The sequence below is a fragment of the Vulpes vulpes genome, chromosome 3 (genome assembly GCF_048418805.1).
Source record: "Vulpes vulpes isolate BD-2025 chromosome 3, VulVul3, whole genome shotgun sequence".
NCBI lineage: Eukaryota > Metazoa > Chordata > Mammalia > Carnivora > Canidae > Vulpes > Vulpes vulpes.
Window position 1 is genome coordinate 51,720,850 of NC_132782.1, and position 144,179 is coordinate 51,865,028.

Genomic DNA, 144,179 nt, shown 5'->3' on the forward strand with positions numbered 1-144,179 from the left:
TTGCACCAGCCAGGCACCCCATAAAATTTTTTTGTACTTCAAAGAACACTATCAACAAAATAAAAGAGGCAACCAACACAATGGAAGAATATGCTAACAAATCATATACCTCGTATGGGAACTAAGTAGCTAGAATATATAAAAACTCATATAGTAAAAAGGCAAATAAATTTTCAAAATGGGCAGACAATGGATTTGAGTAGATATTTCTCCCAAGAAGATACACAAATGACCAGTAAGCACAAGAGAAGATGCTAGAAGTCATTGGTCATTAGGAAAGCACTTCTCAAAACCACAAGACAATACTACCTCACACGCAATAGAATAGTTAGAATAAAAAACCCAAGATAAAAAAAAAAAATTTAAACCCAAGATAATAACAAATGTTGGCAAGTATATGGAAGAGTCAGAACCCTTGTTCACTGCTGATGAGAATGTAAAACAGTACAGCTGCTTTAGAAAACAGTATGACATTTTCTCAAAAAGTTAAATATAAAGTTACCATTTGATCCAAGAATTCCAATCCTATGTATAAACCCAACAGAAATTAAAACATATGTCCACGAAAGAATCTGTATATGAATGTTCACTGCAGCATTATTCGTAAGAGCCAAAAGGTGGAAGCCATCCAAACGTCCATCAACTGATGACTGGATAAACACAATGAGGCATAGCTCTACAATGGAGTATTATGTGGCCATAAAAAGTAGAGAAGTGATAATATTGCTAACATATTCATAAACCTTGAAAACATTATGTGAAGTCAAAGAAGCCAATCACAAGGACTACATATGCTACAATTCCATATATATTATATGTTCAGAATAGAGAAATCTATGGGGATGGAGAGCAGATTGTGGTTTCCTAGAATAGAGGAGTTGGAGGGTTAGGAAATGATAGCTAAAGAGTGCAGAGTTTCTTTTGGGAGTAATAAAAATATCCTGAAATTGGTCATGATGATAGTTGCACAGTTCTGTTAATATATTAAAAAGTATTGATTTTTACACTTTAAATGGTGACATATGATATGTGAGTTTTATCTCCATAAAGCTGTTACAAAAAGAAAAGGATAATTGTTAAGACCAGTTAGAGATTACCCCAGAAAAGTTTGGTTTAACATTCAAAAATCAAACAACGGAGTGACATCAGAAAACTGGCATAATAGGAGATTCCAGTCCTCAAACTCCCACAGAAATACCAATTTTAACAGCCACCCAGCCACCCACAAATGAGAATACCTTTATGGGAGCATGGGAGTCTGGCTGATAGGTTCCAGCTCTCGTATAGCAAGAAATCCAAGAGTAGACGCATTGAAGAGAGTAAGAACAGTTTTACTATAGCTTTGTCACTTCTTGTGTGGGAGAGGGGAGAAAAGGAGATAAGCAAGGAATGAGAATTATGCTATCTGAGGACATCTATGTTTCGGCCTCTAGTAATGGAATGGATGGAGAAATAACAGGGAGGATACAGAATAAATACCAGCTTGATATAAGATGATGTATTGTGGCTATAGTAGGAGTGGATACGTGTAGCTGGAAGTATAGATAGAAGTTCCAGGTAGAGGTCTCTATGGAGCCATTGAATATAAAGGTCTGCAGTTCAGAGTTTTCAGCTACAGCTGGAAACATTTCACATATAGATGATAGTTGAAGCCAAAAGACAAGATGCTGTATACAGGGCCCCTTTAGTGAACAAAGCAAAGGGCTGAGGATGGGCTCCTGGGAACACTGAAATCAAAGGGGTTAGTATCAAAAATTTCAAAAAAAGAATCCAGAGAAAAGTCAGGAGATTCTGAGAGGCAAGAAGAAAGCCAGAGAGAGAGATATTGTAGAAGCTCAGAGAGGAAACACAATGAGAAGCTGCAGTGGCCATTTTCCAATGGCAATTTGGGATCACCACATTTCAGGGGAAGCAACTAAAGTATTTCATCCAGAGAAGATAAAACCACAAGATAGAAGCAGAAATAAATGCAGAATTGGTTCTCTGGTATCTGCAGACTAATGATACATAAAATGGAGTAGCTTTCTGTGGAGGTTGGGGGTGGGGGAGTCAAAAGCCAGAGCTAGAACCAATGTGTAGAAGGTTCAGAAAGAGAGATCTCAGCTCAATTTGGGGGGGGGGGGGAATCTGCATTTTGTGAGAATTATCCGAACATAAAATGAGCTGCCCCAGTGGAGGGTGTTAGTGTTAGACTGATGGGCCTAGCACTAACCACCTGTTAGAGTATCAGGGTCCATGTAGAAAGATACCATATATCTGTCACCATTATCCAGAAGTATTTACTAAACAATGAGTTGAATAACATGTAATTGCTAATGTTTAGCTGTTTTTAACCAATAGAAATTATAATTTTATTTGGTTCAATCTAGAATTTACTGGATGAAAAAATGATTGAATAAATAAATAAAGACTAAATGAATGAATGAATGAATGAATGCATATTGGACTAGGAAGTCCTTTTGATTTTCAGTGAATAGAAATGCAGATGCTCGGTTCTAAAAACACTAAGTATTTCCTGGAAATAACACAAATTGACTATAGAGTGTGCCAGAGGGAAATATGTTTCTTTCCACCTTCATGCAGATATTTTTTAAGGGGTCCAAAAGCAATATTTTAATTATTATGTATATATTTATTTGAGTAATTTTGAGTACATTTGCTCCAAAATATTGCATTGAATGTCCATTTTATAGACCAAACAGCAAAATTATTACTTTCTTATCATTATTATTGTTCTTGATAATACCAAAAAAGAAAAAAAAACAGTTATCTCATAAATAGGCCTCTGAATCAAGAAGTTCAATAGCAGAATTTAATATTTTTTAAAAGGAAAATATCCTATTTAAGAATTCAGCTTATAGTATTCAATTTCCATTGGCTTTTATCATGCATTTGTAAAGATCTTTAAGCTATTCAGAAAGAAAGAAATTGCTAGTTGTTGATTTTTTTTTTTAATGACTCCAAGTTACTATGAGTATAATTTCCTCATGTTGTTGCTTGGGAGTCATAAATGTCACCACAAGTACAAGTTTTTGTTCTTATTTTGATTTCTATTGACTAAGCCTTTCCCTTTTCAGCCACTTAGTGTCACCCTATCACAACCCAAATTATAGTCTAAATTATAAAGACAAAGTGCTCCTTCCCTCAGCCACAGTGGAATGCAGACTCCATGGAGCATAAATTGTTCCCTAGGGCATGCAGTAGTCAATCCTTCATTTTCTTTCACAATCCTCATTCTAGAGAATTTCTGGCAAAATTACATGATAGGAAAATGAATATTTTGCTTCCTTGACGTTTTGGTACAATTTGCACATTTATAGTCTAAATTATTTTCATCCTGCTAGGAATCTGATTAATGATTAGCATGCCTAACTTCTGAATAAAAGCTAATTAAATGCAAGATTAATTATTAATAATATCCTGAAGTACAAGTAGCCACTTTCTGGGTCTAGATCTTAATAACCACAAACACTTCAGTTGACATTTTCTCCAGTCAGAGTCATCTCTAGATGAGACACTGATTATAGTATTGTCTTGCTCAAAAATATTCTAAGCAGTTTTATCTCCTGAAGGTAAGAATTTGAGGAATCTCTTTAATATTTAAGGCCTCCCTGATCTGGCCCTGCATCACTGGTTCTAGCCACATTGGAGTCTCTGGTTGCCAATCCCCAAATGAGTCTTACACAGTCTTGACTATATACCTCTGCTCACTCTGTTGTTTCCACTGAGATGCCTTTGTACTATTTACCTCTATGTATATTTCCGAATCCATCTCCAATATTGTCTCCTCCATGAAATCTGCTATGAAACAGACATAACATTTTAAACACAAGATATCCAAAGTCAGAAAGGTTTTATCATTCTCTGATTAATATTTTATAAGTGTGGAGAAGCATTTCCTATAATTCATGTCCTCTACAGCACATTGCCTTTCAGATCTCATTGTCTACAGCTGGGTCACATACCGTGCCTAAACTAAACATTAATAAGGTGAATGAATGGATATTGCATATGGTCCAGCCATCCATGGGGATAGAAGGATGAAAAGCTCAAGAAAGCAAGTGTTATAAGAAGGGAGGCACAGATTTTGGATAGACTGTCATTGTTTTCAGTTCTTTTCAACATGAAATTAATTGCTATGTCTATAAATTCCAATAGCATTTTCTTTATACAGTTATCAAAGAAAACCTATTCCAATCAGCCTGTGTTACAGATGAGAAACTAGACTAGAGATTTCATCTCTTTATCCCAGTATCTGGTACAATTGGGAACCAACAAAGTTCATTGGAAGTAAATCTTATTTAAGTGACCATTGCTGGTATTCCTCAGTAATATAGCGATGACTCCGTACCCCATGTTTAGAAGGCAGTAATTCGGAATAAAAAGAAGAAGAACATTTGTATATTCATATTGCTGGTGGTTACAGTTGTCTCTTCTTAATTCTATCTGTTATTTCCTAGCTGTGTGAACTTTGGCAAGTTATATAAGCTTCATAGCTTTACTTTTTCCATGCATAAAGTGGAATGATTTTACATGAAAATACTTTACTTAAGTGAATTAATGTTTGTAAGTTGCTTATCACAGTGACAGAGACTTAGTAATTAATGGTTGGTAATCTCCATGGACCACTAAGTTATGGCTATTTTGGTCAGTGCAAAGTATGGCAGTAAAATAAAATACCTGGAGCATGTATCTATTCTATAAACCAAATTGAGCCAATTTCCATATAGATAAATGTGGCTAGCAAGACACATTTGCCTTTTACCAACTGTCATGGCAAGAAATTCAGCAACACTGATAAACTGAATTTTCTCATTACCTTTTCTGTATTTAAAATAACACAGTAGGGATCCCTGGGTGGCGCAGCGGTTTGGCGCCTGCCTTTGGCCCAGGGCGCGATCCTGGAGACCCGGGATCGAATCCCACGTCGGGCTCCCGGTGCATGGAGCCTGGTTCTCCCTCTGCCTGTGTCTCTGCCTCTCTCTATCTCTCTGTGACTATCATAAATAAAAAAAAATATTAAAAAAAATATTAAAATAACACAGTTAAAAAAAATAAAATAAAATAACACAATTATTTTAAATCAATGTAAAATAAATAAATAAATAAATAAAATAATAAATAAAATAAATAAAAAAACAGTTCAAACATCTTTTTAATTACTCTTTTGATAGAAATATTGACTCTCATTTTTATATGAAAATAGAGAAAACCAAGCACCCCAAAATGAAGGTATAAGTAACATGAGATACTGTCACCAGTAGACCCCAAGACCTGAGCTTTACTGCACATCTGCTTGTACTCACCAACTTTTGTCTTACATTTTTCCTTAAGCTCTTCTTTCTGGCTTACCTCTTAACTCAGGGAAATGAAACCTGAAACCATACCTCAGATGAGGTATAACAAGATCTCCCATAAGAACAAGACCCTGACAAGACCTCCCTCTAGTCCAGACTACCCAGATCATCTGAGCTAAACCCCTGACTTCTATCTGCACATAGACCATGAAGTGACCCCCTTGAAAAACCAGCAATTGCCTTTACCACATTATAATACTAAAATAAAATCTCCACCCAAGGAGGGGCCTCCGTCTCATTTACATAACGTACAAGGTAGTTTAGGCATGTTTTCTTAAGGCACATGCGTGACCTTATGCCTGCCTATACGTAAGATGACAAGGCTTCCCTCAATATTCAAAACCCTAAGCAAAAGTTACCCATTCACCCTCTCCGGGAGTCACAGCTGTGGAGGCCATTCCTCACGATCTCCTTATTTGCTGCAAATAAAGTTTATTTTGTGTGACAACTCCACCTGGTATCTGTGACTCACCGAGGAGAAAACTCCTGGTTCAGTTAGTTTGAAAGGAAAACAAAAACTATCCCTCATGCATTCACAACGTTTTTGAGTAATGCTTTTTAAAAAACAAATTCAGAAGTTGGAATCCTAAACTTTTAATATCTGACAAGAAAAAAATTCCATTGAAGTTGATGAAACTAAGTAGAGTTTAATATCTGTCACATTACATTTACAAAGCAATAAACCCAGCTATTTAGCAACTGCAATGTTTATTCAATTGTTTTTAAAACACGACCAGAATTTGCAATTTTCAAGAATTCAATAATGTTAGCGGTTAATAAAACAACTCTCACTCACATCTAACCTAAGCATGGTTTGTCAATTATTACCATAAACAGTGGCACTTACAGCAAATGTTTAACTCCAAGTTATGTCAAAGCACTTTTCAGAGTGATATAATTTGTGTTAAATCTGCAAAGGACTATATTTAATGGTCCATTTCAGACATGGCCTCTTAGTTGCTGGTACAATCTAATAATGAATGTAGAACAAACCAATGTCAAGTTTTTTTCCATTCAAAAAGCAGTAGAGACACTATCTCCCCAAGCTGAACTTAAATTCATCCAATAACTGTGCATTTGTGGAAATTCTGTTTCTCTTTTTCCCCTCTGCATTTTTTTTTCCTGGTTAATACCTTTTATATTCATGTGACACTAGCTTGGTCAGTTAAATTCCAGCAAAAATGACTTTGATTTGTGCTTATTTCCCGCCCCCCACCCCCATTAGATCTGGAAGGTGTCTTCACTGTCGAATGTCTGGCCTTCTCCCACAAGCAGCTTCTGTCAGCCAGCTGTTTCTGATTCTCTGAGCTGGCTCATTCACTCACCACTTAACCAGTGGATTAGCTCCCTTATTCAACGCATATTTATTGTGTGCTTACTATGTGAAAGGCGCTGCGGTAGGTACTAGAGTTATACTGAACAAAATAGCAATAGGCAAATTTCCTTCCTGTAAACAGAAAGAGTTATGCATCTTGAGTAAAAGAAAGACATGAGGGGCACCTGGGTGGTTTTGGCTCAGGTCCTGATCCCAGAGTCCTGGGATGGAGTCCTGCATCAGGCCTCCTGAGGGGAGCCTGCTTCTTCCTCTGCCTATGTCTCTGGCTCTCTCTGTGTGTCTCTTAGATAGATGATAGATGATAGATAGAAAGATAGATAGATAGATGATGATAGATAGATAGATAGATAGATGATAGATAGATAGATAGATAGATAGATAGATAGATAGATAGATAATAGATAGATAATAGATAGATAAAATGATACAGCTTTCTTGACACAAGAGATGCTATTTTTGCACCCCCACCCCACTCCCAAGTATTTTCTGTGATCCAGGCTTTACCAGCTCTCCTTGCCTTAGCACACTTCTTGCAGAACTTCCTAGGAAGCCTCAGAACTACAAAGAAACACAAAACTTTCAGTGGTTAAGGATTTTCAAGGAACAAAGGAAATGCACAAACTAACAGGTCTCTAGCCCAACCACATCAGAGACAATAAATCAGTGGTAAAAACTTCCAGGGTTGCTTGAAAAGCAAGCAAGGCCCTGCATTCCTTACCAGAAATAAGGAGCCCAGAGCCCCATCCAGTTTGTACTGGCTCCCAGAGCACAGGCACAGAGCTCTTAACTTTTGCTTCATTGTAATGTTAAAGTCTCTGCCTGAGGAGGAGCACAAGCTTCACTAACACAACATAGGATGCATTTATAGGCACATTTTCTAAATAAGCCCATACAACCTTTGCCTGCCTTTACAGGTGATGACAAAGCTCCCCTTTCTGAATATTTATCCTAACCCTCAATAGATGGAACCCACTCACCCCTACTCTCGGAAACACATGGCTGGAAGTATTCTCTATGACCCCCCCCCTTTTTTTTGCTGCAAATCAAGTTTCCTTGTGTGACAACTCCACCTGGTGTAGTCTCTACCTGTAACTCACCAAGAAGTGAACTCATGTTAGTTCCATTACATTTGCTCATGAAGGTTTCACTTCAGAGGAGGGAGAGAAACAATAGCATGACAAGTAGGCCTTTCCAAAAATTCTCTGGAAAACGTAAATTACAGAAAGAGTAGATAGGGAATGTTGGCTGGGGACAAAGTTGTCATAATATCAAATATAGCGGTTGAAGAAAGCGTCAGTGAAAATGTGGCATTTGGGCCAAGAGCTTGAGGAGGTGAGGAAATAAGCCAGGGGACTAAATGAGATAGGTGCCTTCAAGGCTGAGGGAAGAACAAATGCAACGGCCCTGAGGCAGGAGAATGCCTGGGAAGTTCAAAGAAAAACCTGAAGTCCAGTGTGTTGCAAACAGATGAGTCAAGAGGAGACCTGCCTGAAAGGGAAGAGAGAACAGGCTTTGAGAGGTTTTATAAACTATTGCAAGGATTTGTTTTTTTCACTTTGAGAGAAATAGGAAGCCACTCAAGAGTCTTGTGCAGAAGAGTGACAGGATCCAACTTACAGTTAAAAGAATCACTGTGGTTGCTGTATCCAGACGAGAGTAGACAGTAGGCAGACAAGTGTAAGAACAGAAGGACCTACTAAGATGCCATCGAAATAATTCAGGGGACACGAGATAGTAATTTGGGTGATAAGTCACTGAAGGAGCTAATGAAAGTGATAGCAGAGATTACGGGATTTGCTGATTGACTGCAGATGGTATATGGAAGAAAGAACTAAAAAATGTTTTCAAGTCTTTTTAGCCTGAACAGCCAAAAGGAAACAGTTGTAATGTACTGGTATAGATAGGAAAGGTGGATGGGAATGAAAGAGTAGAGGAGAGGTGGGGAAAATCAGAAGCTAGATTTGGGGCAAGTTTATTTGCTGAAGTCTAGTAGACATCCAAAATGGTGATATGGAGTTGGCAGTTGGTTCTACAAGTTCAGGGAAGAGCCTTGGATTGGAGAGATGAATTCTGGAGTCCTCAGTTTGTGGAGGATAATCTATGAAACTGAATGAGATTCCTGAAGGTGTGCATGTAAATAGAAAAGGAAGAGGGCTGAGGCTCAGCCTTAGGGCATCTCCAACGTGTCCAGTCTGGATAGATGAGGAAAAATCAGCAAAGGAGATGGAGAGAAGCAGTCAATAAAATGGGAAGCAAATCAGGAAATGTATTGTTCTGGAAGCCAGGTGAAGAAAGCATTTAAAAGAAAAAGTGATTGCCCCGGTGGAGTTACTTGCCAATTAGGTCAAGAAAGATAAAGACTGAAAATTGACCTTGGTTTAGCAATCTGGTCAGTATTTCTTCTCAGTGTGGAGAAGAACCAAATGATGAAATCGGACAGCCAGACATGCTGCCTCATTCAAAGTCCTCCTTGCATAACCCTGGATCCCATAGTTTCCATGAACTGATTTTTGAATTTATTTTATTCTATTATCCTCCAATCATCAATTCCTTATATCTATGCTATATCTATGCCTGGTCTGATTTTATGATTTCATGTTGGTATTTTCAAATTGATTTCTTTAAAAAAATTATGTGAAAGAGACAAATTAATATTATTATCATTGTCTTATAGGAAAAACAGTTTTAAGAGAAGATAAATAAATGTTTTATTGTTACACTTCTGGTTAGTGGCAAGGTAGTGACTTTAGCTCAGGCCTTCTGACTTCTAGAAGTTTCTCTTGCTCCATTAATTCCTATAAAGAACGTGATTGATGCCTCCTTCCTTTTCCTTTGGACCTTCCTTTATGCATTGCCCACTTCTTTTCATAACTTCTGTTTACTCTTACTTAATCCCTTGATTTTGGGTCCTTCAATTTTTTTGAACACCTGCATGCCATGACCTTTAAGGACAAATATCGATAGAACTTTAGAGCATCAGGGAATTTGGACGTCTGCCAGGCTGCAAATCCAGATAATAGTTTCATACCACCTCATGACCATCCTTTCCTGCAGGATTTACTTACTTCTACTACCCAGGATCAAAGAAAGGCTGAGTAAATGACCAGCACTCTACCATTGAACATATATCTATCCATTCTCTTCTTACAAAGATAATGAATATCTAGTTCAACATCCCAGTACTCCATAAATATTGTATGATCTTATATACTCTTTCTTCCCAATTTTTTCCAAGAGTTTTCCTCCCTTCCATGCTTATATCAAATATAAGTCCATAGAATCTTAACAACATAAGACATCATGTTATGAGTAGCAGACAACCATCTTCAACTTGACTTCCTAGTGACAGCAACTCGCTAACATCCACACACATATGCTTGCATTTGGAAAAAAAATACTGGTTTATTCACAAGTTTTAGGCAATAAAACATAAACTACAAAAACCGTACAGCAGTGGATTGTATCAGTATCAATTTCCTGGTTGTGGTATTATATAAGACAACATGTTTCTATTAGAGAAAACTGGGTAAAGGGTATTTGAGATTTCTGTTTTATCTCTTCAAACTGTATGTGAATTTATAATTCCCTCAAAATAAAAAGCTTAAAATTAATAAAGGTGAAAGGACATTCATGGGAAGACTTCATTTTCTAAGACCTTCAAACTGTCATAATGCTGAGAAGGGAAGGCACAAGGGGAACTGCTGTCTTAGGCAAAATCTCCCATGCTGGCCTTTGGAAGTGGTAGAAAAAGTCACAGAAGCCAACAGATAAATAGCAATCTGGGCAAAGAGAGATGGTGATGAATGTGAATTTTTATTTTAGCTCCAAATATAGTCATGGTGTTTGCAGTATTATTGTTAGTATGATTCCACCTCCAATCAGCTGCCATACTCCCAGTCAGCCACCTGCTGTGAAATCATGTGTTGTTCTTTTTTTTTTTTTTTTTTCACAAGAATTATTTAATCTATGTATCTGGCTGGTGGTCATAGTTCCAGTTTCCAAAGCTATACCAGACATGGTGTCCTCGTTTCCACTCCATCTCTTTTCTAGTCTTCTGGTTTTCCGTTTCCCTTCCCAGGATTTCTTAAGATCATTGACTCCACTGACGGAAGTCAGGCTTCTGACCGCCTAATAAATGAGTTCACCAGTGAAGAGCCTATTTTTCCTCCTGTTTAATTACAGGCTTCAGAGACACTCAAAATGGAGGGTGTCCTAGGGACAAATAATACTGTAGGCTTGGTTTACTTATCTCCTGTTGGCATTGGCACCAAGCCCTTCCTCTGCTTTGAAATTCATGGCTGTGTCTGTGGCTGCATGCTAAACAGAGGCCACCACACAGCCTGCTCAGCCTGTCCAGATGCAGCTCAACTAATCCATATACCTTAATGGCCAGTTCAGAACAGCAGTTTAGATAGCTAACACTGCTGGTTTGTTTCTACTGCAATCTAGGTACGCCATCATAAATAAATTCATGTATTATCCTTTGAATTGGATGTGGTGAACTATCCAGGGACTTGAACGATCACATGCTTGGTTTGCATTCTGGACGACTGGCTTCAAAATTGACCCCTTGAGATGTGCATATGTATGGAATGATTAGAATGACAGATTTAAGAATACAAACAAATATACAAAAAACTGTGAAAAGTAAATTTCCCTCCTACTCTTGTTTCCTTGGACTCTCATTCCCCTTATACTGAAAAACTCACTGTTGATAGCTTTAAGCAGAGACATTCTATGCACATATGAGTATATGTGTGTATCTTTCATGGAGAGAAAACACTACAGCTATATTTCCCTAATTATTACAGAAAAACTAGCAGGATGTACACAGTGTCCCACAATTTATTCCTTTTACTTAACGATAACTCTTGGAGGCCTTTCCATGTCAGCATCTGCAACCTGTCCCACCTTTCTATTTCTTTCTTTCTTTCTTTCTTTCTTTCTTTCTTTCTTTCTTTCTTTCTTCCTTTCTTCTTTCTTTCTTAATTTCTTTCTTTCTTTCTTTCTTTCTTTCTTTCTTTCTTTCTTTCTTTCTTTCTTTCTTTTCTTTCCTTCCCCCTCCTCCCTCCCTACCTCCCTCCCTTTCTTCTTTCCTCCCTCTCTCCCTTCCCTCCTTCCTTCTTTCTTTCCTCCCTTCCTTTCATTTAGGTAAGCTCTATATTCAACGTGAGGCTTGAACTCAACAATCCTGTGATCAAGAGTTGCGTGCTCTATTGATTGAGTCAACCAGATGCCACTGCCACACCTTTTTAAACAGCTGCTTAGTATTTGTTGAGCGGATATAATCCTTTTGTATTTAAGCCTCATTTTGATGGACATTTGCTGTTTCAAATATTTTATTATCAACATTGTTTTGGTGAACATCATTGCAGGTAATTATTTGTGCTACCCATATAGTATCTGTAGGATTTATTCCTGGAAAGAGGATTCCTGACCAACAGATATATTCAATTTGTAGGTGAATAGGTGTTGCCTAACTGTCTTCGAAAGAGGCTGGACAGTATTCCCAACCATGTCAGAGAGGACTTGCTTCCCCATAGCTATCTCTCTTTATTATCATTTTTTTTTCAGTTTGCCATTCTAATTGGAAGCTATATTTTTTAAATTATTAGTGCAGTTAAGCACCTTACAAATAACTTGCTACATTCTTTCCACCCAACCACTCAGTGCTTCATCATTCCCTGAATAATATCTCTTCCACACTGGCTTGAAGTGGCAGCTGAAATCTTTGTTTATTTTAATCTGTTTCTGAATTCTGTTCTATTATATTTGTCTTACTGCTTTATGTGTCTCTGTACCAATTGTAAATTTATATACTTTTCTAATAAGTCTTAATATAAAGTAACTTTGTGCCACTTTATTATTCTTTTTCAGAATGTCCCTGGATATTTTTGCAAACTTTTATTTTTATTTTTTGGCAGCTGTGTTGGAGTTGTTTCATTAAACATTGAAATATGCACTGTTTAAAAGTAGGACACAATCATTATGAGACAAGGAAAGCTTTATGCCCAAGGTTGAGTTGGGCCTGGGACTGAAAATGATATATAGGGACAGAAGAGCTAAAAGGTCCAAAAAAGGGAAGGAAACTGAATGAACATTCTGAGTACCAGGTTCTGTATAAAACTCAGAAATGCCCTGGAATAAAACATGCTCTTGAATGTCCTGAGTTATTTAAGCAGCCAGCTAGTTTTCAGGTCAGCGTGTATAACCCTTGCTTCTCAGGGCTTGACAAACACTGCCAGGGTTCTGACCTTACACTGAAATTCCTTGAACTCTGGGTACCTGTGAGCATGCACCCCACATGCCTGCCCCCTGCGTGCACATTACCAGTCACAAGGAGCATCATTAACGAGCAGTCTGGTAGGAAGCATAACTTAGAGGCTAACAAGTTCTAGAGAAAGAAGGAGATCAACACAGAGGGCAAACCACTAGCTTCGAGCAGCTTGTTCTTGAAGTATGTTGGGATCCAGACCTTTGAGTTTTACTTCGGTGATCTCAAAAACAGGAACCTCATGTTTGCTGCTATTCCAGGTAACCATCTCTTTTTCTGGGAAAAGATTTTCGAAGGTACCCTAAGAGCCTGACTTGTCATAGATTTGTTCTTTGAGTAACTTAACTACTTTCACATTTAACAGATTTCCTTTAAGAGAATGCTCCCAGCATCTTATGACTTCTTATATTTATTGGTGAGGAATAAAGATGACGAAATGGTCCACTTAATTAGTCTTATGTCTTCTTCATTAGTTCTATTGCTATTGAAGTAATATGATGCAATTCAATCTTTGCTTAACTTTACTAGGCTGTAATTTTTCTTTTGGCTGTAATTCTTTTAAGATAAAAAAAATGCTATTGATATATCAAAATGATGCAGGATTAATTTAAGACATGTTTACTGTTGCCTGCCACCATACTTGAAGCTAGATTGTTTTTTAATGCTGAACAATGGAGACAGAACCATCTCAGAGTTTATTTTGGTTCCTCTGCTTTAGCATCTCATTCAGACTAATAACCTGCATCTCTGTATCTGTTACTTGAATGCAGTGTATCTGAAAGATTTCAGTCTTGCTCACTGTTTCATGATAACCCCGAAGTCTGTTGGCTAGTGCATTGGCAGGGTGGTGGGAATAATGGAAGACTGTGGACTCCTTGCTAGGTAGGGGGTAGCATGTAAGATTAGGGGGGACTTGAAAGTTAAACGCGTGCTTTATTTGTTTATCTGTTAAGCTGGATCCCAAATGACTTCATCTACTCATAAATAAACTTTCTTTATGGACAAAATTTGAATGTTCATTTTCCTCTCAGTTAGTATGCAAATCTATTTGCAGCATTCTAGCAAAAGAGAGTGCAACTCATTTTCTGTGCTTATAAATTGTTCATTACCATGCTCTCTGATGGCCAATTCATGGCTCCATCTGCAACTCCACAAATCTCTTTGCCCAGATAAACTTGGTGGAGTAAATATAAGGTGCTCAAGAGGATGCATTTGGGATTAAAGGAGGAAAAAGACATATCTCACAAAAATTCCCAAGCCTATCATTTTAAATATTGTAATTTCACACTTGTATTCATATTTGTATACTCCAGGAAAATAAATACTTCACTGATCTCATTAACCCAAGTTTTAGGACTACATATAAATGACATGTCATAAGATTTTCTTGTTGTATATGAAAAGAGTCTCAGTTCAAGGGAAAAACAAACCTACCAACAAAACCTCTGGAATGGAGGGAATACTTTCCTCTGTGAGGTGAGTTATTGTAACCTGTAAGGCTCCACGCGGACAACTAGGATAATTATATTGAAATGCTTACGGTTTGGGTGTTTGGGTCGTTTAAAACAAAGCAATCAAGGTTATTACTTTTTTCTCTCTTCTTTGATAAAGAGAGAAATGTAAATCTCAACAGGAATGTCATGTAATTTTAAATCGACCTTCGCTTTAGTGCAAGTTAAAGTCACTCCTTCATGCATATATTTAACACCCATTAATGCTAATGGGATAGACTTCTGTTTTCACATAGGGATCTTGATTTCTTTCTGTGAAAATAATACTCTCAAATAATGAACTTTCTTCGCTTAGCTAAAATGTGAAAACAAAGAAAAAATACAAGGTGCAAGAAAGGTCCTAAGAACAAGCAAAATCTGCCTATAGAAAGAACAAAAGACATTTTCACATCCATCTACGTGAGTGTGTAGGATAGGAATCTGGCTCACAACATATATCTCCTGTCACAGCTGAGGTAGAGAATCTACCAGGAGATTTTTTTTTTCAATTAAAATTCTGTGCACCAATAATAGACACTGCTACGGAGCTTTTAATTAAAAAAAAAAAAAAAGAAAGAAATGATATAAACCACATTGTCTCTCAGCGCTGTTTTATTAAAGGATTAGACTGATGAGATGTTTGGATTTTATTGTTCTAAATATGTGTTTCAGTTGGTGCTCTCGGACCCACCATGTGAAGAAAATGAAATGTAAGTAAATAGCAAGAGGCTCCATGTTTTTATTTAGCATTTTCAAAATTCAAAGAATAAAAAAAGGCTCCAGTCATTTGAGAAGCCCCAAACGAGTCTCAAATGATGATTATAATCATGCAAGAAAAGTAAGAGCAAATTGTTTTTAAATGCAAATGGCTCAATTTTTCTAAAAGCAGGAAAAAGATGCTTTCATTATGATTAGCTTTGGTAAATATAAGGGGCCTCATTGATTTCTAGGTATTTTTGTTCCTGCTTTCTCTGCCATAGTGGCGTCAAGGGTTCTTTAGGTTCATGAAAGCATCACAATGTCATTTCTGGCTGCGTCCACACTCATAAATCACAGTGTTGGTGGGCCACCGTTTTCTGGATATTCAGTTTGAAATATAAGCAAACTGACCAAGAGTCTCACCTGTATTATGTGTACCTTTCAAAGTGCGTTTGATCTAAATTATATGAATAATTGACTTAATTTTTTCACTTTTTGGGCTGTAGACTTAATGGTCCCCAGAATTCTATTCGGGAGATGGGGAGAAGGTGTCATTAATAATGCTGATGATGATTAATTAGAGCTGTAATGCCCTGCGACTTAGTACAGGTGTCAGAAAAGCATGTCTGCCAAGTGTGGTCTTCTCCTGGGTGCAGCCCTGACTGCCACCTGACTGTTTTCAATTATTATTGCCTGTTACCCTCAAGGCCAGGGTCTCAAGGCCTGGGCACTGCCTCCAGATTAAGAGGCCATGCTATGTGGAATGCTTTCCTTGGCGCTGGAACCACTCACCTGATTTGGTGGATCATCTCGTTATTGATCATCTGTGCTTAAGTCCGTGCTGTTCTTCTAGCTTTTGCGTGGCTCTCCGCTGCTATTCCTTTGCATTGATTTTGGACTCACTTTTTTCTGCCTTCAAGAGTTTGTGACATAATGGAGTCTTTGATGACTGATGTACTTACCTAACTGTGGACCTCCTGGCTGCCTCATCTTGCCCAATCACCTTCTATCTTTGACCCAGAACAATAGAATACAGAAATTCATAATTGGAAGGGATCATAAATGTTGAATCTAATTCTTCAATCAATATGACAGGAAAATATGCTATTGAGGACCTTGAAAAGCTGACTTTCGAGTCACTGAGGCTACTGGTCTCCTTTTCAGGTAAAGAAATTGAGACTCAAAGAATGACAGCAGCAAATTAATGCAGAGAGCTTCCACTAGTACTTAATTACAATTCTTTTTTAACTACCTTGCTTTGCATGTAGGCATCTGTTGTGGTCGTCATTAATGCCATTGCTTTTGAATGAGAGACCACTTCAAGTAAAATACAAACTGGCATAGAATAAAAAGGGAAGGGAAGAAAGTAGTTGGTACTGCAGAGGTGGTATTAAGTATTTGTACTGAAGAGAGATGCTATCCCAAATCTTTTGCCACCACAAGGTGTTTGAAAGATGATTAGTTCTATTTATATTTGTTGTATAACCCAAACTATTTTTTTCTGATCTAAACTACTCAGTTTATTTTTATAACAGCATTTTGTTAATTTGAACAATGCATTATTTAGTCTGTCTTGGTATAAAACTTAACTACTGGGGATCCCTGGGTGGCTCAGCGGTTTAGCGCCTGCCTTTGGGCCAGGGTGTGATCCTGGAGTCCCGGGATCGAGTCCCACGTCAGGCTCCCGGCATGGAGCCTGCTTCTCCCTCCTCTCGTGTCTCTGCCTCTTTCTCTCTCTATGTCTATTATAAATAAATAAAATAAATCTTTAAAAAAAAAAACTTAACTACTCTAAGTAATGTAGTATATGGGAAAAAACATGATAGAGCCTCCCCATTACACCCCTAATCCTTTTCCCTCCCCAAACAAGCAAATACACTGATGTGCATATATGTTCATAAATAGGGTAACTTACAAATAAATCATAAATATGATCATACATACACAGGCTTCTGTAAATTAATTCCATTCATAGATTCCTAATATGTTATTGTCTTACCTGGCTTGAAAAAGTTAAGTGTTTTGCTCAAGATTAAACAAGTAAAAATGCAGAGCTTGAAGTATTTGGAACCAGGACTGACTTCCCGGGCCAGAATTTTATACTACAAAGTATGTGTATGTACCATACTTATATGTATACTAAATGTACTGCTACACTATGTATGTATTGTGTATACACAATATATATATATTACAATTATATATATGTATGTATTACAATTTTGACTATGAAGTCATATTGTATGTCCAGTATTAAATAAAATTATACACTGGGTGAAATACCGGACAGACATATAGTTCATCTATTCTTCTAGATACTATACAATTTACCCCGGATTAATTAGGTCAAGGCACCAGTCTCTGGGTGATATGATAGAGCACCCATCTCTCTCCCAGATTATTGTAGCTAAATTGCACTACTGCCTACCCTAAGGGATGCTTTAAAAAAGAGAAAGACCCATGAAATTTGTTATTGCATTTATTCTAAGAGCATATGAAAAACATCATCCCTATTGCCAACAGTATCCTCTTCGTAAAGCCCCATAGTTTGAATTCTTCTCTGGTGCCTACTCCAGGAATAGTTGTGCATCTGGTGAGTAATGCTGCATGGTTTTGTTAATTTTAGAGGATGCTATATAACCAAATCTCTCTCTCATCCTATTAACTGCTAGAAGGCCTAAGCCAGATCTTGAGTTGGGTTAAATTTTGCATATGGGGTTTACTCCATTCGGTTTAAAAACTGATCTCATTCTTGGCTTATTCTCTTTGTGTGATCTCCTCCATGCTTTCACTTCCATTACTTTTTGTATTTCTAATATTTTAAAGCATTTTAGAATACAGATATTGAATGCATTCAGGTAGTACTCCACATACTAATGTGAGGCCAGAGCTGGCTTTTACTGTTCCCAGTGCCCAGTGGTGGTGCTGCATGGTGGTAAGAGACACAGGCTCTGCAGCCACACCATTTGGGTGTGAAACCTGATTCTGTCACTTGTAGATTTGTTACCTTGGGCAAGCTACTTCATGCCTGAATTTTCCCAATTTTACAATGAGGATTATAATATTGTGATCTCACCTCATAGCATTTTGAATTTGAAAGTGAGTTAATTCCCATGAAGTTATATAACTGGTTTAGAAGAATTCCGGGCACAGGAAGTTCTGGGTGATTCTAGCAAAGGGGACACTGGAGCAACTCTGCAGTTTTCTTCTTGAATTGATCAAGTTAAAGAATTTGTAGTTAATCCTAGATCCACAGAATCTCACCACCGAGAAGAATAATAAAGATCAACCAGGCTAATAATCCTCGTAGAGGAAGAATCGTGTCTACAATATCCAAGAAAATAGGACAGTAGTCTTCTAGTAAAGACAGCAAAAATCCTTCAGTAACCACTTCCAGAGAACTGGTGGTGATTAGGAATGTGTCTCCCTTAGGCATCATAGTTGGTTCTCATGTCTCCTGAATGTCTTTCATTTTTGGCATTATCCCAGTTTGACCAATTGTATATAAATCTCTGAGGAATAACTTCATTTTTTTTAAAAAGTAACTTTTCCTACACCGAACATCTTGCATCTAAAATCTGAGCAATTAAAAAAAATAAAATAAAAAATAAAATAAAATAAAATAAATTATAAATAAAATCTGAGCAATTAGAATGTTGTTATCATTCAGATACTCTTTTTTTTTTTTTTTTAGTCTTAAAGAACTGTTTAAGGGGCATCTGGCTGGCTCAGTTGGTAGAGCATGTGACTCCTGATCTCAGGGTCATGAGTTCAAGCCCCATGTTGGGTGTGGAGCCTACTTAAAAGAAAAAAAAAATGAATCTTTAAAAATTGACCTGGAGAAACACATGGAAATAATGGTAGGGGAGGAGGAAGCCTACAGTGAGAAGACTTGTAATTTGGTTTAAATTCTTTGACCAGCTAGTGACTTCCCCACCAACTTTCCTACTCTGGGTTTCAGTTGTAGAGTGTGTAGATTCCTGAGTGAACTAAATGATTCCAAAGGTGCCTGCAATTTGGAAATTACATGATCACTTTGCATTTATCCAGCTAACTCCTTCTTGGCCATTTTATTTATTGCATATCAGAAACTCTACCAGTGAGTGCATAGGATCAGAAAGAGAAAGTGAAATAAGTCAATTTGGATATAACTGGCAAAAAATACAGAGCGTCTTAAAAATTAAAGAACTGAGAAACAAATTGAGGTAGTTAATCTTTAGAATTGACATTATGATAAGGATATGGTCTATTTTTAAATGTAGAGAGGGTAAGCAGAGATTTATAATGGAGGGAGATGAAGCAATCCCCACCCCACAGATTATGCACTTACATTTCAAGATTCCAGATAGGAACATTCTGCTCCTTTATTGGACTAGGACACCAAGATAATTTCCCTACATCCATGTTTAAGGTAAGACACTGTCTGTTTAAGATTTATATATTTTAACATACTATTTAAAAATTTTATGACTATAAAGTGATGCTTTGTACAAACAATATGGAAATAGGGAAAAGATAAAGTGCCTTATGATACCACCTGCAAGGGAAGTAAGCATTCTTGCAACTTGGTGTATATGAGTATACTACTACATAACGCCTATTTAGTGAAAGCATTTCATTTATGTAAAAGAAAATATACAAACTAAGCCCTTTATATTATTTTCCTTCACAAAGCTTTTAATTATAAATATGAATCTACATTCTTTTTGATGACTGGATAATATTCCTTTATAAGGACATGCCATTAATTACTTTCAAAATCCTTTATTGATGATTGCTTGTCTTAGGATGCTTTTTAAAGGTATACTTCAATTGCCATTTTTTTCCCAGCCATTTGTACCTGTGTCTTTGAATGAATCCACACACACACACACACACACACACACACACACAACAAAACAAAATATGTTCTCTGGATGATTAACTTTCCTCTTAAATGTTTGAGGTAAAATTTTTACGTTGACGCTTTACATATGTTAAAAAATCACTTCTGACTTACCTAATGACAAACATGATACACTGCCTCCTTGGAGAAACTTGGAGCAATAAATGAGCTGACAGTTATGAGTGCTGTCAAGCTGAAAAGTACTGAGTGTTATTTTAACAAAGGCTGAAGTAGCTATGATTAAGTACAGCTCCAACTCAGAGGCTTATCGGGCTGTGGTGAACAGGTTGCCACTGTCTAATCCCAGAATGCTTCAACAATGGCTCATGTACTGAAGTAAGAAAAAAGTCTATCAGCAAAATGTGTATTCCCTGTGCCTGACATAGTGAGGGACTCTGCAGCCAATGGCACGTAAGTGTCTACACCCAGGGAGTTACACCTCCTGAAAATCACACTACAAATTTTGTTTTCATGTGAGGATGCTTTTCAAAACTTATCCCAGGAATGATTGAATCATGCCTAGGCACACAAATGGTTTGACCATCCTGACTCAAGAAATCAGCCCCTCTCTCTTTTGGTAAATGGCACGTGTGGCCACATTCATTCCTTTCCCCTTTTCTCTGACCTCTTCCCTCTAACCAGGTCTGCAGCCTGCTACTCTCTGTCAAGTTATCAAAGGTTAACAGAGAATCTAAACCTTCCCCGGTGAATCTACATTTTAAAAAACGCTAATGCGTAATATCTATGACACATTAGTCCTAAAAAGGTAGTCACCAGGCTCTCGATACACAACCGCATTTGTGACTCTAGAATCAAACCTATTACAGTGCAGTTATCTACGTACATTGTCTGACAGTTCCACATTTACCTCTATTCTCAGTGTCCTAAATGAAGTGGGCATACCTTAAACATTTGCTTCATTGTGCTGGGGGTGGTTTGCAGTGAATACATGATCGTTTTGGGGAAACAGGTATGGTCAGAACAAACATTATGGTTCGAGAGAATAGACTTTGGTCATCTAGAGGCCCAGCATTAACTATTCTTTTTTTACCACCAGGTGTGTAAACTATAAAGATCAATACACAAACGGCTGGTATATCTGGTAAGGACATCCTCAATTTGTTATAAAACCTTCGGTGGTACATATATACTCTATTTCCTAAATAATTGAAATAATAATTCATTTCCTAAATAATATGAAATCATTCAGTTAAGGAAATTATAGGGATCATGCAATATACGTGGAAACATCACTTTCTGGTTATGGCTAGTGTTTACTTATGTACTTCCAGTGACAGGGACCGTAACTGTTTTTAGGGATAATAGTTTACTCCCAAAATAGAGACATTTAACAGTAAAATAAATGTTCTTTCTTTTGAAATCTCCCTAAATGTCTCTACTACTTATTTCAAAAGTCTTAAAAACCTTCAAAATAAGACTGCTACCTTTTTTAAGCTAGTCCTTCAGAAATTATAAGACAGTCATTATACACTCCCTACATCATGACTTCTGTATTTTTTTTAACTAAACATTATTAGTTCTCTCAATTAGGTGGTTAGCTCCTGTCTTGTCTACTTTTCAACCCTCAACCCCCACATCTAAAATCTGTTCAGTTGCTCACATACTGGTTGAATACATGGCTGGCTGAAAAATAGGGATAGTAGATGAATGAATTAACGGACAATGACACTGCTCCTCAGAACAACCCTCCAAGTTCCAGAGGAAATGATCATCATCACCTGGCAAGATCGACCCACACTGAGCAAAGCAAACATTCCCGGTTTACTGAGAATGTATGAGTTGTGGTTGGGGGTTGCTTAAGGAGTTGGGCCCCACAGATTTCTTGCATCCTGTCTCGTGGAGCTTTTGCCCTCTTTCCAGGAAGCAGCAGGAGTTCTTTCGGAACCCCCCTGGATGCTCCACCTCACTCCTTTACTGCTTCTTCTTGCATCAGGTTCTTGCTGCTGATTTTCCTGGTGGCTCTTCTCTGTGGAGTAGTGTTCCTCTGCCTCCACTGCTGGCTGAGGAGACCCCGAATGGATTCTCCAAGACGCACTATGGCTGTTTTTGCTGTTGGAGACTTGGATCCTGTTTATGGTGAGCTGTCTGAATACTTCCAGACTTCCTGTTTGGAACCTAGTGGTTTGTGGTGAATTGAAAAACTAACCTCTGGAAAGCAGATTTGTGAACTAAGAACAAGGCATAGTTTATTGGAGCTTCAAAGGCATGCAGTGGGGAGAGAGACTAAGTGAGAAAACTTCAGAAGAAAGGAGACCTCAAAAGAAAAACATGTATCTTAGGGAAATGACCCATAGTTGAGTAGGGGGATAGAACCTCAACATTTTGCTCAGTCAACATGCAAAAGAGAAGAGCTATACAGGGCCAGTCACTCCAAGTGAGTGGTAGGGTGTAAGGTATGCAAGAACCTCTCTGGGCCTTTAATAGCAGAATATCCCGCCCCCGTGCTCACAGTCTCATTTACTAAGTTCTCTATGCCTCATATATTTGCAATAACATTGAACCACACTTTCCAGATTGTCTGCTACCAATGCACAGCCTGAAATACTTGGAATTGGGCAGGCGGGTGTCAATATTCATGTCCTTTCTCCTCAGATACACGATTAGCAACCCCATCCTGCCTGCTTCTAACCCCCACCCCCACCCCAAACCATGCCCATCCTGTTATTTTCTAGTCTGCATGAGAGAGTAAGGAATGGAGGAAATCCAGATTTTAGAGTTATTTGTAACTACCAGCCTTGGCTGTAAGTAACAAAATTATCACTTACTGATTTCCGGGAGATCACAGATCATAGATTATTTCTTTGTGTTAAGCACTGTTCTCAAGCAGACCATCTGTTATGAAACTTTCCCTCTGAGGTGCTGTCTTGTACACCATAATAGTGGCCTCAAGAGGGCTTGGTAGAGATTAACAACTGCCCTTCAGGAACTTGGGTCAGCATAGATTTTCAATAGATGGAGCAAGGCATGCTCTGGGAAAACCAACAGCTAAATAAAAAGTAGGGTAAAAAAGAAAAAAAAAACTTAAATGTTTTAATGTCAAAACTCGGTACTCTAAGATTTAGTGATTATATTTACTATTGGCTTTTTAAAAAGTCATTATTTAACAAAAGAAACACATGTCAATTTGAGAAATGGTTATTTGGGGAAGGATAATTAAAGTCTCCAATGAAAAAATAATCTTTCTCCTAAAATCGAACACTTTCTATTGAACATAGGACGAAATAGGGTCACTGACATTCTAATAAATTGTATTAGTCAAAAGGGTCCACATGGTCACATTAGTCTATTTTTCTTTATTTAACTGGAGGTAGTTAACAAATAAATGTAATTATGATTTCTCCAGCTTGACTCAAGTTTCCAAGGAGGAAAATCCACTCTAGTCTTCTTAGCCCTTTATGTACTCTGAAGAAGACTCTTTTACTAACTATCCTAATCTTTAAAAACTTCTCTTCTTAATTTTAAGTAAACTACTGAGTTTTACTGTCACCATTTTTAAGGCAACCTATGTGCCACAGTTATATCCCAATTTATCTAATGTTTTTATATTTCCTGCATGGTGATCTATACAAATGCTTTTGAATGTGCCAGACGAGCCTGAACAGGTAGGACTGGGAGAGAAGATGTCAAACGTGATAGATTACTGCAATAATCTGCGTGTAATCATCCCAAATGCAGGGCATTAGAATCACATTCTCTACATTACACTGAAGTCACTGTGGACAGGAAAAGAATATACTTGGGAAGAAATTATTTAAAAAAATATAGTCACATTTTTTTTTCACATCTACCAAGAGCTAGGCACTAGATTAGAAGCTTCTCAGATATGATTTCTAGTTACTAAATATCAACCAGGAAATTTGGCTACCATTCCTCTCAAAAGATGTTATCTACTTTTCTCACTGTGCTAGATAAATATACCACATAGATCTTTGCTGCAAGCCAACAAATAGCCTTCAAATCGTCTGCAATTGAGGATAAGGAGCGGGTGAAAACTTGGGCAGGGTACTCATGGCTTAGTCACCTCCTCTCCTACCCTAAGTACAACTTTTGTATCTCAAACCTCAGACATTTCCATTGGGTGGTTCCTCAAAGGTAGGGATTCCTCTCCAGAATCCTCATTCCTTTTCTCATTCTATTGGTTCCTCCCTAATCCCACTGATATGCTCTGAATCTTATTTTGCTCAAATAAACATTGAAACTCTCTCCCAGCTTAAGTTATATTACAAAACTCAGTTTTGTTGCTTTCTGTCTTAGGGCCAGGCCTCAGTTTCCCGTATTTATTTTTTTTATCATCTATCTATGTATCTATCTATCTATCTATCTATCTATCTATCTTTCTCTTGCCTACTTGGCTGTTAGTCTGTCCTGCCCACCATCCATCTGCCATCCTGTCCCAGGGATGTTCAGAAGAGCTATAAGGCATTCTGATATGAATGTGTCTCCCAGAGTTGTGCTTCCTGACATTCCCATTTTTCTTCTCCAAAACAAAATATAACAGAGTGATTTAGGAAGTGGTATTCTCTGTGATCTTTAGTGACTAGCAATTTCTGGAAGTAAATTCTAGGGAGTCAATATTTTAAGGCAATCTGAAGCCCAGAGCCAAACTGGATTTCTTTTCCCCACTAGATCCCCATGACACTTTCATTTCTCCCAACAAGTGATTCTTCTTCCCTAATATTTCTGTAAAAGGACCTTTTTTCCAAAAGGGAAGTGAGGGAAGCACTACAGGATCTTTTTTTATGGCTACAGGGGAGGTAAGAGCCAAAATTTCCACTGTACCACACAAAGTATGTGCTCTCAGCTTTGAATTGAGTCCAGTCACTGCTGGATTCACACACCCACACTGCTGGTTGTGGGTTGTACCTCTGAGTCTTCCTCATGGTCACAGTTCAGAGGGGAGACGAAAATGAGAACTCGTTTGAAAGATACTGGTGACATTAGAATATGAAATATGGTTTCTGGACTCCCTGCCACCCTCTGAGCACAAAGATAGGACATTCCCTCCTGAATACAGAATGTAGTAAATGGGTCATTTAAAGCATTTTAATGGAGAGACTAGATTTGCTTTATTAACCTTGGGGTTCTTCCTTGACCTTTATTTTATTTCTTCAAAAATTATTCCACACTATTGCCACTATTTGTCGAATCTATTAGTTGAAATAGCTCTGCTCTTCTGACCTGTGGGTCCAAGGTTTGACTCTCACAGTCCCATGGAAGCTGCCCTCACATGAAGAACCAAGAGGAGAATTTTGACAGAATATAGGGAGCCAGGGTGGATTGAACTTTACTGCTGTTAAAATCTATAAAATAGGAAAGTTCTTCCACTAGCAATACCAGGCAGTATTATTATGACTCAGGTTGTCAATTATCTTGATTAGAAATATTCAAGAGAGAAAGGTGAACACACGGCTTGGGATCCTCATAAACGGTGTATAAAGAAGGCCTTGCCAGCCCAGCACATCCAATGCACAATGAGGTTTCTATCTGGGAAGCATCCTCGGGAATCTCATGCAAACACCCAGACCCCGGTTCCATCTAGTGGGCCAGTTGTCATGCCTTCTCACAATTCTCTGTTGACCCAGTGCTCAGATTTCTCAGGCTTCCTTCCCCTCTCATGGGATCTATATTTCCATGTCCATAACATGTCACAGTGAAGCTCTTCATGCACCAAAAAGGGAACAAAAATGCCTTCAATATCCCCATGGAGGGTAAGGAGGAAGAGGATTACTTCTAGAGATGAAGGGAAGGAAGACAGGAAAGTGGAGGAGGGAAAGGGGAAGGGTGAAGGGCAAGACGAGAAGGAATCTACAATTGGAGGCTGGAGGTATTTTGAGGAATTAAATTGGTAACTATTTATTTTATACAAGCCCTAAAGTCATGTTACTTTGTTCTGTCTTGGGCCCACTTCTTCCTGGGCCCAGCCTCAGGGGCGGCCTCCCAGATAGTCCTTTCTTCCATTATCACCCTGTCCGCCCTCCCCACCCCAGACTCATCTCCTGGATCCAGTTGTCCCTTAGCATCCCTGCTGTCCCCCAGAAAGGACCTGTCCAGCCCTACAATTTCCTGAGTGGAGTTGTCTGTGAAGTGCTCTCTGAGGCCTCTCACCTCTTCTCTCAAGCCATCAGACCCTAACAATTCTAGAATAACTCCTCACTTGGATTAGGAGCAAACATTTCTTTTCTGATATTTTCTTAGAACTTATATTACCTATTTTAATGATGCTTTTGGGATCCTTTTTATCTGAGAAATCCATAGGAAACAGGAGATTTGCAGGGTTCCCCTCCCTCAATGTATAAATGGAGAGAACACACACTGGGCCACAGAAAGTGAATTTTTAAAAGAATATATGCAAATTTTTAGTAAAGGTGGGAAAGAAGAGAACATTGTTAAAACTCTCTATACTCATCTGTACCCCAGATCGAATTCAATGTCCCCACTTTATAAGATCCAGGACCGTGAGGCAGGGTGAATAAGTAGAAAATACAAGTGACCTAAAAATGCAAAAGCAAAAGTTTTGATTTTGTTAGTTTAATGGTTTTATGTGTTAAATCTGTATTTGAAAAAAATCAGTAATGACAAAGGAGTTGTAAAGTTGGCTATAAACAAAAAGGGTCTTTTGTTAATTTACTGAAAATAGGTTTTCATTGAAAATAAGGTTGTGATGCCGAATAAAGGAACTTATTTATGAGAAAATAAGGCATTTAAGGATAATGAAAAGCAAAAAGTTTGGGGTCTGGTAGGCGAGAGAAGGACAAAGGGCTTGAGGCAGAAAAAACAATCTAGTGTTCATAGAAAAGAATTTGAGAGCATAGAGGAGACATCCCCCCAATTATCTGTCCATACTCTTTAATAAAAATAATAAATTACTATATAATCTACATTGACTCCTTTTCCATCCTATTAGCCTTACCAGGGCAGCAAACGGTTTCCATGCCATTCCTGAGAATTCCAGAGATACCCCTCCTGAGGCCACTCATCTTGGGGGCTGATCTCCTTGATAATGCTGCCTTTCAGAGATTCAATCTTCCTGACCCCATTTCTTCTTCAATTTCAGAGATAATCTTCCCTTTTTCTTACTTCAGGGTAAATAGAAATACTAGTCTTTCAGCAATGATGAAATGTCAGGGCTCTGAATTGGGAAGGGGAAGGAGGTGTGGATAGGGACAGAGAAGAACCAGGCCTTTACATGCCAGCTCCTTTCTCCCTCACCTCTCCAGGATCCTGTCTTATTTTAGGATCATTTCTGAAGTGTTATTTTTCTATACTTTATGTTCTTTATGTAAATAGTCTGTGACTCATTTTAGGTAGGGAAAGAGGGAGCATTTCATTCACATACTTTCCTTCCAGGGCATGATAGTAGTAACAGCTCAACATTAATTGAGCATGTACCATATGCCATGCTCTGTGCTAACACCTGACATCTCTAGTCTCATTTCTTTTTCCCTACAATGGGAGGAGGGGTTCACTATTATTCTGAACCCTCCAAGATGAGGGAAGCAAGGCACCTAGAAATTAAACATTTAGCCCATGGTAGAACTGTGAGTCATATTCAGGCACTGTTAACCACTCTCACAGAAAAGGAAAGAATTAGATAAAGAAATGAAAAGAGGAGAAAGAGGCGGAAGGGCCATGTTCAAATAAGGGCCGGTCTATTGGACTGATCTTAATGATGTGGGAAATCTGAACTCTGGCTAAAAAAACTCGGCAGTGAGTATATTAGTTTCACAAAATTAAACAACTAACTCATACCTTCGCCAACATTTCTGTCAAAACCATCGAATTCTTGCAGGCATTTGAACTGCATTTTTTCATGTTCTTAATTTATCAAAAGATAAAAATAATGTCTGTTCACCTTACCACCGCCAGCAATCATACGATACAGGTTTCCCCCTCTATCCAAAAGCAAGCCTTTCATAACCTAGAATGGCATAAAGTGGAGAATTAATTACCATTAATTTATAAGGAAAAATTTCTGAGCGTTTCCAGACCTCAAAAATAACCTCTCTTTGGCTTTTGGGATTCCTGAGGACACATCTTGCTACTGGTGCACAAAGTAAGTCAAGATAAAGCACAAATAGATGCTCACAGATGCTCACTTTAAAGCCATGGAGCCTTGATGCTGAGATGCTGATCCAGTGGCCGGGGTAGGAGCTGAGTGGGGCCACTCTCCAGAGCAGGTGCACGCTGCCTCTATAGCGGCTGACTGCAAAACAAACACTGAATACTCGTCACTTTTCACCCTTTTTGGTAAAAGCAAAATCCTCTTCAAATTTCTTTTGGCTAGCAAAAACCAGTACTAATGTCAGTCTTTCATGAAAACGAAGTGAAGTAATGTGAACTTTCAAAAAGTGGGGGATACTTGTAATGCATGTAAACCTGCTTTGAAAAAAAATAGAAAACTAAATAAATGTTTGATTTCACAAAAGCTTTCTGAACACATTTGGCTAGTTATGTTTATCGAATGAATGCCCTGTGGTTTTCCCAGCAGGCTTAAGAGCAATTGGCCAAATTTGTAGTAAAGTGATAACATAAAACTTTTCTACCACAGAGAGCAATTGCTAATATCCTCTTGCCAGGAGCACAATATTGATAATAGCAGCAGAAATAAATTTGAGCTAATAATTTTGTGTCGAGTCAATCTAATCAACCACTCCCGGCAGAATGATAGCTAAATTACCATTGACTTTGTACTGGACATACCAAGAGTAGGCCACCTAGGACAATGTCCAGGACCAGTATCCACAGTGGAGGGAAGTGCTGGGGCACATACCCATTGCCCATGTTAGCTGTTTTATCAAATGCCTCAGACTTATCTTATGTGATCCTAAACTTCCTAACTGCCAAGGGCTCTAACTCCACAAGTTATTTTGTTTAATAATCTCTATTATAATGTGGATAATGATGATTAAATAACTACTTAACCATTAATATAAAATAAATTAGAAAATAAAATTGTAAATAAAAGAAAATGCATGCATATTCCTAGCATAGAGTGGAGTTCTTGAAATATAGCACTGTTACTACTACAATAATAATAATAATGCTAAGTAGCTATTAATAGGTAATTACTGTGTACCTGGTTTTGTTTTAAGCACTCTACATTCATTTAGCCTTGCTTTTACAGACATAGTAATATTATTATGCTTTTATTGCATAGGAGAAAAATTGATGTACAAAATGTTATATATTAGCCTAGGAGTAGACTATTCAATTAAATAAATAATTCCTTAAGAAAAGTGCTGAACCAGTCTTCTAGTCAAAATTCTCTACCCTTCACAGATTATATTAATATTTGATTTATTACACTTAGGTCTGCCAACTAGTGAATACAAATACAAATGTATGAAAATCATGATTCCAAATAAACATTGTCCATTCCAACATAAAGATTCTAAGTAACCTACATATGGATTCCAGGGATATGGCCATTGCCTAACATCTAACTGTTCCTGGAATTGTTTTGATTATTGTGTCATTTTCTTTAGAATCTCTTTGGAGGTATCAAAACTTAATCCTTCAATAAGAGGTCACTAAACTTTCCTATTAAGGGTCAGATAGGGGGATCCCTGGGTGGCTCAGTGGTTTAGCACCTGCCTTCAGCCCAGAGGGTGATCCTGGAGTCCCAGGATCAAGTCCTCGGGCTCCCTGCATGGAGCCTGCTTCTCCCTCTGCCTGTGTCTCTGCCTCTCTCTCTCAATCTCTCTCTCTCTCTGTGTCTGTCATTAATAAATAAATAAAATCTTTAGGTGAACAAAAAGGGTCAGTTAGGAAATAGGTTTTACAGGCCATTGGTCCTTCTGGGGGCTACTCATTTCTGCAATAGTAGTGCAAAAAGACAATATGTAAATGAATAACAGGGCTGAATCCCAAGTAAATTTAATATACAAAAACAGTCAGAGAGGGCAGCCCAGGTGGCTCAGCCCAGAGCCTTCAGCCCAGGGCCTGATCCTAGAGACCTGGGATCCAGTCCCACATCAGGCTCCCTGCATGGAGCCTGCTTCTCCCTCTGCTTGTGTCTCTGCCTCTATCTCTTTCTCTCTCTCTCTCTCTCTCTCTCTCTGTGTCTCTCATTAATAAATAAATAAAATCTTAAAAAAAAACAGGGAACTGGATTAGTTCAGGAGCCCATTTTTTTTTCTTTAAAGGTGTATTTGTTTTTTGTGTTTTTTTAAGATTTATTTATTTATTCATTTATTTATTTGAGAGAGACAGACAGAGAGTATGTGAGTGGGGAGGGGCAGAGGGAGAAGGAGAATCTAAAGAGGACTCTGAGTCTAAATGTAGAGCCTCTGGAGGGGCTCGATCCCAGGTCACTGAGATCATGACCTGAGATGAACCCAAGAGTCACTTCGGAGGCTTAACTAACTGACCCACCAGGCGCCCCTCTTTAAAGGTGAATTTAGAGTTGTTACTAGGGCTCATAGATGCTATTGTTTTGAAAAGAAGCAATCAAATCATTTCAAGACAGCCAAAGACCAAGGTAGGAAAAAAAAATATTTATATATATAGAGAGGGAGAGAGAGGATTGTGGCTATGAAATATTACTGTTGATTCCTGTTGTAGCTCAAAAACAGTAACAGTCTTTCAAGGAAATACTAGAGATTTCCAAAAGAGCTGTGGGAATAAGTACATAGGTTCTCAAAGCGATCAGTTTGGGGGAAAGAAATGCTTGTTTTTGATATTTAGTGACTTGTGGTGTGCCTAATTGAGAAGTCAAATTTTTATTTCAAAGCATTTTTTTAAGTTTGATGATTTTTTTCTTTATCACGTGTGTGTACTTGAAATGCAAACTTTTCACAAGTTAACATTTTTACTACTTATCATAGAGAAATATTTAATTAATTACCTTAGTTGATGTTTGCAGAGCATAAATATAAGATAATGAAGTTCAGACATTATATTTAAATATTTCTATTAAAATTTGCATTTTCCATGATGGAAACGTTAGCTAAAATACCATGAGTATTTATAGGAATCTTGCTTTCCAATCTACCAAAAAGGGCATTCCTCCTACTTTCAGCTGCTAAATTGTAAATGTTTCTTGATGGGTTAGTCAGTGATGATATAATCTGCTCATGAGAGCAAATTTTCTTGCTATCATGACTAAACTATCACTGCAGAGAGAGTAGGATGATTGTAATTTTTTTCTCAAGGGTACAAATAATTTTCTGTTGCTCCAGTGATCCAAGAAATGCCAGATTTTATTAGGCAGTTCATATACTTCCGTTTTATGCTGACTAGAAAGATTACAAGTCCCCATTTTTCTCTTTCCAGGGACAGAAGTGGCTGTGAATCCAACTGTTGGAATTCACCTTCACACTCAAAACCCTGAACTGTACCCTGCTCCATGTTTTGGTACTGTAGGCCCCCCACCTCCATATGAAGAAATTCTGAAATCAAGCCAATTTTAGTTCTGGATTATCAACTGGCAACATTAGAAATATTTTTCAAATTCTAAAACATCAAACTTGGGAACAAGTCTTGTTTTAGTGGGAATTCCCAGAATCGATTAATATAGTCTGTAAAGGGACAAATAGACAAAAGGATGTGAACATATAGAATTTTGGTCAGGGAGATGTTTTAGTAGTAAATTACTAGACCGTTAATGTACCATTGCTGTGTTATATTTTGTGCTACACAACCAAGTCAATGTTTCTCCATCAATATTCAAAGGGACAGTCATTAACACATGACGAGGTCTCCAGTAAGTTTAGGATTCCACCCCAGGTACACATTGAAGCCTTCTCTGCCTTATTATCTCTGTGGTAATCTGATCTCCCCCTTGTATAGAGTTAACAAGAAATATCACAACTTAACAATGGCTCAAGAGAAGATTCAGATGTGTCCAAACCCAGATTAGAATATTTTAATTAGGGTAAAAAGGCAAGAGTAGGAACCAGGGGTACTGAGAGTTAAAGGGTGAAGGGTGAATGAAGAGATTAAAAGTCCCAGTCAAAAAAGTTGCCTGTTTCAGCCTGAGGAGAGATAAGTGTAGATAGAAGCTGAAGGAGCTCCCCTAAGCTGTGGTGCATGTGTGATAGCACAGTGTGGAGAAGGAGGCTCCCATTTTGTATGGGTAGATGTGGACTCTTGAGCCCACAGCCTTTCTCTCTGGTACCTGGAGACTTGGCATTTCTTGGAGAACCACAATAAGAACCTTTGGCATAGATGTCAATGTTCTTATGGAGAACTCTGACTACATAATGAGCTACAAGACATTTGCAGCATTTTTGCAGTGGCCATGAGCAAAGGGGGCAGAAAAAGATATCCATGGTAGATGCCGTGGTATTCAGTTGACAGAAAATTATTTCTATCCTTGTAGGATCAATACCTTTGCTCAAGTCTCCTTTCCTATGACTCTTGCCCTTACTTACTTGTTCTAGGAACACTGTTATCAGACCTAGCAGGTGTTAGCCTTCCTGCATCTGTCCTTTAGGGTCTAGAACTTGCTATTTCTTTTGCCTGCAACACTCTTCCCCCAAATAGCAACATTGTTTCACCCTTTCACTTCCTTAAATTATCTGTCCCAATGTCACCTTCTTCATGAAACCCATCCCGATTACTCTACTTTAAATTGCAACCTCTCCCAGCTCTGACACTCCCACCTCTTTGCCTCAAGTACATCTTTTCCACAGAACTTATCACCTACTCTACTACATAGTTGACTTCTATTTACAAACTGTGTTCATCTTCCCTTGCTGGAATGAAGATCCATAGGGGAAGGATCTTTGTGTTATTCACTAATTTATATCCAAGAGTCTAAAGGATTCTGGTGCTTAGTATATATTCAATCAAATTTTGTAAACAATATTACCTAGCTCTGGAAAGTCCCAAAAATAACTGGATAAGATTTGATGGGGATAAGGTTTTATGACTGTGAATGTGAAAAAGACCCAGGGACAGAATGCTTCGTGCTTCTAAAATAATCTTATTAGTATCCACTGATGAAAAAATACCAGGGAAACTCATTTAATGTACTCTAATAATCCCAGGTAGGTAAGCTGGGTTTAGAGTATACAAACTTCTTTCAAATGTTTTTCTCATGACAATTTTGTGAACTACCTATTCCTAACTTCAAGTTATAAATGGTAAATTCAACATATCTGCTCCTTTCTGAAATCCACTAAGATTATAGTAAAAGAATAAAAATGTTTTTAATTTACAAGAACAAAGAGAGTGGCAAGAAGATGACAAAATCAACAAGATTTTCGTAAATGCATAGAGAGATATCTGAGATGGATGCAGATGGATATATCATAATTCACTGAGGTTTCAAGTTTCTCCATTTTGCTAAGTGTCTTCAGGGATAAAACTGAGAATAATCAAGCAAATTCGTGGTGTAGCAATATAGAGATCCCCAAGGATTAGAGGTAGGAGAGGCAAAGAGAACTCTGGAAATGATGATGAACATGATCTATAGGAAGACAGTAACCGTGGAAGAGCCAGTTCCAGTCAGAACATGATAACAAATAGCTGTAGGATGATAAGAGGGATTACATTAAAAATGTAATGATAAATTAACAATTGGTAAATGGAAAGTGAAGGAACTGAAAAGACGACGGCAATTACAAATCTATGAAAAACAGAAGTTGGATTAACTCCTCCCAGCCTGAAATGGTTAAGCTATGAATAACGTAAATAATTAGTATTGAGTTTTACATTGGGCATTAGTCATATTGGCAAGCTAGAAAGAGAGAAGTATTTATAAGGAAAGGTGGCAGGATTTAATAAGAAAGAAATCCTTATCAGATTGTGGGAAGTCAGTGAATAATATCTAAAATTAAAAGAAAAAAATTTAAAAATGGTAAAGTATATCATTTGGAAATTAGGTCATAAGTATCTGAAGCAAAATACTAAAACAATTGAAAATTATTGCCTCAAGAAATAAGCTTAGAGATAATGCTATGTGGGACTGGGTAGAGCAGAGAAGTGCTGGCTTTTATCATGAGTTTATGATACTATTTGATTTTTTTTAAACTAAATGCATATGTGACTTTAATTCTTTCTCTCTCTGTATCTGTATATCTATATATCTATATCACTGCCTCATTTAACAGAGTAGAAAATTTGGATTCTGGAAGGGTTACTGACTTGCCCAATGTGCAGAGCTAATTAGCATGAGTGACAAAACCAGAGACTGAGCATTTTGCTCTTTCAATCCCTATTCTAGGTATTTTTCCACAATGATGGTATAAAAGTGGCTACAAGGGGCACCCAGGTGGCTCAGTTGGTTGAGCGCTGGGCTCTTGATTTTGGCTCAGATCATGATCTCTGGGTTGTGAGATCCAGCCCCAGGTGGGGCTCCTTGCCCAGCAGGGAGTCTCTCTGACATTCTCTTCCTCCGTCTTTGCCCAGCTCCGTGCTCACATGGGCTCTCTCTCTCTCTCTCTTTCTCTCTCTCTCTCTCTCTCAAAGATTTAGAAATTCTAGCAGAAGCACTTTATGGTCCACTGAAAACTACTGAAAATAATAAACTAACTTGGATTATATGATTATTGTAACATTTAAAAGGGAAATTTAAAACTATAAACCTGTATTTTTTCTGTCATCTCACCTCTGAAAATCTTTACACATCTTAGTTCACCAATAAATTGTTAAAAATTCTATTTAACCTGGTGTCTTAGATTTTAATTCTAATAGGACTAGTTTTTTTTTTTTCCTTATGTTAAAGAGCATTCATTTTTTAAATGAGACTTTTCTTGACTGTTAAAGGGTTTTTCTTTGAGCATCCAGCAGAGGGCATGAAAGCCTACCTATGTTTTTAACCCAATGCTAGATTTGATTTAATGATTAGATGAAACCATGAAGCTGGTTACTACTAATATCAGATTTTTTACAAACCTGAAAAGAATGGAATAATAATGATGTTCAAGTTTGCAAAGAGGATTCTATTACCTTAGCTCATATTGCTCTAAATGAAGCTGAACATCAGGCAAGACACTTGGCATCAGAGACTAGAAAATCTGATGTATACTCCAGCTTCTGAGGATGAGACCTATGAGTTTTAGTTGCCCACAAAGGCAGGCTAATGCATGTACACGATGCTCACATGGTAGGTAGCATCTACAGCACCGACCCCACAGGTCCAGCCTATTTTTTTTATATCTGACCACATGTTCCCCTTTCATTTTCAGTTTTGTAGTTGCAAATTTGTTTCATTTGTGTTAGGAGCACAACTTTTATAAAAGACAACTTTAAAATTCAATATCTTTCACAGAAATGAAATAGAGTTGGGATAGAACTGAATATCATTCATGTGGACAATGAAATGAAACTCCAGCAGAATATTATATCTAAGGCAAAATGTGAAATATGTCAGGATCGTGTAAGAAAAAAATGAAACAATGAAAATGCGCTGGCTATGAGACCCTGCTTTCAATAGAGAATAATTTTTTAAAAATCAGAACAACAACAAAAAAGAAAATATAATATACCTCTCAAAGGAAACTGTTACTTTTAAATTCATTTTGCTTTGTGATTTTGTGCAAAATAACTCTATACAGGTGAGTTTTTTCTTTCACATTTAAAGCCAGATCCTGGAAAAGCGTATAAATTGCTTTGTTATTTTTACTAATTGTATTACTAGGAAGATGAAACTAAGTAATATCCCTTTACAAAATGGAATCATTTGGTGGTAAACAAAATGTAATTTAAAGTTGTGTATTTGGATAATAGTTCTTTGTTTCCTCCAAAATTATGTCAGTCTCCGCCTATCTAACTCATAAAGCAAATAATGCATATCAATCAAGATGGCAGATTTTTATATTAAAAAGATGAAAAATGGTATTGCTCAGAAGCACTTAAATTTTCAATAAACTCAGGTTTCTTATTTTCATTATTTTGTTTATTGGAGAAGCCTTCCTTTTTGGAAAAATCTATTTGTGGAATGCAACAAACAAAACTAAAGAAACATTTTTTTTTCTCTAGCAACTAATGAAATGATGTCTGTCTTTATATTTAATAAATAGTTTTTATTTTTCTCATTGCATATGAAAACTGAAATGTAAATTCAGATTATTTTCTCTTTTATGTATCTAAATCTGGGTAAATTTCTAATGTTAAAGAGTCTTAGGTACCACTAACTAATTGCCTTCTAAATTTACCTAAATTGTTTTTTCTTAAAGAATATTGAGAGACACAAAATAAGAAAGTGTAAGGATATATTTTATTTTATTTATTTATTTTTTAAGAAAGTCTAAGGATATATTTTAAATAATCAGTGAACAATTGTATACTTATCTGATGTCGTGGGGAATATTTGTTTACATGTAAATTGGCCAAAAAAAAAAAAAAAAAAGAGCAATGCTATGAGGAGATTGGATGAAGGGATGAGATACCTTAAAGATCCCAAAGCATTACTGGGGAATGTTCTGCTAAGCTGCTAAGTATAAGAGACAGCTACCCATGGGACACACTCCAGTGATAAGAAATGGTCACTAAAAAGGGTGGAGTTGAACCATAGGGCTTCTGCTTTGCTGCTTGAGGTATACAGGTTCTGTTCAGTTCAGAACTAAACTGTGTAAGGCTTTAGAAGAGAGTTTGTTTACTTTAAAAATACATTTTCTTTTACACTGATTTTATTAGCGTAAGTAAAGGATTCCATGGAGGAAGGATCAAGAATTGACATATGCTCAGAACAGCCATTAATGGAACATTAATTCCATGTGATTAAGCCTCCATTATGTTTCTAGCTTCTGATTTTTATTCTCCAATAACACATTTTTTTTCTAAGCTTCCCCTCATCTTTGTTTCTGACAAGGTTTGCTGACTGCTTCCGTTTCTGCTAGATTAACCACATTAGCTTGTTTCCTTTTTATTTACTAATCTCAAAGCTTTTCCTTCTCTAATAAAATAAAGTTACCTCCGATTTCCTCTTCTAACCAGTACTTTCCATCCAATAGCTTTAGAAAAGAAAAGCATGGTATAGTGTTTGTAGTAATTTAGTAAGAGAGAAACTACGTTTTGCAAATAAAACATATCTCAGCTCCTTCCCTGTAGCTCTCTGGGTTATGTAGGCTTAGTTTTGCATATAATAAAGTAATTTTAAAAACAGTAGAGCAATTTGATGATTTCAACAACCCTCAGTTTTTCTTCCACATCCAGCAAACTCAGGAAGATAATTCTAGAACCAGGTTTATTTGGCTTCATGTCCCTTTATACATATGAAGTAAAGCCTGTATCACAAAAGCATTCTCCTTTCAAACTTCCAATTTCCTTTTTGGTTTTTCTTTTTCCTCCTGCTAAATATTAGCAAAAAAAATTTAAGCTGTCAGTTTTGTGGAAGCAGTCAAGTTTTTGCAAAGGAAAACTTAAGGTATTAACATTTTTCAAAAATCTCCTAAACCTTGGGATCCCTGGGTGGCTCAGCGGTTTGCTGCCTGCCTTTGGCCCAAGGCATGATCCTGGAGTCCTGGGATTGAGTCCCACATCGGGCTCCCTGCATGGAGCCTGTTTCTCCCTCTGCCTGTGTCTCTGCCTCTCTCTCATGAGTAAATTTTTAAAATCTTAAAAAAAAAGTTTCCTAAACCTTGATACAAATGGAGATTACAGAAATTAAAATCACAGTATTTTATTTGAGTTATATCAACAGCAAAGTGCGAACAATTTTGGGTTTGGAATTGGACCCAATCAAAAAATATTTTTTAGACAGTCACAACAAAAAATATCTTGAAGAATTTGATGCTAAGGAGATTGTTGATGTTGTTGACTAATGATAATAGTATTGTGGTTATGTTGTTTAAAAAAGTCTTTATGTGTTATGCGTATATAATGAATTATTTATGAGTGGAATAATATGATCGCTGAGATTTGCTTTAAATAGCCAAAATGATAAATATTATTTTCTTATTTTTTGGCTCTGGAAATATCCTATATGTTGAAAAACCGCAGGCCCAATACGGTGGTTGACAGAGGTTCCTAAGCTGGGGCTTACACAGAGGTTTCCAAACTAGGGGCTTAATAATGCCCAATCTAATTACAGTTTCAACCTCCTCTGAAATGCATCCTCAAGGGTAGTCATGAGCTTTTTTTTTCCATCACATCTGGGTCCTCTCCAGCCCCCCAAAGAAAGATGAGATAATTAGCATGATGACACCATGCAAACAGCCTCTGCAAGACCCATCCTTTCCTTTTGCTAATAACTTCCTTGTGCTCACCCCTTCCATTTATGAAACGCTTCCATTTTGTACAACTCCTCAAAGTGCCTCTCTACTTGCTGGATCTGGTGCCTCCTGATCCGTGAATGGTTCAATAAGCCAATTAGATCTTCAAATTTCCTTGGTTGAATTTTGTTATATAACAGAGCATATGTCCATTCTTCATTTGCTAACTCTAATCCTAGCTTGTGGCTTTACTTTGCATGAGCAAGTATATTTAATAAGTTGTTTATCTTTTGCTTAGAGTATATTCTATTCTAAGAATACTACATTGATTAAACCATTGTATACCAAAATTCACTCCCTAAATTTGGACCTTCTCATTTTTGATTACCTGAAAAGTGTTTGTACTTATATTTTTATTTAATGTATTTTAAACCAAGTCAGTTTCAAACTTAAATGTATTTTTAATGGAAACTTCAAATTGTGTTGTAAGTGGAAGATGTGCTTTTTGAAATCCATATAAAAATAGATGGCTATAAAATAAAACTATTTAATGTACCACCAAAATTTTTCAACTACCCTTGTTAGTAAGTTTAATATACTTTGATCAGCTCACCAATATATGCTTTGAAATATGGTATACACCATTACATGGGACTAAAAACCAAAAAGCTTATAATTTCCATTTACAGAAATATTCAAACAATAATAGGTGATTATTTAAAAAGTTGATCAACTGTGATCAATTTTGTTAAATAAATGCAAACCAAGGAACCAATATGATCTCATTTTTTACGCATAATATCGGTAGCAATATTAAAGATTACTAACATCTTTCATTGGCAACACTGTAGGGAAACAAGCGTTTTTATATACTGCTGGTGAAAGTGTAAATCTGTATATTTTTTGGAGACCAATTTGGCTATAGGAAACAAAAATATAAATATACTCACATAAATTCAGCATTTCTACTTTTAGACATAGAGTGTAATGCTATAGTTACAATCCTGTAGGAAGACAAAGGTATTTTTAAAAGAGTATTCATTGCCACTTTGCAAAAATGAAGATGTTGAAAGGGACAAATTAGATAATAATAGTTCATATAATAATGGTTCATATATACAATGAACTACGCAGCCATTGAAATTAATGAGGTGATATGGAAAAATGCCAATAAATATATTTAAATATTGATTTTATTTTTAAAGGGAAAATATTGACTAACAGTATGGTGTATACATGTTCAAAGGATCTATACACACCATAAATTGTAATTTTTTGTTTGCTTGTTTGAAAGGATATCATAAATAATGAGAAGTGCATCTCTTAGAAGAGAGACTGTAAGGGAGGTCCATGGAGGTGGGTAAGAGGGACATTAATATTTATATTTCTGTACCATTATATTTTGGAAAAATCTTATGTATATATAATTTTCTCTATGTCAACTCTCTTCTAGATGTTGGAATAATTGTGTTTTTTATTTGTTTTCTTCCTTATCCTTTTTTATTTTAAACAAACAAAATTATTTCAATAAAAACATTAAGTGACAAATGACTAGGTTTCTTTTTAATAGAAACAGGGTAACCAATATCAGATTGTGCAATATATTGCTTTCAATTAATTGCTGCATATCAGGGGCTAATGTTATTTACTTGGGAACAATTACTTCTGAGCTCAAAAGCTGCAAAACTTGCTCCAAGAGTTATTTTTCTACCTAATTCTCATTTTATCTCCTTAAAATAAGATTGAAACTATTCTTTCCAGTATGAGAATGTTGAAACAAAGAAACAAAACCAAAAAAGTAAACAACTGACTTGAAAGAAGATTAAAGTGTAAAGGAAAAGATATGATGGGACGATTAACTGGGAATCAGAATTACATCTGTGATGGTGAAAACTGTCTTAATAAGACTTTGCTGCATAGATGATTCCTCCAAGAAGCTGACTGTATTAAGGAAACCAGGCCAAATAAAACTAGCACCTTCTATATATGGGTTGTATATCTAATGATGGCACTGAGAGTTTTTAGCAAATATCTTCCCTTCGATTTTCCTATCTTAGAAAGAGAGGGAAATGTTATCTTTTTGTATTTTTCATTTTAAAATAATTTGTGAATATCAAAACCTCCTCCTCCCAGTTATGCTCTAAGAGCATGGAACTGTTTGTCTTTTTTAGCACATCAGTGGCCTTTTTTTTGATCCTCTGTGCACATTGTTCTTTGTATAGAATTCTTTTTCCTCACTTGTTTTTGTTGAAAATCTTCCTCTTCTGCAGATTGGTTATGGTAACTACACAGACTAAAGTGAGGAGAGGTAGGCTTATTTTACAAATTTCTACTGCAGTTGTAAATAAAATATAATTAGAGAATCATCCTTCTAGAAACCCTAACCAATTATTGATTCAGATCAGGATTATCAATTGTTAAAGGTGTTATTTTAAAATTATTATTACAGTTGATGGAGAATGGAATATTCCTACAGTTTCCAAAATCACTTGTTTTTGTCACTAAAGGACAAATATATATAACAGAAGAATGGATGGATTAGATTGCCATCACCTAATCCAGTGAACAATTTTAGCATAATTGAGGCTGAATCAACGAGATATTAAGTCTCCATATATGCTATCACATCACTATAGTGTGTTCTAAAAACTTTTTAATTTGAGCCCATCAAGTCTCTAAATTTAAATTGAAATTTGCTGGAAATACAAGGCATAGAGAAACAAGCTAAATAACATCACCAAACTAAATCCAAAAAGCAGAATAAAATTAAAGAAAACTTGTACCCTTGTTTTATTTTTTTTTTCAAGGTCAGTGAATTAAAGAGATTTAAGGGGCATAACAACAAGAGAAATGCAGATTCTGGTTTGGACCAGCCAGCTGTCTAGTGCATTTTGAAATACTTAGGGAAATTTCAACATGGGTAATTAGATATAAATGAAAAATTTTTGCTACAAAAAGGCAGAGATATTACTGGGAAAAAAGTAGCTTACAAAGCAACATACGTGAAATTATCTCTTAAAAAGAAATATATGCATATGTGTGTCTTTGCATATATGTGTATAAATATAGATTATCTAGAAGGATATGCAGATATTGAATGAGGTTTTAGGAATAATGATGCTCTTGATAGAGAGAACATGGCGCCTTACTGTAAAATATGGAAGATGCCTTTTTAATTATTTTTGTTCTTCAACTTTCTACAATGCACATATAAAACATCTATAGCAACAAAAGTCTAATTTCAATTAAAAACATGATATTGGAAAGTAAGAGTTAATGAAAAGAAACAAAGAAAATTGTAATTTTTTACATTTTATTTTTTCTTGCTGCAAGTAACAGGATATGATCAAATTTTGGCATCCAGAATTTAGTGAGCTATTTCAATATTTCAACCTAGTAATCTTATGTGTATACCTTGGGCGTACCTTAATTCTTCTTTCTGAGCATGTTGAGTTGCCATCATGCCAATTATTACTTCTTCACTATTTAATATTCCTTTTGTTGTCACTAGTTGCTATACAAAATGTATTTTTTATTATGCTTTATTTTGGGAGGCTTCATTAAATAATAGTGAATGAGGAATAAACATTCCCAAAGAACTTTTTTTAAAAACTTAACATATCTCCCAGGATATATGGAACATTTTTATTGAGAAAAATTTCAAAACATTCACAATGTCAGTTATCACCAGAATCCTCTGAAATATTTCCTCATACAAAAGAAGTCTTGAAGGAAGGAAAATTTATATCTCTAAAATCTAGTGAGTTATTTCATTAATTTTACCCTGCTTTTCCCAATAATTTCAAGAGACTTATTAGAATATATAAAACATGACAGACAACATATCATAAAAGTGGAAATAAAAATGTTAAAAACCAAGGTTGTGAAAAAAGAACAATACAAAAGAGGTTTTAAGCTACATAAAATAATACCAGTATAACAAGTAAACATGATCTACAAATAATTTTTTAAATATCAATTACATGGTTAGTAATATCCATGAAATAAAAGTGAATCAGTTACTTTTAATTCTAAGATCCGATTAGAATTTCTCCTGAGAATACTGGTAGACAGATACCATGTGAAGTCATGAACACCATTCTCAACAAAATAAATACACATATTAGGCTTTCCTCATCTCATTTTCACATGATTTTAACTCTAATTTTAAAACACTTCTTTTGGGGGTCTTTGGAAAGTCACAACTAAATCTCTATTTTCCAAAGAACTAATTTCTAGTTCAGTGGATAGTCTGTTAAGGTACTGCAGGAGTATTTATGCTATTCATGTGATTTACGAGAAATCAGAAAACCCGAGATTAAATTATGTAACTTTTAAAAAACCCTATCATTTAAAAATTTAAGATGATTACATTATGAATATGACTAAACTCTCCATTAGCAATCATTCACTGATTTTTTAAGTGTATAATTAAACATATAGTTCTATTTTTTCTAAAAAGTACACATTTTATGAGAAAAATTGATCCTATTTTCAGTAAAGAGTTGTGAGCCTTTATTTCTTCCAATCAAAAACTATTTGTCAAATGTTAACATCTGTCAGATATTTTGCTGGGTGCTGAGGATACAGTGGTGTGAGGACGCCTGAATCAATGAATTCTAATATGGTGCATTCTTGAAACATTTTTGAATGTCCAATCAATAAATGAATTGAATGAACTTCCTGGTTTAGCTATTGCTGCAGAGGTCTAACAATTTGGCAATATATAGGCAAGTTTACAGCAATGATAAAATAATACACAGATCTCTTATGTTGTTAATGAGAAAGAGAGCCACCACTGCTCTGGTATTAATTTAGCAGTGGCTTTTGACATTCCAAGTGTGGAGGGGAAGAAACTTCTTATCTTTAGGTTCCACCAGTGGCTGGTATATAAAACTGTTATTTTAATTTTTTTCTATTTTAATAGAGTCAGAGTAATGGTAGGGTTTGATATACCAGTTTAAATTTGGAAGAATCATCTTTTTCCAAGTTGGCAAATAACTCACTCAAATGAGAACCCAAAGAATGAATCAAAAAGCCAGCGAAGGAGGTAAGAGACTGTCAATTCCTTTAAAGATTAGAATCTCTGGCCTCTTTCAAAGGTTGCTTTCTAGTCTTAAAGTGTCATTTTACTTGAATATCACCATGTCACAATCTCTAAGAGCAGTATAGAAATCACAAACAAACATTGGTATATCCTAGCAACCTTATCTGAAAATACAGGGAAAGTGTGTGTGGGCATGTGCAACAGGAGGGTAGAAAGGAGGGGGGAATATAACAATAACAGAAAAGTAGCAGTGATACCAGAATCAAACTTCTTGATTAAGCTGAGCAATTAATTTAGGTGAACAAACATGAGGTCTAAATAAATGTTCCTGGATTAACCCGAGCATATTGAGCATTGATTGATGATTTCAGTAACATACACGCAGACTGACTAGTGGCACTTTACACCCTCGTGTCCACAGCATACATTTTGGCGGTCTCTGTCCGAGGGGCCGCGTATGACTTGGCCATAGAAGCAGCTGCTGTTGAATAGGCTTTCCTCATGGAATATGGATAATTCCTCTCAGGTCCAACATCTGTTGGAAAGAGATAAATGTAGTGATATAAAAATAATTAAGACTCAGCAAACTTTGGGGAGAAAATGTCATTTTACACATTCTTCTCATAAAGAGGCAAGAATATAAATATTCTAAGAAGGAATCTTCTAAGAAGAACCCTAGAAGAAAATCTGAGATTTTCAACTCGAAAGTTATTTTTAGATTGAAAACTTAGGTAATTTCCTATTCTGTCTCTCTTTCTTTCTTTGTATCTCTTTTCCTTCATCCCTTTGTTCCTTCCTTCCTTTCTTTCCTTCTTTTCTTTCTGATGAAGAGATGGATTCTCTTGTTTTTTTTAAGTTATATTTTTAAAAACCCATTAATTACACATTACTTTTTTTTAACAACAAATATTTGACTTGGATTTCAGTCTACATATTTAATTCTAGGTACAAATTTAGTAGATTGAATTAAGTTTTTTATATATATATATGAGATTATGAACACATTGAAATCATCATTATATATTTAAAATGGATAGAGCTATAGCTGTGGGTTTGTTTGTTTGTTTGTTTCTCCCAATATAACACTAACAAGGTAATAAGGCTTAAATATTGTGAATCATTTGTTCTTGAACAACAGAAATTTTTAGTGTGTCATTTTTTTAATAGGTAGGGATCAAGTATGCAACATTATTTTGTGCTAGTAAGATGTTTCCACCAGGCTGGGCAGATTGTTACAGGAGACAAGGAAGTATGCTATTTTATTTTGTTCTTACCTTTGAAGAGGTATAAGCAGCATGTCAGGACAGCACCAGCCAAAAAGCAACCTAGAGACCCAGCCATTCCAAGCCAACAAGACCAACCAAATTTATATTGGATGCCAAGAAATATATTGTGCAAAACCAAAGAAGAACGTTCCACGTAAACATCAACCGCATACCACACTGAACCAATGATTCCTGGGGCACCTGAAAGAAAGGAAAGTTGCTAAAAATAATGCAGGCCTTTTCAAATTTAAATTCAAAGAGATATAGCTGCTACCCAAAATGCATGGCATAATTTAGAGGGATAATAGTGATGCGATGGTTTCAAGGACAACTCAAATTTTGTATACCTCTTCTATGTCTTCCTTTTGCTTCCTATTGTGTATTTCTTCCAAATTATATATCAGTTTATATACAGAGTAAACAATGCAGTGTTTCTGTTTGTTTGAACCTAAAATGATCACTGTGGTTTTCTTTATTTTTCCTCTTTCCAATATTTTAAGTGCTGTGTAAAAAAAAAATATGAAAAAGGAAAGAACACTAAATCGAAGACGCATAATACACAGCATATGTTCATTCTCTACTGATTTTCTAATTAAAAACACATATCTTTAAGAATATTCTATTGATGCTCTGCCCCCCCACCTAGACCCACAGTTAAAGCTGTATTAGCTACATAATCAGCACCCATAAGGAAACTATGTTTTTGAAGTCAATAGCTTTAGTGTGTTGGGGTCAAAAAACAAATAAATGGAGTAAAAACTGTCTTTATTTTAAAATAAATTCTTGGGACTCCTGGGTGGCTCAGCAGTAGAGCCTTTGGCCCAGGGCATGATCTTGGGCCCTGCAGGGAGCCAGTTTCTCCCTCTGCGTGTGTCTCTGCCTCTCCCTGTGTCTCTCATGAATAAATAAATAAAATCTTTAAAAAATAAATATAAAAAATAAATTCTTATCTACCATTCCCAGACCATGTAAGAGTAAATTAAGAAATTTAGTCCATCTTTCAATTTGACTGGCTTGAAATGATACCAATAGAGTCCTCTCACATTTAAACATATAAACTGCACATCATTGCTTAGAGGCAAGGAAAAAAAGGTGAGGAACTATGGGACCAAAGGTTATGTAAAAATGGTGTTCAGCATTTCATTGCATTCTTTTCCCAATTGTTTAATGCAAGAAGTTTAAGAAGGACCAGATCGTGAACCTATAACCTTCAGGTAGCAGGGTATAAATTGCTACATATTTTTTATAATATTGTAATCTAGAAGTTTAAGATGGCTTTAGTATTTTATAAATAAAATTATTATTTTATATAAATATATATGGCATACTAATTTCAAATGATGGTTCCAAGCCTTTGGCCATCTCTGGAAATTTACTTTTGTCATTTCTTAATCCATTCCTGCAGGGATTTTTTTTCCCAGCAACTCATTGTTTCTTTGTTTTTGTTTTTAATTTAGTTTGCTTTGTTGTTGTTGTTTTTTATCAAAAATGGTGAATCTGGTGATATTCCAAAGTATTCTGGAGCAAAAATGTATAGCATTACATGGTGTTTAAATTTGTTCAATAAGACACAGTAATACATACAAAATGTTATCACTAGGCTGGACATGAGAATAAACGTCTTAAAAAGGAAAACTTACTAAGTTCTTGTGACTTTTTAATACAGCCTGAGGATCATCAGGCCTTGACTCTGTGTGTGTGTAAAACTTCAGGAAGGCCCCTAGTTTTGAGTGCATGATGCGTTAGGCTCTCTGCTATGGGCTTACTCTACCCACACTGGATCTTCATGACAGCAATTGAGTAGATTTTATTACTGGGGATTCACTTTATTTTGCAGATCAAGAAAAGGAGACCAGTTAAGTAACTTGGCCTAAGCTCACATATCACACATTTATCTCCAAGTGTTTGTTTTTATTTTTTTAAGTAAATTCTAACACCAAGGTAGGGCTCCAACTCACCACTCCAAGGTCAAGATCACATGCTCTACCGACTGCGCCAGCCAGGCACGCCTACAAGCACTTTTTATCTAAAATCTTTATCTCGGGATCCCTGGGTGGCGCAGCGGTTTGGCTTGGCGCCTGCCTTTGGCCCAGGGCGCGATCCTGGAGACCCGGGATCGAGTCCCACGTCGGGCTCCCTGCATGGAGCCTGCTTCACCTTCTGCCTATGTCTCTGCCTGTCTCTCTCTCTCTCTCTCTGTGACTATCATAAGTAAAAAAAAAAAAAAAAAAAAATTTTAAATTAAAATCTTTATCTCTTCATCTTGTACTGCCTGATGAAGTTCCCAGTTACATTTGCTTTGCTAATTTTTGGTTGCTACCATCAAGAAAAAAAAATGATTTTTTTTTTTTCCTCTGAGGGGGTATGCTCATTGGTTTTTTATCTTCCTGCACTTTGAGTGCTTCAACAGTGTATTTTTTTCCCAACTTGCATTAGGATCCTAAGAAGACATCATGTTGTGACAGAGGAAGACTAAAGTGAGTTTAATGACAGACCTGCATGAAATATCACTTTTGCTCTTTCATCAATAAACACCATGTAAAGTGCTTTTTGACTGTTTATTAGTCATGCTTGATTTATTAGCCTTCAGGACTCCATTTATCCATCTAGTTCTTAAGTAGGGAGATAATCTGCTTATTGTTACATTTATGATCAAATAAATGGCTTGGCACATGAGAAAAGTCTCACATAGGACTTGGCACTATTTAGTTCATTGCTAAAAAGAAGTGGTGGGAGTGGGTATAAGAAAGGAAGTGGTGGTTTGGGACTTACTTTGGGACTTAACTTCGTGAATAATAAAAAAAATAAATTATTTGAAAATTTTAAAGCATTACATGATTTTTTAAAAAGTAGTTTGAGGACTTCAATAAACTTTGATCTGGGATATTATCAAAAATCAATTATCTGATTCCACAGCTGAAGAAAGTAAGGTTGGTGGATGTGCTCTTTGGTCCTTCAAACTAGAAAAACAAGTCACATATGTTCCTAAAATGAACTTCTTGACAACAAACACCCTTCTCTTCATCTCAATATCACAGATGAGCATCCCTACCCCCATCACTAGTGCAGAGAGTACCTGCTATTAGTAACATGGTTCCAGCAACAAAGCAGATGCGGACTTTGATGTATGGCTCATCAGGGAGGAATTTCACACAGTCGAGACCAAGAAGCAGGGTGATGAATCCAAATCCAGCTAGAATATCTGCAGTAATCATCAATGCCCGAGTTACCACCAGCTTCACTAGAAGATCAGGGCATGTGGTTACATCATGGTCAGAGGAAGGAAACATGTTAAGGTACAGAGGTACACCCCAAAACAGATACTCACATATATTAATATATGCCCACTGAAAGAATTAGACTTCAAATTTGTGTGAATGTGGAATGTTTTCATAAAATGCAAAAATATCATGAGATGATTATTGATATGATTATTTGTTTAAGCACGAATTATTACTTAGTCTTGATGGCCCCCCCAGGAAAATGCCTGGCATATAGTGAGGACTAAGTAACTGTTTCCTTGTTTGTTTTCTGTTTGGGAATAAATCTTGTTCACAAGTATTATAGGTGAATATTGAATTGAAAGTAGAGTATCTGTTCTGCAGAACTTACCCCAATAAACATTTAAGAACTTAATGATCACTACATTTGTTTGAAGTTCTATTGAAAAATATATTTATTATAACTGGTTAAAATTTGATATCGAGGAGTAGGATAAAATATTTCAAGATGTCACTTGCCAATTCAGGCTGGTGGGAGCCATTAGCAGGTTTTTAGAAGGAGAAGGAACTTCTGTTATATAGTAGAAAACTATGTGCAGAAACCAGATCATATTCTCTTTCATTGCTTAGGTGGTGACTCTTGGCCAACATTCCATATTAACCCTTTAACCTTGCACTGTCAACTGAGCAAAACTGAAAACTATAGCCATATGGGAATATATGGTAGAAGGTCCAAGGAAGAAGATATCAGGTAAACAAAATGAAATAGTAACAATCACTCTCTGCAGTGGAAGCATTCTCAACTATGAAAACCTCTTGAGCTATGAATTCCAGTTATGCTAAATTAAAAATAGGAACATTTTGTTTCAAATGGAGGGTTAATTATCTGATGTCAATGCTACTTTTATTTTAGCCATCTAATGATACAGTATTTTCTTTGTTTTATTTTCATAGTGATTGGGGTCTCCTTGTATTTTAAATAATTTTTCCTCAATGGTGAGATACATTTAAGGCTTATTTAGTAATAGTTTGCTTGTAAAATGTGGCCATTTTATTTAAATAAAAAAGCACTTCTATAATCCATTTAAGAGAGTAAATCAATGCATAAAATCAGCTTCTGATTTATTTTTTTTAAGTAGGCTTCATGCCCAGTGTAGAGCCCAACATGGAGCTTGAACTCACAACCCTGAGATCAAGACCTGAGCTGAGATCAAGAGTTGATCACTTACCTGACTGAGCCACCCAGCACCCCACATTCTACCTAATCAATAGGTGATTATTTAAGATCTTAAAATGTGGCATTATTTCAAAATACTTAGACCTAACTTTCTAATTTAGGCCAAATCTGACGTCCATTTTTCTCAAAATTCAGGAAGGAGAAAAATGTGTAACTAAGTGGTATCAGTTTTCACATTTCAACAATCTTCTTGAACCTCAAGTAACACATTCAAGCGGGTCTCCAACTCAGCAGCCCAAGCCAAGAAGTCTCTCAATTTGGAGTGCCTTCCTTAAATATTTTTAAGTCCCCTTTTGGAACCTGTGTCAAACAAGGCCAGAATTTCCACCTGAACGGGATGCCTTAATATCATGGCCCTGGTTTTCCCCTCTCCAACCCTCACTACCACATGGAGTGTGATTTTTTTTTTTTTTTTAAGATTTAGATATTTATTTGTTTGAGAGAGAGAGAGAACGAGGGAAGGCAGAAGAAGAGGGACAGAGAAACTTGAACACACTCCTCGCTGGGCTTAGAGCCTAATACGAAGCTCAGTCCCACCACCCTAAGATCAAGACCTGAGCCTACGCCAAGGATCCAACCTTTAACTGACTGAGCCATCCAGGGACCCCCAGAGTATGATTTCTGATGCTCTGTAGGACCCTTGGAGTCATGCCTATGGTGTCATCCAATCAACCCCATGTCCAGCCCAGATCCAAGACGGCAGCTCTGCAGGGAGATGGCTAACGCTAACCAGTCAGGAATTTCTTTCTGGGAATTTCTTATTGGGAATTATCTGAGATCTGGCTGCTAGAATAATGTTAAATATTCTGATTTGGGGAGGGGTTATTCAACAAGAGTCCTAAAAAAAATTGTCTGAGTCTGTATAGGTCTATAGGACCATGGAAAAGGTTATCTAATTGTGGGTCTATAGGACCATGGAAAAGGTTATCTAATTGTGATTCTATAAAAGATATCAAAGACTAAAAATAAAATGTCATAAGTAATATGCTAACTTAGAGGGTATAATTATGTCATTTTCTTAGAATGCATTTTCATCTCTGTTGTCTCTAAACATAGGATAGAATTTTTAAAATAAAAGTAATGAATCTTTAGGATAGTGTTTGAAATTAATAGGTAAGAATAGATTTTAAAATGTGAGACCGTATAGGCAAATGATTAAAAAAGAAATATTAAAATATAAACAGCAATTTTCTCTGTGCAGTAGCTTCTGGGAGATTTTCTGTTATTATTGCATAAATGTACATAACAGTATTTAGAAGTTTGAAATATTTTATCTTTTTTTTCCTCCACTCTCATCATCACACTACATTTCTGGAATAGTCTAGTGTCCACATAAATTTACATTCCTGCTGACCAAATCGTGCTTCTTTGTAGGTAGAATTAGGTTAGCATAAGGAGGGAAAAAGAGAAAGAATTAAGAGGCCTTAAAAAAATGAAATATGGGCCTTAGGAATTAAGTTAAAAAACACTCAAATCCTGAATAGCGGATGTTTTTAGACCACTGTTCCTTTTAAGTGCTTATCCCTGGACTGAAATAGCTGTCCAGGGGAAAAGTCACATTCCGAGGGTTTGCTTTTCATTTATCTTGAGAAAAGAAGTTGCTGTTCCCTACTGCACCCCATCATCGGCTTTGAAAGAGACCAAAACCAATTGGCTTTAAGAACAGAACCGCTATTTCTTGGCATGATTGGATGTTCTAAATAAATTAAAAAAAAATGCTATGGAGAAAAACTGAGAGAATCAATAATAACTTTTTTTAATCTATGAAATCTCTTTATTCATGGAAACGTGGGCCTTGCTAACACCTCTAAAATTTAAGCCTAAAGGTCAGGAAGATGACGGAGCTGGCTTTACCATTCCTGCAAACCATGTGTCATCACCTACACAGATTTTCTTCATTCCCTAATTCCTGTCTGTGTGTCTGTCTTTGCCTACCTATCTCCATGTGTTTTTCTGTCTGCCTCTGCCCGTCTACTTCCACCTTCTTTCTCAGCAAACCTCCAGTTGAATTACTGTAAATCTGTTTGACTTATGTCACAGCTAAAAGACATCTCCGAAATACTTTTCGTCTAATCTGTCGATTCTAATCCTTGAATCACAGCACCCTGAAGAATTCATTTCAATTTAAAAAATGTTTAAGTCTACTGTGTATAAGATGCTCTTCCAGGCTCTTTGGGGGAGCAGAGATGAATAAATTATATTTTTACCCTGAAGGAATGTATAAATACATGGAACATGATAAAATGAGCTCAAAATGTTTCAATTCACATTTCCAAAATAAATTTCTAATGGAAACACATTTAAAATTAGACACAACTTGACAATAGTAATGTAGAAAAAACACACACAGGGGTGCCTGGGTGGCTCAGTCGGTTGTCTGCCTTCAGCTCAGGTCATGATCCTGGGGTCCTGAGGTCGACCCCACCTGGGGCTCCCAGCTCAGTGGGGAGCCTGCTTCTCCCTCTCCCCTCTGCTCATGCTATCTCTTGCTATCTCTCTCTCTCTCAAATAAGTAAAATCCTTAAAACAAAACAAAACAAAAACACACAATGGAAACCCAAGTTCAGCGTTGCTTGGTAGCCCCTCCCTGGCAAGGTGTCATCTAAGGTATACATACGGGGGTGTTCGGCAAGTATAGAATCGTACTCATCACAGGTGCGAATCCCATCAAAAGCATTCGTGACACACTCCCACCAGAGGCCTCGGCATTTTGTGCTCACCTAGATGTTGGAGAAGACACTGTGTGAAACAACTCAACGCAGACACACTTCAGTTCCCCTCGATCAAAGGAAATCTTTGACTGTTGTGCTTTTGATAGTAAAGTACAGTGGTTGTAAGCGTGACCAGAATTTCATTTGCAACAAACACAATGCATTTTAGAGTATTTTCCCTTAAGCACTAACAACTGAAGGCTTTCTCCACCAGGAAATGAATTCACTTCCTGATGGGGGGCAGGGGGTAGGAAGGAGTGGTACCTAACATAGGTAAAATCACAATTACGTATATGCAAATGGTTATGACTGGTTCCATCATGGAGTCGTAGTTTTACATGGAGGCAATTCATTTCGCTTTCCTGTGCTGACATTTGATCATCAAAAAAGAGAAAAAAATATAAAAAAATCATGTAACAATGGATGATAACTGTTGACATCCTGAGTCTGTTAAGAATGTACATTAATTTTTGCCCATCATAAACAATGAATTCCATGAAGAAAACTGTTATTATATACGAGGTTCATGAACTCACAATAATTGCCAAAGAAAGCTACAACTAAGGAAAACAATACATGAAATCTAAAGATGCACAACTTCTTCCTCCTTGCCCCACTGACACACTACAAGGATTTGAGCTATGATATGGATAGGAGCAAACTGAGCCTTAACTTCATTCAACCTGATGGCTGTAAACCATTCTTCCTTAGAAACTCTGTGCAGGTGATTCTAAGTGTCCACCTAGAGTTAAAAGATACCAGTGACCTGAGCCTTTCCCTACTTTTTCTATAAGCTGCAAGTCACAATAGATTTCTTAAAACTGTAAACATGCCAACAGAAAATAGTTTCAAATATTCTTGACACAGCTCATGCATATGGAGCAGAGCTAATATGACTGTTTGTCTTGACTCAATTACAGATTCACATTACCTAGGAATTCTGGGAATAGTTTAGTAAAATTTAACCAAGAATTATCTTGGAAAATAAAAACTTAAATTTTTCCTTAAAGAAAGAATAAATAAAGCGGGAAGAGAAATGAAAAAGCTGGGAGATCATAACTGGTATGAAGAAGAAAGGAAGGAACATAAAACACTTTGATCTGCAAAAGCAAACCATATCTGGGAATATCTGTGCTTTGAAACTCTCTGCCCCACATTCTGCCTCGAAGCTTTGTTGTGAGCCAAATACAACTGTACCACTTGCCACTCCACCACAAATTTCAACGTTGTGCTTCCATTATCACTTTAGATATAAAATATTCTTAATTGGTAATAATTTTAAAAATATACATCAAGTCTATCCTATGAAGCAGTTACTATTTAAGGATATTATAATCTCAGTTATTTCTTAAAGGATCTTGTGAGATATCATTATTATCAGTTATCTTACAAATAAGGAGAATGAGACCTGGGAAAGGTAAGTGATAAACCCAAGAAAGTAACTCTCCTAGTGAGTAAGTGGAGGAGATAGGACTCCAATACAGCAGTCTGTGTGGCACTGCAGGATACTTAAAGCCCACTAAAAAAATTCTAAATCCATTTCAGGCTAGCATTGGAAATTGGAAGACAGCTTTGAGGGACGTGTTCAGCCCTAACTTTAATATCATCGTGTGGCTACTAGTCTACAGAGCCTCACTTTGGCTTAGTCTTCCTAAGGTTACATATGAAGGGATGTTTGGGAATTTGGGAATATTATCTGCCTAAGGAATCACAGGGACCAGAAATTTAACTGAGAAGGTCTACCTTGTGAAATCTGACTTATCAATTTCTTATCAGTTTCTAAATAAGGACATGGACATCTCAAGTTAGATGTGGATGTAATTTAAGTTACGTTAAGAAAGTACAGACTTTAAATCTAAGTTGATACTTATTATTAGGTGTGTTGTATCCTTGGGCAAGATCTTACCTTTTTTGAGCCTCAATCGTATTGGTATAAAGGAGATGGTGCAAGGAGAGTTAGAAGAATTTAAAATTACAAACACATGATATAAATGATTTGCTCATAAATGATCTTAGTAAAGTACTTAAACATTATAACAACCTCAGTAGTGTCTGTGTTCAACATGACTAACAGTAATATAACATAAGAAAGGTAGACATAATGGGTTGGATGATGGCCCCTCAAAAGATGTCCATGTCCTAAGCCCCAGAACCTATGGATGTGACCTTATTTGGAAAAAGGGACTTTGCATATTTTATAAAGCTAAGGATCTTGAGCTAAGGAGACCTTGGATTATTAAGGTGGGCCCCAAATCTGAAGACAAGTGTCTTGGTGAAAGACACGTAGAGCAGAAGGTGATGTGACCACAGAGGCAGAGATTGAAGTGATGTGGCCATAAATCAAGGAATGCCAATAGCCACTAGAAGCTGGAAGACGCAAGGGATGGATTCTCCCATAGAACCTTCAGAAGGAGTGTGGCCTGTCAAGACCTTGATTTCAAACCTTAGACCTCCAGAACTTCAAGAGAATAAATTTTTCTTGTGTTAAGCCACCAAATTTTGGTAATTTGTTATGGCAGCCCTAGGAAATGAATACAGTAGAGATTATTGGTGCGAACTGTTATAGAAAACAGACCTTCTCGGGGATCCCTGGGTGGCGCAGCGGTTTAGCGCCTGCCTTTGGCCCAGGGCGCGATCCTGGAGACCCGGGATCGAATCCCACGTCGGGCTCCCGGTGCATGGAGCCTGCTTCTCCCTCTGCCTGTGTCTCTGCCTCTCCCCCCCCCCCCCCCCGTGTGTGTGACTATCATAAATAAAAAATAAAAAAAATTAAAAAAAAAAAAGAAAACAGACCTTCTCATAGCTTATTGCCATTCAGTCTCTCAATTAACAAGAACATACTGCATCCAGTTTGTTCCAACTCGAGCTAGGTTGTGTGTATTTGAAGTCTACAATCAGACAGTGATTGTCCATAGTTCCTGCTAATAGACACTAAAACAAACAAACAAACAAGCCCATTGTGGTATTTCTTGTTATACATGAGCTTACTTAGGAAGGAACCTGAGATATAGATGTGAGAATACTCATTTTACACTGGAAAAGAGTCTCTTGGCAAAATAATCCAACAGTGGTGTCATTTTCAAGGCTATTGATCATTTACCTGCAATGACCATATTTAGAAAAGCAATGAGCTCATTAGAGGAAACAAGGAATCCAATTTCATTAGGTATTAATGCTCAGGGGCACACTATGAGATTGCTTGGTATTCACACTTGGTTAAGGTACGTGAGAATAGTGGCTGTAATTAACTAAACTTCTGTGTTAATATAGCACTTACTGGAGACACCCTTAAAGGTGCCTTTGTGCACAAAACACAAGGTTAAAAGATTTTATGTTATTTATCATATTTTGGAAAGCCCCTCCTTGTCTAACATATAATCTTCACTTACTGATCCCTATGTTATACAACGGCTTATTAAAGAACTTCCTAAAAGGCAAGTAAATCTAAATTCTGAAAAGTTTTAAGACAAAGTTCTGTTTAAAAAGCAGACTGAGGCTTAAAATATTATGGTTAACCTTTCTTAAAGGGCAAAAATGCAAAATGTTAACTAATAATTCTTATCTTACAGGGTCATTCAAAATAGAAGATGCCAAATTTAAGCTTACTCTCTTAACATGCAATTTATATATTAATAAATGTAGATAATGATACAAGAGGAATTATTTCAATGAATATCTATTAATCCTGAAGTGAGGAGCAGATTAACTCTTCAATGGAGAGAACCTAGTTTATCCAAGATGTAACAATAGAAGTACAAACATGAGGCCAGCATAAATCTCCTAATATTAATTAATTGAAATAATAAAACATAGAGATCTTACAGAACAGTTCAGATTTCTGGCTTCTGTTGGAAACTTGGTCATTCTGGCCACCTAGACTCCTCAATGCCATGTAATAAGAAGTAGCACCAGCTGAGTGACTGCTCCCATGAGGTGGGGCTTCTGCTGATGGGTTCCTCACCCCCCAACCCAGTCTGCCTCTCTCATGGATGTTGACTTCCGGGTTCATTTTGTGCTCCTAACAGACTGTACAGACTGTACATTTTCTGCTCCTGGTTCATAATAAAATTCCTCCCCATCGTTCAAGTCTCACTTCACAGATTCTCCTTCTTCCATGACATTCTCACAGTTTCTCCAGCTGGAGTTAATTTCTTTTTAGATCATTCCATAATTTGTCCATAGTCTATAGCATTTACAATATTGAATTATTATTTTTATGTGCCTTTATGTACATCTATCTCCCAAGTCTGTCTCTTGTCCATCTCTCAAACTTTATTCATTGAATGCCTGTCATGTATCAGTCAACAAACTAGCAAAATTCTGGGATACAGCAATGACCAAGACAGGTATGGGACCTTGCTTTCAAGGAGCTTACAGAGTCTTCTTCTTGAAACATAGTAGACACTCAATAGATATTTATTGAGAAAAAAAAATTGATCAAGTTTTCAAATCCACACATATTAACTTTTATTTGAACTCTGGCATAGATAATGGTTACTGATGCACTCTATGCATAGTTGATGCTTAATATGCACTTTTAACTTGACCAGATAAAAAAAAACAGCTGAATCTGGGACTCAGAGCTATTACTTAGACTCCAGAGTTTATACTGATTTGTTGTCAGCCTGGACCCTATCTGCACAAGTGGCTCTGGGAAGTGTTTACCGTAGGACTCAGGCTGAGCAGGATACCACTCAGAAAAAGCCTTAGGAAACTGTATTGACCATGACTCTTCCCCATTGAATTTATAGTATCCTAATTTATTTCCTTAATCCTGGGATTTCTTACACTGATCTCTTTAGGAGTATTCCATTAAGGCCTCTCTACCTCAGTCTTTGCTAATTTTTCTTTCCTTATCATTCAGGAAATGTCTACAAGCAGCAACACACAATTTTGCCTACCTTGCCTTGTTTCCTCTAGTTCTGGATGTGTTTGTCTTGCCTCCAAGGATTTTATATATTTTTTGAGAATTAGAGAAACTTAAAAATATTTTAATTCATTGGCATTTATTTTTCTCCAGCTACATGTGAGGAAAAATACACACACACACACACACACACACACACACACACACACACGTACACAATAGGCTTAGCAAATATTTATTGTGGACTGACCACTATCAAATAAGATTTTCTTTGTCAATATGCATTAGATTATAAATGCCTATGCAGTGTGATGTATATGTAAATACAATACATATAGGAGGAAGTGTTCATAAATCAAAAGAAGAGTAAATCATGAAAATGTATTGTTTTAAAAACCACCTTGCATACACATATTATAGGAATTTATACTTTTCACATCACCTTACCATTCTTCTGCTAATGTACTTGAACACTGACAATACAACTTACCTGTTTTCAGTATTTAATTAAGTATATGTATTAAGATACAAAAGTTGTAATAATACTATAGTAAATAGCATGTTTTAATACTAAGACTTAAAACAATTTTGATTTTAACATGCAATGCATTTGAATTTTTTAGATTAGGATTATGAAGTTTTATTTGAATAATTTATATTATTCTGTTTACTATACTGGGCTAAAAAATACAAAAAAAGGTATTTATAAAGATAAGGAAGCAACATTAAGATAAACATATTAGGTGTTACCTTTTCGTTCTTCTCCATTTAGATGCCATGAATTTATCTGCTAACATACATTTGGTTTAGCTCTATTTACTTACTTGTGGAAAACTGGCTAAAGGTATAAATGGCAAGAATGATATAATGCATTCTTAGTAGGTAAAATAATAACGTTTGTGGCCTTCATGGTTATATTACTTAATTTATATATTTGAACTACTAAAGATTCCAGATTTAACATTTCTTGCTTAACTTCTTTAAGCCACATGTTTAATCATTTTAGAATGCTTATGAAAGCATAGTACCACAACTTTGCAATGACTGCCACATCAGTTGTGACATATCACAATGCACATTGAGTGAATGACAATAAAATATCAATTCACTCTTTTCTCTCTCCCTTTCTTCATTCTCATCTTTATGTGAAACACCAGGCAAAAAAGCTATATTCTCTGGACCAGAATACCCTCTTCGCCAACCTTATTATACATCCCAGAGAATTAGATTTTTAGTCCCATGTTATTAAAAAGAGGAACCAAACCTATATCTTGAAGTTTAAATTGTAGTAAGATAAGAAATCTTGCCTAGGAGAAGGTGGTGGTCTCCCTACAGAGATACTTCTCACTTATGGCTCAGTGTGTGATTTCCAAAGATCACTTCACGTTACAATTCACTCACTTATTCATTATTTTCATAGATATGCCAAGTATCTTAATAAGTGCCCAATAAATTCATGTGAATCATGAGTTCCCATGATTTGGAAGTTGGTGCTATGTGCAGTAGGAGATCATGAGATGAACAGGAGAATATTTGTGACAATATTGTTGTCACAGGTGTGTGCTGAAGGAGTCTGCAATGAATTAGAAGGTAACACTAGTATATGAACAAGCAGACTACATGCTAGGTATAATAATTTTTATGCTTATTTCATTTCTGAAGCAACTGTAGCGTCATTAATGTGATTAGAAATCCCAGGAGAGAACATGATTACGGGGATAAAATAAATTCAAGTATAAGACACTTTCATTTAAGATAATAAAATTCTAATCATAATAGTGTTTGGTATATAACAAGTTTTCAGTAAATTATTAACACAAGATTAACTGAAAAATGGATTAATCTTGTGAAAACATTCTTTCCTTCTGATAACTGAAAGACCAGTAACTTTGTGAAGAAACTATTTTTTTATTTCAGTATCCTTAATGAAGAATTATGTAACTTCCAATTTAGTTCATAGTAATAATATTATTTATTCATGATTTCTTTTTCTTTTTGAAATGTATTTAATGAATAACTAATGCTACTTTCCCTCTATTGTCTGCCTTATTCCCTGGTTAAACAAGAAGGGAGCAGTCATAAGTAAAAAAATGGGCAAACCACAGCTCAGCGAAGTAAACAAAATTTCTCCAAGAGAATCAATAGCGAAAACAGGAATAGAACTTAAATCTCATATCTCTCCCTTCAGTGAACATTATACAAAATGTCATCTCCTCCTCCAGAACAAAAACAAAACAATAAACTGCAAATAGACAATAATGTATCTCTCATTTATTGACTGATTTGTATTCGCCTGGTACTGTGGTAAATGCTTTAGGTACACAAGCTCATTTAATCCTCACAAGACACTTATGATGTGCATATTATTCTTTTACAGAAGAGGAAATGTGCTTTATAGCAATTTAAATGTCTGCAATTTAAATATATGTAAGTATTGCCTGGCAGTGTGGGATTTAATCTCAGGTCCTCTACCATCAAGTCCAACCTGTAAACTTCCTCACCATAAAGCCTTGTATTCCCAGTCGCCTTGAGGTGCTATATAAAAATCTAAATGAGGACCAAATAGTGAGGTGGTCCAGGCCTATTGCTGCTTGATATCTTCTGTATAGAGACTAGTTTTTCTCCATTTACTCTCTTGGTAAGTGACTCTGCCATTCTTCCAATTGCCTAAAAACAATAAAATGGATTTGCACCCTGACTTCTCCCTAGAATCAGCTCCTTTCCCCACATGCAATCATCAATCCTATTGATTAGAGTTCTTTAGAGCTTCCCATATCTTTATATGTCTCTCCATGCTTGCTGCCTTGATAGGCCAGACCACTGTGGCTTCCCTTCTGTTCTATGGCAAAGACCTGCCAATTAGTCTCCCTAACTTCATTTTACCCTTTCTAACCATACCTCACAAGTAGCCAGAATAGCCGATCTATGTAAAACACATGCAAGCTTTACAGCAAAGGACCTTTCTCCACTGTGTAAGATCTGTTTTACATGAGCACAAAGCCTTTGATGACCAAGCTCTTATATTCTCTTCCCTACATTGGAAATTCTTACCGTGCTGAGATGGCCCAAAGCCACAGATATTGCTCTCATACCTGGATCTCTGCCCATACTCTTTCCTGTGCTTGGAATACTCGCTACTTCTCCCTCCCTCATCTGGTCTTCAAGTCTCAATTTAGGTATTTCTTCTTCCAAGTTGCCTTTACTCATTAGCCAAGATTGGGCAAGCTGGCTGCTTGGAGTTATTTGTTATGATGGCACTTGCCACACCATACTGTAACTATGAGTTCTCTTGTCTGTCTCCCTCAGTAAGCTGGGAGCAACCTAAGGTAGATCCAGTTTGCATCTTCCTTCCTAACTGGTACCCATCACAGCACAGGGGAGACCGAGAGAAAGGGAAGGAAACAGAGATGAAGGAAAGACTAGCAGAAAGAAAAAGAATAAGGAGAGGAAAAGCATAAGAGATGGAAGAGAGAGGGAAGGGAAAAGGCAAAAAGGAAGGAGGGAAGCGATAAAAGAAGATGAAGGGAAGGACAGGAAGAAGAAATTCGTAAGGAGACAAGGAGGACGGAAGAAACGAAGGGTGTATGAAGTTACAGAGAAATGGAGAACGTGCGCACTAGGTTCTTAGCAGAAGTTTTGAGGGGAGAGGCTGTGGTCACCATGGATTCTTCAGTGACCCTGGGACGGCAGACAGTCATAGCCAAGGAGTCCTGGGGTTAAAGAATGTGAAGACTCAGGAAAACAAAACAAAACAAAAAACTTTAAAACAATGCAGTTTGCTTTGTTTTGTAATTGAAGAAGCTGACCTGAAGGCTGAGCCAGGGCTTGCACAAATACAGGTAAGATGTGAACATGGGCTGGATTAATCTTAAAGCCCAAGTTCTGTCCATGTGTGGGTTTTCCCAGAGACACAGGATAACCAGTGATGATGGAGTAGAATGGGGGCTTAGAGCCACTGGTCCCTGGTTTGGGGTTGTGCACAGTGCCATTTGTGGGCCATTTCTTTTTTTTTTCCAAACATTTTTACTTCATGCAAAGGACTTCTCTCTTCAAGGGAGGCATGAGGAAGGCAGTATAATATGTTACACAATTTTGAGTATTCTCCAGTAAGACAAAAGAATATTTGAGCTCTTTCTGTCTCTTGGCCCCGCTTATTCACCTTAATCCTCTAATAAGCCCTGAACTTCTCTCATTCTCTACGTTTGCCATGTGTCTTCTGGTCTGGAAGTCCCCTGCTGCCATCTCTACCTTTTGAAATCCTTTGTGTCTTCTGGAGGCTTTGCTCAAAGGCAAAGGGCTTTCCTCCCTGAGGCCTGCTGCAACAAGGGATAATCATCCTATCTTCTTTGCCCCAATGGCATATTGTTCATTTCTTTCTCAAATATGAACTGGCCTGTGCCTTTCATTATAGTTTCATGGGTATCTTTCTTCCTCACTAAATGCCCACTCCTGGAAGACAGGACTCACTCAAGCTTTATCTTTGCCTCCCCTGGTAGGATCAGCACAGCACTCTTTACATCCGTACATTTCATATTCGTTATGTTGAATTAAACTGCAGAATCTATTTTCCAACTCTGATGCCTACATCCCCCTATAAGATTCACAAAGCCAACGAAGCTAAAAATTCATAATACTGCTTTGTGTTTAAAAACTCCATAGGTTAAAAAAAAATGCTCCATAGGTAAGTGTTTTAAAGCACTTTTGTTGTGTCAACTCTTGTCCAGTAGTGGTTTAAAGTGAGCTGTTAATATGGACCAAAGATGATACACCCATAAGGAAGGAAGCAAGGAGAAAGAAGAGTAGAGTTGAGACAGTGAGTATCAGAACCCCCAAATCTATGGATAATTATACACCTTTATATAGTGGCCAACTGACAGAGAAATTATCATGAGAGATCCCTGTCCTTTTAAAAATATTAATAAATAAAGAGATTGTTGGAGACAAGAGATCTCATTTGTCCCAGGGATTTTGTTGTAATGTGGAGGCTTCTTGGGAAATGTTTGTGTAATACATTTCAAGTATGAGAAATAAGAAAGAAGCTAAGAAATACTATTGTCCAAGGTTAGCAAAGATTTACTTGGGGTGAATAACCCAGGCTGCTCATTCCATTCATTTTAACTAGCAGTGTTCTTGCACAGAGCAGATGGCAAATTGGGTGGATGCTGAAATCAAAGCAAGAAGGCGCTTTAAGTGCCAGGACTCTCAATCTCTCTCAGCAAGGTCTGACCCTTCCTAAACTTCCATTTCTTATCGAGTGAACTTAGTAATGTTGTCAGCTTAGGCAGAAAGATTTTCAAATTGTTTTAGAAAATATTTTAATACCTCCAAAAAAATTTTAATAGTGCTTTTAGATAAGATTTTACATATTTGTAAAAAAAAAAAATTATTTCTACTTTGCTGGAGCCCAACACATTTGGAAATTAATCTCCTACTACCGGTAATCCCGATTCTGGTGAGCTAAGGGCAAAAGACATTTTTATCTGTGCTTTTCTCTGAGCGCTGCTCAAAGGGCGTTCTTTTTTCATTCACCATTTATAGGCACAGCCAGATAAAATACATCACTGGACTCAGATATAGCAGATATCCTTTGCAGTATTTCAATTCTGTCGCAATTTTGAGAAACATAATTTTCTGGTGCTAAAGAAGTATTTATAACTAACTCTGTTGGTTTTGAAATGCCATGTAGAAGTCGGAGGAAAATTAAAGGCCAAAATAATAATAATAATAAACGCAAAAATAATACACAGCAATATAGAAAGGTTATTACTCTTCATTTCTGCCTCCAACTTGAGAGTCTAATAAATAAAATCGGGAGAAGAACACATAAACTAGCACTTGGGTAGCTTTCCTAAACGTCATAACGGTGACAGTAGAGCATTTGTAAGAACAAAGTGTTCCCCTCAGGATGTACATGAGAGAGCCAGTTGGGTTGCTATAGCCTTTTAGTTCCTGATACATCGTCTCTTTTTCTTACCTACATTTTCTGGAGCCTTATTAATGAATAGGAGCTGATTTTGAAGATCGGATTTTTTTACTCAGTTCTACCTCTCTCAGATTCCTAGAGCCACAGGAAATAACTGTAAACTTCAAAATTGCTTCTTCTGAGCTTCTGCAGTAAGAAAAATAAAATGCTTCAAATGTGAACCACTCACTCATTTCTTACGTAGCAGTTGACTTCCAAGAACAACTTATATGTGAGAGGGTTTTGTAAATCCACATCTGCCCCCTGTACCTCAGGACACACTGCAAAGTCTTGTCCTCCCTCAGAGTACTTGTTCTTACTCAGAGACTCCTTAAAAATAATAGTTTTCTCTTGCACAGTAATTGGGTAAGTTTGATATACCTTGAGTTTGATTACTCAGTTTCTTAAATTATCACTTAAGAGAGGGCTCTCGTGTTACTCATAATGTTCTCCTCAAGATTAGAAAGTGTTTGGTTGCCAGAAAGGATGTCACTGGAATGTTATTCAATTTAGTATACGCAGCAGTGGAACAGATGAATTTCTGGAGGACTCAGTGGCAGGGGTTATTTAATTACCCTTGTGTGAACTTATCCCCATGAAAACAGAGGGATTATTCAGTTACCCCATTTATAAAATGGGATAACACCACCACCTACCTCATAGATCAGCTGTGATGATGGAATGAGCTAAGAAGGTAAGACTCAGTAAGTAGTAAGTAAGGAAAAGTCCATCCATGTTGGCTGTTATTTCTTTCATTAATCCTGATAAAATTTCCTGAGACTGAAACTTTGCACAGCCTTGGGTCAGAGAAAGAAGGCGTTGACTTCTTACCTCCAGGGAATCGTCAGCATTCACCATCCAACAGTCTGTCCAGGTGGCCACGACCAAGAACCCAGTAGAGAAAAAGGCAAAGAAGCAGGCGGTGTACTGGAGAAGACCTCTCATGTTGGCGAGCAGCCTGTCTGGAAGGGACACATGGGCAGCTGTCAGCCCTGGGCCCCCTCAGGTCGCTGGAACGCTGTCCGTCTTCTGAGCTGCTGGTACCTGGGGATGTGAAAACACCAGGCTTTTACTTTCCCTCACACCCCACTGCAGACGTCTTAAGTTGTAGTGAGAGTAATGCGAACAGGCTGTAACCCTCGGAGGGGTCCTGGAGGTCATTATCCAAAGCACCCAGCCTCCAATCAGAAGCCAGGGCAGAGAAAGGGCTGAGTGTGTTCTGGGTGGGGGAGAAAAGGAGCCCTGGTAACATGTTCTGCCCAGAGTGTGGGCTGATGGGAGATGATGGTCACCTGGGGCACGTGGCAATGCCAAGATGGGGAGAAGGAAGAAGGGTCACACCCCATGCTGACGCCTGTAAACTGATCTTTCTCAAGCCCTCCAGGGAAAGTGAGCTATTCTCCTCCCTCCTCGGTAAGGAGGCTACACGGTTGACTGCGTGCTATTTTATTATGAGGACCATTTTAATATGCGTTGACTACCTTAGACAGACAGGCCACTGGTGCAACTATGCTAAATAAGTGGTAGCTCCAGGGAGTTTGCATTCCACAGTGCTGGACAGGACGGCCCCTTGAAGGGGTTCCAGTACCTGGCCCCAGGTGGAGCCCAGCTCCTAACCTTTGGGCACTGCAGAGTGGGAAGCCACCCGCATTCACATCCACTCAGCTCTGCGTGGAGAGCCTGGCTCTGAAGCTGAGGGGCTGAGGGCACCTGGGCTTTGCTCTCTGTAAAACTGGAGGTACTAATGCCATCTTCATGAGCTGTTTGTGAGAATTGACATTGTGTCTGCATATCATTTAGAAGAGTAGTTGACAAAAGTAGCTGAATGGTAAACATTAGCATGACCAAGAATCCTCTCCCTATAGGATTACTTTTCTCCCATGGACCACTGAATGAATATATGTCAAAAAAAATCCACCTGCTTATATTAGAAAAAAATGATTGTTTAAAAAGATTTTATTTACTTATTCATGAGAGACACACAGAGTGAGGCAGAGACATAAGCAGAGGGAGAAGCAGGCTCCATGCAGGGAGCCCCATGCAGGACTCGATCCCGGGACCCCAGGATCATGACCTGAGCTGAAGGCAGATGCTCAACCACTGAGCCATCCAGGCGTCCCTAGGAGAAAGGATTAAAAAAAAAAGTTTTTGATACAGCAGCAGCAACTGGAGTTTTACCTATATCTGAGTGCATAGTCTTATTGAGTATAAATACTTGCAAAAGCATACAGGTGCTCATTTTATCATCACCAGACTCCTCTAAACTAACACCCAAAATTGAAGTGATAATAATGAAAACTATTTCATATGGTTCTTAATCCAAGAGAAAGAGAGAGATAGAAAAAGAAGGAGTTGGTGAGGAACAGAAGAAGAATTACAAATAGGTCATAACTTTGGGAAAAATCAGCAGAGAGTTATTTTAGGAATAGCTCAAGGAAGGATTACTTTCTTTTCCCAACTTAAAAATAATTGGGTTATACTATTTCAGGTAAAAGTCTAAAATCAGTATTGATACAATGTCCTTTGAGGATATATTAAAATAATAAGCTTTTATGACTAAAGTTTGTATTTTCTCATCTTAATTCACTTGTATTCAAATATATAAAGTGTAAATTTAAAAGTGACCTGAAACATAAAGATATAAAACCATATGTGGAATATAAACCTAGTTGTCACCATAAACAAGGTTAGGATATATATGTTTTATATATATAAAAATATATATATACACACACATATATATTTGTTTTGTATATGTATTATATAATATAATTTAAATATATATTTGCTTTATATATATATTCGTTAAGGTAGTTATCATTAATTTGTAAGGTGCATTAGAGATGCTTTCAATTTTACTTATTTTATTGACTTATTTTACTTGACAATTGGGAAAAATAATGTTTGTTTTTTAAAGTGCTCATTGAAAGAATGGAATTATCTGTGGTGAAAGGCAGCCACAATGCACACATGCTACTTTGGTGAGTCACAAATCTTTCCCTGTGCCCTAAAATCTAAAATGTTCACGCTCTATTGATCTGGGAGAGGAAACCCATTCCAAAAGCACACAACCCATTACAGGAAAAGTCCTGGACTTAGCAGCGAGCTTTCCACCCAGGGACCTTTCCCAATGACTATTCCTGCTAAGAGCACAAAGATTTGAGTTCCCAATGACTATTCCTGCTAAGAACTCAAAGATTTGAGTTCAAGAAACTGTACATGGGGACCAGGTGTCAACATGTTATAAATGTCTTGTATAAAATTCTGATTCTGAAACACATGACCATGCTTTGAGAGACTCAGAAGGACAGAAGAAAAATCAGCATTGAAACCAGAATATGATTTTTCGGAGTCAAATACTATAGATCACAAAGAGAGATATCAGAATTGTATTTTTGGTGCTGTCTCTTCCCTAATAAGTACCAATAGCAGGTCCCAGATCCCAGTAACAGGATTTTTTTTTTTAAGATTTTATTTATTGATTTGAGAGGGAGAGAGAGAGAGAGAGAGAGAGTGTGTGTGTGTGTGAGAGAGAGAGAGAGGGCACGAGCAGGGGCAGAAGCAGAGGTAGAAGCAGACTCCCTGCTGAGCAGGGAGCTCATAGGGCTCAATCCCAGGACCCTGGAATCATGACCTGAGCTGAAGGCAGATGCTTAACTGACTGAGCCACCCAGGCGGCCCCAACTGTCAGGACTTCCTGGAGAGGATGAAGCGAGGGAGAAAACCCTGAGCACACATATGATTTTACATGCAAACACAAACATGCACACATGTATCTTGGGAAATCAGAGACTCTTCCCCCAGAAAGGTATAGACGGTAACTTAATTTATTTAATTCCCCAAGTTATACTGGACATTGCATATGGTTGAATCCAGAGGTACTATTCCTGCAACTATAAGAGCATTCCAGAATCAAAAGTTTAACACCTTTAGAGAATAACCTAAGACAATCAGGTTTAAATATTCTTTCTGGGGCTGAGGCCATAATATGAATGGGGATCTAAGAAAAGAAGAGCCGTATTGATTAACAGAGTTGGAAGGACTTCATGGTGGAATGTGTGTGCATTTCTAAGGAGGGTTTAAATGTGCAGGCAGCTGCCAGGATGGAGGGTGTAGAAGCAGCACGAATCACTCACAGGCCTGTACAGGCAAATCCCTTTTGCTCTGGACTGCAATAATTAACTTCATCAACTCAATCCCAGTTCGGTTCCGCTCCGCACAGCACACATTCATGGACAGCCTACTCTGACTTCAGTTCTGTGCTCGGTTCTGGGGACACAGCACAGAAGGAAGATGGAAGACCTAGGCCCCGACTTTGAGAAGCTGCAGGGAGTGGCCCAGAGCCAGGCTCATGGTGGGAAGGGAACAAGTCCATCAGGTAACTCTGAATTCAGCCTTTTTTTTGTTTTGTTTTGTTTTGGTTTTTGTTTTTTGTTTTTTGTTTTTTTGTTTTTTTGTTGTTGTTTTTTTGTGTGTTTTTTTGGGTTTTTTTTTTTGTGAATTCAGCCTTAAATTACAGTTCAACTTCCAAAATCAGGGCCCAGCACACGAGCTAGAAACACACAAGGCTTCCCAATGTAGTATAAGCACAAAGGACGATTATGGCCATGCATGTGGCACAGCAGTGTTGACAAAATATTTTCAAACGCATTATCTCATCTGAGCTTCCTGAAGACAGCTTTGTTTTGTTCACCAGTGCATCCCGAGTGATAAAGATCCTGTCTGGCAGCCAGTAGGTCTTAACAAATCTAAGCTGAATTTAATTGACTCCTCCCAGCTCCCACATTTTACAGAAGAGGAAGTAAGGTTGGACTTGCTCTTTGTGAACCATTCAGCATCCCCCAGGATCAGTGCTGGGCTGGCCGAAGCGATGTTATGATTTTTGCAACTCCGGAGCTCTCAGTTTTGCAGGAGCCCTAAGGTATTTTGGTGCATTCATCCATAGTCTGGGTCACCATGGGCCCACACTTCTGCTGGTTGAAGCTTTAGAGCCACCTGGTGAGGTGAGGGCCTCCCTGCCTTGCCGCTGGGCACCCGTCTGTGAAAGGAGCTCATTGTACCAAGGGAAAGCCTGCATTTGTCCCGTTGGCCTGTAGGTGGAAGCAGCTCTGCGTTGGGTTGAGAAAGCCAGCAACGTGTTTTCCTGTTAACTCTGTTGTTCCTGTTAGTGTCACAAACTGTTCCTTCTAGCTATGCTCTTTATAATGACACAAGTCCTTAGACGGAATAGTTGATTTATACCACAGCTTATGAATGATTTCCTCATTCCTTTTTAATTGCCCAGTACCCACTGGAAAAACCTAGACAATAAAACCAGTTGTTGCCGCCAAAGGCCATGTCAACTACAAGGAATAGCAAAAGACGTCGGTGGTTAAAAGCTTGGACCTCAGAGTCAGGAAAACCCGAGTTCAGGCTAAGCTACTTAACACATGTGAGTTCCTGGGCAAGCTACTTAATTGCTTGCTCAATAAAATGAGAATTATGAATTCTGCCTAAGATGGCTGTGAGGAATAAATAACATTTTTCAAGGTCTTAATACAGTGCCTGGGAAGTAAGAAACAATCAATGAATTATGATTTCAGAGTAGATGAGACGAATGCCCTCTCCCTAGGCTTAGAGTGAGGTGTGGGAACGCTCACCCTTCTCCGTGGTGACAGGGAAGTGGGACTTAATACATACCGCTGGCTGTCTCCAAAAATATCTCCTAATATTTTATCTCCCTTCTTGCCATTCACTGGGTATGGTGCTGGGAGTTGGGGGGGGGGGTGAGGAGGCAGGGCTGAGATAGCTAGGCCGCTACGAGTTGTGAAACAGGTTCTAAGACACCTCTTTTGCAACTTCTGCCTGGGGTCTCTCTTCTCATCGTGGAATGTGGTCCTTATTGTCTAGTGACCTCAGCTGAAACTGAGACTACAATTGAAAAAGCTAGTATACAGCCTTATGTGATATTAGGCTGATTTTTAGTATTTATCCTGGCTAGATCGTGCTTGGATTTGTTGTGTTTACTTCTGGGTACCACCTTTTAAAGTAAACTGGAGCCCTCTTCTAGAGGAGAAGCTTCTAGTTAGTCAAGTAGGTGAGGAAGTTGGTAAGCATCTCCTAGTAGGTATGCCTGCAGAGCATTAGGGTGAAGAGGGCATTTTAAATCTAAATAAAGGAGACAGCAAACATGATAGTGGGCTTTAAATAATAGGAGGAGGGGATCCCTGGGTGGCTCAGGGGTTTGGCGCCTTCCTTTGGCCCAGGGCGTGATCCTGGAGTCCCAGGATCGAGTCCCACATCAGGCTCCCAGCATGGAGCCTGCTTCTCTCTCCTCCTGTGCCTGTGCCTCTCTTTCTCTCTCTACATCTATCATGAATAAATAAATAAATCTTTAAAAAGTTGAAAATATATTAAAAAATAAATAAAATAGGAGGATTGCCATGTGAGAAAGAAATGATGATCTTTCCAGGAGGCTTCAGAGAATATAACTAAATATATATATATATATATATATATATATATATATATATATATATATATTTAAAAGCATAGAAAGGCAGGATTATATTTGATTGAGGGCAAAAATTACAACAATTAAAACTCACTGAAGGAAAGTGGTCTGGTCTGGTAGGTTTCCTGACATTGGAGATATTCAAATCGAGGAGGGATTACCACTGTATAGAGTTCATGCATCAGTTTATGACGGGATACTTGAACTTTCCAATTTGGAGAATTCTTGGGAGAGCATGAAGTCCTGGAAATTTTATGTTCTTGATTTATCTCTTACCTTACATAGAATGTGAGTCTTACTTAAGCCAAGTCTCAGAGGTGACACAGTGAATCATTCATCAAAATTCACACCTCAGTTCAGCAGCAATGCATACATCACTACTCATTCTGTAACTTATTTCACCTAGAAAAACAAGACTTCCATCATGGTACAGTGCAATTCAGCTTCCAAGGGTGCTTTGGGTGAACCATGCTGGAATAAAGCTGGTGTCAAAGGTTAGCATTTTACTCCCTCTGAACTTAACACATAACTCACAAAAGCCATCCCAACATGAAACTCTTGTCTTGAATGGCCCACACCCCTCCATATACATCCTTATGTTCAGTATCAAATTGATATTATGTGAATCTCACAAGCTGAACTTTTTTCAACTGACTCAAACACATTCAATTTGCTATTACTAATGTTTTCTCATCATTTTTCATTTCCGTCTTGCTTTATCAGCACATATATAAGTGTTCACTTACAGAATCAGTCTCAGCTCCTCTTTTTAAATTGCAATGGCTATGTGAATGGCGACTGTGCAGTGTGTCCTTGACCTGTGCTGGGCAAGGAAACACTGACATTGTCAGGGAACTGTAGGAGATGCTTTTATAAACTGTCAGGCTGTGTCCTTATCACTGCCCTTGTGCCCACATTTACAATCCACTGGGCTCAATTAATATAGCCTTTGTTCAGCATTCTGGAGGGACAATTGCATAAAGAAAGTTCCTATCAAGGCAGTGGATTGCTAACTTCAATTTCATTCGATACACTGGTGCTAAATGACATCAGTGATAATACAATGTTATCAAGGGTCTAGAGGTAGAAGAAAAGGCATAAGATGAAGAAATAGCCAGCGCTCTGCTATATTCATAGTTTAGTATATGTTTAAGACAAGAGAGAAAAATGAAGCTGGAGGGGCAGATTATAGTCACATTGTGGAACATATTCAATTCCAGATTGAGGAGCATGGATTAATTTACCGTTTATTGAGTCAATGAAAGTTTTAGACAAGAAAGAAAGAGTGATTGATTAGCAGGGAGATCAGAGAACATCCCTTTTTACTGCTAACTGGAAACTTAAATCCTATCTGCCCTAACCTTTAGCCTTTAAACCACAGTGACCATCAACTAGGTATGGGGAAGCATATATAAACAATGCCTAGTCAATTAATTATATTTTAGGAAATTACCTTCACTCTTTCCCTTGCTCTTTGCCCTACATCACCCAGTACCAGTGCTTCGTCTTCCAATGGCTTTTGGATTCAGACCTTTGGACTTTATCTGTCATTTAAATCCCACTACTGATCCCTTGGACTTGCAAAGTGACCAGATGCCCTAGTTTTTACATTTGGTTGTCTCTAGGACCGGGCTTGTACTCCCCCCTCCCGGCCTGTCTGAGTAATCTCTCCCCCATCCTGCTCAACTATGGTCCCTGGAACCCCAACTTGTATTGTTCATTTGTAAACCAGTTTCCTTCTGCCCACCAAAGAGAAACAACTCCAAGCTTGCTTGGCCCTCTGATTCCTTGGCATGTGACTTAAAACCCTACTGATTTAGAAACAAATTCATCAGCCTTGTTCTTTTTTAGTTTTTTTTTTTTTTAATTCAGAGAGAGAGAGAGAGAGAGAGGCAGAGACACAGGCAGAGGGAGAAGCAGGCTCCATGCAGGGAGCCCAACGTGGGACTCATCCACGGTCTCCAGGATCAGGCCCTGGGCTGCAGGCGGCGCTAAACCGCTGAGCCACCCAGGCTGCCCCCCTCGTTCTTTTTTTAATCTCCGTAATTTGTCTATACTTTTTATGTCCAGCATTATTTTCACAGTCAGCCTTGTGCTGGAGAAACAGTATGAAGTGAAAAGAGAACAGAAATGCAAAGGACTTGATTTTTTTTTTCAACCCCTCTTATCCCTAGAATAACCCTGAGTTGAAATAGTTTTTCTCTTTCATAGAGAACATGGAGACCTAAGTGTTTTGGTAATCAATCAAGCCACAGGAATGTTTTATTAGTTAGAAATAGATACAACACAATGTCCTCCAGCGCCCTGGAGGATTGCTTGGGGAAGGGCAGAGGAGAGGAAGTATGGTGGGAGCATTTTGCTATTCCCTCTCCATATCCTATGCTTCATGTGAGTGAACCATTTCTGGAACCACAAGTACCCTGACCTTTCCTAACTTGTATCTTTGCTCATATTGCTTTGTCTCCAGGACCCCAAACCTATGTATCCTTCAGGATGCCTTTTTCAGAAAACCTGTTATTAATAACATGGAACAAAACTTTTATTTCCTAATACTTTCTCTGTACATCTTGTGATGGTTAACTTTATGTTATCAACTTGAGTGGGTCACAGGTGCCCAAGAAGTTTAGGAAAACATTATTCTGGGTGCCTCTGTGAGGATATTTAGAGTGAGGTTAACATTTAAAGCGGTTTACTAAGTAGATTGTCCTCCTTAATGTGGGTGGGTCTCATTCAATCCTCTGAAGGCCTGAACAGAACAAAGCTAAACTTCCTCCCAGAAAGACAGAATTTTTCCATCAGGCTGCCTCTGAACTGAGACCTTAGCTTTTCTCTTCCCCTCAGACTTAAACTGAAACATTTGCTCTTCCTAGGTCTGGAGACTGCCAACCTTCAGATGAGAACTGTATCATTGGTTCTGAGACTTGCAGACTTTGGACCAATTCTTCTGGGTCTCCCTCTTAACTATATATATATATATATATATATATATATATATATATATATATATCCATATACACACACATACATACACACATATACATATATATACATATAGATGTATATATATATCCCACATCCTATTAGTTCTGTTTCTTAATAGAACCCTGACTACTAATATACTTCTCATAAGACAACAATTTATATTACCCCTACTTTGCTTGCTCAGTTCTTATCAACGCAACTCCCAGTCTCTAGTCATTATAGAAGTTTTTTTCTTAACCTCTGGCTATTTCTGTCTCTGAATATATATTTATGCTCTTTCTTCTGGCTGGGATGCTTTTTATTTTTCCTTTCATTTATTATAATCTTAATCATCATTAGCTTCATGAAGCCTGACTTGATACGGTTAGCTCACTCTCCTCTCTGTCCATTGGACTTGTAATCAATAGCCACATAGTTTAGCATGTCATTGTTTCAAGTTTTCTATATGTAAGTTTGATGTCTCCAGATGATGTTTAACAGAACAAAACTTTCCAGTAGATAGTGGGTGTTAGGCATAAGATTAGGCTTGATATCCAAACATCAATAAAACATCATTCAAGAAATTTGCAATCAAATGGGAAAATAGAGAGAGGAAGATGATAGATTGATCGCAGGATCTTGTGTTGAAATATATGTTTCTGAAAAATGTTTTACGAGCATGAACGATGGCATGATTAATATCTCTAGGCAATCATTACTAATTCTTCATGGAAGAGAGCATTGTTGATTTAGTACTTAAACGACAAGAATTCACTGGGCTCAAAGATGGAAAAATAGTGTTACTATCAAGAGAACAAAAGCCCAAAGGTGCATCACATTATTGAGGAATGAGTTTGTGACAACCATCCTATAAGCAAATGGGGCAGAGATTTTTTTTCCTTTTTTTTTTTTTTTTTTTTTGCCTATGCTTCAGATGCTCAATAATGCAATAATGTAGGATGCCTGGGTGGCTCAGTTGGTTAAGCATCAGGCTCTTGGTTTTGGCTCAGATTATGATCTCAGGGTTGTGAGTTTGAGCCCCACATCGGGCTCCACACTCAGTGCAGAATCTGCTTGTTTTTCTCCCTCTGTTCCTTCCCCTGCTCATGCTTTCTCTATCTCTCAAATAAATAAATAAATAAATAAATAAATATTTAAAAAATAAATACATGTATGACAACGCTGAGTACTGTATTTACATCATTGTAGAATCTCACATGTTGGGGTCGTTTGTTCCAGAATATAAGCATCCTGGAAATATAAATTGTACCTACTTTTTTATTGAATTCCAGGGTTCAATAAATATATGTTGAGTGAGTGAATACAGTAATAAATGAGTTCCATGTGCAGGCATCGTGTTGGAAACTCATCAAATAACAAAATATTCCAGTGGGGGAAGAATATTCACTCACATTTAGACTCTTAACAGATATTTACCAACTTTCAGAAAAAGATAAAAGTTTACTGTGCACATTCTAAATAGATCCTTCCACAGTGACCTGGTCATAGTATAGTTTATTTAGAATATATTTTACATGTAAAAGGCAGGACATTTTAATAGGAAATATTAGAATTCCATATATTTGGTTCAGTCCCTTTAGATTTCCTTAGCTTTTATGATAATGAAGGAGCTTTAGATTTCCTTAGCTTTTATGATAATGAAGGAGCTTTAATAATTGTCCAGTAAATTCGATCATTGTAGATAGTCAATTTATGTAACTGAGATACAAAACAAAACTTTAAGTAAATTTCTTTACCTATGCTTCATATTGATAAAAGGTTTATCTATATACCACTTTTTAAAGAATTAATGGAAAGAACTCTGTATCGACTTAACTTAGTTATATTTAACTGGAGTTCATGACCATTTTCACTCACATTATTTCATTTTGTATTTAAGACGTAATGATAAAGGTGTCGTATCACCATTTTGCAGATGAGGAAAACGAGGACCATGTGTCAAATGACTTAACCAAACTGACAGAACCAGAAAGGGACAGAATCAGAGTCTGGATCTCAGACAATCAAAGTGGAACACAGGCAAGTGTCCAATGGAAACTATGAAAGCCAACGGAGATGACTCAGGGAAATGGAAGTCCTTCTGAGGAGATTAAGGCCTACTCACAGCTGGCATATTTGCCAGGGATGCTTCTACTCCACCTGATATCTATCCAAAATCCTGACTCCATAAAATCCTAAGGCGGGATTCAGATGTTAGATCAATGTAATATTGAATAGGGTACAATTCAGGTCTGGCGCTCATAATATTTGGATTATCATCTTGGTACTACATAAGCTCTCTACTGAAACTATGAAGCAAGTCACGTTACTCATTTGAATTTATCAGTGAAATAGTTTCAACCAATCTGCCCTCAGGGTAGCAGGGAAATTGAGTGACATCACTCATGAAAGGTGGAAGGTTCTATTGTACTATGTATCCTGTTTCATACATAGGTAGAAACTTTGTATAGAAACATTGTAAAGTTCCACCCTCCTTTAGAAAGACCTTCCCCTGCCACTCAGGCCTTTTCCCTCTCTCCCAAACCAACCCACTGAAATCATCTTCAGCTTTAAGGAACTTCTCAAATACTATCTTCTCATGAGTACACTGTGAGGTCCCCATTTGTGTGTACTCTCTCCTTTGAATTAATATTAACTCTTGGCTTATAATGATAATATATATGACATATAATGATAGTAATAATAACAATTATTATTATTATCATTACAAACATTTATTGAGGGCTTATTACATGACACAGACTGAGCTCATTGCTTTTCAAATATCATGTATTTTCATTCTCCCAGAGATCAGAAGAGACCATTGCTATTATAAACACACGTTATGGATGAAGAAATAGGTGACTAGAGTGATATTTTAACCTATCCCAATTTTTAGAACTGCTAAATAATGGAGCTGTGATCCCAGATCAGACCAACTCCAGAGAACATGGTGCTAATACTACTATGTGATATAGACTTCCACTTTGCATTAGAACCATACTTTTTCATACTAGATCACTGACAACCCATGGTTAAAAGCAGAAGGAGACCTTAGAGATGATCTTGTTTAGCCAGGTCATTTTACAGTTGAAGAAAAGGAGATTCCAGGAAAGTATCTTACCTAAGGTGACACAACTGTTAACGAGACAAGACCAAAATCTCTTCCACTTTTCCCTTTCCACCATGTCTGTAAGATTTGTAAGGGCATAGAGGGCACCTTCTTTATCCTCTTGCCACCTGCAGCATTGCACACACAGCTTCCTACAGCAAATGCTTGAAAATGATTTTTTTATTTGTTTCTATAATCAAAGATCACTAATTAGAACACACAGGGATATCAGAGCATGTTATGTTTGTTAATGTCATACATTAAATGCAAACTACTGAGTAATGTTCTTGCAAATATAAGAAGATTTAAACAGATGATCAAAACATTGGTGAATAACATTTTTTTGTTTGTTTGACTTTATTTTTTGTCAGAGATCAACTAAAGATCAACCAAATTCTATTAAGCCAAACAGATTTACAGGGATGAAACTAGCTAACAGTGATAAAGCCAACAGTGGGGCCTAGAAGTGAAAGTTCTTATGATTAGAAGAAGACAATCATGTGACCTTCCTTTTTAATGAAATGTTCCAACCACTAAGTTGAAACAGTGAAAAAAAAATTTCCTTGAGGATCAAATGCATTAGCAGGAATTTCTTTGTATCTCCTTTACCACATTGTACTCCTCTACCCTTTTAAAGGCTCCGATTATTATCAAGAGAATATACAAAGAATTTAGCATGCATGCAAGAACTTTCCCCATCTGATCCTTTTCTACTTCTCTAGATCCACCTATTATGACTCCTTAACATGCACGCAGTTCCTTTGAACAAGTAACATTCTCTGGCATCTGGACAAGGCCTTTTCCTCTGTCTGGAAGATCCCTGCCCTTCCTCTTTCCTTGCCACTTAAAGGACTCCTCTTCTTCCTTCTAGATGCAGGTTTTATTATTTCATAAGTTATGGACTTTTAAAACTGTTTGATCATCAAACAGTCTCCATCAACCTGAGGAGTTGTTATCAAAAGGCAGATAGCTACAGAGATTGTGATTTCCAGGCATCAAAATTTCTTAAAAGATCTTTGGAAGATTCTGGGATATCACTGCCTTAGACTTCTCAGAGCCTATCCCTTCCAATGACATCAGTTATCAGACTGTAATTGTGTGTCTCCTCCCAACCTGGTTGGGAGCTCCTTATTGGCAGAGAAGACCCTTCTATTTCTCTAATGCCACCTAGCATTAGGTCATTAATCAAGGTTGTATAAATAAATGAAGTTGGTAAATCATCAGCTCTTTTCTCAAATTGTTTCCTCTGCCTACAATATAAGCATATTCATTCTTTTATTTTCTGATAAGCTTTTCAGATCCTCTTGGTTAAAGTTGATATCTTCTTACTGTATATTATCACTGTAGATGTTTTTGTTTATTGTTCTTTTGCAACACTTTTTAGCCTGACCTACATTTATGTGTTTGGGCATCTCTCCCACTAAGCTCTGAGCTTCTGAAGTCAGAGTTAGCCTTTTCAATTCCGTGATTCTTTCAATAATCACCAACACACCCCATTCATACTTGTCAAATTAAAACAAAATTGTATATTTCTTTAATTTTCTAATCTCTCCTATCACCGAGGTTCCCAGAATAAAATCCTTATGCCCACATAACATTCCACAGAAATACATCTAATAATCTTGAGTTGATCTGATATGCAAAAGCTTTTGATTCTCAAGCAAAAATCTAGGTCCATACTAGTGTGTGTGTGTGTGTGTGTGTGTGTGTGCATGCGCGCATGTGTGTGTGTACCCAACAGGAAGAGAGATGAGTTTTGAGAATGTGGGAGTACAACATAATTAGGACAAAGACGTAATCTTCATCATAAAAAAATCTGTAATCGCTTTCAGAGAAATTTATTCTGAAGTCAGTGATGTGGGTTAGTTTGTAAATTGTGCCTCAATCACCCAACTCCAATGTCCCTTCAATTCCGAGCTCTTTCCAGTGGGACTTGTCAGGAAAAAGCAGTGCATGGGAATGGATGTGATGCTTGACAAAATTAAAGAGGTGGTTACTGAAATTATTATTCCCAAAGTGATGATCTGAAATCCAGTTGCAGGGATAACAGAGAGAAATTTAAAGCTGGGTAACTAACAGAGAGAGAAGAAGAGGAAGAAGAAGAAGAAGAAGAAGAAGAAGAAGAAGAAGAAGAAGGAGAAGAAGGAGAAGAAGAAGAAGAAGAAGAAGAAGAAGAAGAAGAAGAAGAAGAAGAAGAAGAAGGAGGAGGAGGAGGAGAAGGAGGAGGGAGGAGGAGGGAGAGGAGGAGGAGGGGGGAGGAGGAGGAGGGGGGAGGAGGGGGAGGGGGAGGGGGAGGAGGGGGAGGAGGAGGGGGAGGGGGAGGAGGAGAAGAAGAAGAAGAAGAAGGAGGAGGAGGAGGAGGGAAGAGAGGGAGGAATAAAGGGAGGAGGAAAGGGAGGAGGAGGGTGAGCAGGGGAGAAGAAATAGACAAGGATTAGAGAAGGCAGGTGACCAGAGGAAGATAACATTAAATTGGAAAAGCTAATACTTCTAGAAATGGAAAACCTATTGAGTACTCATTTTGAATTAATCCACAAATACTTTTTTGGGTAGAGGAAAGACTCTTGAAATAAATAAATTGGAATCAACTGTATACACTGCACACATAAATGATTAATGAACAAATGTACAAAAGAATACCTGGATCAATTTATGCCTATAATCTTAAGTAGTGCCATCATTCTTTATTCTTTCAACCACCTGCCATCTTCTTTGGCCAGAAATATCTAATTCTCTCAAATGTAACTGGGCTCCAGCCCCCCCCCCACACACACACACCTAGCTTCTTCCTTTATGAGTCACGTTTATGTCTAAAACATTCCCTCTCTCTCCCGCCATGTGGGTCCTTCAGCTGAGCCCCTGCAATGGCCAACGGCTTTCTCTAGTAGAATCCAACTCAGATCTATAATGAGGCTACGCTCATAGCTCTGACATTCCCAAGAGCCCAGGAGTTGAAGCAAATTAAATGCCAAGTCCGTAAAACAAAATGAAACAGCCTAAATCCCCTTGGTCAGTTAACATTTGCAAAAATGCTGTAAGTTATTAAGCAAACACTACTTATTTGACCTTCAGGAACTGTATGTGGAAGGCAAAGGTAGGACTTATCATTTATCCTAAAATGCATCTCACTACCTGGAGTTTGAGGATCCTTTCTGAATATATAAAAATGACAAGGGTTAGTGTAGGAAGGAAAGAAACAAAAACAGTCCCTCACAATAAGACATATGATATCTTTGAAGATTTTGTAAGCATATGCCCCTCTTTTATAAATATATATAGTCCAAAGACCTATAAATCTAATGCTATTGAAATTTATTTAACTATATCCTACTCTGCTACACTCAATTTGAAGATGTCAAATGCTAAGATAGACCTAATTTATCTTTGCTAATATTCCTAGTAATGATGCTTAAAATTAAAGCAAATATAGTATTAGAACTCAGCATATATGTAATTTTTTAAAAAGTTCTTCTAGTTATCGCCTTTAAACAAAAAAAGACACTTTTCTGTTTAACAACTGGTATTACTTTTTGTTTTTTATTTATTTTTTGTTTGTTTTTTAAATAAGTGACTATCAACTAAAAAATTAAGTCTAGTAAGTGATATGCTTGGATCTAGCTAGATAGTATCTGAATGTGGGAGTGAATTCACAGATCTTACATGCAGAACTCCATGTGCTGCACATATTAGGTTCAACCACAAGAAGATTGTTTTCCAAACAGATGGCCAAAAACGCGTCCAGTCCTGCAGAGTGAATGAAGAATGGAGTGTTTCACAGTGTTAGAAAGGTCAGGAAGAGAGGGAAGTAAACAGTCGGTTTGCCACTCCTTTAGATGGCATCCTCCATAAGCTGCCAACTTTATCTGAGCTAAAGCAATTCATAATACTCATTGATAATTTACACATTTGGCCTTGTACACATTAAAGATCTCTAACTCTGCCAAAGTGGAAACTAAGAAAGAAAGAAAGAAAGAAAGAAAGAAAGAAAGAAAGAAAGAAAGAAAGAATAAAAGAAGAAGAATAAAAAACTATTTTCATGTTGGAGGGAAAATAGAGAAATTTTGCTGCTCCAAATGATTCATGGCCCCACCCTTCGTATGGTAGACCAGACTAGAGTTTTGGTATCTGGAGATTTTTACTTGCTTTTTGATCTCTCTAAAACCTTCCTATGTCTGTGTTCCATGATTCTATGAGATACATCCTAAGAAGATTCACTTCTGCCACCTAAAATCCCTCCTCTTAACTTTTATCATCCATAAGGGAAGATAAGCATCTGAGACAGCCCCTGAGAAGTTTCTTCTTACAAAAAGAAAAGAAAGGAGGCAGTCAGGGGTTTCCTAGCAAGTTCCTAATTCCTGGAGAAATGTTTAAGGATCTCTCAAATCCTTTACCAGACTACCAAGGAAGTATTACGCCTGTCTTACAGTTTTAATGTATGGGAGCATTATGGTTTGTCATGTATGTTCTATGTCATGGATTGATTCTGAAGAAAAAGCAAAATATTTTCTATATCACTCCTTGGTTCTGAAGAATTTATTCATAAAGAAAACATGTTGCCTGAGCACTGTACTAGATATTAAATAATCAAAGGTGACTAAGAATCTGTTTTCTAGGGATTCACAATCCACTCTGAGCAAAATAGCTTTAGGGCAATGTAAAGTAGTTAAATACCAGGCATTACAGCTATATTTGAAGCCTATCTACTCCTCACACTTAGGAAGTTCAGAAAAGGAGAGTCTTCCTTAGAACTTTATGCTGAAAAACAGAATAAGGTCAACATTTCTCTCCTTAAGCTTGTCAAGAGGATTAGAAATTGGGGACTGCATTTCTTTTTCCTAAATAAGTCACTCCTAAAAATATAACATGTTCTTAAGCCCATACGCTTAATGGAATAATTCTTAAAATGTTTCTTTTATCGTAACTATGAAGTAAGAATTTGCCAGCTAATAGGCTCAGTGACCTTCTAGAAATAGAGGTAGGTTATGGATGAGGAATAAGGAACAAGATGCATAAAATCTCTCAAAAACCCAGGTGTTAGCCCCAACTCAGGCATACAGTCATTATTTTAGGAAAAAGTATTTCACTACTTTCATTTTCAAAGCATGGGGAGGAAAGTCAGGGATCTCTCAGCTTCTTAAAAAATCTTATTTTAAGTTGGATTTCCTAATCCCTCCAGATGCCAAGCAGAGAACACTAAGAAATAGAAAGAGTTGGGCTGATAATGTCAGGGATGAGAGGATAGAACAAACCAAGGGTTGCATTTTGAGATTCCAGCAGATATCAGCACACACAGTAAGGTCTGAGGTGAGGGTAGAAGCACTAGTGGTAAGAAGGCCAATGCTAATAATCAGAAGTAGGAGCTGGCAGGATGGGGCAGGAGGCAGGCCCTGGCAAGCCATCAGGTACAGGTTGGGTAGACCTTGATCCCCAAGGCAGACCTTTGCCAATCCCAGCCTTTCTGTTTCCCTTGAAGGAAAGCAATGGAGGAAAGCTAATTTGCATATAATTGTTACATGCCAAGGGCCATATTATGCACTTCCACAAACTCTTGCTCTTTAATTCTTTTTTGCTTTTGAGGAAACAGATTCGGAGAATGTTAGTAAGTTGTTCCAGGTGTAGGGAACATGAAGGAGCTTGATACCCATCCTGCAAGGGTCTGAGGATGAGCCCTTCAGCTGACAATGAGCCTTGCCTGTTTTTATAAAGCTTGTCAATTCTTTGGGTTCAAAATGAAAAAAAAAAATCTCCAAATGCTGTCCAAATGCAAAATCTTTCATTAACAGGCTTCAAGTACAATAAGCACTGTTAGGCTATGGGCTACCTGGGAACTGAGGAAGCCTGAGATGTAGGACCTGGGACCTAGAGATGAGATGGATGTATTTCACACTAGAGCAGGTGCTCAGAGCCAAACTAAGCCTCTGAGAGGTCAGGGCAAACAGCTCAGGAGGTAGCATACAGAAACAAAAGACTATGGTGACCATAGGCAACAGCCCAGCCAGGGGGATGTTCAACTACCCAGGGCAGCAGGCCTGTGGGCTCCAGGGTCAGAGATTCTGGAAGTTGGCAACATAGATAACAAAGGAAAATGGCGGAAGGTTTAGGGCAGATGTCTGGGTGCCTGACCTCGAACCAGGGTTCAAGAGTGAGCAAAACCCCGCTTCCAGTTGAACTGGACAGAATTGAAGAGTGCTCTATTCAGTAATCAACAAATCAATAATTACTTCTTTTGCACCTACTGAATTTGAGGCTTTGTTCTGGCCTAGAATTATGTCAGTGAAAATAGCAGACAAGACTGCCTACCTTCACAGAATTTACTTTCTATTAGAAGAAGGAAACTAGCTAGTAATTCAGGTATTAAGGAACAAGGCATGAGCGTAGCTTCAAGAACAGGTATTAGCAGGCAAACGGAGAACATCAAAGAGTCTGACTCAATTCTCTCTGCCTGAACTCTTAGCTTATGATTTATAAGCTTTCTTTGTAATGGAGAAACACTTCATCTCAATGCCTGGAGTGGTATAGAACCTGCAAATTGGCTAGTTTGGAGGGATAGAATAGTAGAAGAGTCGCTAATAGTGTCAGAGGCTGTATTAAGGAAATTCTCATGGGCAAAGGTTACCCTCCCATATATAGCTTATTCATATCTAGCTGATTGCCTGTATGAGAATTCTCATGGTCACAACAGAAGTGTATGCAGATTGCACATTACATCAACCTTGCTTAGCATTCATATCATAGTCTTTGTGATTATATCCCTGCAGATAGTAGGGCACAACTTGAACAGTCAGATCTAGCAGCCCTAGACTTTTACCAAGAGAGGTAATGATTGATATTAACTTGGTTGTGGTGTTAACCAAGGTGTTTGACACTAAAATCATTCATTAAAATTAGGTTTCAAAATAATCAGTCAAATTAATCCTTTTAAATTAACTAGCATGTTCAAAAGCAAATAGCTTAAGATACAGCACACAGAAAATTTCATAGTTATTCTTTCTTCTACTTAAAGGAAGAACTTTGGGACAAAATAAATACAACCAAACAAGCAAGATCTCCACATGACTCTCTATGTGTTTTGTTTTTTAAAAACACATCTTTCTACTTAATCTGAAAAGTTTATAAAATAGCAAAGATAGAATATCTCTAAGAGATTTCTCAAAGGGGAAACAGACCCTCCCAAAGTTATGTAATTACAAGCACAGTCTTAGATTTGGAAGTCGGGTTTCCTGGAAGGTGCATTTACTGCTCCGTCCATCTCTACCACACTGTCATGCTTCCATATAGAAGAGTATCAGCAGTGTTGGGTGAAGTGAAACATTCTCTGTATGCCTCTAGTTTTCTCAGAATATTAAATTTGCTTTGAACCTTTGTCCCAATTCTGACTCAGTTAACAGAACATTTGCAGGTTTCGTCTACCCACACCTACTTTTATTTGAGCAAGGGAAAATAACATTTAGTTTTTCCTTCCAACAAACAAGTCTCAACAAAGCCAAAGCTGGTTTAGTCATTTTCCTAACCATTCTTTCATAAGATTTTGTTTATCATAACAAGCCTGAGTCACCATTTTCCTTAAAGACAGGCAGAAAGAAAGAAAGGATAGAATGATTATTATGACATAGAACTCAATAAACAAATTAGCATATTTATTTTTATCAACATGAAGAGATAGTCATGATACATTTTTTAAAGATTTTTTATTTATTCATTCATGAGAGACAGAGAGAGAGAGAGAGAGAGAGAGAGAGGCAGAGACACAGGCAGAGGGGGAAGCAGGCTTCCCGCAGGAAGCTAGACATGGGACTTGATCCTGGGACTCCGAGATCATTCCCTGAGTCAAAGGCAGATGTGTAACCGCTAAGCCACCCAGGCGTCCCTCATGATACATTTTTAAAAGATAAGAAGCTAACTAATAAACAGTAGGGACTCATTTTGTATGTACTTTTTATTATAAAAAGGCTTGAATAATTTACATCAAAATTTATAGCCAAAAATAGTCAAAAGTTTCCTCTGATGGATGTATTTCAAATTATTTTAATGGAGAAAATAGATATCTAGACTTTCTAATTTCTCTACAATAAATATTTATATTTATATAAATATATATAACAAACATGATAGAATGATCAAATTATAGCAATTTTTCACTTCATATTTCCCTACAAACACAGAACTATAGTTAAAGAACACTTTTATAGGGGCCTGGGTGGCTCAGTCGGTTGAGCATCTGCCTTAGGCTCATGTCATGATCCTGGGATCAAGTTCCACATCTGTATCTCCACCTGCCCCTCCCCCACTCATGTCTGCTCGCTCTCTCTCTCTCTCTATCTCTATCTCTATCTCTCTCTCAAATAAATAAAATCCAAAGAAAAATAAATAAAGATCACTTGTTTGGATCCAACATCCATTTACTGAGCAGCTACTATAAAAATGAGACCTATACACAATTTCACCTGAACCTCATCATATCTTTGTGAGTCAGTTTTAATTGACTCTTAAGATGTGCCAGCATTGGGATCTTAGTATTCATCACCAGAAAGAAAGGCAAAGGTACTGTCAGGTAGAATGAGCCAGTAGAATTGGCCTGACTTTGGGACTGGCTCCTCTAAGGCAATCATTCTCTGGGGGTGGGGTCTAAATTAGAGAGTAGCATATGGCAGGAGGATTTGCTACCCAGTAGAGGCAATCTAAATGAAGAGAACAACAGTGTTATAAAGAAAGGAGTTCATCTGTCAAGACTCAAGATGGTATAATCAAGAGAGAGGGAAAGGATAATTAATCAGGTTGTCAAGATCTATGACCAGGTGCTTGAGATCCATAGAATCAAGGGTATTTTACAAGATTGTTCTTTGTTCTGTAAGAATACAATATAAGCAAAGATGACTGTTAAGATTTAAAGGCATAATTTCTGCCTGTAGATACACTGGGGTTTGTCGGTTTTACGTTTGTTTTTGGTTCTTTTGATAGCAAGTGACAGAAAAATCAAGCTAGTTTAAACAACAAAAGGGTTCGGTTGGCTTGCATAAGTGAAAAGGCATAGAAGCTTCTGGCTCTTTTCTCCTCAATTCTTTATGTTCTACTCTCTTCAAGAATGGCAGCTTTGTCTCCCAGCTGGTTTTCCTCATCCTGACAGACTGGCTCCAAAACTCACATACACACATTTCACTATCTAGGAGATAGGAAACTATCGATGTACTAAAACCCCCACTAAAAGTCCTGGAAGCTATTCTGAATGGGCTCACTTAGGTTAAATGTCCTACTCTATTCCTATTACTGTGGCAAAAAGAATCAAATGCACTGATTGGCTTAAATTATTGCAGTAGGTATTTTCTGTTGTATAATAAATGATACAAAAACTTAGTAGCTTCAAACAAACAAATGTTTGTTTCCATGGGTCAGGAGCACAGGGTCAGCTTAGTTGGGTGGTTCTGACTAAGGGTCTCTCGTGAAGTCAAACTGTTGAATGGAGCCACAGTCTCATGATGGCACAACTTGGGGAGGAAGTGCTCCCACTCCACTGTTGTTGGCAGGCCCCAGTTCCTCACGGGTTATTGGCTGATCACTTCAGATCCTCGTTATTAGGGGCCTATATTATTATTGCCAATTGTTCTCATGACATGGCAGGTGACTTCCCACAGACTGAATGGTCAGAGAGTCAGAGAGTGCGCTCCCAAGAAAAAAGCTGCAATCCTTTTATAACCTAATATGAAAAATACTATTAATTCTGCCAAATTCTAGTGGTCACACTGACCAATTCAAGTAAAATGCAAAGGACTACACAAAGTATGAATACAAGGAAGAGCAAGAATTTTAAGGATTATTTTGGAGGCTGGCGACCACAGACAGCCCTGTTGATAACTTTGCAGCCATGAGCTGTATCAACTTCCCTAACATTGCATGAAAACCTGACATAAATTAAATTCTACTGTGTTCCCATGAAACATAAATTCTAACAAATTATAAAAAGTTCCACAAGAAACTGCGTTTGTTAGCCAGAAAATTTCTGGCAACAAAACAAAACTAACAAGCTTCTTTTTGGATAATAGAATTCTTTCAGAACAAAGCATTGTGTATGTCCTGTTTTCTAAAGCATACTCTGGCAAATATTATTTGGACATTTGGAGAAAATTTTCACCTTGATCCTACTCTAATCCTAATGTTGACTTCTTGCTTAGTCAACAAGCATGTACTAAATGTCCTCACTGGAGAAATTCACATTGGAGTAGTGATTTTGAGTCTCTGGTTCACTGGGCGAATTTCCTTGTTCAATAGGTTTCATCTGGTGTGTGGTTAAATTTCTGAGGGAAGATACTTTATGCTATAATTTCAAGTCTTAAGCATCATCAATTTTCCAAAAGGTCACAGGATAGAAAGATTGTTTTATGGAAGTAATAATGATATATATTATCTTGCTTTCTATCACACTCTACATTTTCACCATGCACTTTTATATCCATTTTCAAATATAAACTTTTGTAGTTATCAGGGCAGAAAGTATTATTCTATCATAAAAGAAAAAAGGAAAAAACTTTTCTTTCATAATGACAAATGAATCTTTCTACTCAAAAGGAAGCAGGATATGAAAGATAGTCTTCACTAAAGATAAGGACTTAAAAATAACCCACACTTTCAAATTTTGAGTTCAAATGATAATTTTGAATGCTTATATTTGTCCTGTTCCTTGAACACTCCCACATCCTGCTCTGGAGCAATTATAAGGCTTTGGCAACCCTGAGACATTCTTATTTTTGGAGGCTTCAGCTTACATCACATCAAATATAGTGGAAGCTGTGGTATGTTGTCCAAATTCTCCTGAAGAATAAGTCATTCATTCTCCCAAGAGTCTGGGAGTGTCAGATACTGGTGGATCACAGTTGAGACCATCTTCCAAGTACTGCTTTCAGTTATAGGGAACTTTCCAACCAAGCATATACTCCCTCTTGAGAAATAACTCATATCTCAGAATGTAGAGAAACAAGTCCTGGCTCTCTTTCCCAATATGGGATAACTCTGAAGAGTCATTTTAAATCAAAAGCTCTACATGGGATTGACTAAATATTTGTTGCAAGTGCTTCACAGTTCACCTTCTCTCTGTGTCCAATCTTGTCCCTTCACCCTCTTACAGATGTGTTCCAATGAGCACTTCGGAATAAATCTGTTTCCAAATCTCCATCTCAGAATCTTTTTTCCAGGGAACTTGACTTAAGACCTTTGATATCCTAAGAAATAGATTTTAAAGTGGGAGTTGGAAGCCAGATCATTTACCAGTGGAGTATTCATAGCCACTGATCTGCTATATTAGTGAAAGTATTAAAATTTTCACTGGTGAATAATTTGAAAGGAATAACATTGGAATGGAATATCCCAATGGTGCAATATACCAGATATTGGGGAAAAAGAATAAAAGACTTAAGGTTATAATATCCTATTTAAATGATCAATTTAAGATAAAAGTGGCAACATATAAAGATTTTATCTCTCATAGCTGGAGAGCCAGTCCGAGCAGTCCCAGGACTCAAGAGCTCTATAGAAAGTCCTGAATTGCTACCTGACATGTCTCCTATAACAAAGTCAAAGCACTGATTGAAAAGGAGTCATATCCTTTGACTTGCAATGAGAAACAGGAGCTGGGAGAGTATGTAGAGGACTTAGACTTAAGAGTGCTAAATGAAAGAAAGTATTCAGGACTCAAAGCTGTTTAAGCAAGAGTTGATTGATATGGGATCACTCTTCTGTAATACAAGATTTAATACTCAACCAAGAACTCTGGTAGAGAGTATTAATAGGCTTCTAGAATGGGTCTTAGTAGCTCAGAGAGAGATGGCCCGTATTACGTGAAGTGGAAATCCCAGAACTCTTATGAAGGATGGTAACAGGAGATATCAAAATGCTCAAAGAAGTGAGCATGTCTGAATGGTTATACTACCTAAGACTGGAAGCCCACCAGCCAATTATTTGCTATGGAAGAGCCCAAAAGATGCTCCATTTACCAATACAATAAAGAATGCAATGGTGAATTCTGGGGTATCAGTATGGTTGAAAAGATCAATCATGGCTATTATCAGTAGACCAAAGCTGATGGCAAAAGAGGCTGTTATAGAATAATGGAGGTTCCCAGAAGAACATAAGCCTTGCTCCAGACGACAATTCATCATCTGAAGGAAGGAGATGTGATTACTGTAAAGGTCAGGGTGGCAGCTACGGGACAAGAGAAATGTGCATACTTATGGTGATAGTTAATAGATCATAGCATTCTCAGGCACGATATAGATGGACAGCCGTAAAGAGTGTTGCTTAATAGACACAATAAAAATAAACCCAGGATGGAGAAACAGGAGCCAGTGGGGATAACTGTCCCAGCAAAAATTCTAGTTTCCAGATCTCAGTCATTTTCTAAAGCCTGAACCCATTGGCTAAAGAAAAAAAAAAAAATGAGAGCCGAGGTCCCAGTGGGGAAAAAAAACTAAAAATATTTGGAGACCTGGGCAGTCCGGGTGGCTCAGCGGCTTAGCGCCACCTTCAGTTCAGGGTGTGGTCCTGGAGACCCGGGATGGAGTCCTAGGTCGGGCTCCCTGCATGGAATGGAGCCTGCTTCTCCCTCTGCCTCTCTCTCTCTCTCTCTCTCTCTCTCTCTCTCATGAATAAATAAATAAAATTTTTAAAAAAAGAATACTTGGAGACCTGTCACATCAGTGAGGTTCTGAGGGATTCTGTAGTGTGTAACTTACTAAGACTCCTCACAAACAAATACTGGATGGGCCTCTTTGAAAGTGGCATACTTCACATTTGAGAATACTTTTACTTACTTACCAAGCAACACACAAGGCTGCCAACTTTGAGGGGTCCTAGGACACTGCTGTGGATAAATCTAACATAGTGCAGGCAGCCTTGCCACTTGAGCCATATGACCAAGTAAATTCTAAGATTACTTAAAGAATGATTATGTCCCAGCAAAAGAATCACAATATAAATCCCGAGATTTATGAAGCAAGTTCTAATGCAAGGCCATTCATAGCATCTATGGCAGAGAAGTTAGCAGCATTTGAAAAATAGTCCCTGACATGTTAGTGGGGCCTGGTAGAGATAGACTATCTATCCATAGGATAACAAAAAAACATCTGGTCAGAGCTATCCATCATCAAATATATTCTATCAGAACCACAAAGTCATAAGATGACTTTGCATCTTGTCCACATTGCAGCATGTCCACAGCAATTTATTATTAGATAAAAGAGGTACATTAATATGGTATAAACAGAGCCAGCTGGTCTAGACTCCTAAGTCATACTTGCCTGTCATACTGGTCCCTCTCAGCCAAAACCATGTTCGTGTGGGGGTTTCCTTATATCTGGCTGGATGAAACAGGAGAAAGAAAAGACACATTTGGTTTATAGATAGTTTGGCTCAATGTGTGGTAAAAGCTAAAGATGGACCATTTCACACCACAGCCTCACTTAGCACAGCACTAAAATGTGAAGAAACCCTCCTACCAGTCAGAACTTCTAGTGGTACAACTGATCACTCACTGGGTGTGGTAAGAGAAATAACTCTTGGTAAGAATATTCACAAACTCAAGGACAGTGGCAAATATTTGACCAGGAGACTGGAAGAAAGATTCAATTTGGGAAAAGGAGGTCTAGGACAGAGACATGCAGATGGGTCTATGGGGCTGGTACAAAGTGTGGTGTTTGGATCACATGTTAATGTCCAGCAGAGAGTATCCACTACTAAAGAAGCACTAATCAATGAAATCAGAGTTGAAACCAACCAGTAAGTATAATTTATTTGTAGATGTAGCACCAGTTCAACTTAATTCTTAGAAAAATCTAACTCATCAGCACTGCACCCTAATTGCCAGGTGGAAAAGAAACAAAACAAAAAGATTATACTTTAATCTTCATTGTCTTTTTCATTCACAACATATGAAATATAAGTAAAAAATAATTTAAAGATATAAAACAGGAGAGAAATTGAGTGGGAAATATCAGAGAGGGTGACAGAACATGAGAGACTCCTAACTCTGGGAAACGAGCAAGGGGTAGTGGAAAGGAGGTGAGTGGGGGGTTGGGGTGACTGGGTGATGGGTACCAAGGGGGGCACTTGACAGGATGAGCACTGGGTGTTATACTATATGTTGGCAAATCGAACTCCATTAAAAAAATAATAAAATAAAATAAAATAAAATATATAAAAGTCAATGAAGTAAAAACTTGTGATTAACAAACTAAAGAAGACATGGTTTACAGAAGCCCTCCCACAAATGGCACAGACCTAATCAGTGGAATTAGCAAAGACTTTAAAGTAACAATTAGAAATATGGCAAAGTCTTTAGAGGTAAAGATAAATATAATGAGAGAAAGAGAAATGCAAATTCTACAAGGAACCACATGGAAAGTCTATAAAAGAAAAAAGCAATATCTGAAATTACAATATTAATTGCATGAGCTCAATAGGAAATTGGACAGCAAAAGAAAAAATATTAGTGAGCTTTAAGATAAGTCAATGAAAGCACCTAATCTGAAATAGAGAGAGAAAAAAAATGATGGAGGTAAGGATTAGTGACCTGTGGGTTAATATCAAATGATGTAACATGGATGTAACTGGAGTCTCAGAAGGAAAGGAAAGAGAAATTGGAAGACAAATATACATTTTAAAATTATTGCTCTATTTTTTTCAAATTTGATTTTTAAAAAATTTGATTCAATAAAATCCATTTACAAATTCAACAATTCTAATAAACCCAGGCAGGAAAAATACAAATAAAAGCACATGTAGACACTTTATCAGTGAAAGCCAAAAATAAATGGAAATCTTTGAAAAAAGTCAAGGGCAAAGAAAACAAAAAATAAAAACAAAAAGAAAAAACAACATATAATGAATAGGGAATCAGAAATACAAGAATGACTGATTTCTCATGAAAAACAATGCAAGTTTGAAGACAATAGAAGGACAATTTAAAAACTCAAAACAAAAGGAAACAAATCCAAACAAAAAGTCAATGTATAATTCTGTATCCAATGAAAGTATCCTTCAAGACTGAGGTTAAAATAATGATTAAATGAAATAATACATACTTACATGCTCAATTGACAATGGATATTTCACAAATAGTACAAAGACTGTGAGCTGTCATTGTCTATTAAGTAACTTGCATGTAGTGGACACTCATTAAATGTTGGCTGAATGAAAGAATAAAATAATCTCATACATTTAAGTGTTTAATATCTATATAATTATAATAATAGATGTGTGCTCAAAAAAAGTGAAACAAAGGTTTTTCAGATAAACAGACATTGAGGGAATTAGTTTCCCTCCTAAAATCCACACTAAACATGATTCCTTAATTTAAAAAAAAAAATGATTTAGAAAGCATTTGATTATTTAAAGCAAGAAAAGTGACAATGTATTACACATTTTGATGATTCACATGGTTTATCACATTTGAAAATAGTGCAAAGAGCAGAAAGGATACATATATTTTTGTAAAAGTCTTCTTTTATACGTGAAGTGATATATTATTCAAGGTTAGATGATGGTAATTTAAGGATGCATATTTTAATCCCTAGCATAACCACTAAAAATGAATAAATAATAAAACAAAGGAGAGATAATCAACATGGCAATAAAGGAAATTAAATTGAAGTGTAAGGGAAAAAATAGGTTTATCTAAAAAAGCAGAAAAGGTGGAACAAAGGAATGAAACACAGAATGGGGGAAAAATAAGACAATAGGCTTAATTCCAACCAAATCAATATTGCATTAAATATTAATGGACTCAAACTCTAGCTATATTTTGTTCTTACCTTACCTGACCTTTCTATTTCCTCTTTCTTATTATACCAGTTCAGTTTCTTATTATCTCCATTTTAATGATTGAAAAGGCTTTCTAAAATGATCTTCCTGCTTCAACTTCCTCACATGTCACACCAATACCAGATACATCTTTGCCATATGAAGCCTTATCACAGAACTCAGCTCATGCAATCCTTATTATTGCCTTCTCATTCCTTTTCAACCTAGATGTAAGGTTCCAGGTCTCTTATCTACAAAAGAGGGCCTGGAGCTGACTATTGGAACCCAAGGAAATGTCCCTATTGACCTCCCTAGAAATAATGTACACCATTTTAGGGCATTTTGCATACCCTCTCCCTTGGACTAAGTTTCTGACTCTTGGCTCTGGTTCTTTAAGCATCTATACTTGGTGTACAGGGTTTCTTTGTTTCTTGTTTACTTTGTCCTAAATATTGTGGTCAGTTTCTTCTTTGTTCCACAATTTAGAGGCCAACGTTCAGCCAAGCCACAATCCCAGCTCAACCTAATCCAACACAGGCCAGCCCAGCCCAGTTAAGAATCTCAGCCTTTGTTAGAGACATTGGTTTGTCCAGAAGGGGTATTCAAACACTTAGCACTGTCAAAACTTGAGCGTACAATTGTCTTTTGGTTCCTGGGCCCAATTCCAATGTGTGTGTGAAGTCGTCCTCACATCAAGAAATAATTCTCAGATACCAGCAGGTTTCAATTCAACTCAATTCTGATACTAACCAGAGATAATAGATGAGCAGATTCCACAGGTAAGAGAGTTACCATCAGAATCTCACAAGACTGCCCTCTACCTCAGATGCCAATCACCTGTACTTCTGACTAACTGGCTATAAATCAGAGATTCCCACAATCCTCTCTTTGGGTGTGACTAATTCGCTAGAAAGCCTCACAGAACTCAAGAAACCTGTTTACACTAGATTATGGATTTGTCACACAGGATGTTAAAGGCTATGAATCAACAGCCAGATGAAGAGATACATAGAGTGAGGTCCAGATCAAAGGAACTTCTGTTCCATGGAGTTTGGGGCCCAGCTTGGTGGCACATAGAAGTGTACTGGCTCCCCAACCGGGAAGCTTTCTAAGCCCACTCCTTTTGGGTTTTTATGTATGCTTCATTATGTAGGCATAATTGATTAATTCATTGGCCATTGGAGATTGGTTCCACCTCTAGACCCTCTTCCTTCCCCATAAATCATGTAGAAGGATGGTAAGTTCCAGCTCTCTATTCGATGTTGCATCCCCTGGCAATTAGACCCCATAGTTAGATGCTTTCCAAAAATCATTTTGTGGGATGCCTGGGTGGCTCAGTGGTTGGGTGTCTGCCTTTGGCTTAGGTCGTGGTCCTAGGGTCCTGGAATCATGTCTCACATCGGGCTCCCCACAGGGAACTCGCTTCTCCCTATGCCTATGTCTCTTCCTCTCTCTGTGTGTCTCTTATGAAAAAGTAAATAAAATCTTCTTTAAAAAAATCACTTTGTCAACATAAACCCAGTAGTAATGAAAATGAGCTTGTTACCCAAAAAAGACACCTATTTCAACTTTATGGCCCTCAAGTATCATCAGGAACTGAGGATAAAAGACCAAACATTATAAGAAAAAATGTCCTAATTGCTCCTATAGTTCCAAAAATTCTAGGGATTTTAGGCTTGTGAGCCAGGAACTGAATAAAGCGCGCGCGCACGCACACACACACACACACACACACACACACACACACACATATATATATATATGAAATACATTTCAGTCATCTGAATGGTCAAAGGTATATATTTCTTATAAATCACAGTATTGCAGATTTCCTTCACATCAAGCCCCACAGCTCCTTCTTAAGCCATAGGTTACAGCTATCCCCAAAATTTCAGAAATTTCCTAGACATGCCTTTCTCTATCATTTGTTATTTTATCCCTCCCTTTTTCTTTCTGAAATACCCTATTTTCTCTGCTTTCAGAACTCTTACTCATCCTTTAAAACCTGGCTCAAATCTCACAGAGACTGTGAGAAATGTTTCCCAAGTAGAATTAGCCTGTTTCCTGTTCCTCAGTGGCCTCAGTCTACTTTGAACCAGCACAGATCACAGTGAGTTATAAATACTGTGCCTGCTCCAACTATTTATCTGTGAGGAACAAGCTTTTATCATTGTAAGAATGTAGTCACACTGAAACAGTGACATAGGTTATTCATGAGTTTGAAATAACCTTCACAGGAAGAAAACTAAAGAGTATTTAAAAACAAAACACACTGAGAATCCTAAAACATGAGACTGAGGCTGAAGCATCCCCCTGCATCTCAGCCACCAAGACAGACTGCATTAGAAGGGCAAGAGAAATAGCCCTGTGGATCATAGTGCCCCTTCCCCATGCCAATGCAGCTCCCCTGCTCTAAAGAGCACAGGGAATAAGTTTCCCTAGTTTTCATAAAAAGGAAGAACTTACTGAGGGACAACCAGCCTCCCCATATAGCATAGAGTTGTTTAGTGAGAATCCTTACTCTGATCTCACATCATAGGAATTGCAGGGGAATCTGTAGACCTCAACCACTGAGAATCTGACTATAATAGAGCAGGTAGGTAGGGTTTGCAACAACCAGCACACAGATCTTGGCAGACAGTTCATATATGCAGTGTCCAAGTAATGCCAATCAATGGTTTTGTTCATCTGCAGACCGAAGTCAGGAGTATACTTGACCAAGAAACTCAGCAGGGTGCAGATCTGCCAAATTTGGACCCTCAAACAAGAAATTCTGCTAGCTGTAGAGTCTGATTTGCTTGTCCACACCAAGGCAGAATTTGAATCATAGCTCCACCTGCTATGGGGAATGTTTTCTACCTCCATCTGACCAGAAGGGCTGGCCACAACTCCTGGAAGCAATGGGGCCCAGTGGTGCTTGAGCCAAGAGGCAGGCAGGCAAAGTTGTCACCAGAACAAACTCAGTACTGGGCATGGAGTGTTCCCATGCTATGCGCAGGTAGGATAATTGATTCTTAGTTAAAGCTGAAGATAGCTCCTGATACTTTCTAAACAGAGAGCCTGTTTGGAAAACTGAGGGTAGCCTATAACAATCCTTTTCTATTCCACTTAAGCAAGGAAGCTGAGAGACAGTCCCACTGTAACTGAATTATACAAGAATTCATCAATCCAATGTACAGCAAGCCAATGGAAAAAAAAAACTAACACTGAGTTTCTTCAGGAAGAAAAATAGGCTAATTATTGGTATGGTGCCACCTAGGATAATGAAAAGCTAGAGCTCAAAGTCCTGAACTCCCCAGTGACTTACAAGTAAGGGTTCTGAAAGACAAAAATTATTTTGGGTCTCTGGGTAGAGTAGCATTTAATGATTGGTGGAAATGAAATCATATTCTTTAGATGTTATTTTCTGTTATTTGACATCCAGCATGTCTGGTTGTGAGGGGGTTTGTTCCACTTCAAAGACTATAACTTCAAAATATCTCTATTCTTCATTAGTGAGTTAATAAAATATAATGTATTGGGTCATTACATTTTATGATTCTTATCAATAGTAATCTATTATATTTAAGTGATTGTATAAGGATTCTCTAACTATTTATGAGTACATTTATGCTAAACAACATAGACCTAAAATTCTACCACAGTTATCAATGGTGGGCTACATGTAGTTTAACAAATCCAACCTGTGTTCTGTTATCTACTAATATTTTTCCCAGATGGTTTTGTCATCAGCTGTGAAGAAAATCTTCTTGTGCTATGTGACCAGAAGGGCTCAAGACAACTCCTGGAAGCAATATGACTCAGCAGCTCAAGTGAAAATCCTTTAGTAATTACAGAAAAGAATGCAGTGAAAAATTAAAAGCATACTGATACTAGAAGACACCAAAACACACAAAAAAGATAGCAGGATGAGAAATAAAAAACAGCAGATCTACAAAACATCCAGGAAACAATTAACAAAGTTTGTATGATTACAAAGCAACACATAAGCAGTCCCAAACTCATGTTACAAGGCTAGAATTATTCTGATAGCAAAACCCAAAAAGAACATTACTGGAAAGAAAACTACAGGCCAATATCCCTGATAAATATAGATGCACAAACGCTTGATAAAATATTAACTAATAATTCAGCAATACAGTAAAAAGATCATTCACCATGATCAAGTGTGATTTATCCATGGAATGCAAGGATGGTTCAATATATGCAAACCAATGGATGTGTACATTACACTAATAGAATGAAAGAAAAGACTTCTATGGTAATCTTAAAAATGCAGAAAAGTATTTGACAAAGTTCAACATCCATTTGTGATAAAAACTCTTACCAAATCAGGCATAGAAGAAATATAGCTCAACATAATAAAGCACATCAATGACAGGCCCACAACTAATATTATACTCAATAGTGAAAAGTTGAAAGCTTATACTTTGAGATCAGAAATCAGACAAAAGACCCCACTTTTACCACTCACTCCTATTCAAGATAGTACTAGAAGTTCTAGCCAGAATAATCAGACAATGAAAAGATATAAAAAGTATCAGAATTTGAAAAAAGCAGTAAAATTGTCTTTATTTACATGTGACATGATCTTATATATATAGAAAATCTTAAAGATTCAACTAAAAATTGTTAAAACTAATCAATGGATTCAGTAAAGTTGCAGGATGCAAAATTAAAATGCAATAATCAGTAGAGTTTCCATACTATGACAATTAATTTTCTGGAAAACAAATAAAGAAATTCATTTCATTGAAAATGGCATCAAAAACAATAAAACATTTTGGAATAGATTTAATCAAGGAGGTGAATGAGTTCCACTCCGAAAACTTCAATACATTGATGAAAAAAAGTGAAGAAGTTACAAATAAATGGAAAAATATCCTGTGTTCATTGATTGGAAGAATTAATATTATTAAAATGTCATTACTATCAGAAGCCATCTATAGATTCAATGGAGTCCCTATAAAGATTCTAATGGTGTTTTTTATAGTAGAAAAACACTCCCAAAATGTATTTGGAACAACAAAAGATCCTAAATAGCCAAAGAAACCGTGAAAAAGAAGAAAGCAAGAAGTATCACAATTACTTATTTCAAGCTATATTATAAAGCTGTAGTCATCAAAATGATATGGTATTGGGATTAAAAGTAGACAAAATGACTAATGGAACAGAATCGGGAGTCCAAAAATAAACCTAACCATATAGGGTCAACTAATATTTGACAAGGAAGCCATGAATACTGAATAGAGAAAAGAAAACCTCTTTATTAAATGGTGTTGGAATAACTGGATATTCACATACAAGAGAATGAAACTGGACCCATATCTTATACCACTAACAAAAATTAACTCAAAATGAATTAGAAACTTAAAAATAAGATCTGAAACCATAAAACTCCTACAAGAAAACATAAGAATGGGTCATAGTAATGTTTTTTTAAGTATAGCATCTAAAGCACAAGCAACATAATAAAAATTAAACAGATGGGGCTACTTCAAGACAAAAAGCCTCTGCACAACAAAATAAACCATCAACAAAGTGAAAAACCTACAAAATGGAAAAAAATACTTGCAAATCACATATCTGATAAGGAGTTAACATTCAAGATATATAAGGAACTCATACAACTCAAAAGTAAAAAATAAATGATCAGTAAAAACAAAACAAAAAAAAATGAACAAAGGATCCGAGTAGACTTTTCTCCAAAAGAGATAAATGAAAGGCCAAGAGATACACAAAAATATGTTCTACATCACCAGTCATTAGAGTAGTGCAAATTAAAACAAGATGTCACCTCATACCTGTTAGAATGCTTAACACCAAAAAGACAAGAGATAACAAATGCTGCATGGATATGTAGGAAAGGGAACCCTGTATACTGTTGGTGGGACTGCATATTGGTATAGTCACTACAGAAAATAGTATGGAGGATCCTCAAATTAAAAATAGAACTACCAAATGATCAAATAATTCCACTTCCATTAATATATCCAAAGGAAATAAAAACATTAACCTGAAAAGGTATCTGCCCCCACCATGTTCATAGCAGCATTATTTATAATAGCTAAGACATGGAAACAACCTAAGTGTCCACTGATGGATGAATGGATAAAGAAGCCGTGAGATATATCATATATACCATAATATAATGGAATATTATTATACATTGTGAGATATATAATTTATGTGTAATATAATCATATATAATATGCAATATTACATAATGGAATAATATTATAAATTGTGAGGTATATATATATATAATAGAATATTATTCAGCCATAAAAATGAATAAATCCAAAAAAAATAAAAATAAAAAAAAAATGAATAAATCCTATCATTTGTGACAACATGCATGAACCTTGAATGCATTATACTAAGTGAAATAAGTCAGAGAAAGAGAAATACTGTATGATCTCAATTATATGTGGAATCTAACAAAACAAACTCATAGAAAAAGAGGTCAGACTTAAGGTTATCAGAAGCAGAGGGTGGAGGCGAGGGGAGTTGGAGGAAGGCCATCAAAAGGTACAAACTTCCAGCTGTAAGACAAAAAAGTACGAGGGACATAATATACAACATGATAACCAGAGCTAATGCTGTTATATGATTACATAGGGAAATTGTTGAGAGTAAATCCTAAGAATTCTCATCACAAGGAGAACATTTTTTTTCCTTTTTCCTTTCTTATCTTTTTATTATATCTATATGAGAAGATGGATGTTAGCTGAACCTGTTATGGTTATAATTCTACAACATATGTATATCAAACCATCATACTGTATACCTTAAATATATACACTGATGTATGTCAATTATTTGTCAAGAAAACTGAGAAAGATTGTCAATTAAATAAGAAAAGATCATTGTATCATCCTTTTGCACTTAGTACTAATGCTGATATTTAAAAGATTTTCAGTAAGCGATATATTTAAGAGAACATATGGTTCATTAAAATCTAGAACAAGAAACCTATCCAAAAAAAAAAAAGTTGGAGATTTATACTCTTTCACTGGTTAGAATCAAATATAGGATTACAATAAAGTTGCACTGGATCTACTCATTTAATCCAACTGGAATTTAGTAAGAACTTACAAAGTGTTAGAGCGAAAGAGTACGTGCAAAGAACATATGGTTAATAATACTGAAGAGGTAGAAGGAGTAGGTCAAATTTGGGAGTCCTTCATGCAAGGTGGGTGAAGTCTGAACTTAATTTAAATGTTAGAGCTGTTTGTTCAGGAGCAAAATTTTTGATAATCTTCAGCAAAATTTTTGCAGAGATAAGGCAAATTTCATTATGAACAAGATGGAGAGCACTGCTTAAAACACTTGAATTACCAAATTATAGCACTTTACAAGTACACAATTATATTCAGCAAATTGAGAGCTTGATTACACATCATACTACTGTGTTACAAGAAAAGTTCCAAAAGTATATTAATTAACTTGAGTAAATAATATGCATCAAAACAACAGAATATTAGAAAGTTAGCCCAGAATGAGACCATCATCAATTTGTAAAGTTTCATCCTTAAAAAATTAATAGTAATAAATTAGTTTTCAGTAATGCCTTAGATCATGAATATTGTTCAAAGCCATAAGGTCTCTTATTTAGGCAAATTTACCTCCTAAATTAACTATACATTTCAATAACTACTGAAGTATCTCCAAGAATGACAACTGGAAGAAAAAAAGATGATCTGTAGCAGAATTGGATTTAATTAAAAGACTATGCCCATTGAATTTCAATATAAGCAGGCCAATACAATGGGTCAGAGCATCATCTGTTTTTTGTTTTGTTTTGTTTTAATGCAATCTTCACTTGCTGAAGTCTTGAGCAATGGATTTGTGTTTGAATTTTCCAGGAAAAAGTCACTGTAGGGACTAATTATGACATCCTGAGAATAAGCAGCTAGCTCTCATTTCAAAGCCCCACACAATTTACAATCATATTACAAATGCTACCATTCCTGGAGATGCTCTTACTTTCTATCCTTAGAGATATTTATGGGTGAGGTTCTGTGCCTGGCTGACCCATTTGTTTGTAATCAGAAGGAGTTGCCCGATTTTTATTCTACCTTACGTATCCAGTTCTATGTGGCATTTCTGCTTTGAAAGCTGCTGAACAGGAGAAATGCGTGCATTAATGGTTGAATATCCTTTTTATAGTGTGAGAGAAAACATGTTTTGTAAATCATACTTTATTTCTGGTTTATCTTTATAGCATCTCTCAGTGGCCCTTGTTATGTTATAAAATGCACAGAGCTACACTATAGGCTTACAAAACAGGAATTTGGCAGGAAGAAAATAATGTTTTCCCTCATCACAAAGAAAATTATATGTAATATCATTTGTAGCAGAAATGTAAAGATGAGAGAATCCAGGAAACAAAATTCAAAATCTGATTCCCAATCTACAGCTTTCAGGTCTCTGTACTGCTTCCTAGGACTCAGAGAAGATGCAAACTTGATCTTGAGAAGATGTGAGCCTTGTAGCAGAGAGGTAAAGTAATGCTGATGTGAATTAAAGTTTAATAAGGGCCATGAGACTAGTGTAAAGTGCTGTAAGATCATGGAGAAGGAAACGTAAGTTCTGGGAGACTCAAAGATGGCTTGGAGCAGATGGGGATGGTTGAACTGGATTTTAAAGTCAAAGAATTGCAAATGGCAAGAAAGAGAGACTTGCGATCCGAACTGACAGAGAACCCTGAGTAAAGCCTCAGAACAGGAAAATTAAAAATGTCATTCATATACCAAGAAAAATAAGTTTTGTTCATGCTTGTGAAGCACTTTGAGTGTAATGTGAAGAAATTGGACTTTAGCCTTTAGGAAATCAGAGGCCCTTGAAGTTCATGCTTGGAATTTTAAAAGATCCCTTTAGAAAAGTGTGAAAAAAAATAACTGGAATGAGAAAAGGAAAACAAAAACAAAAAAGGGCAAGGAAAATAAGGGCTTGTTGTTTTAGTAAGCAAAGATAAAGAGCACTTGCATAGCACAGGAAGTTCTAACCATAGAAATGAGGCAAGAAAAAATATAATTGAAGGCAATCATATTGGAAGGAAACAGGTAAAATCATCTCTGTTTGCAGGTGATATGGCCTTATATGTAGAAAACCTTAATGATTGTGCACACGCACAAACACAGAACTAATAAATGATTTCAGTAAACAGCAGGACACAAAATCAACACATAAAAATGAGGTGCATTTCTCTACACCCAAAACGAACAATCTGAAAAAGGGAATTACAAAAACAATTCCATTTACAATAGCATCAAAAAGAACAAAATACTTAGAAATTAACCAAGGTGAAAGACTTAAATAATGAAAACTATAAACATTGCTAAAAGAAATTAAAGAAGACATAAATAAATGGAAACACATCCTATGTTCATAGAATAGAAAACTTAATAATGTTAAATATCAATATTACCTAAAGTGATCTACAGATTCAATGCAATTACCATTAAAATCCCAATGATGTGTTTTGTACGAAGAGGAAAAAACCCTAAAGTTCATGTAGAATCTCTAGGGACCCCAAATAGCCAAAACAGTCTTGTAAAAGAACAAAACTGGAGGACTTGCTACAAAGCTACAGTAATCAAAACAGTGGGTACTGGGAATAAAGACAGACATATAAATTGATAGAATAGAAGAGAGAGCCCAGAAATAAACCCTCACGTATACATATGTTCAAATGATTTCTTTACAAGGGTGCTGAGACTATTCAATGGGGAGAAAGCAGTCTTTTCAACAAATAATGCTGGGAAAACTAGGTATGCACATGCAAAAGAATGAAGTTGGATTCTTACTTAACACCACGTACAAAAAAATAACTCAGAATGGGTCTAAGTTCTAAATTTAAGACCTCTAACAGTAAAGTTCTTTGAAAAAAAAAAAGCATAAGGTTAAATCTTCACGGCATTGGATTTAGCAATGATTTTTTGGATATGACACCAGAGGCATAGGTAAAATAGATAAATTGGACCTTGTAAATATTTAAAAATTTGTGCATCAATAGACACTATCAGAGTAAAAAGGCAGACATCAGAATGGGAGAAAATATTTGTAAACCACATATCAGATAAGAGACTAATATCCAGACTTTATAAAGAACTCCTGCAAATAAAGACAAATAAAACAAACATCCCAATTCAAAAATGGGCAAATGACTTGAATATACATTTCTCCAAAAAGATATGCAAATGGCCAACAAGCACATGAAAAGATGGTAGATGTCTTAATCATCATGGAAATGCAAATCAAAACTACAATGAGATACCACCTCATACTCATTAGATGGCTACCATTAAAACAATAGAAAACAAGTATTAGCAAGGATGTAGAAAAGTTGAAGCCCTCACGTACTATTGGTAGGAATGAAAAATTGTACAGCCCCCATGGAAAACGGTATGGTGTTTCTCAAAACAGTAGGATTACCTACTAAAAGTAGGATTACTATATGATACAGCAATTTCACTACTGGGTATATCCCCCCAAAAATTGAAAGTAGGGTCTTGAAGAATATTTGTTCACCCATGCTCATAGCAGCATTACTCACAATAGCTGAAACATGGAAACAATCCCAATACCCAACAAGGAATGAATGGAAGCAAAATGTAGTTTATACATACAATGACATATTATTCAGCCTGAAGAAAGAAAAAAAATGACACATGCTACAACATAAATGAAACTTGAGGACATTATGCTAAAGGTAACAAGCCAGTCTCAAAAAGACAGATACTGAATGTGAGATAATCAAGTAAATGCATATTGGTCTTTGCTGTTCCTGATACAGGGCTCTGAAAACCATTGTAAATTCCTAAGTGATAAGAGCATTAAAAGTATCTCTTGTGCTAATATTCGTCTTTCATTCCATCCCTGACACAGGACTCTTAAGAGCCTTGTAAATTCTTAAGTGATAAGAGCATCTAGCAGCATCTTTTGTTTTAATGAGTTGACTCTAGGTGCTCCACTGGATGGCTCCTGAATGGCGCTGATCATCACAAATGCAGTGCCATGATTAGAAGCTTGGAATTTTCCGCCCTATCCTCCATTCTCCAGAGACAAGAAGAGGGGCTGAAATTGGAATTAATAATTGATCACGTCTACATGAGAAAGCCTCCATAAAATCTCAATAGTACAGGGTTCAGGGGGCTTCCAGGTGGCCAAAGACATCAACCATGTTCATCACCTCCATGTGATGAACACCACAGCAATGCTGACAGAAGCCCCAGCACTGGGGACCTCCTAAACCTTACCCTCTGTGACACTTCATCTGGCTGTTCATCAGTAACATTCATCATCACTTTTTTGTTTGTTTGTTTAAGATTTTATGGGTATTTTGTTTAAGATTTTGTATTTTAAAAAAAAAGATTTTTTATTTAATCATGAGAGACACATAGAGAGGCAGAGACACAGGCAGAGGGAGAAGCAGGCGCCCTGCAGGGAGCCCGATGCTGGACTCGATCCCGGGACCCTGGGATCACGCCCTGAGACAAAAGCAGATGCTCAACCATTGAGCCACCCAGGTGTCCCTCAAATAGATATTTTATGAATCACTCAGTGAATCCAATGTGTAATGGCTCTTTGGAACATCAGTTCACTGGAGCAATTACGATATTCTGAAGAACACAAGCATTTGACATTGGAATTTGTGAAAGATACAGTCTGATATCTAAATACAGCCCTGTCTTCTTTTGTTTGGGTTGGAGCATAGGACCAGCCAGCGTGAGTTAGGAAGGTGGACGGAGGGCTATTCGTACCATCCGATTGAACAGACTTGCATGGGCCTGAGTTTTATAAAGATGAAGGCAGAAGACACGTCCTAATCCCTGAAACGAAGACAAGAAATCGAAGTGTATGCCAGGAACTGTCTGAAGAAACTCCGTTTTAGGGTCTCCCTGGGAGAAAGTCACAGCCCGAGTTTTATCTCTTTGGAGTTAAAATGATGCACATCACATTGCACGTTGGTTTCCGTTCCAGTTGGAATAAGCTGGAGTCCAGTATCTGCACAGCTCACCAGGACCTTCGAGAACCACTGGTCTCTCCAGAAAGCTGCCACCCAGCAAGACTGAACCCAACTCCCATGGCCGGACGGCCAACAGGAGAAAAGAAGGTGGTTCTGACTGTTCATGACTTCGCCACTTACTAGCTGTGTGGCCCTGGGTTACTCATCCCTGGTGAGTCTGTTTCTTCATCTGTGAAATGGGGATGACACTAGCTGCCACGTGGCGTCACTGTGAGGCTTGAGGGAGAAAAGTCACATCAGGGGCTTGATTTGGCTTAAATGCCCTCACCACCACGACCTTGGGTGTATTTTACAGTGATTTTTAAGATGTGTAAATCATGTTTCCTGAGGCCATATAGTGTATCTCCGCGTCTTCATGGACCCAGAGGACAGTAGAACTGAAGGGACCTGGCGACGAGCTAGTCACAACAATGTGAATGTACTTAATATTATTTTTATTATTATTATTATTTCTTTTAATAAACTGGTACATAGGTTTCCCTTAGTTCTGTAAGGTGCCTCTAGAAAATTAATTTAACCTAAGAAAGGGGTCACTGGAACCTCCAATCTTTCTGGTTGGTCAGCAGCACAGTTGATAAGCACAGGTATCTGAAGTATATGTTTAGGGGGGTGAGGTGATGAGTGCTCTGGGGCTGCACCCTTAACCTGTGAAATCTGATGCCATCTCTAGGTAGGTATTCTCAAAATGAGTTAAACTATAGGGCACCCCCCCAAGGGGGTCACAGAGAATTGCTTGGTGGATGTGCAGGGACCCCCATCCCACCCCCACCACCACATTGCAAATGGGTTTTAGAACCTTAGAACAACATGACATGACTTCAGATATGTGAGGTACTTAGAATAGTTAAAATCAGAGACAGAATGTAGAACGCTGGTTGCTAGGGGCTGGGGGGAAGGTGACATGGAGAGTTGTTATTTAGTGGATATAGTTGCAGTTTTGCAAGATGAAAAGAGTCCTGGAAATGTACTGTGGTGATGGTTGCACAATATTATGAATATATTTAATCCTACTGCCCTGTACACTTAAAAATGGTTAGGATGGCAAATTGTGTTACATGTATTTTACCACAATTAAAATATTTTTAGATGATAAAGAGCACTTGAACCAAAGTGTTGGCTGTGAGGAAAAAGAAGAGGCAATGAATGTGAAAAAAAAAAATGTTTAGATACACAATTCAGAGTTCTCAGGGAAGTTAATCATTATGGCTTAATGATTAAGTAGAGTCAAGGTTATCTTGGTTCTAATCCCAGCTCTGCTCTTGACTAGCTGCATGGTTTTGGAGAAGTTTCATGTCTTAGAAGTACATTTCCAGAATTCTGCCAAAATTTGACGACGGGACATACCCCATGAAAGGATATTCACTCCATATGAACATCTTCTGTAAAAACAGAAGCAATTTCTTTTTAAGTTAGAAAAAAAAAGGGGGAGGGTTATGTTTAGGTTGAATGTCTTTAAAGTAGATACATTAAAAATAACTTTGCATACATCAGTAGGCATTTTTATAATATGAAACATTAATTTTATCTTTGAAAAAATAAGATCCAAGACTATGTATAATATAGCATAGAGAATCCGATCCTAGCTATACTAATAGCCTTCTATATTAATCCACAGAAGATAAATTCTCAATTTGGATGCAATATTGTATAACATGCTCCATGATTGAATGATAAAATATTTTCAACCTTAGTGATGAATATTATCTGCAATCATTAAAATTTAAAATTATATAAATGATTCATAGTTGTAATGATAATTATTGTTTTCTTTTGTAGCACTGAATATTTCAGCAAGACTTTGGTGTAAAGGAAAGCTATAACTATGTTCTTCAAATCAAAGAGCCATCTCCATACCACTTATAGGATATCATATCCCTATGCTTTTAAATGCCAGCTCTGTAACAAAATAAATTATTTTATATGTTTAAGTATGAATAACATTGGGTTATAGGGAGACTAGGGAAGGGTTTTGGATATCATTTTGGATAAACCTGCTTTTGGTTTACCACAGATAGGTAATTTACTACAGTGTTGTTTGTGCATGGCAGTTAAAAATTTCCATCAAGATGTACATTAGTCTGAAAATGTACATATTCACAGACATGATGTAGCTAATGCTCCCTGTATACAAACATTTTGTTACAAATATAATCATCTAAATTTGAAAGTTAGTGTACCTTCAAGATCACAGTATATTTACGTTAACAGTATTTTATCAACAAAGGAGAGAAATCTAAAAAAGAAGAAACACATTCAAGCTTGTTGTTTGTTAATTTCATAAACTGCAGTTATGACAGCCTAAAGATGTAATTATTAATTTTTTGCACTTGTTTGTTACAAGAACTTGTAAAGAAAAATGATTTTTCAAATGCCCAGCACACCAAGATGGTTTTTGCTATTATTTTCTGCAAAAATCATATTGATTTTCCCTTCGATTTCTTTAGGGTCAGTTTACGAACCCGAAGGTCTTCATGTGAAAGATCCTAAAAGGTAAAAATTGAGGAACTCCAGATGTCCCTCGAATATGTACATATAGTTTAGTGGGTATAGTTGCAGTTCTGCAAGATGAGAAGAGTCCTGGAAATGTATATATATACATTTACTATTTACATTTACTATATACTATTACTTGTCTCTGTTTCTCCCTATCTGTTGGCTTCATTTTTTAATGGCAGAAACTCCATAAGGCCTGAGATATATATGCAAAGGGAGAAGCAGTCTCCATGCAGGGAGCATTATATTATATAATTATAATTATATAAATATAAATATATATATGTGTGTGTGTGTATATATATATGTGTGTGTGTATATATATATGTGTGTGTATATATATATATATATATATATATATATATATATATATATAGGAAGTCTAAAGATGGACCTGGATATTGTTCCACTCATTTTTGTTTGTTTTCATACTAAGCTACAGCAATGATTATTATTCCAATTTTCCCTTTATATGAGTGATCTCCTGGTATGGAAGATGTGCATGCCACTGGGATATTAATGAATGTGAACACTATTTTAAAATGGTCTCTATTGAATCTCATGGGATTGTAAGGAAATTTTTCTTTAGAAAAATTATAACAGGGCAGCCCGGGTGGCTCAGCAGTTGAGCGTCTGCCTTCGGTTCAGGGCATGATCCCAGAGTTCCGGGATCAGGCCCACGTCGGGCTCCCTGCCTGGAGCCTGCTTCTCCCTCTCCCTGTGTCTCTGCCTGTCTCTCTCTGTGTGTTTCTCATAAATAAATAACATCTTTTTAAAAAATTATTACAGTACACATATTTACTATTAGAATTCCTGGATAATGATATGTAAATCCCACAAATTAGACATTTTTCTAATATTCTGAGATCTGATGTGTTCCTTTAAATTATTATTTTTAAATTGTCCCAGAGAAAAGGTGTAGATTGCTATATAATTATTTCTTGGGACTCTCGGGACACCTGGATAGATCAGTGGTTGAGTGTCTGCCTTTGGCTCAGGCAATGATCCCAGGGTCCTGGGATCGAGTTCCACATCAGGCTCCCTGCATGGAACCTGCTTCTATGTCTGCCTATGTCTCTGCTTCTCTGTGTGTCTCTCATGAATAAATAAATAAAATATTTTTAAAAATATTTCTCAAGTAGTTTTCATTAGAAAATTTTCAAAAACTAATGAGTAAACAGAAGCACGTAAGCACATTGCCCTTCTATCCCTAAATCAAAAGTTTAAAGCATTAGGACTTGATAGTTTCAACAAGTCAGTAAGTCTTTTAGTGTTTGACTTAAGTGGGGTAAAGAAAGATCACAGAAATCAATTTGCTGGTAAAAATAAAAAATACAAAAACAACAAAATGAAAGGTATCAACAAGTCAAAAGCAAATGAGTCTAAGTCTAGCCATGGCAACCCCTATTTATCATAGACATGTAATTACCTCTAAACATGTAATGACGATGTGAGAAAGTGAAGCCAGATTACTAGAGGTTTTTTGTATGGAAGAGTAAGGTTAACACAAAAGAGTTCTAGAAATAATTTCATAATGATTTATATATGTTTGAGATTCTTTTAGTTTCTTTGCTGCAGGGAAAAATAATAGTATACCTTACCCCAACAAATACAAGACATTTGGAATAATGCTTATTTATTGAACAACTACGTGAACACCTTCTGTGAACCAGTCTGCTTTGTTAGGTACCCCAGATGTGTTCAAGCAGAACTCTGCAAAATGTATGGAAATCCAATTATCCACACCAAAGAGAAGATTTAATGAGCTGACATGAAAAAGTTTCAGAAGGAGCATGGATAGATCTAGTTTTGGGAACATCCAAATCCGGGGTAATAAATCCATGAAAATTCCCCATCTCTTCTGTTTCTCCCTATCTATTGGCTTCATTCTTTAATGGCAGAAACTCCATAACGCCTGACTTACCATTTCAAGTAATCCGAGGCTTATATCCTCCACAATCTCAGTTAAAGAAGATAAAATAGCTCTCTACTGGCATCGTTTTTAAAAAGTAGAAAGGGCTCTTATTTCCCGATTTTGTTTGTTTTTGAAGATGTCTTTGGTTTTATTAAGCATTTCATGAATCGGGCAGCATCCTATCTAACGAGTAGTAAAATGGGAAACTAAGAGCTGTGAAGCTCTTAGTTTCTCAGCTTTAGTCACATGGCATCACAGACTATGGCCTCGGCATCAGGGTACAATGATTGGTCTACTTGTCTTGCCATCATGGGAATAAGAAGCCTTGATGGTCAACACAAAACACATGGAGAATCGTTTCCCAAAGAAAAACGTGTGTTATCATCAGAAGTGAAGATGCCCACCACAATGGGGAAATGAGACAATGATAAAATGTAGCGGCCTTACAGCCTCACAACCGAGTACTAAATTCAATAAAAACGTACTGTGATAATGTGATAAGTGTGCTATACCAAAGGAACATGCAACTGCCTGTTGGAAAGAGATGTGACAAATTTCAGCCATAGTTGGCTGAAAAGGATTCCCAAAGAGGTCAGAACTGGTTCTTGATTAATAAGAGGGAACTTAGCAAGTGAAGGGAAACAGGGCATTCTTAGAGAAGCTGTTGAACTAGAGTTTTAGAAAATATGGAAAATAAAACTCCACATTTGGATATCAGGGGGTGTTCCATCATTGTTTGAATAAATGGGTCACAAAGATAGGAGGTGGATTGAGGGAGAGCGTTCCAAAAATAGGTTGAAATCACATTGTAGAGGCCCTTAAATGTCATGGTAATGATTTCAGATACTGCTAGATCTGCCAGACATCCTAGTTTTAGGTCAACTAGCCAGAAGTCAAACATGAGTAAGCAAAGTACCCTAAGATGAATAAATTGGGAGGCCCACAAGGCCAAGGGGGTGACAGTGGTACTGCCTCTCATTTATTCACTTTGAGAATATAGCCACATATTGCCATTGGCATGTATCCATATCAATGACAACTTTGTCTCGTTTTAGCTATCCTAATTCTCACAAAAGGCTTTATGTGGCTATTTTACTACTAGTTCTTGGTTTAACTAACAGTGTACCACCAAGTAGATGGCTTAGAACAACACCCGTTTATTGCTTATTATCTCATAGTCTTCATGGGTCAGGAGTTTGTGTATGGGTTAGACGGATCTTTTGCTCTGATGTCTATACCAGATGGCTACAATCAAAGTGGAGACTGAGGTTTCCCTCCTTTGGGAGCCTTACTGTTTTCTTCCAAACTCTTTCAAGTTGTTGGCAGGATTCAATTGCTTTTAGTTGTAGAACTCATGGCAGCTTCCATCTTCTTCAAGACCAGCAAGAGAAAATCTCTCTCAAGCTTCAGAGTGCTTCCTCTTTAAGAGATGCTGCCTGGTTAAGTCGGGCCTATCCAGATCGTCCTCCTTTTGATTAACTCAAAATAATCAGATTTGGGACCTTAATGAGCAGCTTCAAAATCCATTTGCCATGTAAGAAAATAGAATTACGGGAATGAAGTCCAAATTATAGTTCCATCTATACTTAAGGGGAAGGATTTACACAAGGCATGCGTACCAGGGAATGGGAATTTTAGGAGCCATTTCAGAATTCTTGCCTATCCAGGCTTGTTAAACATATCCGCAAAGAAATGGGGTAGGCTGAATAATGTGCTCCCTCTCCACCCCCAAGATACCTATGTCCCAATCTCTGAAACCTGTGACTGTTACCTTATATGGGGGTGGGGGGAATAAAGGACTTTGCGGCTGTGGTTAAGGATTTTTTTTTTCTTTTTCTTTCTTTCTTTCTTTCTTTCTTTCTTTCTTTCTTTCTTTCTTTCTTTCTTTTTTTTTTTTTGTGGTTTAGGATTTTGAGATAAGTAAATTATTTGGAATCATCAGGGTGGGCCCTAAATGCAATCACATGTATCGTAATAAAAGCGGGTTGGGGGAAAATTTGATACAGACAGAAGAGAAGGCAATGTCATCATGAAAGCAGAGAATTTGTGATCATGAGCCAAGTATTGCCAGCAGCCAGCAGCCAGCAGAAGCTAGAAGAGGCGAGGAAAGGACTGTCCTCCAGAACATGCTTCCAGAGGGAGTTGCAGCCCTTGCCAACACCTTGATTTCAGCCCAGTGAAAATATTTTCAGACATCTGGCCTCCAGAATTGTGAGAAAATAAATTCCTATCCTTTTAAGCCACCAAGTTTGGGGTAGTTTGTTGCAGCAGCCGTAGGAGACCAACACAGCAGGTCTGTCACCTTTGATATGAGAACTGGCTCTTTATCAGCAACTTTGTAAATTAAAATGATTACTGCAAGCAGGTCTGGTAGAGTCAAACCAAAAAAAGAAAAAAAAAAGACATATCAAGAGGACTACTTGATACTTCAAATATTGAATGGACTTTATCCTAAGCACACATCTTGGCATGAATATTACAACAGACACACTATGTTTAGCAAAACCTTTTAAACTAGTGTACATTTCATCTTGATCAGATTTTTTTTAAGGTTTATTTTTAGGTGTTTGTAATGTAAGTAGTATGACATCTTAGTGGTCCATGGATATTATAAATAAGTAATTAAATATACATATTTTTGTGGTACATATTTAATTTTTTTATTTTTATTTTATTTTATTTTTTTACTGTTAGGTGTCTGAAGGCCATATCCATAAAAGATGAGACATTCATGGAGGTCACGGGATGAGATTCATGGAGGTCACGGGCTTGTCATGATAAATAGAAAAGTAACGTGGCAGTACTGTGGAAAGTAGGGGCTGAAGATTAAAAGCAGGGAGACTTCCACTACGTGACCCAGTTACGGGTGTTATGAGTTATGGATCAAGGTAGCACATCTTATGTTTAATATCACAAATAACATAATAATAAGCAACTTATAGTATTGCCAAATATGGGGCAATCTGTGTGGCTTTGAATGAATCCTTGTGGTAAATCTCTGGGGTAGCTACTGTGTTGATTTCATTTTATAAAATCATTTACTCAACAAATATTATTGAGCATTTACTATGGGCTTAGTACTTTATTAGGATTGAGGAAGAAATCTAGATGAAGTTGGGGTCAAGGACCCTTCTGAGGCCACATAACTTCTATATGCTGAGCCGGGACCACACTCAGGTCTGTCTGACAACTATTTTTGAAGGACAGAGAGAAGGGCAGAAGAAAGAGGAAAGCAGATCATGAAATAACAGCATTACCATAACTTTAAAACCAATGATCTACCTATTGCCTGGAGGCAGTTGATATGAGAAAAACAACAAAGTCCTGATGAACTCTTAAAGATGCGCACTGGAGGTCCCAAACTATTCTGAAAGCAATAGCAGCATTTCAAGGTCTTTTAGATGTCCTGGAATTATAGCCTTCACTTATACAAATGAGCCACTAAAAACACAGAAAGAAAGAAAGAAAGAAAGAAAGAAAGAAAGAAAGAAAGAAAGAAAGAAAGAAACCAAGCCATCACATTCAAATATAGCAGTTTTTTGTGCAACTTTTCTCAACCATAGCTAATTTGATTTCTAATTATATGATTAGAAGCTAACCTGATTAGCTCTTTCTGGGATAAGTAATTTAAACAGCACTTTGCTACATAAAATGGAATTTACGGTTGGATTAAACATTCCAAAATAGTGTCATAAATATTCCTAAAGCTGGAAATGACCTTGAATGTTCAACTTGTTCATCATTCTGCTTTCATCCTTCCACCTAGATTTGTAGGGCGGATCTGCATAAAGATTATCCCAATCCTGTACTCTATATATGAAATATTCCAACATAATTAAATACAACATATTTATTGAGAATTGATGTACTAGGCACGGTGTCTAAAAAAAGAAAAACTAAACTCCCTTGGTAATTCTTTCTTATTCTTTAAACATATTTAATTACGTTTGACATAGAAAGAAGTGATCCTGAACTCTTTTAAGTTTTATTAAGTTATTTTCTTTGAGGAAAAAAAAACCTCACTCCTTCAGTTGCCCTCCATTTTCAGTTTCAGACAAATAATGTTAAGTAAATCATGATCCCAAATTGTAATCACTGTCAAATGAAGATCATTAATTACCTGTGTGCTCTCAACCTAAGCAAAATACAGAATGTAGGTAATTATCGGGATAATTCAAGCCAAGAAAAATATTTTGCTGCATTTGCGAGACCTCTCCCTGACACGCTGATTTATATTTGGGAGAAGATAGCTCGGTTTAACCTGAGTGCTCTTGAATTTTTCCATAATCAAAGAGAATTGAATCTCCAATGGCTCTGTAACACCAAAGCCAGGTTACTTCACCCTGGGATCGAATACCACCCTTTCACTTTAGATGGCCATTAGATAAAATAGCCTGAGGCCTTGATGATTTTTTTTAACTTTTATATTTGTGTTAATTGTACATATAGCTTGTTTTCATTTTTCATTTATTTTATATCTATTTCTTCCTAGTAGTCCTCAGCCCAGGATGTGCTAATGTGTTTCATGTTTCTGACTCAAGAAATAATAACCACCCCTTAAGGAGTAATAATAATAATAATAACATGAATAATGAAAGGTTGCATTAGTTAATTCAACCTTTATAAAAGCCTATCAGTGTACAATTTTGTTTTAAATGTATTGGTTCCTTTAAACCTTATTATAATCCTATGGAATAGGTTCTCTTTTACAAGTGAGGAGACTGAGACTCAGGGAGGCTAGAGCGTTATTCTGGGGTCTTTAAGAAGTGGCTGCCAAGATGCTCTTAAATGTGCAAAATATTTATTAGAGAAAATGTTTGTGTGGAAGAAAATACTGAGGGAGATGAAGGAGGCAGACCATAATACAAGTTAGACTCAGAATGAAGGAGGTGATGAGGTGGGAGTAGGGGTTGGGTGAAAGCATCCTAGATTGCCTGAAGTTTAAGGAAGTTTTGGCAAAATTGTTGAGAGCCCTTGAGCCAAAGTGATTGACAAAAGAGAGAGGGTTAGCCAAGTATGTTTGCCATTCTCAGCCATTGGCCTGAGCAGCCCATGGAAGGCATGGCTTCAACCCAGACACGAGAAAGGATCTCAGTCCAGTAGCCAGAGCCATTAGTGAGCTATGCTCCCTGTAATTTCAGGAGGTGTGTTCTCATGGCGGCCACAGCTAAGTAAGCAGAGAAGCTGAAATTCAATCTGGTATATCTCTGACTCCAGACACCATCTCCTTTACTATTAGGCTTATTATATTTTTCATGACCATTGAATGGGTCTCTCAATTTTGTACTACTTTTTTCAACATTTAAAATTGGAATTAACGATTCTGGGTTGCTTTTAAAAATAGGCTTTGCCATTTTTCTTTTTTAACATTGAGTAAATTGTTTCCAATATCTTTAAGAAGGTAAGTAATTTAATAATGTAATCCAACATCTATAATTCAGTTTATTTGTCATCATAAATGATGATTCGTAAACACCAAGCACTGCCCTCATGTAGAAAAGCTTAATCATTTTACCCTAGACCTTGGGTTAATTTAGCAGGCTTCATACAGGGAATAAGATGAATCATTTCTCAAAAGTATGTTCCTTTCTAAACCAACTCTGCAGATATTTCTACTGGACTCTTAGGACTTCTATGAAATATTGTGGATGTTGGAGATGACTAACTGCTTTTTCTGTGCCCTTCCCTGACTCACCGATCAGTACCTCATTATCCTATAGCGTGTCCAACCAGGTCACCACCTCAAATACTGGTGAATCAGTAGCTATTGCAGTATATCAAACCATCCCACAACTGAACAGTTTTAACACCAAACATTTGTTTTCTAACTACTATGCCTGTGAGTTGACAGGGCTGGACTCATTTGTATACCTGCAGCTTAGCCAGGGTCCTTTGCTCTAGGATGGGCTTGATGGGGCATCATAATAGAGCAGCTGCGCTCTATGTATTTCTTTTTCCTTCTTCCTGGGTCTAGCTGGGGCATGTCTTTCTCAGATGTTGGCAGATATGGAAGAGTCTAATAAGAGACACACATACACATTCACACTCAGAACTGGCACACTCTTAGTTTACCTTATGCCACTGGCCAATGCTAGCTAGCCACACAGTCAAACAAACCCTATGAAATTCAAGGGTTGGGAACTCGTACTATATTACTTTCATGCAAAAAACCAGTAAAGTCACATAGCCAAGGATGTAAACTCAGGAAAAAAATAGAAGAACTTTATACCATTGATGAAAAATACCACAAATGGGAGTCCTATCTTGTCTTTGTTGTACTATTATCTTTCATCTATCTGAAATTAATGTGTTGAATATTTATAGATATAATTTTGTACAAGACACTTTTTGGCACTTTGTGGGCACTTTCAATTTAATAGGGGAAGTAGACATATTATTTCCTATTTTATGGTCTGACTGCCTCTTCTTCATGAGACATATAATGGTAAGCCTTTCTTTGGCCTCAGTCTGCTTTCTCTCCCCTCTCTCTGTTAGTGTCCCCATTCTCATGGCTTTATGTTATTCCCAAAGATACACACATACACACACACACACACACAAACACACACACGGGCACACATACACACACACAATTTTAAGAATTCCTACAGATCTTGATGTATTGGCCTCATCTCCATTATCCTCCCTCACTCCTTTGATACCCTATGCTTCAACCATGCCGACTTTCTTTCTGTTCCTCACAAACTACAAAAACATTTTTGCCTCTGGGTTTTTGTACACTTAGGCCCATGAAGTCAGCTCCTGTACATTACCTCCTCAGAGAAACCTACTTTTTAAAAAGATTTTATTTATTTATTCATGAGACACACACAGAGAGAGAGAGAGAGAGAGAGGCAGAGACACAGGCAGAGGGAGAAGCAGGCTCCATGCAGGGAGCCCAATGTGAGACTCGATCTCAGGTCTCCAGGATCATCCCCTGCACTGAAGGTGGTGCAAAACCACTGAGCCACCAGTGCTGCCCGAGAAACCAACTTTAACCATTTAAATTGAAGAAAGTAAACTGTACCAATCATAAATCTTTGTATTACTTGTTTTTATTGTCTACACTTCACTGATTTCTATTTGAAATTGTCTTATTTACTTTTGCTGTTTATTGTCTGTCTCCCCCATTAAGAATGACATTTCCATGAGAGCAGCAACTTTGTCTTTTGTCCTAGCTGTGTCCTTGCTGTCTATAATGGTGACTACACTTGTTAGATACTCATAAATATTTGATAAATCATGAAGGAATGATTATTTTTTGATGATATAGCCCAAATCTTTCTCTTGGACTCTAGAGAGTTATATCCATCTACAATCAGATGCCCCATGGGTACCACACTCAACATTGACAACTCTGAATCTATCCGTTTTTCTCTCCAAACCCACCCTTTGGCCAGTACTCTCTCTGGTTTGTAAATGATAGAAATTCCATTCAGTTGCTCATGTCAGCAACTTGTAGTTTTTCTTTACTCCTTCCTCTTATTTACCCCTCACATCAAACCTTTAACATATATTATTCATTCTAATTTTAAAATCATTATCATGATGTGCCTGAGTGGCTCAGTTGGTTAAGCAACCAACTCTTGATTTTGGCTCAGGTCACGATCTCAGGGTCATGGGATCTAGCCCTAAGTTAAGCTTTCCACCTCCTCCTCTCCCCACCCCCCAACCTGCTCAGGCTTTTTTTTTTCTCACTCTCTCTCAAATAGTTAAATAAATCTAATAAATCCTAAAAATATTTATCAGAATGATCCACATTTCCAGTCTCACTACTATCACCCCCATCACTTTGCAATAGTTTCCTTACTGGGATCTCCTTGCCCACCCACCTTGGTCACATATTGACTTTGTGACCTTATACATATTTCTTAACTTCACAGTGCCTCGGTTTCCTCGTGTCCCAAATTGGGTTAACCTTTCACAGTTGCTGTGGTAGCTTAGATAAAATAAATTCATATGGATTCAGAATTGCAGAATGGGATCATTTGGAAGTAGTTTGGGCAGATGTAATCAAGATCAGGTCACACTAGATTAGTGTGCATCTGATAACAAGGGAAATTTGTTTATTTATAAAATATTTATTTATTTGTTTATTTATTTATTTATTTATTTATTTATTTGAGAGAGAGAGACAAAAAGTGAGGGGAGAGGCAAATGGGTGGGGGAGAAGCAAACTCCCCCACTGAGCCTGATGCCTGGCTCAAGACTCGATTCCTTGACCTTGAGACCATGACCTGAGCTGAAACCAAGAGTCAGAGGTTTAACAGCCTGAGACACCCAGGTGTCCCAACAAAGAGTGAAATTTAGACGCAAAGGGACAGAGGGAAGAAGATGTGAGACACATGAGAGAGGGCCATGTGAAGATGAAGGCAGAGATTAGTGAATCTACAAGTGAAGGAATACCAAGGATTGTCAGCCACCACCGAAAGCTAGGAAGAAGCAAAGAAGGGTTCTCCCCTAGATTCTGCAAACAGAGCATGACTTTGTCAATATCCTGTTCTCAGACTTCTAGCCTCTGGAACTGTGAAAGAATAAATTTCTGTTATTTTAAACCATTCATTTTGTGACAATTCATTGCAGCAGCCCTAGGAAACTAATATGGTCATCTTGAGAATTAAGTAGGATAATTTACAGCTGTGCCTATAGTAAGCATGCAGTAAAATTTATTTTATTTATATTATCATTATGAATCTAGATTGAAACTCTTAAAAATGTAGATATAAGCAGGGACGCTCCCTACTTAAAACTTTGCAAAGGCTCTTTGTTGCTCACAGGATAGAGTCCAAAACTTTAAGATCATTCAGAATGCCCTGAACAAAATCTAACCACGTACCTACCTCTATTTCCTTCTTGCTTCTATATTCTTTCTTCTCCAGCTATCCAGACTTTCTTTCAAATCCTTATTCTCTCTCGTCTCCAGGCATTCTAAGATGTTATTCCTTGTCTGGAGTATTCTTTGCTTCCCTTCCCAGGATCCTCTCCTTTGGGACTCTGTCTGAAGTCCCTTAAGGAAGGCTTCCCTGATGAGGAGACACTCCTCTGTCTTGCATCCCTGAGTACCCTCTACTTGTATCTTCTGCTACCTTCATCACACTTGTGAATGTTCATTTGTAGACCTAGTTATACAGTAAGCTCTAAAAGGACTGGCCACGATTGTCCTGCTCTTTGAGCTGAGCCAGTACCTGGCATATAGTCAGCACTATCTTAATAAATATGTATTACCTAAATAAATGAATGAGGTTATTTAAATACAGTGCCACAAATATAATAACAAACATAAAATCATGATCCATAAAGGATGAATAGATGGATCCACTGTCAGATCACCTAGGGTGAACTAAGTGTCCTAGAACTTTACAGATAGGAAAGTTGCTAATGTGCATTTATTTCAGCCTCTTCCTATATTTCACAAATGAGTAATCAGAAGCCCAGAGAGATAAAATATTTGCCCAAAGCTGAACAGCCACCATTGGCAAAACCAGAACCCGAATTCTTTTTCCCTTCCAAAGAGTTCTTCCAAGGCATTCTGCTGCTTTCATTAAAGAGAGACAGGGACAGGACATTTAAAAAATAAATGAATGAGAGAGAACAGAACTGAAGGAATGGACTTGGGGAGAATGCTAGATTTGTTTTGTTTTCAGAGGACAGGAATAGTGAAGAGATGAGAGTGTGTTCAGAAGATTTGCCAAATAGGGCGATTAAAAAATGATAGGAAGTAACTGGAATTCCTTAAGTGCAGTGAGAGAATGTGTAACTAAGGGAGGAGAAATTAAATTCCTGCAGTGCAGTGAGTATGTAATCTCAGGAAGAAGAGAAGAAGAGAAATTTCCTAAATTGAGATACACCACAGAAGGAACAGAGAATTTGTGAAGGACCTGTTATCTAGTCGTATCCACCTGGGTGCCTGCAGAGTGGGTAGGAGAACAAGAGACTGGAACTGACAGTGCGGTTTCACCTGGATAACAGCAGGTGTGTGTGCCTGGGCAAGGAGGGATGTCCTTAGATTCCTTTACCCACCAAATAAATCCACAAATTCCAGGGTCGACACTGGTATTGGGTTAATGTTCCTCTGTCCTACAATTCTGCCTATTTTTCCTATATTCTTTTCTCAGCCAAAGCCAATCTTCCTATTTACTCTACTTACAATTCTGGGTAAGTTGAATTATATCCAATCAGTCAACCAAACTGGAAAACTCACAGTAACCTAGATTCTCTGCTATATTCAATCAGTCCCTAAGTTCCAATGACATTTCTAGCATAGACAATAAAGCTTTCATAGCTTAGTTAGCTATCCTACAACCCTCTCTTTAGACATTTATCCTCATACCCACCATACCTTAGAGCCACCCTGTTTTCCGAAATCTTCAGGTATTTGTTTACATTTTCATATTTTTGCTTATTACTCATTTCTAGAGGAGCAAAAGATAACCTAGTCATTTAATTCTTTATTTTGCCAAAATAAATTATTTGGGCTAAGATGACATATTCATATGCAATTTCAACATATAATTTTAATATATTTTCACATATACAGAATACATCATATGTAATAAAATATATAGCATGTGTAATTATGAAGTCTACATACATAGCCTATATTCATTACTCCACTATACTTATATAAAAATTTAGAGTTAGCAATTATATACACATTAAACTCATCAAATGCCAATGACTGTTCAAATAATATTTAATAGCAAGTTCTTTGTAATTCTTTTAACACCAGTAGTGATGGTGATTAAGATAATTAAACAGCCTCTGGGAGATGAATGCTAAATATCCACGTACGGCTTTTGAGGTAATTTTAAGGAGTTACTCAGATTTGTTTGGATAATGTAACAATTTCTTTGAAGATGTGTTTAGCTATAGAGATTAGGCAATTTTGTACTTTATAACCTTAGAGCGATGGCTATCCCTTTTTATGCGCTTTCACAGTCTCTTGCCTAGAACTCTAGTATAATATTCATTTTGTTTTGCCTTGTATAATAACTATCAGAACAGGCATGATATTCCATTAAGACCACAAGCTCCTAGAAGATAAGAGTAAATTTATCTGTAAGAACACAATTATTGTTTGCCGAATTCATAAGACAACATATGTGGTTTTAGTTCTCTCAATGTTAGGACATTTTCATCCCTAAACCAATTTTACTGCCTTGCTGTTTCTCAAACATACCCCCAAAATGCTATCTCCATGAATACTGAAGTTTGAACACTTTCAATTACATTCTGGATTATTACAATAATCTATAAACTGCTTTTTTTTTTTTTTACAATCTCTCCTCCATACTGCTGCCAGGTGGACCTTTCCAACATAAACCTGATCAGATGACTCCCTGCTTGTCCCCATCTTATTAGTCAGGATTGCAACAAGAAATTAATGTCACAGAAATGGGGGAATTGAGAAGAATCAAATGAAGGGACTGTTTGCAAAGAGGTGAACAAGACTGAGGGAATGGGAAAGACCCCAGGACTATCAACAGGAAAAAAGCCACCAGCATGAGGCATATCCTACTGGAAAAGGGGAAAAAGCCTTTTACTAAACCCCAGCAAGAGGCTGCAGCTACGGGAAATGACAGCCAGAGGAAACTGTGGTCCTCAGTAGAGGGACGAGCCATCAGCACAGCCGTCAAATCTGGTAGCCTAGAAGCAGAGGTAAGACAAATAGTCCGCGCAAGTGATTTACGAGGGAGTACTCAGTTGAAATCTGGGAGGGGGGATCCCTGGGTGGCGCAGCGGTTTGGCGCCTGCCTTTGGCCCAGGGCGCGATCCTGGAGACCCGGGATCGAATCCCACGTCGGGCTCCCGGTGCATGGAGCCTGCTTCTCCCTCTGCCTGTGTCTCTGCCTCTCTCTCTCTCTCTCTCTCTCTATGTGTGACTATCATAAATAAATAAAAAATTTAAAAAAAAATCTGGGAGGGAGTAAGGAGAGGGAGAGAAGGCTAAAGGCAGAGCTTGTCAAAAATCCAATTTCAGGACGAGTTAGGCTCAATCTAATCCCACAGGAGGCTGTATGTAGAACAGATTGTAGCCAGAGGTGTTCCTGCCCAAAAGAGGAGGGCTGCATTGATGTGTGCATTAGTCAGCCATTAGCTATTGGTTGACCCAAGGGGGAGGAGACCATTTAACTTCTCAGAAATCGCTGGGTGTGGCAGCTTCCTGGGGCAATTCCCCAGAGTAACAGGCCAGTTTGAGCAGTTCAGCTAAAACCTGCAGCCCCTGGGGTGTGAGTGCACTGGCTCAGCAAAAGGGCATCGGGAGAGGTCCCATAGCTTTTGCTACAGCCCATCACTTGTACTTCTCAGATACATTTGCTTCTCACAATTAGCACTTCCCATCTCTTCTCAGCCTCTTCATAGTTTGGGTTGGTCTCAAGTTCTAGGGAAACTTGGAAGAGGAGCATTAGCAGGATGAATTACTGTCTCCTTTGCCGGTATTAGTTTCAAGTTTGTTAAGTGATACTCATCATTTCCTTCTCCTCCCCTTCTAAATTCCTCTTATTCCCACCTAGAACGTCAGATGGCCTAAGGTACCTTGTTTGGTGAGATGACTCAGACTCTCACCCCTGAGCCTTGATACCCTGGCTACCATTCCTTTACCATGATTGGTGCACTTTCCTTTATAATTAAAGTTCATCCTGGAAGTACCAAGAGATATCCTGTAGTCCACCTTAGCACCCAACATATTCCTCTTGTTAAGTAGCAGCAACCCTACCTCCTTAGGATAATCGGGTTAAGATACCCCAGGGTGTATTCAAATACCCCAGTGTATACAATTGTGTGAGTATACTAACTCCTTGTTTTGCTTGTTGGTCTATTTGAAGAGCTTGAAGTGATTAGATATCAGCCATAACTAAGTTGAGTGGCACTTCTGGCATGTCTCTGAGTAGAAGAACCCCTTCTCTTAGAAAAAGAATCTCTGATGGCTAATTGGGGTCATGCCTTCCTCCATCTCTTCATTTCTGAACTCATGTATTCTATCTCTTTGGGACACAGTACCATGTAATGGCCTTGGTTTAGGACAAATGTAGTCCTTTCTGAGGACTAGTGGCCCTAATACAGGGTATCATCTCTAAGCTGGTCCTGAAAGCTATGCCTTAAAATGGGCATCTCCATCCTCTGTCAAGTCAGCAGCCTCTAAATCATTGAATATACTATACTATATATGGAAGTACCAGGAGGATCCCTTTGCCATGTTCCCACTACCATACCCTTTGCAATGAAGAGGATGTCTTGTTCTGAGGTGATATTATGTGGAATCTGATCCAGTAGACCACTCTGTGAGCTCTTGCGTGTGGTTCTGACTGGGATATTGCTGACCCAGGTAAGGTAAATACATACTCAGACTAGGTGTCACTTTGTTCACAAGTTATTACCCTTGTTGGGGTGAGAAGGGTCCAGTATTATAAGCTTGCCTTCAAGTGTCCACTCGATTCCCTCAAAGGATGGTATCATATCAAGGGCTCAGAATCAGAATTTGTTTCTGGATTGGTTCAATGTTTAGCTGTGGCACGAGCTGGATCAGCTTCCATGAGAAAATGGAGTCCATGCTTTTGGATCTATAGATAATCCCCATCTCTGTCACCATGACTACTCCATTCATGAGTCCTTTGAGTAAGCACAGAGGTTGATTTATAATCTATCAGACGAGTCATCCTCTGTACCTTGTGGTTTTATGTCTCTTCAATAGTGGATGCTCTCTGAACTGTGTTAACATATGCTGGTAAATTCCTCCCACTTTGTGCCTATTCCCATATGTCTATTTGCATTCTTCTTCCCTGTACCTCCATGTCCTGAATGTACCAGTTTTTCTCCCTACATATCTCCAGCAAATGAGCCAAGGCATTCACCACTCTCCATGAATCTATGTTATGTTTACTTTGAGACATGTGTTGCTCAACAAAATTGGATAATACTGAACAAAACTCCACCTACTTTTTCCTTATTACTACTATATTTCACGGCTGTCCATGAGTAAGGTTATATTGTAACAGCAGTGGATTTGGGGCCCACATTAAAATACAAAGCAGAATCATCTAAGGATGTGTTCTTCTAGTGAGAATTCACCCAACAGGTCACAATTGTGAGCTGTATGACTGGTATCTGTTGAGACTGTGTTAGGTGACATGAAAGTGTGGGGCACTTGTTTGTCCAGCTTACTTATGCCCTTTGGATCTGCTTAAGGCTCATCCAAGGTGCAATCCTTCCACTTTAAGAATAATTTTTTAGAGCTGCTAAAATGTATGTGTTGGTCAGCCAGACAGCTACCAGTTCACAATGAGCAGCCCTGGTGTCATGGTTACTTGATGTCTTTTGGCCAATATTTAATATCCCTGTGATCCCTACTACCAAGGAGAAATTGGACCACTACTCCACAATGGAAGTAAGGAAGAGTATGCCTGGAATACAGGAGATTCTGTAGGGCATCTCTTATCATTACCATGCCTTGTGATTAAGGTCAATGGAAAATTACAAGTCATTCCAGGTAGGACTATTAACATCCCAGACTCTTCAAGAATGAAGGTTTGGGTCACCCTGCCAGGTAAAGAACCATGACCACCTGAGGTGTTCATTGAAGGCAAAGGGAATACAGAATGGGTGGTAGAAGAAGGGTGTTATAAATACCAGTTATGCCCACATGATCAGCATCAGAAATAAGGCATAGAACTATCATGAGAGTATCCTCCTAATTTTTTTATGAATAAGTTTCTCTGTATATATACACATATTAAGCAAATATCCTTGTTTTCTTTCATCTCATATTTCCCTGTTATATAACATAGAATTTATTGATTTTACATCAGTATTTATTTTATTTTTTTACATCAGTATTTAAGTATTGTTAATTTTATTTAATAATATTTCAGTTATGGGATGTGAGGAGAAGAGTATACATCACTCAAGGACTTCACCATCTCTTCTGGAGAAGGGATTGGGCATTTTCAGTTATATACAGAATAGTTATATCATGTAAGGTGGAATTATGACCTTCTTAATGTTTTTATTTGGAGATTAAGTATACTTCAAGAACATGCATACAAATGCCAAGTTGACAAGGGGTAAACCTGTGATGAATAATTTTATATGTCAATTTGACTAAGCTAAGGGATGCCCAGATAGCTGGTAAAATATTATTTATGGGTATATCTGTGAGGGTGCCTCTGGAAGAAGTTAGCATTTGATCAGTAAACTGAGGAAAGAAGATCTCCCTCACCAATGGAGGTGGGCATCATCCAAAACATTAAGGGCCTACATAGAACAAAAACGCAAAGGAAGGGTGAATTTGTTCAATGCACCTAGGACATTGGTGCTCCTGGTTCTCTGGCCACTGGACTTGGAATGAGTTATACCACCAGATTTTCTGGGTCTCCAGCTTATAGTTGGCAGATCATAGGATTTCTCTCCCTCCATAATTGTATGAGCCAATTCCTTTTATAAATATAAATAAAATTCACATATTTTACTAATAAATAACTTTTAAAAAAGATTTTATTTACTTGAGAGAGAGAGAACAATTGCAGGAGGAGGGAGAAGCAGACTCCCCACTGAGCAGGGAGCCCTACTTGGGGCTCAATCCCAGGAGACTGGGATCATGACCTGAGTGGAAGGCAGATGCCCAACTGCCTGAGCCACCCAGGTGCCTTCTAATAAATGGGTTTTATGTATTATTGGTTCTGTTTCCCTGAAGAACCCTGACTGATATGCCATGCTCAACAGCTGCATTTTGAATGCTGTTCTGTACTGCGGGTGGCATGATCTTGCTCTAGAATCTCACTTACTGGCTTTGAAACTCTTCTGTTGGGTCTTGCCAGTGACTCCACATACATCTTTATCTCCTACTGACAACTCTTACACTATTATAGGATCTTCTGGATCATATGACCAGGTAATAGGACTGGGTGTGCCCTTTCTTGCCCAGGGCTTCCACTGAAGACTGGCAGCTTTCCACATCACTTACTACATCATTCAATGATATATTCCCAAGTGTGGCATATGCTGCACTTTGCTTCTTTTTAAGTGGTAGGATGGATAAGTTGCAATAATTTTTACCTTGGAGGAGTTGTCCCCTAAAAGTGTCACAGATGTGACAAGTCACTTAATTTTTGAATGGTTTATCTCTCCCACTCTCTGAAGCACACTTGTCCTATCATGGCATCGAGTCTTACCTAGGCTGTGAACTCAGCTTCTATGAAGTTCTCCCATTGTCACATTAGGTCCTGTGTCTGTTTGCCAGCTCAGTATGCCCTCCAGGTATAGTGATAAGAATCTGCCAAAGAGGGGATCCCTGGGTGGCTCAGCAGTTTAGCGCCTGCCTTTGGCCCAGGGCGCAATCCTGAGGTCCTGGGATCGAGTCCCACGTCAGGCTCCCGGCATGGAGCCTGCTTCTCCCTCCTCCTGTGTCTTTGCCTCTCTCTCTCTCTATGTCTATCATAAATAAATTAATTAATTAATTTAAAGAAAAAAGAATCTGCCAAAGAGGAACTCTGGCCTTCACAGTTAGTTTTAAATCGATGACTACTTATTTTTTCTTCTGAATGTGCAGTGGGCACCCATCAATTGCCACTCAATTCCACATTTTTAATTATATTATTTCCCTGTATCTCTCAAATGCCAGAGCCATTATAAAAGCTAATGTATCTCCATCATCTCAGTAATTGTACTGCCACAACATCCAAGGAACTATCAACACTTCACTTATCACAAGGGACAGAGTCTTTACCACCACCCGGCTAGCGTATGATCCAACTCCAAAATTAAAATTCTAGAGTTTGCTCTACAAGACAGTTTCTGGTACCAATTATCTTACTTTATGCTCCCTGGAAGCAGAGTCTGAGGCCCAGAATCTTATTCAAATGATTTATTTAGGAAGTGCTCTTAGGATAAACCTTTAAAGGGGCAAGGGAAGCAGGTTAGGGCAAAGGCAGAAACTAGACAAGGGTGTAGTTTAAGGAGAGATTCAACCTCAGCCTGAATCCACTAAGGGCTCTGCAGTCTCAGTTGTTTACAGAGGTTGCACTACCCAGATCCAAGGGTGCTGGGCTGTCAAGATCCTTGCTTCAGCCAACCACTGGTTACCAGCCACTGCTAAAGTGGAGGGTTGCATAACTTCCTAGGCATCTCTTAGTAAAACAGCCCTCACTATCCAAGGACTCTCCTCATTGCTGCTAAAATATAATGCTGGCAGCCAACACCTGCAGCATCTGGGGGATGAGTGTACCATCCGGACCAAGAAGATGGGGCAGGGCATTAATAGCATCTGCCACACTGCTGCCACTCCCCTCCATCTCTCTGATTTCCTAAAGTTGCTGGTCAAAGCCGGAGGCCAAGAAAGTCCACTGATGAAACTATAAGGATTGACCTCCTGGGACACAGAGCAGGGTGGAGATGATTACAGAGTGGATGTATAGTAGCCCACAGAAAAGGTGCTTATACAGAAAATCATTCAGGATTTCCACATAACCTAACAGACAAAGCCCTAAATCCTCAGCATGATGGGATCTTCACAGGGTCTCTTTCTCGCCTGCCTTGAAGCTATTTCCTGCCCCCCTATCTAATATAGCATATGCCTTGACTTGTATTTCTTTCTCTCTCTTTTCCTTGTCTTTCTTTCTTTCTTTCTTTCTTTCTTTCTTTCTTTCTTTCTTTCTTTCTTTCTTCCTTCCTTCCTTCCTTCCTTCCTTCCTTCCTTCCTTCCTTTCTTTCTTTTTCTTTCTTTCTTTCTTCTTTCTTCTTTCCTTCTTTATTAAAGAAGGAAATTTCTCTTTTTTTTTTAAAGATTTTTATCTATTTATTTGACAGAGAGAGCATAAGCAGGGAGAGTGACAGGCTAGGAAGAGGGAGGAGCAGGCTCCTGGCAGAGTAGGGAGCCCCACTCGGCTTGATCCGAGAACCCTGGGATCATAACTGGAGCTAAAGGCAGATAGATGCTCAGCTGCCTGAGCCACCACCCAGACACCACCTGACTTCTATTTCTGAAACAGCTTTATTCTTTCCTGATGTTCTGCTTCCCAATCTCAGTACACCTCCTGCTACCCTACCCCTACTGTGCCAAACTCACACATGTAACTTTATCCTAACAGCAGTCATGTTATACTGTAGTTCTTATAAATCTATTTCATGGGTTGATTTTGAATTGCTTGAGGACAGGGGTGGCTTTTTTTTTTTTTTCACTGTTTGAGACAGAGCTGCAATAAGTGAATGAATGCAAGAAAGAATGAATGATTTATTCATATCCATCAATATTCAGTTTTAAGTACCATCTTTTTAATGCCAATTCTTTCTTCTCCCTCCTGTATCAGGTTTTAGATGCCCCTCCACTCCGTTTCCATCACCTTTTACCTACATTTTTCATAGAATTTACCATATCACATTATAATGGTATGGCCAAGTGCCTGTCATCCACACTGGGATAGGAGCCTTTCATCATTATATTTCTAGTGCCTGGGAAATAACAGGTCCTTGAAAAATATGAAAGATGAATAAATGGTTGAGTGACTGTAATAGACAATGAGAAACCATATCAGCTCCAGGAGAGGGAGCTTCTTTTTCTTTTTTAGAATAAGAGGAAGAATTGCAAATTATAATGGGATTTTAAGAAGTGTGGCATGTTCAATGGGATGCACAGTATGTCACAGAACTTCACAGACAGATGATAGATTATACATAAAGAAAGAAGTGTGGACACAGGTGATTAGCATATAATAGCTTTATCTAATTAGTTTTCAATCCTTATAAGGGAAATTTTCCAGTTGATAGTACATGTAATTTTATCTATAGTCTTTGAGTAAGGATACACTTCAGTTAGAGTGTTTTAAGGTACTCAACACTATTAATTTAATAAATTTAGACCATCATTGGCTCAATGAATTCTAATAATCTGATTGATCTTTAGAATAAACACGCTTTTAGACAAAATGATTAAAATACCTTGATCTGAAATTTGTGGTTCTTCAGAGTTCTCAAACCCAGGATGTATTTTGGTCAAAAAGCTTCTCCTTGTAGAATTTTATGGAAAAAATGCCTTTATCTCATTCCTTAGGATGATTTTTCAGTGAGCACTTGCATAACAAGTAACATACATGTTAATGCCTCTAGCATAGAGAGTCTCAGTTATTTATGAACTTTGATGAGTACAAAAGTGTGTTTGGGTAACATCTGATAGCCTTTGACAGAACTATAACTCTTCTCATGGCAACAATATCCATCTGCTTTTCAAAACACCTGCTTAAAATAAAGCAAGAAAATGAAAAGATGTTTACACATGTTTCAGACTAATAATTAATGTCAGTCTAACCCAACTGGAAATACAACTGTTCGTTCCTTTGCCGTTGCTCCTTCTAATCTTGGTTCTTAATAAAGCAGAGCTGATGCAATCACAGTTCCCAGACTCTGGTTGACTATTTTTACCCAATTTCCCTACTTCCTCAATCTTAATGCATCTTATCAGTAACAAAAATGAAGACACGCTCTGCTATCTCTGATTAAATCACCTCTGTTTAATTTGTACCGACTGTTGTGCTTTATTTTGAATATGAAGCAATCCTGCATTGCTTAAAGTTGTACCATCTTAGAGTTTTATCTTCCCTTCCACCTTAATTCATAAAGGAAAATTTTAAGGGTTGGAAGGCACCTTAGAGAGAGTTTTATCTGGTCTCCTTTTTCCACATGAAAAACTTAAATCCAGAGAAATTGCACAGGTGAGTAAGGTGACTATGCTAGGGAGAGAACCCCAAGTTTCCTGATTGATATTCACCAAGTCTCCCTCATTTATCCCACCCTACTCTTAAGGCGCTATTAATGCCTTGACTCACTCATCCATTCATGAGTCCATACATGTAAGCTCTTAGAATCTTGGACCTGGATGTCTGGTACCCACAGCATCTATTAATATCTTATTTTTCTTGTAACTAAATATTGTCTCATTAAATTATTTCATTGGGTATAATCATATTTTTTGTTAAATCAGACACATATAAATAATTATATATAATTTATTTATGTAACTCTCTCTTAAAGGAAAATCACGTTTCAAAACATTTACTCATCAAGACATGTAGAATAACAGCCTCTTCCAAAGATGTCTGTGCCTTAATTCCCCAAACCTGGGAGTAGGCCACATTACTTGGCAACAGGGAAATTAAGGTCTCTATCAACTGACTTGGAGATGTAGAGATTAACTTTCATTATCCCAGTGGACCACATTATCCCTGGGATGCTTATATGTGGCAGAGGGAAGCAAAGGAGAGGGGAGTAGAGAGCTGGTAGTGAGAAAAATATTTAGTCCAAAGTTGTTGACTCTGAATATGGAGGAAGAGAGTCAAGAGCCAAGGGATGAAGGTAGTCTCCAGAATCTGCAAAGAAAAGGACCACAACCTCCGGAAAGGTACAAAGCCCTGCTGACTACCTAATTTTAGCCCAGTGAGACCCAGTTCAGTCTTCTGAACTACAGAACTGTGAGATAATAAATTCATTGTTTTAAGCCACTAACTCAGAGGTAATTTGTTACAATATCCATAGAAAAATAATTCATTTTTAGAGGGATATAAAAAAGAACATTTTTAAAAGCGCAGAGCCCATGTTTTTTGTCAGATGGGTTGCAGAACCGGGACCAGCACACTCTAGTACAGTGCTAAACAATAGCAAAATCTGAGATGATGGAATGTTCTACATCTGCGATTGTCCTGTGTGTGGGCTGTTCACTATACTGAGTGCTTGGATATGGCAAGTACAACAGAGACAATGAATTCTTAATTTCTATTTTAATTAGTTAAAATTCAACTAGACACATGTGACTCGTGGCTCTGAAACTGGAGAGCACAATTATTCTCTGAATTATAATTAAATGCTCCCCTATATTCTCACAGAATAATAATGGAGCAAATCAGAAACAAGCCTTTGCAAGTTCCAACTACTGGATGGAGCCCTGTTTAGTAAACAATGTGCTCAGTAAATATTTAACAGAGCTTGTGGGAACGTGTGGCCACCACCGTCAACATTAAGTAGGTGGAGAAGACAGTTATTCAGAGAAAGATACCAACTTTTTGGAGACAAATTCCAACTGGCCAGACCTCTGCAGCCAGCAGTAAGGCCAGGGGTATCCAACCAGGAAACTGTTCACACCTAGCGACCCTGACCCCAAAAATGTGTGTTACTGCAAAGGTCAAAGTTACAGGAAATCAGTTTCAAATTTGCTCCGAACTGGGGGACTTTTGCAATGCCACATTCTTTGTCCTTTTCCATTTTCTCATGTTTACTCGCTGATTCTGCTTCCACCTGGTTTAACCTCTACCTTGCGCAACTTTCATAAAATAAGTAATCTTTTTGAAGGTTTTCTCAGACTGGGGGGAAAGTAGGATGGGAGTGAGAGCTGAAACAATGGCAGATTTTATTTTCAGAGTTTCGTTTCTAATTTGAAGGTAAAAGTATATACATATCCAAGTGCTTTTGGAAATTAATTTCAGTTAGCTTTGATTTTTTATATGGGTTCTGGGATCTTAATTGTTTATGTGTACTTCATTTTATGGCACAATAAGGCAGCTTCTCCCATTGCAAAAATCTCTCACCTCCACCCCATTCTCCATCCTCACTCTTAGGTGCTGGTTCAAATCCTCATCATATTCCTCCCACATCTTTATTATAAGAGATAGGACTTACTGAAAGTTAATACGGCCAGCCCATTTTCTAAACATGTTCCATGTAACATCGCTCTCCTTACCACCACCTGGTGATGACAATGATACTAGTATCCTTATTTTTCAGGTGAAGAAACAACCCAAAAGACAGTGAGCAACTTGCCTAATGTTACACAGCTAGCAACCAGCAAAGCCAGGGTTGGAATGCAGGAAATCTGGAGATACAATCCCTGATTTTTGTCATTTTTGCCACATTGCCTTCAACAATTTGATTATGACACACAGCCAGTGAGCATCAGTTAGAAGATGAATGATAACTCATTCCTTAGTACTATAAAATAGTGTAGTTGGTATAATAAATTAATAAGTAGTCAGTTTACTCCTTACAACTAAATTTGTCAATGAGAGTATAGTTTTTCAGAAAATAGAGGGAATTTAAGTTGGTGTTTTCTAAAAGCCTCAGGCAGAGGACCTAGAACAGTGAGCATACAATCAGGACTTAATAAATATTAGGTGTTATATTCTTGAATTGGGAAATATTTATAGCCGAAGCACCTGGAATTACATACGTCTTGCTTTCTGCCAATATATGATTGAGGGGGTAAAGTTGAGATGTTTTTCCCACAATATTTTAATAGTCCCTTGATCAGGAAGTTAACTAATCTCCACCAATGACCTAATCCCATCCTACTGTTTTAAGCAGTTATTCCCATTTTTTCTTCCAATTTGGACCCCAGATCCTGGCCTCCAGGGCTCCCCCTGACCCTGAGTTTATAGTCACACCCTTCTAACTGGAGTTCACTATTGTACAAATCCACAATCTCTCTCCGTAATCCATTCTTCCCTCTCCGGAGAAATGTTATTAAAAACATTATCACATAAACCTCATTAATTCTTATTCCAACCTAAAACTTTTTTGTGCCTTCCTATTGCCCTCAAGAAAAAAAATCCAAATATCCCCAGGTGGAACTCATCCTTCACATCTACATATTAGTTGGAAATAATCTCTAATACCCATTCTTCCTCACCAATCCTCCTTGTCTTAAGGCTTATTATTCTTCCACACAATAGAGTGTGTTGCATTTTACAGACAATGATCATGCATAATATAATTGTCTTTGAATATCTCATAGGAAGGAGCCACATTAAAGGCATATATCCTGTGTAAAACCAAAAAGTCCAGCTTCCCTTCTATCTTTGAACTGGTCAGAACAGAGAGAGGGAGAGTCCTATTTGCCATCTAATGTTCTCCTTCAAGGACATATGTGTCTCTGCCTTAGGCTGGTGGACAAAACCATCCAGCATTTTCAAAAATAATTATCATAAATTATAAATATGTAAAATCACACAAAGGTGTGCAAGTTTCATCTCCACCCATCGCTGGCAGGTCCTCTCTCTCTCTTTCTGCCTCCAATGCTGCTGACTTTGACTTGGTTCAAACACTCTCACCAACCTGTTCTTACCCTATGAAGATAGCCTTTGGATTAGCTGATTTCTCTCTCTGCCTCCTGCAGCCCAGAAAAATCTAAAACACAAATTCATTCATTCAAGTCCTCGTTTAAAAGTCTGTGATCAAAAAAAAAATAAAAATAAATAAATAAATAAATAAATAAAAGTCTGTGATCACAGGACACCTGGGTGGCTCAGTGGTTGAGTGTCTGCCTTCGGCTGAGGGAATGATCCTGGGGTCCTGGGAACAAGTGCCACATCAGGCTCCCCACAAGGAGCCTGCTTCTCCCTCTGCCTATGTCTCTGCCTTGCTCTTTGTCTCTCAAGAATAAAAGAATAAAATCTTCAAAAAAATAAGTCTGTGATCACTTCTTACTGCCTAGTGGATGATAAATCCCACACTCCATGGCAATGCATGCAAGCCTTGTCAATTCAACTACTTATACGTGCACTTCCTGTGTGTACATTGGCCCCCAAAGTCTACAAGGTCCAGAGAAGTAATATAGGAAAAGCAAACACTGTGGAGAATTGGGAAACCACAGAGCCCATGCAGAGCTGTGTGATATTTCCATCTCTTTTTGACCAGGCTCTAGATATTTTTTAGGAGAAATCTTCCAATTTTTCAAAGCTAAAGCTAGTTTAGTTTTTGAAAAATTACTGGGAAGTTCAAACAAAATGCATATGCAGGCCAAATCTGAGGTGCAGCTTGTACATTTGTACCTTTGCTTTGCATTTCAGTTCAAATTCTTTCCTCTGCCTAAAATGCTTTCTCTTGGGAGTTTAGTTCAAATATTTAGTTCAACATGATGAAATCACAGCTTGCCTATCTCTGACCATGGGATGATCACCCAGGGTTTTGCAGTACAGCTACCACTTATCATATACTTCCCATGTTCTGGGTACAGGGCTCAGCACTTCACAGGCATTATGTCATTCAACTCTGTTAATTTTTTATGACACTGTGAGTTACATATATTTATTTTAGTTACCGATGGGGAAAAAAGAGACCCAGAGAGATTAACAGCATTGTGTAGCATCATGTCTACTGCCAGAAGAAAGCAGTAACTTATCCCCAATTTTGTCTTAACCTAAAGGCTAAGGTATTCAGAACTATGATCTTGATCACATTGCTATTTATTTTGGCTTGGTGTCCCCACCACCGCCACCACAGGAGCCAGGATCTCCATCAGTGTCAAAACTGCTTTTGCTTACAGCTTGTTTTGTGGAGCCTCAGATGCCTCATCACCAGGATTGGACCCTCTGTCCACCTGTTCACTTAATTACTACCCTTACTGCACATCTACCCTTCACTCTGATACGACTCTGATTTGGGGACGTGTTGTGGAATCAACTTGTGGCCACCCACTTTCTGGGTGGTTTGGAGAGTTGTGAAGAAGTGGAAGGGAAGCATGCACTGCAGGTTAGCACAGGACACCGCATAAGCTTTTTCCCCGGGGAGCCAGACCTACTGAGTTTGGATGTCAACTCTTCCATCTGTGTTACTTGGGTAAACTCCTTTCCTTACCTAGGCCTCAGTCTCCACATCTATAGTAATTGTTACCTAGCCCCCTGGCTTTCTGATTACTAAGTGACGCCATGGAAATAAAGCCCTTAGAATCTAAATAATCAGAAGGCACTAGTTAGTGTGATGATTAACTTTATGTCTTCACATGACCAGGCCCTAGTGGCCTGTTTTTTAGTCAAGCACCTGTCTAGATGTTGCTGTAAAGATATTTTTAAAAATATGATTAACATTTAAATCACTAGGCTTTGAGTAAAGCAAATTACCCTCCAAAAGGTAGGTGGGCCACATCCTATCAGTTGAAGGCCTTAAGAACTAAGACTAAAGTTTCTGGAGGAAAAAGGAATTTTTCTCAAGACTGGAGGATTTCAGACTCAAGACTACAATATCAACTCCTCCTGAGTGTCCAGCCTGCTGGCTGCCCTACCAGTTTCAGACTTGGCAGCTCCCACAATTGTATGAGCTAATTCCTTAAAATTAATCTAGCTTTTTGTCTCATTCTGTATCTCCCTTTCTCTGCCTCTAAGATCATGCCTAACATCTTGTCAGGCGCAGAGATGTTTACATAGGGAGGTAAGAGAGAGAGAGAGATGTAGATGCAGATGCATACATAGCTCTTATTCTGTTTCTGGAGAGCCCTGACTGTATAGTTGGAATTACATTACGGGGATTAAAAGTAAAATATCACTCATAATTCGGCCTCATTTCTCAAAGATGAAATTAGTGGAGTGTTTCTAGCGTCCCTAATGATTCCAAGGAAACTTTTCCCCAAACAGGATGCAAGCAGAGGGGTAAAATAAGGGAATAGTCCTTCACCAACTTGCTTCAAAGTGAATTGTTATAATTCAAAGAGTAGATTTTATGGCAGAAATTCTGCTTTTCCTCCCTTTCCTGAAGAGACAGAGCAGCTAGGCTGGGAGCTGAGGGGTGGGAGCTGAGGGGAGGGTGTAAGGCGGAGCTGTGTAGCCACAGGATCAAGCAAAGACTTAGTAACCACCTTAAACCAAGGATTGTTCGTGCTGGCCATCTGAAGAGCCCTGACCATCTGAAGAGCCATTCTGATCTGCAAGAGACTTATTTTGGCACCATGTGAACATCGTCCCTCTGCTTTTCACCCACCTGGGTGTTTAGTTATCCCAAGGAGCCCCTGGGTCTTTAGTCATCACCATGGAAACTACACGGAGGGGAAAGCTGTCCAGGTCCAGGAGAAGGGGCTTGAAAATCTCATCCAAAGCCCCCATTCCTCTCCTTGCTGCCTTGTCCATTTCCAAATACAAAATTGTATCTGCCTGCTAGAAACCCCGCATATCCTGTCACCATGATTTAACTGTGACATTAAGTGGGATTTTAATAGAATCCAGGCAAGAGAAGGACTTTCTGAACAAATGTGAGGATCATTTGTAAATGGCAGCTTTAGAAAATTAGATATATCTGTTCTGCTTGAAATAATAATAAGGAATAACCCCATTCCGTGTGCTTGCTATTGACTAACTACCTTCCAAGTAATGCACGCCTATGAACTTGCTTAATGGGCATCACATGATGAAGTACAGTTTCAGTCATTTGAAAGAGAAAAAAATCTAACACATAAGCGTGTTGTACAAATGTTCCAAGGTTACTCAATTAGTAAAGGATAGAACTAGGGCTCAAAAGTTTGTCCTTTTTTTAAAGATTTTATTTATTTATTCATGAGACACACACACACACACACAGAGAGAGAGAGAGAGAGAGAGAGAGAGAGAGAGAATGAGAAGCAGGCTCCATGCAGGGAGCCCGATGCAGGACTCGATCCCGGATCTCCAGGATCACACTCTGGGCTGAAGGCAGAGCTAAACTGCTGAGCCACCTGGGCTGCCCCAAAAGTTTGTCCTTTTAAATCACTTACACCTCACTAGCCCCTCAAACACTGCAAGGAGATTCAGAGGGCTATTTCAAGCAGTCACAAAAGGTGTGCACCCATGTGTTTTGGTATTGGTAACCTGCACGTTCGAAGGCTAAAATTCATGCTAAATTTTCACATTTGTCCTCTGAGCCCTCTCTCAAGCCCTATGTAATTACACAACAGATCATTTAGTTAGAAATGTGTCCTTCCCTTCTGCTTTTACCGCCTGAGAAGCCTGAAAAGTCGGTGTTAACGTGCATTGCCACTAAGGGATAAATGTACATTCCGATGCCTTTCTTACCCTTCTCGCTGGTTTCTGAGAGGCTCTGCGCTGTCCTTTGGGTGTGTGCTCCTTTGCCAGGACTCTATGACCCTTTGTTTCACCTCTACTCTCATCTCTAGGTGTGTTTTATTTCTGGTTCTCGGCATGGTGGCTAAGCCCAAGCATCAACCACAAGCGGACCCAGGGTAGACCAGCAGACTCTGCTCTTTTCAGCCATTCCTCCCTCCCCTGGCAGCCACGCCTCCTCTGCAGGACCTGGAGCCCCCAGGTGTGGATCTTACTGGGCAGCAGAATGATGGAGAAAGGCCAGGAAGGAGCTGGAGAGCAGTCCCTGGATGGAGCACCTCACTGGGGTAGAAACACACAGCAAGATGGTTAAACCTACAGGCCAATGGTCCTCAGTTGATTTGGTTCACACAAGGACCTGCCGTAGGACTGTGCGGAATGGCTTGTGCTCTAGGCTGAGGTGCATAGTTTGGGCTCCTGGGCTGCCATTGAATATGATCCTGGTGAGTGATCTGACATTTCTATATCTCTGTCACCTTCACATAGGGGATGGAGCATATAAAAGTCTGAGCTCAATGCCCGGTAATAATAGTATGTTACCCACAAGGGTCAGCTATTATTACTTAGAGTCATAATAAAGCTTTACACTTGGGTGACCTTTTAGAAAGCCAATTCCTAATTTTTATTAGTAGGAAAATTGAGAGGAGAAAGGAAGTAGTTTGTCTAAGGGTACATAGGAGATCTTCCCACTCAACAGGCCAGGACATTTGCCATGACCTTTGCCAACGTTTCTAGAAACTTCTTGGTCACAGTTCTGTCTCCATTGTTTATGCTCAATATATTAGAGGCCAATGTTCGTCAGTTGTTTTTCCTCTTAAGTCGATGGATTTGTGCTAGACCATGATCTCAACTAGCTGCACTGAGAGAAGAACAGAAAACTAGACAGGATTAGGGATGCCAGAGATGGGCCTGGAACACAAGAGGAGTAAACAGCATCCACCACAACCTCACAAACAAGGCTGTGGGCAATGAGATAATCAGCCTCACACAGCCCTGGTATATAACGAAAACAAAAAACACGGGGCCATTCTGACCACAAAATTCATACTTTGAGTTCCCTGAGAACTGTAGGCTGATAGAAATGGGTCCTACAGCAAATTAAAAGGATCTGAGAATGAATCTATTCATTAAACACAAATCTTGCTTTCATTAATCCAATCTGAGCAAAAAAGAAAAAAAAATGTCAAAACCAGTTTTACTTCTAAATTGACTAGAACAACACCAACAAGAGATTACATGATTCACGTGGTAGTGGTCTAGCCCTATAGCAAATTCTGAGGGCCTCCTTTGAGCTAAATATTCCGGAGGAATAGATAAATCAAATGTGAGTGATGCCCCCTCATCCACACCCACAGGCGCCCACAGAACATCCTAGAAAGGTTTACCCACTTCAGGCTCAGCCTCTGGGGACTCAGCCTGGATGTGGTCCTGCCCTTCAAAGCTGACTGGGGGAGCCTTCCTGACTGGGTCTGGGAAGACTTTGAGAAGAAGAAGAACACTCACTTGTTTTAATCTCTGGTTTACTCGGAATGACACCTCCTCAGCCAGCTCATGTGGTACCGTCTTCATTACCAGTCCTCAAATTCCCATGCAGATCTGTCCTTTCTCCTTAAACCTTCAAAAGATACCTGGAGAGAGCCAGGTGGAATGGGAGGTTGGCGGGGGATTTTGTTCCTTTGTGTTTTTTTTTTCTTTTGTTATAGACTTTGTTTTAAGGGCAACTTTAGGTTCATAGCAAAGTTGAGCAGAAGGTACAGAGATCCTCATGTACCACCTGCCCCCCACCACGTGCATAGGTCCCCCCATCAGCATCTCCCAAGTGTTAGAGATTTTTTTCATTCCTCTCACTCATATTCCGAACTTTTTTCCCTCTGCTCCTTCCTTGTTACAAACTGGCAGTTTTCATAGTAAACATGAGAACATATCTTGTTTTTTCCCTCACATATTTATTCTGCTTCTGATGGGTTTCTGTTTTTACTAAGATCATGGAAGCTTCTCCCTCCCGCCACACTCAAACCACACACCAAACGCAGTTGGGAAAACATTTTAATTATTCCAAACCACAAGATCACTTCTGAGTAACTACAAAGAAGGAAGCTTTAGAAACCCATGGAGGGAAACTAAAGGCTCAGCTAGACTAAACCCGAGGGGGTGCCCCCCTGCCCGCCCGTCACTGCAGAAAAAGGAACCAGGATGCTGACTTCCTAAATCCCAGTCCAGTTCTCCTTCCTCTGGGGAAGACTTTTTAGATGTTCTCACATTTAATGAATGATTGTCTGATAATTCATTAATAAAGCAGCCTTTGGGGCATGGGGTGCACCCATTGGCCAGATCCCTCTGAGAAATAGTCACTGCTCTAAGATAAACTGCTGCAGGGAAGAGACGTGTGTGTGCAGGGGTGGGGGAGGGTGGGCTGCATTTTCAAGAGGCTGATGACAGATTAAAGGATGTACATTCCGGTGGGTCGGAGATGTAGTGGGAAGCACAGTGGTCTGAGAACCAAGTGCTGGAGACGGTACTAGGTTGCTATGGGATCTTACCAACACCGCCCTTCCTCTTGGGGCCTCAGTTTCCTCGTCCATCAAGTGCAAAGACTCCTTACAACCCGAGCAGAAATACATGATTCCAGGAGAGACCACGAAGGGAAGAAGGCGACACAAGGAGGGGACGGTGGAGGGACAGATGAGCAAAAGAGAGTCGAGTGTGTGGAAGGACAGGGGGTGTCACGGGATGGACAGTGAATGCCTTTTAGTGAGATGGCGACAGAAAGTTGCAAATGAAACCGTGGGTCTCTTGAGGCCTCAATTTCTCTTCTTTACGGATTTTTAGTGTTTCCACGTACAGAGTCATTTGGGGGTAAACGTAGACTGAACCAATGGGAAGCCTGAGAAGGCTCAGAAGAGGAAGAAGAAGAGGGGGGATGGAAATGGGAGGGGGCGAGGCCCGGAGCAGCTGCAGGCCTGATCCTTCCCAGGGGGTCGCCCAGGCCGCAGGGGCACCCTCTTGCCCAGGACACACCCCGGAGGAGGCACCTTCTTACCCAGGACACACACACACACACACACACACACACCTGCACACACTCCCAGACACACACACCCCGGAGGAGGCACCTTCTTACCCAGGACACACACACACACACACACACACACACACACACCTGCACACACTCCTAGACACACACACCCCGGAGGAGGCACCTTTCTGTCCAGGACACACACACACACACACACACACACACCGACACACACACACACACCCCGGAGGAGGCACCTTCTTACCCAGGACACACACACTTGCACACACCACACACACACACACCCCGGCACACACCCCCAGACACACACACCCCGGAGGAGGCACCTTTCTGTCCAGGACACACACACACACACACACACACGCACGCACACACTCACACCTGCACACACTCCCAGACACACACACCGCGCAGGAGGCACCTTCTTGCCCAGGACACCCCCACACACACAGACACACACACACACAGACACACACCTGCACACACTCCCAGACACACACACCGCGGAGGAGGCACCTTCTTACCCAGGACCCACACACACACAGACACACACACACACACACACACACTCCCACCCGGGGTCCCCGCTCCCCGCTCCCCGCCGCTCCCCCATCCGCCGCCAGGGGGCGCTGCGCTGCGGGCTGCGGGCGGCGGGCGGCGGGCGGCGGGCGGCGTGCGGGGGGCGGAGCTGCTTTAAATCGCGGCGCCGCGCGGGTGGGAGCGCAGTCCCCGAGCCCTCGGCGCGGCTTCTCGGACCCGACTCGGCGCCCGCCCGCCCCCGGCCCCGGCCCCGGCCCCGACCCTCCGCTTCTCCGCGGGCGGCTCGCCGCGGTACCCCAGTCCGCCCTGCCGGCTCCGCCCCGTGCACCTGCCACCTGCCACCTGCCACCTGCCACCTGCCACCCGAGCGGCGCGGGCGCGGGCGAGCCATGGCCAACGCGGGGCTGCAGCTCCTGGGCTTCCTGCTGGCCTTCCTGGGCTGGGTGGGCTCCATCGTCAGCACGGCGCTGCCCCAGTGGAAGATCTACTCGTACGCGGGCGACAACATCGTGACGGCCCAGGCCATCTACGAGGGGCTGTGGATGTCCTGCGTGTCGCAGAGCACCGGGCAGATTCAGTGCAAGGTCTTCGACTCGCTGCTGAATCTCAACAGTGAGTCCCCCCCGCCCCCGGCCCTGGCCCCAGCCCCCAGGCCCCACCCCCAGCCCCAGGCCCCAGCCCCCAGCCCCAGCCCCAGCCCCAGCCCCAGCCCCAACCCCAGCCCCAGCCCCAACCCCAGCCCGGGGCTCCGCTCTGGGGGCACTGGCCACCGGGGGGCCCTGCGGCATCATTACGTGGTCAGGAAACTTCAGCAGATCAAGCCTCTGACCATGCGCCTTGTCGTGAGGAAGCGAGAGCAAACTGTGGTTCTGGGGGAAGGAGATGCCCTGGGTTTCCTCCAACTCGCCGGGCGACGCTTCTGCTCTAGGTGTGGTCTCCTCTCAAATCCCCATGAAAGTGGGGTGCAGACGGAGGGGGGGAGGCCAGCCTCCAACCCGGGCTCTTAGGCTTTTCCTGAATATCCTTAAGATTCTGTGTCCATTGAAGGATGGTGGGGTTTGGCCAAGAAAACAATCCGCTTTGAAAAGTTTGGTGCCTGGTAGCTTTTCTGGATTCTACAATTCATACATGATCCTAAAGTTTTAGGTAAATTGTGAGCGGGATGGGATTTAAATCTATCCTTACTATGAATTTTCATAGTAAAAGTTACATTCCTACGTGGAATGTCCCAACCTGCTGCTCACACTTGAGCTTGAATCTTTCAAAAATCAAAAGTGATTTTTAATATCCTGTAAGTATGGGGAGGCTCCTTTCCATCCTCTTCCATGACTCCTTGAAGAAGCCTCTTGAGATTCCCCCTGGAGGGTTTAGTTTTTCAAGGCAGGGCCTGCAGAGGAGGCAGAATGCATAGTGTTGTTTTGGAAAAAGAAGGTTGATGGCAGATGGAAAAGGGTGACAGGAAAGAAAAGTTCTAAGCGAACTTTTACGAAGGAGAATGAGGGCACTGGAGAAGATGCAGCAGGGGAGACTCAGCTGATGCAGGCAGAGCTCAGCCAGGGAGGAAGGTAGAGAGAAGTGGTGGGTCTTCTCCAAGCTTCCATCTTCCTTAATGGAATTTCTGGGCAGCACCTGTCTGTTCTTCTGTCAAGTTGGAAAAAAACTATGTAGAGAGAAATATTTCTCTTTTTTTAAAAAGATTTTATCTATTTATGATAGACACAGAGAGAGAGGGGCAGAGACACAGGCAGAGGGAGAGGCAGGCTCCATGCAGGGAGCCCGACGTGGGACTCGATCCCGGGGCTCCAGCATCGCGCCCTGGGCCTAAGGCAGACGCTAAACCGCTGAGCCACCCAGGGATCCCCAGAGAGAGAAATATTTCTAAGAATGATGGGAAGAAGGGTGATAGGGTGGCCTTCTTACTTTTATTTTCTTAGGTAAAAGGTTTTGAGTGCCTTCTTAGAGACTCATTAAGTTCCCACTTACTTAGGTCGTAGCCGTTCATGGCTGGAGTACCTTCCTTGAGATGCTACCTCAGTTGTCTTCCCCAGTGTCTCTCATGCCCTGGAACTAACCTGAAGAAAAGCTTCCTTAGTCTTTGGCTGGATAAGCAAGCCTGTCCACCAGCCCACCTGGTGCACTGAGTGAGCCATTGTGGCCATTGCTCAAGCTTCCTTCCGTCGCCCTGTCCACCTCCTCTCTGTACTTTTGTCAAAAGCCATACAGCTGAGAGTTACTAAATCTGTTCTGAAGCTGTTTAAACAGGTCGAACACCTTGTTGGGATTTGGTTGGTCAGTGTGCATGGTGGTTTGAGTGTTGTCACTCCAACCTTTCAAAGTTCCCACATTAGGATCCCTTTTTACCAAATATAAGAAGTGTATTAAGTACTTCCCTTTATATAATCATTGAATCTCTCCCCTCACCCCATGAAAAGACAAAATGCAGGTAAGGAAATGGTGTCAGGCTTTCTGGGTGTCATGTCAAGGACTTGGCAGATGGAGAAGGTTTTAAGGCAATTCCAGGGGTCCCTGATTCTTCTGATCAAAACAGCTTATTTTCAATTTGGTTAAATAAGTTTCCTTTTATTTCTTTAGGTGACCAAATAGAATCCATTTGGGACCCCTGGGAGGCTCAGTGGTTAAGTGGCTGCCTTCGGCTTAGGGTATGATCCTGGGGTCCTGGGATCGAGTCCCACATCGGGCTCCCTACAGGGAGCCTGCTTCTCCCTCTGCCTATGTCTCTGCCTCTGTGTGTCTCTCATAAATAAATAAATAAAATCTTTTTTTAAAAAAGAATCCATGACCAGATTGAGCCATGTCATAAATACTCCCAACAGGTCATCACTGTACATGATAATGTGTTAAAATGTTTTATTTTCATTTATTCCTAGTTAATATAGTTATAGTTTTTGAAGCTGTAGCGGAAGAACTAAACAATACTTCTCTACCCCATACGCTTTTTTTAACTGATTTTTTTAAACTTCAGATCAGATTCCTCTTTTTGTTTTGGTTAAAACCAGGATTTATTCAAAGTGGAGCTGAGTCCTTTCTCTCAAAACTGATTCCCAGAAGAGGGAGCCTTGACTCACAGGTGCTCTCCCAACCTGCCCATGACTCACTGGATGCCTTTTGAGTGGAGCCCAGAGAACCTGTCTCTGTTTCTCTGCCTGGGCAGTGGTCCTCACTCTGCTCTGATGTAGAGACCTGGGTTTGGTGGCTTTGTGCAGTTTTGTGATTCATTACCTGGTTTTGGTGCAGTTTTCTGATGTCTAGAAGAGAACAGGATTGTCTTATATGTAAGTAGTTTTCCTTGTAAAGGGTTACATCTCAGAAAGTGCTTGTAGCTGATAGCCTGGCTAGAAGTTTCCCGAGATTGTTCCTTGTTCTCTTTGCCAGTGGGGCCCACTTGGCATCTTAGAGTGGAGAGACAGAAGCACTAGATGTGTTAAAAGCCCTTGATCACCTGTTCTAACCAGTGTCAACCATAAAAAGCACATGACATTCATAAAAATTTCTAAAGGGTGTTTAAACCAATAGAGGAAATGGGATACAACAGGGCTCCTTTTAGGTGGGTTTCTTGCAGAACCGTTTATAAAAATGTAACTGAGAAACTTCTCTGGGGGAGAAAAAAATGTTACGCTGCGTATTGTGAGACAATGTCATTTCCATCCCAAGTATGAGATGTTTATTGACACTGATGACTCCTGCAGCTGAGAGTTGGCATCTACAAAGCAGAGTGCAGTAGACTGTTTCTAGATTAAACTGTACATCTTGCCCTGTTGATCCAATTCTCAAACTTTTGGCAAGCTTGTGCCTATTTTAGGTACTTAGCCAATTGTTTCTCCTTGCTTGATTTTAATAGTTAAAGCTGTCCAAAGATTGGGCTATCCTAGGAGGCTGCATTGTGGGAGGTGCGCAAGCAGAGAAGTAAGCATTTTATAGGAATGTTGTAGGGAAAATCCAAGCACCAGACAAATGGAAGGTTAGGCCAGACTCTCTCTAAGTCTCATGTAACCTTGAGATTCTGTAATTTGTTTATAAGCTCCTCTAGCCTGTTCAACTTGCTTTGCATGAATCCACATGTGTGTAGGTGTGCTTAATGAGTATTGGTTGTCAGTGAGGTTTCCAAGCACTCTCCCCATGATGTCAGGCTCAATCAAAGAGACGGAATCACTGACTTGGATTTTAAACTTTTCAAAGTCTTGAAAACATAGGCAGAGAGGAAGGTACCCACTTAACACTTCCCCAGACTGCATAATGCCTGCTACATCCCAAGGGTGTTCAACGGGCCATTAGTGTTCAAATCTGTTTCATGAACTAGTTTTGACTCTTGGAATGATGGAAGTAGAAGAAAACAATCCAAGCTTGAGATCAGAAGTGCTCAATTCTGACCCTGGTTTTAGTAATAAACATACTGACCAGCTACGTATTATGGCAAGCCACTTGATTTCTCTGCGCTGAAGAGAAATAAAATAAGACTTATTTTACAAGCCTTACGTATATAATAGGGCAGGGTAAGAGGAATGGGGAGATGAATCCACGATTCATCCATCCACTCAACAAACGGAAGCCAGGCCTTATTCTTGCTCCCAGGGATGTCACTCAGATGATTTATAAGGTGGCAATAGTGATTCCTTCCAGTGTCAACATTCTTTGTTACTAACTGCCGTGATTGAAAATGAAGAAGCAAGTGGTGTGGTTTAGGTTTCCTTGATTGGAGTGATGAGTAAGTGGTACTATAGAAGCATAAATTTAATCATGAGGCAATTTCTCTAAGGAAAAAAAGAAGTTAGCAAAACACCACTCAAGACATCCTGAGAACTGGCAAGTCCTGCCTCCTCCCAAACACTTCAGTTACTGACTATAGTGGTGTATTGAGGTCATACCCAGCGGCCACCAGCTTCTGCACCAATAAAATGGAAATCCTAACAATGCGAACTTGCGAGAAACTTTGAACTTGAGTCAAAGTGAAAAAGCCATGAGAGTATGGTTCTGTGACAGTCTCTGATGAGCTCATCTAACTGCGGAGAAGAAAACGTTTTTGTCCTAGTCACCCGATGCTCAGTTCATTCACTTGTCTAATACTTATTAAGCAACTACTCATGCAAAGGGGGGCTACATGAGGATGCAGATTTAATTAAAATTGCATACGACATAGGGTAATAATATAGCAATATGGCCAGTAAGTTGCATAAATGATGTCAGGTATTTATAGGAGATTCTAGTACTAATAAAGTAAGACTTTTAAAAACCATTAGAAAAAAAAATGGACATTCTTGTCTGTGCTTGTCTTTCTACACTTACGTTGATTAACCCAAGTGTAGTAGATCAGTAACTTCTTACTCATTTCTTGTCCTGTAAGTAGAGATCTTTGTAAGTATATTTTCAAATTATACTTTCAGGTTGAAAGTGGTGAGAACTCCTTAGGGAGTCTTTAATCTCAAGATTATCGGTCTAGCTAAATGTAATTAAAAGACTGCCTCCTCTCTCTACTGCTGAATAATGACGAGAAACAATACTGTAGGTTTTTGAATGTTTGCTAACCATTTTCTCCACAGACAACTTTAGTCAGTGATGATAATATTGCAGCGGCATCTCCAAATTTAAAGGGCCGGGAAAGGAACATATTTGCTTCTAGAGTAGATCTAATTAGACAAGCTCAGAGTTAAAATTCAAGGTTATTCTGGATCTCTCAGGCTCAAAATGTTATTTTGTGGCTTGCAAATATTTCTCAATTTCTCCACCCTGCTGAGCATCATTCCACTAGGAGTAAAACTTTCTCAGAAGCTCATCCGATGCAGAATTTAAAAATTTTTGAAATTTAAAAAAAAATAATCAAGTTAAGCAAAATGTGTGATCTGTTCCCTCCTCGTATAAGTTTCCGACGTTTAATGATTGAAATCAAGTCTGGCTTTATATAGCAAAATTTTATTTTGCTGAGGCATTTCTCAGTAGTATATCAAAGATTAAGCTAACCACAAGAGAGTATTTATTCCCCTATTATATTAGTGCAATTTTGAAAAAATAAAAACATGTTCTAATTTGAATTAATTGAACACAGATTGAATAATCATGTAGCCTGCCAGGTATTATTCTTAGTGTGTTTTGGATAGAACAAATATCTGGCCCAAGACATCAAGGAGCTCACAATTACATATTTAGATCTCTGACTTAAAAGACTTCCATAAGACCTTAATTTGAAGGATTCATCTGGTTCCAGTTTGAAACTGTGCAATTTAGATTCTATCTCTACATAAAACCCTCATAACTTGTAATACAACACTTGCTTACTCTGACTTTGTAATCCATTGTTACATATGCCTGACTAGTGAGTTTGATGTTGTTCTAATTCTCAGCCTTTTTTTTAAACATCCCTCCCCCACCCCTACATATCACTATAGTTTATCCAACTGTCTCCAATGGAGCAAGATGAGATTTTGTGTTTGAGGTCCATCCAGTATTGTAAAATACAAAAAAAAAAAAAAAAAAAAAATTGTAAGTCAA

The 144,179-nt window shown here is 38.3% G+C and overlaps 3 protein-coding genes and 1 non-coding gene across 6 annotated transcripts in view; 3 read left to right on the forward strand and 1 right to left on the reverse strand.

The window, feature by feature from the left end:
• The first annotated feature begins 13,046 nt into the window (after positions 1-13,046).
• TMEM207 (transmembrane protein 207) lies at positions 13,047-34,672 on the forward strand. Its single transcript, XM_026007178.2, has 5 exons — positions 13,047-13,227; positions 15,130-15,167; positions 21,099-21,143; positions 21,996-22,138; positions 31,337-34,672. The coding sequence occupies exons 1-5, from the start codon at positions 13,153-13,155 to the stop codon at positions 31,471-31,473; spliced, it is 438 nt and encodes a 145-aa protein (XP_025862963.1). The 5' UTR covers positions 13,047-13,152; the 3' UTR covers positions 31,474-34,672.
• TRNAR-CCU (transfer RNA arginine (anticodon CCU)) lies at positions 18,874-18,946 on the forward strand. The gene has a single exon. It is a non-coding gene; the product is annotated as a tRNA-Arg (tRNA).
• A 6,790-nt stretch (positions 34,673-41,462) lies between the features above and the next one.
• On the reverse strand, positions 41,463-116,343 carry CLDN16 (claudin 16). Of its 3 annotated transcripts, none has more exons than XM_026007177.2 (6): positions 116,105-116,343; positions 63,305-63,517; positions 51,551-51,653; positions 47,552-47,716; positions 44,485-44,676; positions 41,463-43,745 (listed from the first exon to the last, which is right to left on the reverse strand). In XM_026007177.2, the coding sequence occupies exons 2-6, from the start codon at positions 63,416-63,418 to the stop codon at positions 43,612-43,614; spliced, it is 708 nt and encodes a 235-aa protein (XP_025862962.2). In that variant the 5' UTR covers positions 63,419-63,517; positions 116,105-116,343; the 3' UTR covers positions 41,463-43,611. The 3 variants fall into 3 exon arrangements, with proteins under 3 accessions (XP_025862962.2, XP_072608522.1, XP_072608521.1); XM_072752421.1 differs by having other exon boundaries at positions 47,552-47,677; positions 116,105-116,312; XM_072752420.1 differs by lacking the exon at positions 116,105-116,343 and having other exon boundaries at positions 47,552-47,677; positions 63,305-63,756.
• A 21,445-nt stretch (positions 116,344-137,788) lies between these two features.
• The window catches only part of CLDN1 (claudin 1), a 16,311-nt gene continuing 9,920 nt past the window's right edge, over positions 137,789-144,179 (forward strand). Inside the window, exon 1 of the mRNA XM_026007358.2 lies at positions 137,789-138,290. Within this exon, the coding sequence (XP_025863143.2) occupies positions 138,068-138,290 (223 nt within the window). The 5' untranslated portion in view covers positions 137,789-138,067. The remainder of the gene's footprint in view (positions 138,291-144,179) is intronic.

What these genes read in the sequence shown, in the direction of transcription:
- CLDN16 (XM_026007177.2), bottom strand. Translation starts at nt 63,418, where the DNA reads ATGAGAGGTCTTCTCCAGTACACCGCCTGCTTCTTTGCCTTTTTCTCT. An exon ending in TATACTTGCCGAACACCCCC is followed by an intron (nt 47,717 to 51,550) that starts GTATGTATACCT and finishes CTGATCTTCTAG; the next exon opens with TGAAGCTGGTGGTAACTCGG. An exon ending in AACCATGTTACTAATAGCAG is followed by an intron (nt 44,677 to 47,551) that starts GTACTCTCTGCA and finishes CCTTTCTTTCAG; the next exon opens with GTGCCCCAGGAATCATTGGT.
- TMEM207 (XM_026007178.2), top strand. Translation starts at nt 13,153, where the DNA reads ATGTTGGGATCCAGACCTTTGAGTTTTACTTCGGTGATCTCAAAAACA. An exon ending in CCATGTGAAGAAAATGAAAT is followed by an intron (nt 15,168 to 21,098) that starts GTAAGTAAATAG and finishes TTTTACCACCAG; the next exon opens with GTGTGTAAACTATAAAGATC. An exon ending in ACAAACGGCTGGTATATCTG is followed by an intron (nt 21,144 to 21,995) that starts GTAAGGACATCC and finishes TTCTTGCATCAG; the next exon opens with GTTCTTGCTGCTGATTTTCC.